This window comes from Urocampus carinirostris, chromosome 3 (genome assembly GCF_059441175.1).
Source record: "Urocampus carinirostris isolate Australia breed hairy pipefish chromosome 3, RoL_Ucar_1.0, whole genome shotgun sequence".
Classification (NCBI taxonomy): Eukaryota; Metazoa; Chordata; class Actinopteri; order Syngnathiformes; family Syngnathidae; genus Urocampus; species Urocampus carinirostris.
Genome location: NC_142351.1, coordinates 8,721,147 through 8,865,124, shown reverse-complemented (window position 1 = coordinate 8,865,124; position 143,978 = coordinate 8,721,147). Strand labels below are relative to the sequence as shown.

The 143,978-nt window shown below is 40.5% G+C and overlaps 4 protein-coding genes and 1 long non-coding RNA gene across 7 annotated transcripts in view; 2 read left to right on the top strand and 3 right to left on the bottom strand.

Moving 5' to 3' along the window:
- Positions 1-13,983, bottom strand: part of kynu (kynureninase) — a 45,985-nt gene extending 32,002 nt beyond the window's left edge. Inside the window, exons 1-2 of one of the 2 annotated variants that reach the window (XM_088330565.1) lie at positions 13,860-13,983; positions 4,465-4,666 (exon numbers count right to left, since the gene is read on the bottom strand). In XM_088330565.1, the coding sequence (XP_088186691.1) occupies positions 4,465-4,633 (169 nt within the window). In that variant the 5' untranslated portion in view covers positions 4,634-4,666; positions 13,860-13,983. The remainder of the gene's footprint in view (positions 1-4,464; positions 4,667-13,859) is intronic. The other variant, XM_088330566.1, reaches the window with a different exon arrangement.
- A 14,283-nt stretch (positions 13,984-28,266) lies between these two features.
- On the top strand, positions 28,267-112,277 carry LOC148368590 (von Willebrand factor D and EGF domain-containing protein). Its single transcript, XM_088329711.1, has 26 exons — positions 28,267-28,330; positions 29,604-29,788; positions 32,926-33,154; positions 37,521-37,583; positions 39,404-39,636; positions 46,755-46,844; positions 46,919-47,051; positions 51,933-52,144; positions 56,880-56,953; positions 62,824-63,100; positions 65,339-65,514; positions 68,577-69,334; positions 76,622-76,930; positions 76,991-77,128; positions 78,938-79,212; positions 84,079-84,439; positions 84,500-84,595; positions 88,973-89,068; positions 89,141-89,236; positions 92,724-92,783; positions 95,519-95,614; positions 95,685-95,780; positions 98,986-99,081; positions 106,511-106,606; positions 108,154-108,251; positions 112,162-112,277. Exons 1-26 carry the CDS (start codon positions 28,267-28,269, stop codon positions 112,171-112,173), a joined length of 4,419 nt encoding a protein of 1,472 aa, XP_088185837.1. The 3' UTR covers positions 112,174-112,277.
- Positions 112,278-118,545: 6,268 nt separating this feature from the next.
- On the top strand, positions 118,546-125,738 carry LOC148368589 (transcription factor 15-like). Its single transcript, XM_088329753.1, has 2 exons — positions 118,546-119,224; positions 125,598-125,738. Exons 1-2 carry the CDS (start codon positions 118,772-118,774, stop codon positions 125,631-125,633), a joined length of 489 nt encoding a protein of 162 aa, XP_088185879.1. The 5' UTR covers positions 118,546-118,771; the 3' UTR covers positions 125,634-125,738.
- Positions 125,739-130,070: 4,332 nt separating this feature from the next.
- On the bottom strand, positions 130,071-131,414 carry LOC148368588 (uncharacterized). The gene is made up of 2 exons (XR_015849865.1): positions 131,303-131,414; positions 130,071-130,537 (listed from the first exon to the last, which is right to left on the bottom strand). It is a non-coding gene; the product is annotated as an uncharacterized LOC148368588 (long non-coding RNA).
- Positions 131,415-133,481: 2,067 nt separating this feature from the next.
- Positions 133,482-143,978, bottom strand: part of LOC148368587 (eIF5-mimic protein 2-A) — a 22,526-nt gene continuing 12,029 nt past the window's right edge. For both annotated transcript variants that reach the window (XM_088330564.1, XM_088330563.1), the window contains exons 7-12: positions 142,336-142,445; positions 140,988-141,158; positions 140,777-140,923; positions 139,269-139,407; positions 137,185-137,307; positions 133,482-134,035 (exon numbers count right to left, since the gene is read on the bottom strand). In XM_088330564.1, coding sequence (XP_088186690.1) covers positions 134,004-134,035; positions 137,185-137,307; positions 139,269-139,407; positions 140,777-140,923; positions 140,988-141,158; positions 142,336-142,445 — 722 coding nt within the window. In that variant the 3' untranslated portion in view covers positions 133,482-134,003. The remainder of the gene's footprint in view (positions 134,036-137,184; positions 137,308-139,268; positions 139,408-140,776; positions 140,924-140,987; positions 141,159-142,335; positions 142,446-143,978) is intronic.

The following is a 143,978-nucleotide window of genomic DNA, read 5'->3' as shown; positions in this document are numbered from 1 at the left end:
GTTGGACAGTGGCCAGAAATGGAGAAGGAGATCTTGGAGCGGTTTGAAGCCAAAATGGATATGGAGTTTCTCAGTTAGGTGTTTTGGTACTCCAACAACTCCCCAAAGGATTATGGTTGAGTAACCAGGTGTCACTGTAAATCTATGTCATCATAGAAAGTAGAATAACAAATATATGAAATGGTTATATGCATTCAATGTTCCATTTATTTCTCCACCCGAAACAATACAATTAGCTATAGCATTAGCTAGCTAACAACAAGACGAGCCATCTAGTACTTTTTGCCTTTTTATAATGGTGGATTAACTCTATGGATAATTGTATTTCAAAATGAGCAGTATTTAATATAATACTGTGTTGGGTTATGCAAAGTGAGGCATGCAATTCTCTTGCCTCTTGGCAGAGGGCGATAATGCAACCGATTGGTGATAGCATTAGGCACCGGGTCAAACCATCAAGTCACTTTTTTTCCTGTTTCCTGGACTTTTTTCATATATATCGTCTCATCTCATCTCATTAGCTGCACTGCTTATCCTCAGTAGGGTTGTTGTGGAAAATAGACTTGCATTTGTAGAATAGAGTTGCATACATTTAGAAATGTAGAAAGACTTGCTTACATTGCTTACAGTAGTGAGGGAATGTTGACATCATTCGAGAAGATCCTTGGCAAGACAGTTGAATTTCCCTAAAAGGGCATGGGACCTGCAAGGTCCCGCTGTGCAAGGTCCCTCTGAGCAAACTGAGGCGAACAACATGTCCTAATAAGGGTACGACAGCATCTTCCTGTTTTTACTGAGGACTAGGGCCGCCTTTTGGGTTGTACTCAAACTGAAGCTATAAAAGAGTTGTTATGTCTAGAGTTCTCTGAGTATCTTTTGGATGACGAAATAAAAGGCTCCCCCTCATGGCAGGCTTCCGGTGTACTTAATTAAATCACGAAAGAAGACTTAAAAGATTATCGAACCTACATTTTCTCCTACAGGGTCGCGGGGACTTTTTTCATATATACAGTCAGCTAATTGCGCTAGTTCTCCAACTTGAAAATATTAGAGAGGCCTGTCATTGTCAACATGGGTAAACCACAACCAGGAGAGGCAGAATATGGAAAAAAACACAGAAAATGTCATGTAGTGTATTTAATGTTCATCTCAATACTTTGTTATGTACCTTTCGTCGGCAATAACAGAGGCAAAACGTCTTCGCAAGCTTTTCACACACTGTTCTGGTATTTTGGCCCATTCCCCCATGCAGATCTCCTCTTGAGCAGTGATGTTTTGGGGCTGTCATTGGGTAAAATGGACCTTCAACTTCCTCCACGGATGTCCTATGGGGTTGAGATCTGAAGACTAGCTTGGCCATTCTAGGACTTTGAAATGCTTCTTACAAAGCTACTCCTTTGTTGCAACGGCTGTGTGTTTGGGATCATTGTCATGCTGAAAGAGCCACATCTCATCTTCGATACCCATGCTGATGGAAAGATTTTCACTCAAAAATCTCTCGATGCATCGGCCCATTCATTCTTTCCTTTGCACAGAACAGTTGTCCTGGTTCTTTGCAGTAAAACATCCCCAGTGCATGATGCTTCCACCCCCATGCTTGACAGTGGGTATGGTGTCCTTCAGAAGAAATGTAGTATTATTTCTCCTCCAAAAACGTTTTGTTTCTATGAAAAGTATTTTAATTTCATCTGACCATAACACATTTTCCCAAATGCTCTCTAGCGAATCGCAGATGGGTAGTACTGACTTTAGCTGGGGGAAACGTCAGCAGTGCAGGATTTGAGTCTCTGGAGGCACACTGGTTACAGATGGTAGCCTTTGTTCCTTCAGTCCCAGCTCTCTGTAGGTTATTCACCCTGTGTGCTTCTGGGATTTTTGCTCACCATTCTCGTTATGATTTTGATACTGTCATGATTTGCCAATTGCTCTCATCTGCTTTCACTCGTTCAGCCCCAGCTGCCACTCGTTCCCTAATTATTCCTCCTCCTATTTAAGCAGGTCATTCTCGTTCACTCCAGGTCAGTCCGTCAGCGAACCTCCGCACATGCAAGGCAAGCATTTTTGACTCTGGCTCCCGTTCTCTTCCGGCCCTGTCCCTGTATCCTGCTCGACTTTGTCCCCGTTTCCTGTATCGATCCCCTGTCCGTGGCTTTCTGATCGTCTCCGGTTACCTGACTTGTTCCGAACTCTGATCCGTGCTCCGTCTCCCGTCCCGTCTGCCCGACTTGTTCAGATCTCCGACCATGCACAATACCATGCACCGTTTCCCGTCCCGGCTGATTTGTTTACACCAGGCATTTTACCTATTTGCAAATTAAGTTTTCCCAGCGTAGTGCAGGTCTACCATTTTGTCTCTGGTGTCCTTGGACATCTCGTTGGTCTTGGCCATAGTGGAGTTTGGAGTGTGACTGACTGGGGTTGTGGACAAGTGTCTTTTATACCGATAACGAGTAAAAAAAATATTACCATCAATACAGGTAGTGAGTGGAGCTTGGTTAGAAGAAGTTAGACCTATGTAATGGTTTCTGCCTTCTGCGTCTCTTGGTTGAGGTTTTACCCAAAATTTTTCTTATGTCTCGCGATGTCTCACATCCTATCTATCCTATTTTGAGCCCAGCCCAGATAAGAACTTCAGGCAGCGCCAACACCCAGCCCTACAGTGTTGGTAGCTTAGCAAAGAGAGACAAAATGGTGAGACAAGACGCGTGGCACAAGAGGCAGGAGTGGTAGTGACTTAGATTTGCGTATCATTTTGAAGTGTGGGTGGTTAACTATCGTAAATTCCGGACTATAAGCCGCTACTATTTTCCCTAACTTTCAACCCTGCGGCTTATTCAGTGATGCGAGTTTTGCTACCATTAACTGCCCTGTCGAAGCTATATTATTATTATTAAAGCTTTGAAAACTCTCTCGGTGTACCGTCTTTCTTTGTCAATATGTGTAACCCGTGTATAATATGTATTTGCAACTGTATATTTTTGTCATGTATTTATTTGTATTTATTTTAGACACTTATTCTGATATGTTTTTCACGGGTGAACGAAAAATGAGGGGCGGAACAAACGCGAGGTGCCGAGTTTAAGTGGGGACCACTAAAGGTGAGGGACAGAAAAAAAGAGGGGGTAAAAAGTTGGTTAAAGAAAAAGGAGTTGCGTGAGTAAATGTGTTCATCAGATATATTTTTCCCACCCTTACCTTTGGAAGTATACACTTTTTTCCTTGGATTACTTTCAACGGGACCCGGACTCTGCAGGTCTGCATCAAACCTTAAGTACCGGTATCATTTTCCGTTCATTTTGCCGGCTGCGATTTTTGGACTGTGGACTTTAATAAAGGACATTTAGTTTCAATCGCGGGACTTGAAGTCGGGTTTGGGTTGATTTTGTGTTTGTGTTACATGTTTAAATGTGGGGCGCATGCGGCTTGTATACAGGTGCGGCTTGTGTATGTACAAAATTGTTTTTCCTCTTAAAATGTGGTGGGTGCGGCTTATAATCAGGTGCGCTCTATAGTTCGGAATTTACGGTAATAAAGAATAAGACATAGCTTCCTTTATTTAGAAATCAGTCTGCCTCACCAGACACCAACCCCACCACACGTCCAGGGTTAGGTAGGGTTACTTTAACTGGATTACTTTCAATGACTTTTGGATTACTCCAATACCAAATATGCTAATAAAAGACATAAGAAAACTAAATATGAATCAAATGATGACTCACAACACGTGGTAAGCTTTCTCTCCTGGCCTTGATGTCTTTGATCTCTGGCAAAACGAACATAAAATGCAGGGTTGGGTAGGGTTACTTTAACTGGATTACTTTCAATGTCTTTTGGATTACTCCAATACCAAATATGCTAATAAAAGACAAAAGAAACTAAATATGTATAAAATGATGACTCACAACACATGGTAAGCTTTCTCTCCTGGCTTTGATGTCTTTGATCTCCGGCAAAACGAACATAAAATGCAGGGTTGGGTAGGGTTACTTTAACTGGATTACTTTCAATTACTTTTGGATTACGCCAATACCAAATATGCTAATAAAAGACAAAAGAAACTAAATATGAATCAAATTATGATTCACAACACATGGTAAGCTTTCTCTCCTGGCTTTGATCTCTTTGATCTCTGGCAAAACTAACATAAAATGCAGGGTTGGGTAGGGTTACTTTAACTGGATTACTTTCAATGACTTTTGGATTACTCCAATACCAAATATGCTAATAAAAGACAAAAGAAGCTAAATATGAATCAAATGATGACTCACAACACGTGGTAAGCTTTCTCTTCTGGCTTTGATCTCTTTGATCTCCGGCAAAACGAACATCAAATGCGACAGAAACAAAATGAAAATAAATCCAAGTAATTGAAAGTAATCCAGTTAAAGTAACCCTACCCAACCCTGCACCCGTCCGTGTTCTACGTAAAAATATATAAAACATAAAAGTAGATTGTAAACTCACAAGTGGGCAAATCAGCGATTTTGGGCATCAGAAAGTGTTCTCGAAGATGTCTCAAGTCATCGTGATCGTCCAGGTAGGTGGCCACCTGCTGCGAGGTGGTGGAACAACCCAATGAAGCGGCCACATTCTCCACAGTTTGGCTAGCCGTCGAGCCGATGAGATGATCCATTATCGCCTCGGCCTCAATCTGCACAATTTTTGACTTGACGTCAATAGGAATACGAGAGAATAATGGATCAAAGATGACATGATAGTTATTAACGTTCAATAACTCGTCACAAAAATGTTTGTGTTCCTCATTGGAATATATTTTGCTCTTAACGAAGACAAAGTTTAATCTCCTTACCCCGATTATGGCTGACCTGGATTGGCTCCTTGTCAGTTAAAGACACATGTGTCAAAGAGGCGGCACGCGGGCCAGATTAGGGCCACTGAGGGATCGAATCAGGCCCGCCAGACAACACTCAGAGAAGCGCAAGAGAAAAACAAGCTGCAGGTTGAAATATGTCAACTTGATGTTGCCAAAGCCAGGTGCCTCGAACAAAGACACTGTACTTGCATTTTTTTTTCTCTCTCTCTCTCTCTCTCTCTCTCTCTCTCTCTCTCTCTCTCTCTCTCTCTCTCTCTCTCTCTCTCTCTCTCTCTCTCTCTCTCTCTCTCTCTCTTTCTTTTCCACCCCTTTTCTCCCACTCTGTCCCTTTCACTCTCTGTGTCTCTTTTTCTTTTCCTTTGTTGCTCTTTGTCTCTTTCTCTCTCCGTTTCTCTTAACCTCTTTTGCTATAACTTCATTTTTCCCTTTTCTCTTTCTCTCTTCATACCCTTTATGCTTTCTTTTCTCTTTTCTCTCCTTCTGTCTTTCTATTTCTCTTTGGATTTCTTTCTTCCTCTCCCTTTCTTTTCCCCCCCTCTCACGACTTTTTATCTTTTGTTTCTCTCTCTCTCTCTCTCTCTCTCTCTCTCTCTCTCTCTCTCTCTCTCTCTCTCTCTCTCTCTCTCTCTCTCTCTCTCTTTCTTTTCCACCCCTTTTCTCCCACTTTGTCTCTTTATCTTTCACTCTCTGTGTCTCTCTTTTTCTATTCCTTTGTTGTTCTTTGTCTCTTTCTCTCTCCATATCTCTTAACCTCTTTTGCTCTAGCTTCCTTTTTCCCTTTTCTCTCTTTTCTCTTTCTCTTTTCATACCCTTTGTGCTTTCTTTTCTCTTTTCTCTCCTTCTGTCTTTCTATTTCTCTTTGGATTTCTTTCTTCCTCTCCCTTTCTTTTCCCCCCTCTCACGACTTTTTATCTTTTGTTTCTCTCTCTCTCTCTCTCTCTCTCTCTCTTTCTTTTCCACCCCTTTTCTCCCACTTTGTCTCTTTATCTTTCACTCTCTGTGTCTCTCTTTTTCTATTCCTTTGTTGTTCTTTGTCTCTTTCTCTCTCCATATCTCTTAACCTCTTTTGCTCTAGCTTCCTTTTTCCCTTTTCTCTCTTTTCTCTTTCTCTCTTCATACCCTTTGTGCTTTCTTTTCTCTTTTCTCTCCTTCTGTCTTTCTATTTCTCTTTGGATTTCTTTCTTCCTCTCCCTTTCTTTTCCCCCCTCTCACGACTTTTTATCTTTTGTTTGTCTCTCTCTCTCTCTCTCTCTCTCTCTCTCTCTCTCTTTCTTTTCCACCCCTTTTCTCCCACTTTGTCTCTTTATCTTTCACTCTCTGTGTCTCTCTTTTTCTATTCCTTTGTTGTTCTTTGTCTCTTTCTCTCTCCATATCTCTTAACCTCTTTTGCTCTAGCTTCCTTTTTCCCTTTTCTCTCTTTTCTCTTTCTCTCTTCATACCCTTTGTGCTTTCTTTTCTCTTTTCTCTCCTTCTGTCTTTCTATTTCTCTTTGGATTTCTTTCTTCCTCTCCCTTTCTTTTCCCCCCTCTCACGACTTTTTATCTTTTGTTTCTCTCTCTCTCTCTCTCTCTCTCTCTCTCTCTTTCTTTTCCACCCCTTTTCTCCCACTTTGTCTCTTTATCTTTCACTCTCTGTGTCTCTCTTTTTCTATTCCTTTGTTGTTCTTTGTCTCTTTCTCTCTCCATATCTCTTAACCTCTTTTGCTCTAACCTCCTTTTTCCCTTTTCTCTCTTTTCTCTTTCTCTCTTCCTACCCTTTGTGCTTTCTTTTCTCTTTTCTCTCCTTCTGTCTTTTTATTTCTCTATGGATTTCTTTCTTCCGCTCCCTTTCTTTTCCCCCTCTCTCACAACTTTTTATCTTTTGTTTCTCCCTCTCTCTCCCTCTCTCTCTTTTCCTTTCTTTGTCCCGCCCTCTCTCCTTTTCCCACCCTCTTTCCCTTATTTCTTTGTCTCTCTTTTTCTTTCTCTTTTATCTGAATGTTTATTCTATTGTGTGGCCCCCGAGTTAAAATGAGTTTGACACCCCTGGTTTGAGATGTGAAGGTTCTGTTGGTATTATACCAAATCATGCATGGACTTGCTCCCTCATATCTTTTAAAATCAATTTCCCCCTATGTTCCGGTTGTCAAAACTAGAAAAGGAGGAGGACCCAGATGCGTAACGTTTTCACACAAGCTTTATTTTACGGGAATGGGGCAGTCATGCGCATTAACAAACGCCAGTGATTCGGCGATCGCTGGATGGAAGAAGTGAGAGAGAAGTCCGGCGTGGAAAAACAGGAAGCTAGAGGCAGACGAGATCGATACCAGATACATGAGAAGATACCGGACAGAAGGGGTCAATACCGGACAGGACGGGACAGACAGGATCGATACCAGAAACTGGAGACTGGAGTCAGATATCAGACACGACGAGACAGACGGGATCGATACCGGATAGTGGAGTCAAATATCAGACTGGATGAGACAGGCGGAATCGATACCGAATACTGGAGACTGGAGTCAAATATCAGACAGGATGAGACAGGCGGGATTGATACCTGATACCGGAGACTGGAGTCCAATATCAAACAGGACGAGACAGACGGGATTGATACCAGATACTGGAGATTGTAGCAAGATATCAGAAGGGACGAGACAGACGGGATCAATACCAGACACTGGAGACTGGAGTCCAATATCAAACAGGACGAGAAGAGATAGACGGGATCGATACCCGATACTGGAGACTGGAGTCCAATATCAAACAGGACGAGACAGACGGGATCAATACCTGATACTGGAGTCTGGAGTCAAATATCAGACAGGACGAGATAGACGGGATCAACATCAGGAACTGAAGACTGGAGTCAGATATCAGACAGGACGAGACAGACAGGATCGATACCGGATACTGGAGATTGGAGTCAAATATCAGACAGGATGAGACAGGCGGGATCGATACCGGATAGTGGAGTCAAATATCAGACTGGATGAGACAGGCGGAATCGATACCGAATACTGGAGACTGGAGTCAAATATCAGACAGGATGAGACAGGCGGGATTGATACCTGATACCGGAGACTGGAGTCCAATATCAAACAGGACGAGACAGACGGGATTGATACCAGATACTGGAGATTGTAGCAAGATATCAGAAGGGACGAGACAGACGGGATCAATACCAGACACTGGAGACTGGAGTCCAATATCAAACAGGACGAGAAGAGATAGACGGGATCGATACCCGATACTGGAGACTGGAGTCCAATATCAAACAGGACGAGACAGACGGGATCAATACCTGATACTGGAGTCTGGAGTCAAATATCAGACAGGACGAGATAGACGGGATCGACATCAGAAACTGAAGACTGGAGTCAGATATCAGACAGGACGAGACAGACAGGATCGATACCGGATACTGGAGATTGGAGTCAAATATCAGACAGGATGAGACAGGCGGGATCGATACCGGATACTGGAGATTGGAGTCAAATATCAGACAGGATGAGACAGACGGGATCGATACCGGATACTGGAGACTGGAGTCTGATATCAAAAAGGACGAGATAGATGGTATCGATACCCGATACTGGAGACTGGAGTCAGATATCAGACATGACGAGACAGACGGGATTGATACCAGACACTGGAGACCGGGGTCAGATATCAAACAGGATGAGATAGACGGGATCGGTACCGGACAGGATACACAAGCAGGATACCGGACAGAGTCAAAACACACGTGTTGGGGGTGCAGAGGTTCAATGACGGACTGACAAGGGGTGAGTGAGAGCACTGAGCTTAAATCAGGCAGCCTTTTACATGACTTAATTAGTAGCACAACTTAGTCGTGTCCTCTCTCTACCTCTCCATAACATGTGTGAGGAACCGGAGACACGATATACAGTCAGTGCTACAGCTATGCTATAATATTCAAAGAGCTGACTCTACTTGTAAGAAAAGATTCCTTACCATTCATCTTCGTGATATTTTAAAATGATATTGAAGTATGGGCAAATTTTAGTCTCATCTCCTCACTACCTCGCTGAAATGTATACGAGGCACTGGAGACACAAGAATGAGTCAGTTTTAGCTCTGCTATAATATGCAATCAGCCGACTGTACTTGGGGGAAAGATTTATATCATTTATGTTCCCTGTTCGAGTTTTTTTTAATTCTATAGAATAGTAGCACAACTTGGTTGTGTCTCCTCCCTACCTCTTCATAACTTGACGTCACGCTAAAAGGATGAATCAACCAGTTCTTGATGCCTATATTTTCAGCATCTATGTTCCTCATTAGAATATGTTTTGATATTCTATAGAATAGTAGCAAAACTTGGTCGTGTCTCCTCTTTACCTCTTCTTAACTTGACGCCACGCTAAAATGATGAATCAACCTGCTTTTTGGGCCATATTTTCAGCATTTATGTTCCTCATTAGAATATATTTTGATTTTCTATAGACGTAGTAGCACAACTTGGTCGTGTCTCCTCTCTACCTCTTCATAACTTGACGTCACGCTAAAATGATGAATCAACCGGCTCTTGTGGGCTATATTTTAAGCATTTACGTTCCTCATTAGAATATGTTTTGATTTTCTATAGAAGTAGTCGCACAACTTGGTCGTGTCTCCTCTCTACCTCTTCATAACTTGACGCCACACTAAAATCATGAATCAACCATTTCTTGTGGACTATATTTTCAGCATTTACGTTCTTCATTAGAATATATTTTGATTTTCTATAGAAGTAGTCGCACATCTTGGTCGTGTCTCCTCTCTACCTCTTCATAACTTGACGCCCCGCTAAAATGATGAATCAACCAGCTCTTGTAGGATATATTTTAAGCATTTATGTTCCTCATTGAAATATGTTTTGATTTTCTATAGAAGTAGTCGCACATCTTGGTCGTGTCTCCTCTCTACCTCTTCATAACTTGACGCCACGCTAAAATGATGAATCAACCAGCTTTTTGGGCCATATTTTCAGCATTTATGTTCTTCATTAGAATATATTTAGATTTCTTATAGAAGTAGTGGCACAACTTGGTCGTGTATCCTCTTCATCTTTTCATAACTTGATGTCACGCTAAAATGATGAATCAACCAGCTCTTTTAGGATATAGTTCAAGCATTTATGTTCCTCATTAGAATATGTTTTGATTTTCTGTAGAATAGTAGCACAACTTGGTCGTGTCTCCTCTCTACCTCTTCATAACTTGACGCCACTCTAAAATGATGAATCAACCGGCTCTCGTGGGCTATATTTTAAGCATTTATATCAATTAGAATATGTTTTGATTTTCTATAGAATAATCGCACAACTTGGTCGTGTCTCCTCTCTACCTCTTCATAACTTGACGCCACACTAAAATCATGAATCAACCAGTTCTTGTGGACTATATTTTCAGCATTTACGTTCCTCATTAGAATATATTTTGATTTTCTATAGAAGTAGTCGCACATCTTGGTCGTGTCTCCTCTCTACCTCTTCATAACTTGACGCCCCGCTAAAATGATGAATCAACCAGCTCTTGTAGGATATATTTTAAGCATTTATGTTCCTCATTGAAATATGTTTTGATTTTCTATAGAAGTAGTCGCACATCTTGGTCGTGTCTCCTCTCTACCTCTTCATAACTTGACGCCACACTAAAATCATGAATCAACCAGTTCTTGTGGACTATATTTTCAGCATTTACGTTCCTCATTAGAATATATTTTGATTTTCTATAGAAGTAGTCGCACATCTTGGTCGTGTCTCCTCTCTACCTCTTCATAACTTGACGCCACGCTAAAATGATGAATCAACCAGCTTTTTGGGCCATATTTTCAGCATTTATGTTCTTCATTAGAATATATTTAGATTTCTTATAGAAGTAGTGGCACAACTTGGTCGTGTATCCTCTTCATCTTTTCATAACTTGATGTCACGCTAAAATGATGAATCAACCAGCTCTTTTAGGATATAGTTCAAGCATTTATGTTCCTCATTAGAATATGTTTTGATTTTCTGTAGAATAGTAGCACAACTTGGTCGTGTCTCCTCTCTACCTCTTCATAACTTGACGCCACTCTAAAATGATGAATCAACCGGCTCTCGTGGGCTATATTTTAAGCATTTATATCAATTAGAATATGTTTTGATTTTCTATAGAATAATCGCACAACTTGGTCGTGTCTCCTCTCTACCTCTTCATAACTTGACGCCACACTAAAATCATGAATCAACCAGTTCTTGTGGACTATATTTTCAGCATTTACGTTCCTCATTAGAATATATTTTGATTTTCTATAGAAGTAGTCGCACATCTTGGTCGTGTCTCCTCTCTACCTCTTCATAACTTGACGCCCCGCTAAAATGATGAATCAACCAGCTCTTGTAGGATATATTTTAAGCATTTATGTTCCTCATTGAAATATGTTTTGATTTTCTATAGAAGTAGTCGCACATCTTGGTCGTGTCTCCTCTCTACCTCTTCATAACTTGACGCCACGCTAAAATGATGAATCAACCAGCTTTTTGGGCCATATTTTCAGCATTTATGTTCTTCATTAGAATATATTTAGATTTCTTATAGAAGTAGTGGCACAACTTGGTCGTGTATCCTCTTCATCTTTTCATAACTTGATGTCACGCTAAAATGATGAATCAACCAGCTCTTTTAGGATATAGTTCAAGCATTTATGTTCCTCATTAGAATATGTTTTGATTTTCTGTAGAATAGTAGCACAACTTGGTCGTGTCTCCTCTCTACTTCTTCATAACTTGACGCCACGCTAAAATGATGAATCAACCAGTTCTTTTTGGCTATATTTTCAGCATTTATGTTCCTCATTAGGATATGTTTTGATTTTCTATAGAAGTAGTCGCACAACTTGGTCCTGTCTCCTCTCTACCTCTTCATAACTTGACGCCACTCTAAAATGATAAATCAACCGGCTCTCGTGGGCTATATTTTAAGCATTCATATCAATTAGAATATGTTTTGATTTTCTATAGAATAGTCGCACAACTTGGTCGTGTCTCCTCTCTACCTCTTAATAACTTGACGCCACGCTAAAATTATGAATAAATCAGTCCTTTTTGGCTATATTTTCAGCATTTATGTTCCTCATTGGAATATATTTTGATTTTCCATAGAAATAGTAGCACAACTTAGTCGTGTCTCCTCTTTACCTCTTTTTAACTTCACGCCATGTTAAAATGATGAATCAACCGGCTCTGGTAAGATATAGTTCAAGCAATTATGCTCCTCATTAGAATATGTTTTGATTTTCTATAGAAGTAGTAGCACATCTTGGTCGTGTCTCCTCTTTACCTCTTCAAAACTTGACGCCATGTTAATATGATGAATCAACCGGCTCTGGTAAGATATAGTTCAAGCAATTATGCTCCTCATTAGAATATGTTTTGATTTTCTATAAAATACCATCACAACTTGGTCTTGTCTCCTCTCTACCTCTTCATAACTTGACGCCACGCTAAAATGATCACCTGGCTCTTGTGGACTATATTTTCAGGATTTACGTTCCTCATTAGAATGTATTTTGATTTTCTATAGAAGTAGTAGCACAACTTGGTCGTGTCTCCTCTATATCTCTTCATTACTTGACGCCACGCTAAAATGATGAATCAACCAACTGTTGTGGGATATATTTTAAGCATTTATGTTCCTCAATTAGAATATGTTTTGATTTTCTATAGAAGTAGTCGCACATCTTGGTCGTGTCTCCTCTCTACCTCTTTATAACTTGACGTCACGCTAAAATGATGAATCAACCAGCTCTTGTAGGATATAGTTCAAGCATTTATGCTCCTCATTAGAATATGTTTTGATTTTTCTATAGAAGTAGTAGCACAACTTGGTCGTGTCTCCTCTCTACCTCTTCATAACTTGACGCCACGCTTAAAGGATGAATCAACCAGTTCTTGTGGGCTATATTTTCAGCATTTATGTTCCTTATTAGAATAAATTTTGATTTTCTATAGAAATAGTAGCACAACTTGGTCGTGTCTCCTCTCTACCTCTTCACAACTTGAAGCCACGCCAAAATCATGAATTAACCAGCTCTTGAGGGCTATATTTTAAGTATTTATGTTTATTAGAATATATCTTCTATAAAAGTAGTGGCACAACTTGGTCGTGTCTCCTCTCCATCTTTTCATAACTTGACGCCACGCTAAAATGATGAATCAACCAGCTTTTTTGGCCATATTTTCAGCATTTATGTTCCTCAAATAGAATATTTTTTGATTTTCTATAGAATAGTAGCACAACTTAGTCGTGTCTCCTCTTTACCTCTTCTTAACGTCACGCCATGTTAAAATGATGAATCAACCAGTTCTTGTGGGCTATATTTTCAGCATTTATGTTCCTCATTAGAATATATTTTCTATACAAGTAGTCGCACATCTTGGTCGTGTCTCCTCTCTACCTCTTCATAACTGGACGTTAGCTAAAATGATGAATCAACCGGCTCTTTCGGGCTATATTTTCAGCATTTATGTTCTTCATTAGAATATATTTTCAATACAAGTAGTCGCACAACTTGGTCGTGTCTCCTCTCTACCTCTTCATACCTTGACGCCACGCTAAATTCATGAATAATTCCATATTTTAAGCATTTATGTTCCTCAATTAGAATATATTATTATTTTGTATGAAGTTGTAGCACATTTTGGTCGTGTCTCCTCTCTACCTCTTCATAACGTGTGCGAGGCACCGGAGAGAACAAAATGTTAGAAATTTTTAAACCATTTATCTTCCTCTTTGGAATAAATTTGGGTTTTCTACCTCTTCCTAATCTGTGCCAGGCATGGGATAAATCAGTTAAGTATTTCTGTTCCTTTTGAAAACAGAATTTGTTTTTCCATACGAGTATTAGCACAATTTTCACGAAGAGTATTTTCCTTTTTACAAGACACTAAATGATAGAAACTGCGAGGTTACTCTATAAAGTAGTCTTATATACGAGTATACTTATGTACGATAAACAGGAGTAAAAGATAAAGTATATCGTCGCAAAAGGTTACTCACCAGTGAGTCGCAACTCGCAAATCTTTCCGCCGTCAGCCAATCAAATGCCTGGCAGGCGCTCTTTCACCTTTCAAGCCTTTTCTCTGGTTAATTATTATTTTGGGTCCGACAAAAATACGCTTCTGGATCGATAAGCCCGCCCGCCGTGCAGATTGCATATGTTATTACGCAATCCTTACACAATCTATTATTATTTACATGTTTTTTTTTAAATGACTTTACGTTATAATGTTTTTCCTTCATGTAAACAATAGAAATATAGAGTTTACGATCACGTGCCTGGCTTCTGATGTGAAAAGTCATGAAAAGAATCGAGTGTTAAAAAGAATGAAACGAAGATACGAAGCAGTGTTCCCTCTAAACGGCGCGCATGCGCAATCGCGCACTGCTCGCACATTCTCTGCGCACAAGAAAATCGAGCCGGCGCACAAAAATCAGGGCTCGAAATTACTAATTTAGAAGCGGCTTAAGTCAAAGTTACAGTGCATGAAGGTCAAAATACACGTTGTGTCCTAAATGCAGTATTTTGAAGTCGAGTCGAAGTCAAACGAAGTTGAGTAAAGTGAGTAGATTTTGTCGAGAGCCGGCTTCTTCGGCTCAACTCACTAAAAAGAACCGGCTCTTTCGGGTCCTAAACGGCTCTTCGGGTTGTTTTTCCTTCTTTGTGTCATGGCCAGCATGGTCGCCTTGGCAACCGGCTGGCCCCGCCCCCTGGGCACCAGCTGAAGCAGATCAGCTAATTGCGTGTGTGCTACTTAAGGCTGGGTTGTGGGTTTTGCAGGTGCTGGCTCATTACACATTTTCCATTTTGTGATGCCCTGTCCTGTTTAGTTTGAGTCAGAGGAAACCTGTACTTGCCCATTCTGAGTGTAAGAATGTTTTTGTTCTGTTTTGTCCCGGAGTTTTGGACGACTTTTACTTTGTTAAATAAAAGTTTTGATCGTCACCGCACTTTGTGTGAACGCTCAGACCCGTAAGGAAAATGACAGGGAACATTGGTACAAAGATATAGTGAAAATATGAAAAAGCATTCGAGAGTAGTATCAAATACTGAAAAGGAGGGGGAAATTACAGTAAAGTATCGGAAATCGAGTGAGAAGCGGTGAAAATTAGGTTTTTAAAAAACCTGAAGAATATTGAAAAGTACTGAAAAAGTGCGTAAAATAGTGGAAAATATGTAAAAAGTTGTGAAAAGAGTGTTAAATCTCTCTCTCTCACACGCACATTCTCTCTCTTTTTCTCTTTCTTTCTCTCCCTCTCTTTGCTCTCTCGCTCTCTCTCTCTCTCTCACATTCTCCTTTTCTCTTCCTTCCTCTTCTTTTCTTTTCTCTCTCGCTCTTTCCCCATCGCCCAATCTCTCTCTCTCTCTCTCAGTCTCTCTCACTCTCTCTCTATCTATCGTTTCTTTCTCTCTCTCCCTTCCCCCCGCTCCCCTTTCACTCCCTCTCGTTTTCTCTCACTTTCTCGGTCTTCTTAACGCTCTCTTTTCCCTCTCTCTCACTTGTTTCTCTCCCTCTCTCCCTCACTCTCTCTCTCTCTCTCTATCTCTCTCTCTCTTTCTCTCTCTCTCCCTTCCCCCCTCTCCCCTTTCTCTCTCTCTCGTTTTCTCTCACTTTCTCTGTCTCCTTCACGCTCTCTTTTCCCTCTCACTCATTTCTCTCCCTCTCTCCCTCTCTCTTACTCTCTCATTTCTTTTTGTCTCTCCCTTCCCCCCTCCCCCCTTTCACTCTCTCTCGTTTTCTCTCACTTTCTCTGTCTCCTTCACTCTCTCTTTTCCCTCTCTCTCTCTCTCTCGTTTCTCTCCCTCTCCCCCCCTCTCCTTCTCTCCCCCTCTCCCTCTCTCTCTGTCTCTCTCCCTCTATTTTTTCTGTTTCTCTCTCGTCCCTCCCCATTCTCTTTCTCCATTGTCTCTCTCTTTTTCATTCTCTTCTTAACTCTCTCTTTTCCCTCTCTCTCACTTGTTTCTCTCCCTCTCTCCCTCTCTCTCTCTCTCTCTCTCTTTCTATCTCTCTCTCTTTCTCTCTCTCTCCCTTCCCCCCTCTCCCCTTTCTCTCTCGTTTTCTCTCACTTTCTCTGTCTCCTTCACGCTTTCTTTTCCCTTTCACTCATTTCTCTCCCTCTCTCCCTCTCTCTTACTCTCTCATTTCTTTTTCTCTCTCCATTGACCCCCTCCCCTTTCACTCCCTCTCGTTTTCTCTCACTTTCTCTGTCTCCTTCACTCTCTCTTTTCCCTCTCTCTCACTCGTTTCTCTCCCTCTCTCCCTCTCTCTCTGTCTCTCACTCTCTCTCTCTTTTTCTCTCTCCCTCCCCCCTCTCCCCTTTCTCTCTCTCTCGTTTTATCTCACTTTCTCTGTCTCCTTCACGCTCTCTTTTCCCTCTCACTCATTTCTCTCCCTCTCTCCTTCTCTCTTACTCTCTCATTTCTTTTTCTCTCTCCCTTCCTCCCTCCCCCCTTTCACTCTCTCTCGTTTTCTCTCACTTTCTCTGTCTCCTTCACTCTCTCTTTTCCCTCTCTCTCTCTCTCTCGTTTCTCCCCCCCCCCCCCCCTCTCCTTCTCTCCCCCTCTCCCTCTCTCTCTGTCTCTCTCCCTCTATTTTTTCTGTTTCTCTCTCGTCCCTCCCCATTCTCTTTCTCCATTGTCTCTCTCTTTTTCATTCTCTTACTTTCTCTCTCTTCCCCCTTCTCTCTTTCCTCTCTCTCCCCGCTTCACCGTTCTCTCTGTATCTTTCTATTTATTTTCGAGCTCTCCCTCTCTCTCTATCTATTCCTCTCTCTCTTGCTCGTTTTTCCTCTCTCACTCTCTCTTCTCTCTCTATCTCCCTCCCTCCCTCCACTATTTTCTCTGTCTTTCTCTATTTTTTCTCTCTCCCACCTCTCTATCTCTATATATACATATATATCGCTCTCTCTCTCTCTCTCTCTCTCTCTCTCTCTCTCGCTCGATCGTTTTTTTTCCTCTCTCTCTCTTCTTTCTCTCCCTCCCGCCACCATTCTCTCTGTCTCCCTCTCTCCCTCTCTCTCAATCTCTTTCTCTTTCGCTCACTCTCTCTCTCCCTCCCTCCACTATTCTCTCTGTCTCTCTCTCTCTCTCTCTCTCTCTCTCTCTCTTCCAACCCCCCTTCCCCCCTTCTCTCCTTTCTTGTATATCCGTAAAATAATGATGGTGCTTCTTCTTCTTCTTCTTCTTTAATATACCGGGAAAATAACGGCGTTTTATTCGGTTTACCGTCAAAAATCTGTCGATTTTTTTTCTTTTATAGTTTCAATTAAAATGCATTCTTGATTCCAATTATTCTGTCCAGTAAAACCAAACATTAATCCTAAAACAAATGACCTGCTCTGGCGCCCATAGAAGCAATACCCCTGAACGTCCACACAGCGGCAGCAACGCGTCACTGTGAAGTCGAGTTTACATAGAAAATAATAATCTCATCTCATCTCATCCCATCAACTGCACCGCTTATCCTCAGTAGGGTCGCGGGGGTGCTGGAGCCCATCCCAGCAATCATCGGGCAGTGGGCAGGGGACACCCTGAACTGGTTGCCAGCCAATCGCAGGGCGAAAATAATAATAATAATGATTAATAATTTATCTCATCTCATCTCATTAGCCGTACCGCTTATCTTCAGTAGGGTCCCGGGGGGGCGGGGGGCATTGGAGCCCATCCCTGCCCACTGCCCGATGATTGCTGGGATGGGCTCCAGCACTCTCTCTCTCCGTCCCTCCACCATTCTCTCTGTCTCCCTCTATTTGCTTTCTCTCTCTCCCTCTCTCGCTCACTCTCTCTCTCTCTCTCCCTCCACTATTCTCTGTCTCCCTCTATTTCTTCTCTTTCTCTCTCTCTCTCTCTCTCCCTTTCACTCCCTCTCGTTTTCTCTCACTTTCTCTGTCTCCTTCACTTTCTCTTTTCCCTCTCTCTCACTCGTTTCTCTCCCTCTCTCCCTCTCTCCCTCTCTCCCTCTCTCCCTCTCTCCCTCTCTCCCTCTCTCCCTCTCTCTCTGTCTCTCTCTGTCTCTCTCTCTTTCTCTCTCTCTCTCTCTCTCATTTATTTTTCTCTCTCCCTTCCCCCCTTTCACTCTCTCTCGTTTTCTCTCACTTTCTCTGTCTCCTTCACTCTCTCTTTTCCCTCTCTCTCACTCGTTTCTCTCCCTCTCTCCCTCTCTCCCTCTCTCTCTGTCTCTCTCTGTGCCTCTCTCTTTCTCTCTCTCTCTCTCATTTATTTTTCTCTCTCCCTTCCCCCCTTTCACTCTCTATCGTTTTCTCTCACTTTCTCTGTCTCCTTCACTCTCTCTTTTCCCTCTCGCTCACTCGTTTCTCTCCCTCTCTCCCTCTCTCTCTGTCTCTCTCTGTCTCTCTCTCTTTCTCTCTCTCTCTCTCATTTATTTTTCTCTCTCCCTTCTCCCCTTTCACTCTCTCTCGTTTTCTCTCACTTTCTCTGTCTCCTTCACTCTCTCTTTTCCCTCTCTCTCACTCGTTTCTCTCCCTCTCTCCCTCTCTCTGTCTCTCTCTCTTTCTCTCTCTCTCTCTCTCTCTCTCCCTCTCATTTATTTTTCTCTCTCCCTTCCCCCCTTTCACTCTCTCTCGTTTTCTCTCACTTTCTCTGTCTCCTTCACTCTCGCTTTTCCCTCTCGCTCACTTGTTTCTCTCCCTCTCTCCCTCTCTCTGTCTCTCTGTCTCTCTCTCTTTCTCTCTCTCTCTCTCTCTCTCACTCTCTCTCTCATTTATTTTTCTCTCTCCCTTCCCCCCTTTCACTCTCTCGTTTTCTCTCAGAAAGGAAGAGGAAGGAAGAAAAAGAGAATGAGAGAGAGAGAGAGAGAGAGAGAGAGAAAACAGAGGGAGAGAAAGAGAAAAGGAGAGAGTATACACAAGAGTATAAATGTGGAAAAAAAAAAAAATGAATCCTTACCTAATACGTCTTCGCGTATTTCAGCCGGAAATTTTTTCTTTTTTGCAGAACCTTAGAGATTTTATAGAATAAAAGAATAGATAGGAAATATTTATAGCAATACTATGATAAGGTGAAAGTGACTCAAAAAATAATGCCATTGCCATGAAGAGGAATAGGATCAGGACCCAAACGCGTGACGTTTCTCACACAAGCCTTTTATTTTGCGGGAAATGGGGAAGTCATGCATGTTAGGCAGTAGTCTGGCTAGTTTGTCCTGTTTAGTTTCGATATCCTGTTTTGATATCAATCCTGTCCGTCCCGTTGTTTAATATCGGTTTCCAGTTTTATCCCCGTCTAGTTTGTCCTGTTTAATTTCGATATCCTGTTTTGATATCAGCCCTGTCCATCCCGTTGTTTAATATCGGTTTCCAGTTTCGTTCCCTTCTAGTTTGTCCTGTTTAGTTTCGATATCCTGTTTTGATATCAAACCTGTCTGTCCCGTTGTTTAATGTCGGTTTCCAGTTTCCTTCCCCTCTAGTTTGTCTGTTCAATTTCGATATCCTGTTTTGATCTCATTCCTGTCTGTCCTGTTGTTTAATATCGGTTTCCAGTTTCGTTCCCGTCTACTTTGTCCTGTTTAATTTCGATACCCTGTTTTGATATAAATCCCGTCTGTCCTGTTGTTTAGTATCGGTTTCCAGTTTCGTTCCCATCTAGTTTGTCCTGTTTAGTTTCGATATCCTGTTTTGATATCAAACCTGTCTGTCCCGTTGTTTAATGTCGGTTTCCAGTTTCCTTCCCCTCTAGTTTGTCTGTTCAATTTCGATATCCTGTTTTGATCTAATTCCTGTCTGTCCTGTTGTTTAATATCGGTTTCCAGTTTCGTTCCCGTCTACTTTGTCCTGTTTAATTTCGATACCCTGTTTTGATATAAATCCCGTCTGTCCTGTTGTTTAGTATCGGTTTCCAGTTTCGTTCCCATCTAGTTTGTCCTGTTTAGTTTCGATATCCTGTTTTGATATCAAACCTGTCTGTCCCGTTGTTTAATGTCGGTTTCCAGTTTCCTTCCCCTCTAGTTTGTCTGTTCAATTTCGATATCCTGTTTTGATCTCATTCCTGTCTGTCCTGTTGTTTAATATCGGTTTCCAGTTTCGTTCCCGTCTACTTTGTCCTGTTTAATTTCGATACCCTGTTTTGATATAAATCCCGTCTGTCCTGTTGTTTAGTATCGGTTTCCAGTTTCGTTCCCATCTAGTTTGTCCTGTTTAATTTCGATACCCTGTTTTGATCTCAATCCTGTCTGTCCCGTTGTTTAATATCGGTTTCCAGTTTCGTTCCCGTCTACTTTGTCCTGTTTAATTTTGATTAAAAAAAGAATCAGACACAGGCCTAAAACTTTAATTGATAGAAAAAAAAATCCAATTTTAATAATATCAAGTAAAAATTTTATCAACGCTAAAACATTTTTTTAAGTTGGCAAAAATAGTCGCTTGCATAAAAGATTTAAAATAAGACGAAAAGTGTTTTTCTCGAATAAGCCAATAAAAACTTCTTTTAGTCACGCCCCCAAACCCCCACTTGAACACCCCCCCTTAGATTCCTGCAGAAAGCATGACAGTCTGAAGGCTGATCCGCTCAAAGGTCAGACAGGATCCTCATCTGGGTTTTTGCAAAACCGGACCGGAGACCACGTTTTCGTCCCTTTTCTCACACGGACATGAAGAGTTCAGTTGACTTTTCCGGATTACAATTCCTGTTCCTCGTCTTTTGGGCTGTGCGGGCGCAACACGGTGAGTAGTGAGTTCTTATCTTCTCTCGGGATTTACTGTCAGTGACTTCGCGTTTCATTCGGCTCTTTAGAGAATTATTTATCTGCAGAAAATGAATGAGTTAGATTGTTGTACAGAAACAGAACATGTAAGTTTACTTCAATCCTCAGGGTCAAAACACAAAACATGAAAGGAAAGCAGCGCAGGATATGCTGAGATACTAAAGAAATTCCATGTGATTGCTCTGGAAAGTGTTACCCAGAGTAACAGTGGTTTTATCTACTCTAACTGAACAAAACATGAAAGTAGGAAAATGCAGGATAGGTTGAAACACTAAGTCTAACTGAAAAAGTCCATTTCTATTTCAGAATATCTCTTTTTCAATGGACTTTTCTTAAAAGAATTTTAACGAAATGCATTTTAAAAAGTGTTAGATTGTGTACAGAAACAGAACAAGTAAGTTTTCTTCAATCCTCAGGATCAAATGACAAAACATGAAAGAAAAGCAGCGCAGGATATGCCGAGATACTATAGAAATTCCATGTGATTGCTCTGGAAATTGTTAAATTTTTTGGTAACCAGTGTAACAGTGGTTTTATCTACTCTAACTGAACAAAACATGAAAGTAGGAAAATGCAGGATAGGTTGAAACACTAAGTCTAACTATAAAAGTCAATTTCTATTTCAGAATATCTCTTTTTCAAAGGACTTTTCTTAAAAGTATTTTAACGAAATGCATTTTAAAAAGTGTTAGATTGTGTACAGAAACAGAACAAGTAAGTTTACTTTAATCCTCAGGGTCAAATGACAAAACATGAAAGCAAAGCAGCGCAGGATATGCCGAGATACTAAAGAAATTCCATGTGATTGCTCTGGAAAGTGTTAAATTTTTCAGTAACCAGAGTAACAGTGGTTTTATCTAATCTAACTGAACAAAACATGAAAGTAGGAAAATGCAGGATAGGTTGGAACACTAACTCTTTCTGAAAAAGTCCATTTTTATTTCAGAATATTTCTTTTTCAATGGACTTTTCTTAAAAAATGATGAACAAAATGCATTTTAAAAAGTCAACTTTTCCTTAATGGCATTTTCTAGGAAAAAAGGAAGAGTCAAATAAAAGTAAAAAGAAAAGGAATCAGCATTAGATTGTGTACAGAAACAGAACAAGTAAGTTTTCTTCAATCCTCGGGGTCAAAACACAAAACATGAAAGTTAGGCAGCGCAGGATATGCTGAGATACTAAAGAAATTCCATGTGATTGCTCTGGAAAGTGTTACCCAGAGTAACAGTGGTTTTATCTACTCTAACTGAACAAAACATGAAAGTAGGAAAATGCAGGACAGGTTGAAACACTAAGTCTAACTAAAAAAGTCAATTTCTATTTCAGAATATCTCTTTTTCAATGGACTTTTCCTAAAAGAATTTTAACGAAATGCATTTTAAAAAGTGTTAGATTGTGTACAGAAACAGAACAAGTAAGTTTACTTTAATCCTCAGGGTCAAATGACAAAACATGAAAGCAAAGCAGCGCAGGATATGCTGAGATACTAAAAAAAATCCTTGTGATTGCTCTGGAAAGTGTTAAATTTTTCAGTAACCAGTGTAACAGTGGTTTTATCTACTCTAACTGAACAAAACATGAAAGTAGGAAAATGAAGGATAGGTTGGAACACTAACCTCTAACTAAAAAAGTCCAATTTTAATTCAGAATATCTCTTTTTTAAAGGACTTTTCTTTAAAAAAAAGAATTAACAAAATGCATTTTTAAAAGTCAACTTTTCCTTAATGGCATTTTCTAGGAAAAAAGGAAGAGTCAAATAAAAGTAAAAATAAAAGGAATCAGCATTAAATTGTGTACAGAAACAGAACAAGTAAGTTTAGTTCAATCCTAAGGATAAAATGACATCAAATCTGGGACAACTCAGGCTGGATGACACATCCACGTAAGAGCATGTGGAAACACTAACAATCGAACAAAACATGAAAGCGAACAAAATATGAAAGAAAGCAGATGCTGGAAACGTATCAACCCGAACGAGCTGGCACTGAACAAAACATGAAAGGAAACCAGCACGGTATGTGTTGTGATACCAAAGAAATTACATGTGATTGCTTTGGGGAGTGTCACATTTTTGGGGAACCAGGGTAACAATGGTTTTATTTACTCCAACTGAACAAAACATGAAAGTAGGAAACCTCAGGACAGGTTGGCGCACTAACCATCTCTAACTGAAAAAGTCAGAATTTCTCTTTTCCATTGGCCCTTTCTCAAAAAAATAAAATAATGAAATGGATTTTAAAAATTTAGCTTTTCTTCAATGGTATTTTCTAGGAAAAAAAGGAAGAATCAAATAGAGGTAAAAAAGAAAAAGAATCAGCGTGAGATAGTGTACAGAAACAGAACATGTAAGTTGACTTCAATCCTCAGAATCAAATGACAACAAATCTGGGACAACTCAGGCTAGATGACACATCCCTGTAAGAGCATGTGGAAACACTAACAATCGAACAAAATATGAAAGGAAGCAGATGCTGGAAATCTTGGAACCCGAACGAGCTCTTACCGAACAAAACATGAAAGGAAACCAGCACGGTATGTGTTGGGATACCAAAAAAAATCTGTGATTGCTTTGGAAGCTGTCACATTTTTTGTAACCAGTAAAATACTTCAGGTGAAATACTTGAGTGCGGATAGAACAACAACATGGTGTTCGAATGCAACACTCACCAGCTGTAACAGAACAAAATCTGGAAGGCAGGAAACACGGGCCCTTTGGAACAATAACTGAAGAAAAATGTAAAAGGAAGACAACACAGGATATGTTGTAACACTCAACAGCTCTAACAGAACTAAACCTGAAAGGCAGGAAACGCATGCACTTGGAACTCCAACAATAACTGAAGAAAACATAAAAGAAAGATCACACGGGATATGTTGAAACACAGACAAGCTCTAACTTAACAAAACATGAAACAAGAGAACACGCGATATGTTGGAAAACAATATGGCTCCTGCGACATGACATTCTAACACTAAACAGCTCTAACAGAACCAAACATGAAAGGTGAAAACACATGCTGATTTGGAAATCTAACAATAACTAAAAAAAAAACACAAAAGGAAGATCACATGGGATAGCTTGAAACACAATCTAGCTCTAACTAAACAAAACATGAAAGTAGACAACAGGGAACCTGTTTAGAAAGCAACTGGTTCTAACTGAACAAAAACAGAAGAGACAACACCTGGACCATATGGGTGGCTAGAACTATGACATGATATTCGAACACTAAACAGCTTTAACAGAACCAAACCTGAAAGTCAGGAAACACATGCTCTTTTGGAACTCTAACAATAATTGAAGGAAAACACAAAAGGAAGACAACACGGGATATGTTGGAACACAAACTAGCTCTAACTAAACAAAACATGAATCACGACATCACGGGATTTGTTGAAACACAGACTAGTTCTAACTAAATAAAACATGAATCACGACAACACAGGATTTGTTGAAACACAGACTAGTTCTAACTAAACAAAACATGAAAGAGGAATTAGGGAATGTGTTGAGATAGCAACTGGTTCTAACTAAACAAAAACAGTGAAGAAACTTCGGGACCATATGTGTGGCTAGAACAACGACACTAAACAGCTCTAACAGAACCAAACCTGAAAGTCAGGAAACACATGCTCTTTTGGAACTCTAACAATAACTGAAGAAAAACATGAAAGGAAGATCACAAAGAATGAGTTGAAACACAGACTAGCTCTAACTGAAAAAAACATGAATCACGACAACACGGACTTTGTTGAAACACAGACTAGTTCTAACTAAACAAAACATGAAAGAGGAATTAGGGAATGTGTTGAGATAGCAACTGGTTCTAACTAAACAAAAACAGATAGGAAACTCCGGGACCATATGTGTGGCTAGAACAACGACACTAAACAGCTCTAACTGAACAAAACATGAAACATCACAACACGGATATGTTGAAACATAGACTAGTTCTAACCTAACAAAACATGAAAGAAGACATCCGGGAACGTGTTGAGATAGCAACTGGTTCTAACTAAACAAAAACAGAGAAGAAACTCCGGGACCATATGTGTGGCTAGAACAACGACACTAAACAGCTCTAACAGAACAAAACATGAAAGAAAGACCACAAGAAAGATTCCCACATGTGGACAGAACAGTAACAAACCGTCAAATATAAACCAGCTCAATCTGAACAAATACAGGAAAGGAAGACCACCCATATTTTTTTTTTGACATGTTTTTTTCGAGTGCTACAACTCATTCCATTGTAAACAAGTGCTAGCAATAACAATAAAGACTATTCTATTTATTTTCTATTCCTGCATCGGCGGGACATCAAAATCTTCAAAGTTTGAGCTGAGGGACATTTGGAGGTCTTCTTCAAGCCTTTAAGTCTTCTGGGCCCGGGTCCAACAGTTGAGTGAGGGGTGGGCCCCATTTTTTATGGCCCTAAAAACCTCAGGGTCCCCACTAACCACCATCTTGTTTTCCAAGCAGCTGGAGGTCTACGATCACACCAACACCATGCACGACGCCCGATTTCCTCAGGCAAAGGTCGAATGTTTTACCTCACTTAAGGTTATCAACAACCAGTGTAGAAAAGGCAAGCGTGAAATAACATTTCATTAAAGATTAAATATGTCAGAACCAGAACAGATACAGGACGCAAACGCGTGACGTTCTCACACAAGCTTTTTCTTTTACGGGAAATGGGGACTCATGCACCGATTCCGATCGCCCGAGGTGATATCAGACAGATGGGGTCGATACTGGACAGGAAGTGACAGACAAGATAGATAACGGATCAGGAAATCGAAAATTAACAGGAGATACCAGACGGGAACGAAAACTGGAGTAAATAATAAACAGGAAAAAAACAGATGGAAACTAAACTTTAACCCGAAATTAAACAGGACAACAATAAACGGGAACAATACCGGACTGGGGAAATCACAGGAAAACAAGACCGAGTCAGAACCCACATCTTGTGGGGCAGAAGTTTGTTTGGGAAAGCAGGAACAGGTCAGAACCCACGTCTTGTGGCGCAGAGGGTCGTTTGGGAAAACAGGAGCAGGACAGAACCCACGTCTTGTGGGGCAGAAGTTTGCTTGGGAAAACAGGAACGGGTCAGAACCCACGTCTTGTGGAGCAGGAGTTTGTTTGGGAAAAGAGGAACTTGTCAGAACCCATGTCTTGTGGCGCAGAGGGTCGTTTGGGAAAACAGGAGCAGGACAGAACCCACGTCTTGTGGGGCAGAGGGTCGTTTGGGAAAACAGGAACGGGTCAGAACCCACGTCTTGTGGGGCAGGAGTTCTTTTGGGAAGATAGGAAGGGGTCAGAACCCACGTCTTGTGGGGCAGGAGTTCGTTTGGGAAACAGGAACGGGTCAGAACCCACGTCTTGTGGGGCAGAAGTTTGCTTGGGAAAACAGGAACGGGTCAGAACCCACGTCTTGTGGAGCAGGAGTTTGTTTGGGAAAAGAGGAACTTGTCAGAACCCACGTCTTGTGTAGCAGAGGGTCGTTTGGGAAAACAGGAACGGGTCAGAACCCGCGTCTTGTGGAGCAGGAGTTTGTTTGGGAAAAGAGGAACAAGTCAGAACCCGCGTCTTGTGGGGCACAAGTTCATTTGGGAAAACAGGAACTTGTCAGAACCCACGTCTTGTGGGGCAGGAGTTCGTTGGGAAAACAGGAACGAGTCAGAACCCACGTCTTGTGGGGCAGGAGTTCGTTTGGCAAAACAGGAACCGGTCAGAACCCACGTCTTGTGGGGCAGGAGTTCGTTGGGAAAACAGGAACGAGTCAGAACCCACGTCTTGTGGGGCAGGAATTTGTTTGGGAAACCAGGAACGGGTCAGAACCCACGTCTTGTGGGGCAGGAATTTGTTTGGGAAAACAGGAACGGGTCAGAGCCCACGTCTTGTGTGGCAGAAGTTTGTTTGGGAAAACAGGAACGGGTCAGAACCCACATGGAAGGTAAGAAACACTGGCAGTGTCAGAAGACCAACTAAAAAAAGAACAAAACGGGATATGATGGAATACCAACTGGATCCAACGGAACAAAACATAAAAGTAAGAGGATGTCGGGAGTATAGACGTGTGTTGCTTGAAAGACAGCATCATTTTTTTTAGAACAAGGGAAGACACCTAGTTCTCTTTTTCCAGATAACAATTCCCGCGCAGCCAAATTGTTGTCAGACAGGCACGAAGCAGCATGGGATTTTATGTTCTGTTTTCTTTTTTTGCGGTTAGCTCCAGAGTGTTCTGTCGCGGGCAATGTTCCCTCTAAGCTGTGCGCGTGCGCTGCACATTCTCAGCGCACAAGAAAATCTAGCCGGCGCACAAAAATCAGGGCTCAAAATTGCTAATTAAAAAGCGAATTAAGTCAAAGTTACAGTGCATGAAGGTCAAAATACACGGGTTCCCCTGACGCTGTGTTCTAAATGCGGTATTTTGAAGTCGAGTCAAAGTCGAACGAAGTTGAGTAAAGTTGGTAGAGTTTTTCGAGAACCGGCTTCTTCGGCTCGGCTCACTAAAAGGAACCGGCTCTTTCGGGTCCTAAACGGCTCTTCGGGTTGTTTTTGCTTCTTTCATCCCTACACGACCAAATATTATGTAAAATTGTGCACAAAATGACTAAAAGGAAGGGGGGAATAGGAAAAAAAAAGAAAAATGAAAAAGTAGTGAAAAGCTATTTCAACGATCAGGAGTTATTTCATAGCGTGTGTTGGAATTTCAATTTCAAAATGTAGCATTTACCAAATTGTTCGAATTACCGTTAATTTCGGACTATAGAGCGCACCTTATTATAAGCCGCACCCACCACATTTTAAAAGGATAACCGCTTTTGTACTTACACAAGCCGCACCTGTATATAAGCCGCATGCGCCCACGTTAAAATATGTAACACAATGACAAAATTAACCCAAACCCGACTTTGATTCCCGCGATTTTAACTGAATATAAAGTACAAGGTTCAAAACCCACAGCCGGCAAAATGAACGGAAAATGATACCGGTACTTAAGATTTGATACAGACCTGCAGAGTCCGGGTCCCGTTAAAAGTAATCCAAGGAAAAAAAGTGTATATTTCCAAAGGTAAGGGTGGGAAAAAAAAAAAATATCCACTATTGTCTGCCGTGTCCACAAACACTCATCTTTACCGGTCCCCACTTCCCGTCGTTCCCCGCGTCTGTTACGCCCCTTCTTTTTAATTGGTCAGTGCAAGACTTATCAGAATCAGTGTCCAAAATAAATACATTACAAAAATATACAGTTGCAAATACATATTACACCGAGAGAGTTTTCAAAGCTTTAATAATAATATTATAACTTTCATCCCAAACCGTGCCTGTGAAGGGTAGCAAAACGCTACTAACAACACACTCGCAATACAGTTAACAGGTCTGTTAAAAAAAACATACCGTACATGTAGAAATCACGGTAAACTGTTCTCATCTTCCTCCCTATAACCGACGTCATCAAAGTCGTCTTCCTTAAGTATGAGAAAGAGACTTTGTCATATAGACGTCGTCCCACGCTCCCTTGTTTAAAAACACGCAAGCAACACGCTCGCAAGGAAAAGTTTGTCTTGCGGGGCAGAGGTTCGTTGACGGGCTGACCAAGGGAGAGTGAGAGCCCTGATCTTAAATAGAAGGGAAGACAATCTGTCAACGAGCCGCAGGGCGGGGCCAATTGGCGGCCATGGCAACCATGACAGAACCCATGCAGGGGAGGCAGGAACTGCAGGCGGAGGCTGTAAAAAGGAGTATGGTATTTTTCTAGAAAAATTGGGACCAAAGTACGGAACAAAGAAGGCACAGAGCAACTACTAAAATGTCCAAACAAGAAAGAAACACCGGACTTAAAATTCAGACTACAAATGACAGAAACTGGAAATGGGAACGACCAGGAACAAAGTCACAAAGTAACAAACAAACCTGACTTTGAAGTGAATATCACACCGGGGATAACGGAAAAACTCTTGTTGGAGCCTCTGGGAAGCCTTTTTCTCAAGTCCTTTAGCTTTCTCCTACCGGCCATCTTCTCTCCGCATAATGGCGTGCCGACTCCTACCATGGACGCGCCAAGGAAGCCCCCTGGGCTTCACCATCTCGGAGAAGAGCGTCCCGATGTCCGTGATACTCAAAACAACGCCTGCCGTCCTCCGTCAGAGTCCTGTTATCAACAGAACTATACAAAATATTCTGCATTTGGAACAGCCTGACCTGTCATTGCACTAAAGCCCACTCGGTGAAAATCTTCATTGCATTATGAGTCAATCGTATAAAATCCTTTATAGTCAAATGTATAAAATCCTTTTTAGTCAAATGTATAAAATCCTTTTTAGTCAAATGTATAAAATCCTTCACGTGTCAGAATGAAATATTTGCCCAAAAACACCAACAACGTTTTGTTTTTTTAATCTTTTACTCCTGTTACATATGAAACAAAAGCCTCTCATGGGGGAGGGAAGGCCACATGGTCCATGAAGAAAGCTGGATCTTTCCTTTTTTAAGACTTATCTTTCGGATTTCATAGCCGATCAAACCGGAGAGAATAATCCGCGGACCATCCAGGCTTCATGGATCTTGTGGGCCAGGTTTCCTCGCCAAGGGGCCACGGCTTTCGGTTTCGGCCTTCTTTGTCTCCGGTGTCCTAGGGAGCAAAGACCAGCAAGGACTCCCTTCTGAAAGAGGGAGCAAGCAGGCGTTCCCACCTCTGCTTTTAAATGCTGATGAGGTCATTGGTCACCAGAGGCGTGTCCTGTGACCGGTCAAAGTTTCCTGTTCACGCTTTTCAAAATAAAAGTCTCCAAATGACTGATTAATGTGCAAAATTTTAGCATGAATCATAACATACATCGGCGGAAAATTAATCTTTTAATTACAAATGAACACTCTGGGGGTTCTTCCTTGTTTTTGCAGATGCTTCTAAATGAAATGTATTTGTGGCAGTATGATTAGCTACAGCGTTGACTTTGATTCCAAAGGAATCCACAACTCCAACTTTCATGTTTTGTTTCTTTTTTTTGCGGTTAGCTCCAGAATGTTCTGGGAGGGGCCACCGGATCTTGCGCAACCCTCGTCGGAGCGTGGACTTTGACTCCAGCGAAGTCCAGAGCTCCAACATCCAAGATCTGGTCTGTGACCACTCCCTGGAGGCGGGTTGGTACCGGTTCAAGATCGGAAACGAGCCGGCACAAATGCCCACCGAGTGTGTTGAGGCGAGTACAAAAAAAAAAATGTAGGACAGGATTTAGTAAACTGAAAATGTGTGAGGGCCTAGTATTCAGCCTGGGATTCTTTGAACAGTCTTTGATAAATTCACCCTCCGTCAAAGGTTCATAGTGCTTTTTGATCAGCGTCGTACGAGGTCGAGCAGACCTCGTAGCTCGCCTTTGTAGCATTTTCATTTGACTCGCAGGGTCTGGTGAAAAAGCGCTGCTGTGAGGTTAAAACAGCCTCCAGTCGCCTCCCCTTTTCACAGCGTTTGCTTCTATTTAGCGTTTAGTAGTCAGCATTTTTCGTGTAAGGATTTTTCCAGCTTTAATTTTGAAAATCGCTAGGATTGAAATGAATTATTCTTGACTGCAATCAGTAAACAAATTTGCCTCTAGGTGTTGCTGGTGCTCCACCATAAATCTTTTTATTCTCTAAAGGATTCTAGAATTTCCTACACTGATGAATGTTAAATTGTTGTTAATTGAGTTGTTTTGAGTTCTGATATGAATTGGTAATCCCAAGAAAATGGAATCAATGAATTATGCCGATGGAAATAACACACGCGATTTACTAACACAGAAAATTTGAAAAGAGACCGAACTATCGGTCAGTTCCTCTTTTTATGTGTTCCAGGGGCGCTTGACCAGATAATGCCTGTCTATGGGCGTGGTCTTAGATATCTGATTATGCCTCTATGGGTGTGGTCTTAGATATCTGATACTAGCAGTATCGGGTGACGGTGTTTGAAATTGTTAAACTTGCTAGAAAGCCAAAGAAGTGAGAAATTTGCGTAATGTTCTGTCCTCGAGAATGTCCCTCCAATCGACATAATTACATACGGTGAGAACATTATTTTATCAATACATTGCCTTGGACGATACCAACTGTATTACGATACCAAACTGTATGTAACATCCTACATGCCGACATTTCTTGTGTAAATATTGTGTAAATTATAACTATAACCTTATCCTCCTTGTTTTATAACCTTATCTTCTCTGTTCCTTTATCTTCTTGGCTTTTTTACCTCACTTTGAATGTGTGAAACTGGAGTGTCATGCCCAATTTCGTTGTCACAATATGTTAACCCATTTTGTAACGATGACAATAAAGGTATATTCTATTCTATTCTATTCTATTCTATTCTAATTACATTCAAAACTGTCACGAGGGGGACCGGACCAGAACGGAGGCAGGAGGCAGGAAGGGAGAACTCAATTGCGTTGACGATCAAAACTTTTATTTACCAAAATAAAAGTCGTCCAAAACTCAGGGACAAGACAGAACAAACAGGCTTTAAGAAAAACGTGCAAACACAGGTTTCTTCCGACTCAAACGAAACAGGACAGCGCAAAACAGAACGGGAAATGCAGACAGAAAATGCAAAACAGAAACTGCAAGCAGAAAATGCAATGAGCCAGCACCCGCAAAACCCACAACCCACCCTTAAGTAGCGCATACGCAAATTAGCTGATCTACTGCTGCCGTGCCCAGGGGGCAGGGCCAGCCGGTCGCCACGGCGACCATGCTGGACACGACAAAAACTTGTTATCCGATTTCATTATGGTACCTGTTAAAATGGTATGTTCCGGAACTGTCCATTGTTCCATCCATTCCAAAGTTCTGAGTTACTTGGAAATCAATTTTGTGCTGCGCTCATTTGCTCTACGGTCGTCTGGCAGTCTCTTGGTAGATAAGCTAAACACAGAAGTTTCGAATTTTGGTGAAATCATCCTCCAAATTTTTACTTGTCCTGGAAGAGGCGACCCTCACAGTCAACTTTCCTTTTTTATTTTATTTACAGTCGGCATTTCGGAAACGGGGTGGGCTAAAATTCTCACAGAAAGCCAAGGCAAGGTGGCAAATTGTTATGTATTTTTTCGCAAAATGTAGGACAAAATAAATGCTCAAATAAATGCCAAAATTTGTAAAGTAATAAATTGCAGATTTCTTTTTATTTTCTGATATATTTTGTCGCATAATATTAACATTTTTGGGGGCTTATTTAGTCGGTTGTAAGATACAGAACTGTACTTTTTGAGTGGAAGTACAATGTTGGCAACAAGATTCACTTGATAGAATTGAAAATTATTGGAATGCAACACAAACTTTTTCTTTTTTCCGTGTTTTTTTTCTACTTTATTTTTTAATTCCTTTCAAAAAATCTCATTGTGTTTATTTTTTCCAAGCTGTTACTTTTTTCTTTTTGTTCTCTATTTACTTTTTTCTTACATTTCTTTCTTTTCTTTTTTTCTATTTTTTTTCTAAATTTTTCCTTCTTTTTTTCTATTCCTTTTGTTTCTGTTTTTCTCAGTTTTTCACTAGTTTTTGATTTTGGTATTTTTTTCTTTTTTGTTCTATTCCCCCCTTCCTTTAAGTTATTTTGTGCATAAGTTTACATCATATTTGGTCATGTTGGGATGAAAGAAGCAGAACCAACCTGAAAAGCCGTTTAGGACCCGAAAGAGCCGGTTCCTTTTAGTGAGCCGAGCCGAAGAAGCCGGCTCCCCGACAAACTCTTTTTCTTCTTTTTTTCTGTGTTTTTTTTTCTACTTTTTTTTTAATTCCTTTCAGAAAATCTCATTGTGTTTATTTTTTCCAAGCTGTTACTTTTTTCTTTTGTTCTCTATTTCCTTTTTTTTTACTTTGTTTCTTTCTTTTCTTTTTTTCTGGCTTTTTTTCTGAATTTGTCCTTCTTTTTTTCCATTCCTTTTGTTTCCTTTTTTCTCAGTTTTTCACTACTTTTTTGATTTTGGTATTTTTTTTCTTTTTTGTTCTATGCCCACCTTAACAATTTTACATAATGTTTGGTCATGTTGGGATCAAAGAAGCAAAAACAACACGAAGAGCCGTTTAGGACCCGAAAGAGCCGGTTCCTTTTAGTGAGCCGAGCCGAAGAAGCCGGTTCTCGACAAACTCTACTAACTTTACTCAACTTCGTTCTACTCCGACTCGACTTCAAAATACCGTATTTAGGACACAACGTCAGGGGAACCCGTGTATTTTGACCTTCATGCACTGTAACTTTGACTTAAGTCGCTTCTTATTTAGTAATTTTGAGCCCTGATTTTTGTGCGCTGGCTAGATTTTAGTTTTCGGCCAAAAAAAGTGATAAAAGTCTTCTTGTCTCCTTTCCCAGATGAACCATTGCGGAACGCAAGCGCCAGTTTGGCTACGGCTGAACGGCAAATCGTTGCCGTCAGCGGGCGAAATTCTGCACGTGTCGGCTTGCGCCACCTGGAGGTTTTTCCGCGGAAGCGCAAAAGATTGTTGCCTCTTCCGGATTCCCGTCAGCATCCGAAACTGCGGGAATTTCTTCGTTTACTTCCTGCAGCCCACCCACGGATGCATGGGATACTGCGCACAAGGTTGGAGACCCCTGCGAAAAACAATCACCCCTATTTGTCCATCATTTTGAGTTTTTGTCCTCTTTTTCTCTCCTCTTCTAATTTTTTCTCCACCTATTTTGTCCACTTTTTCTTCTACGTCCTCCCTTACGTCTCCAATGTTACTCCATTTTTTGTCCATATTTTCTCCTTTTAATCCTCCACTCTTTCTTCCCCTTTACTTCTACGTTCTCCTCCTCGTCTTCCTCCACGTCTCCTATGTTTCTCCACTTTTTGTCCACTTTTTGTCCACTTTTTGTCCAGTTTTTCTTGCAGTTTTTCCCTTCATTTTTTTATCGACTTTATCTCCAATTTTTCTCTACTTTTCCTCCACTTTTACTTCCACGTCCTTCTCCACGCCTTTCTCTAAGTCTTCCTCCACGTCTCCAATGTTTCTCCACTTTTTGTCCACATTTTCTCCCTTTAATCCTCCACTCAGTCTTCCCCTTTACTTCTACGTTTTCCTACACGTCTTCCTCCACATCTCCTATGTTTCTCCACTTTGTGTCCACTTTTTGTCCAGTTGTTCTTCCAGTTTTTCCCTTCAGTTTTTTTATCGACTTTATCTCCAATTTTTCTCTACTTTTCCTCCACTCTTTCTTCCATGTCTTTCTCCACGCCTTTCTCTAAGTCTTCCTCAAGGTCTCTAACGTTTCTCCACTTTTTGTCCACATTTTCTCCTTTTAATCCTTCACTTTTTCTTCCCCTTTACTTCTACGTTTTCCTCCAGGTCTTCCTCCACGTCTCCTATGTTTCTCCACTTTGTGTCCACTTTTTTGTCCAGTTTTTCTTGCAGTTTTTCCCTTCATTTTTTTATCAACTTTATCTCCAATTTTTCTCTACTTTTCCTCCACCCTTTCTTCCATGTTTTTCTCCACGCCTTTCTCTAAGTCTTCCGCAAGGTCTCTAACGTTTCTCCACTTTTTGTCCACTTTTTCTTTTTTCCTTTCAGTTTTCATCCACTTTTCCTCCAATGTTTCTCCACTTTTCTCCACATTTTCTCCTTTCCCCGCCTACTTTTTCCTCCATTTTTCTTCCACGTCTCCTATGTCTCTCCACTTTTTGTCCAGTTTTTCTTGCAGTTTTACCCTTCAGTTTTTTGACGACATTATCTCCAATTTTTCTCTACTTTTCCTCCACTCTTACTTTCACCTTTCTCCACGCCTTTCTCTAAGTCTTCCTCAAGGTCTCTAACGTTTCTCCACTTTTTGTCCACATTTTCTCCTTTTAATCCTTCACTTTTTCTTCCCCTTTACTTCTACGTTTTCCTCCAGGTCTTCCTCCACGTCTCCTATGTTTCTCCACTTTTTGTCCACGTTTTGTCCAGTTATTCTTCCAGTTTTTCCCTTCAGTTTTTTATCGACTTTATCTCCAATTTTTCTCTACTTTTCCTCCACTCTTTCTTCCATGTCTTTCTCCACGCCTTTCTCTAAGTCTTCCTCAAGGTCTCTCACGTTTCTACACTTTTTTTCCACTTTTTCTTTTTTCCTTTCAGTTTTCATCCACTTTTCCTCCAATGTTCCTCCACTTTTTCTCCACATTTTCTCCTTTCCCCGCCTACTTTTTCCTCCACTTTTTCTTCCACGTCTCCTGTTTCTCCACTTTTTGTCCACTTTTTTGTCCAGTTTTTTTTACGGTTTTTCCCTTCAGTTTTTTAACGACATTATCTCCAATTTTTCTCTACTTTTCCTCCACTCTTACTTCCACGTCCTTCTCCACGCCTTTCTCTAAGTCTTCCTCCACGTCTCCAATGGTTCTCCACTTTTTGTCCACATTTTCTCCTTTTAATCCTTCACTTTTTCTTCCCCTTTACTTCTACGTTTTCCTCCAGGTCTTCCTCCACGTCTCCTATGTTTCTCCACTTTTTGTCCACGTTTTGTCCAGTTATTCTTCCAGTTTTTCCCTTCAGTTTTTTATCGACTTTATCTCCAATTTTTCTCTACTTTTCCTCCACTCTTTCTTCCATGTCTTTCTCCACGCCTTTCTCTAAGTCTTCCTCAAGGTCTCTCACGTTTCTACACTTTTTTTCCACTTTTTCTTTTTTCCTTTCAGTTTTCATCCACTTTTCCTCCAATGTTCCTCCACTTTTTCTCCACATTTTCTCCTTTCCCCGCCTACTTTTTCCTCCACTTTTTCTTCCACGTCTCCTGTTTCTCCACTTTTTGTCCACTTTTTTGTCCAGTTTTTTTTACGGTTTTTCCCTTCAGTTTTTTAACGACATTATCTCCAATTTTTCTCTACTTTTCCTCCACTCTTACTTCCACGTCCTTCTCCACGCCTTTCTCTAAGTCTTCCTCCACGTCTCCAATGGTTCTCCACTTTTTGTCCACATTTTCTCCTTTTAATCCTTCACTTTTTCTTCCCCTTTACTTCTACGTTTTCCTCCAGGTCTTCCTCCACGTCTCCTATGTTTCTCCACTTTTTGTCCACGTTTTGTCCAGTTATTCTTCCAGTTTTTCCCTTCAGTTTTTTATCGACTTTATCTCCAATTTTTCTCTACTTTTCCTCCACTCTTTCTTCCATGTCTTTCTCCACGCCTTTCTCTAAGTCTTCCTCAAGGTCTCTCACGTTTCTACACTTTTTTTCCACTTTTTCTTTTTTCCTTTCAGTTTTCATCCACTTTTCCTCCAATGTTCCTCCACTTTTTCTCCACATTTTCTCCTTTCCCCGCCTACTTTTTCCTCCACTTTTTCTTCCACGTCTCCTGTTTCTCCACTTTTTGTCCACTTTTTTGTCCAGTTTTTTTTACGGTTTTTCCCTTCAGTTTTTTAACGACATTATCTCCAATTTTTCTCTACTTTTCCTCCACTCTTACTTCCACGTCCTTCTCCACGCCTTTCTCTAAGTCTTCCTCCACGTCTCCAATGGTTCTCCACTTTTTGTCCACATTTTCTCCCTTTAATCCACTCATTCTTCCCCTTTACTTCTACGTTTTCCTCCTCGTCTTGCTCCACGTCTCCTATGTTTCTCCACTTTGTGTCCACTTTTTTGTCCAGTTTTTCTTGCAGTTTTTCCCTTCATTTTTTTATCAACTTTATCTCCAATTTTTCTCTACTTTTCCTCCACTCTTACTTCCACGTCCATCTCCACGCCTTTCTCTAAGTCTTCCTTCACGTCTCCAATGTTTCTCCATTTTTTGTCCACATTTTCTCCTTTTAATCCTCCACTCTTTCTTCCCCTTTACTTCTACGTTTTCCTCCACGTCTTCCTCCACGTCTCCTATGTTTCTCCACTTTTTGTCCACTTTTTGTCCAGTTTTTCTTCCAGTTTTTCCCTTCAGTTTTTTTATCGACTTTATCTACAATTTTTCTCTACTTTTCCTCCACTTTTACTTCCACATCCTTCTCCACGCCTCTCTCCAAGTCTTCCTTCACGTCTCCAATGTTTCTCCACTTTTTGTCCACATTTTCTCCCTTTGATCCTCCACTCTTTCTTCCCCTTTACTTCTACGTTTTCCTCCACGTCTTCCCCCACGTCTTCCTCCACGTCTTCCTCCACGTCTCCTTTGTTTCTCCACTTTTTGTCCACTTTTTTGTCCAGTTATTCTTCCAGTTTTTCCCTTCAGTTTTTTTATCGACTTTTTCTCCAATTTTTCTCTACTTTTCCTCCACTTTTACTTCCACATCCTTCTCCACGCCTCTCTCCAAGTCTTCCTTCACGTCTCCAATGTTTCTCCACTTTTTGTCCACATTTTCTCCCTTTGATCCTCCACTCTTTCTTCCCCTTTACTTCTACGTTTTCCTCCACGTCTTCCCCCACGTCTTCCTCCACGTCTTCCTCCACGTCTCCTTTGTTTCTCCACTTTTTGTCCACTTTTTTGTCCAGTTATTCTTCCAGTTTTTCCCTTCAGTTTTTTTATCGACTTTTTCTCCAATTTTTCTCTACTTTTCCTCCACTCTTACTTCCACGTCCTTCTCCACGCCTTTCTCTAAGTCTTCCTCCATGTCTCGAATGTTTCTCCACCTTTTGGCCACATTTTCTCCCTTTGATCCTCCACTCTTTCTTCCCCTTTACTTCTACGTTTTCCTCCACGTCTTCCTCCACGTCTCGAATGTTTCTCCACTTTTTGTCCACTTTTTGTCCAGTTTTTCTTGCAGTTTTTCCCTTCAGTTTTTTATCGACTATCTCCAATTTTTCTCTACTTTTCCTCCACTTTTACTTCCACGTCTTTCTCCACGCCTTTCTCTAAGTCTTCCTCCATGTCTCTAACGTTTCTCCACTTTTTGTCCACTTTTTCTTTTTTCCTTTCAGTTTTCCTCCTCTATTTCTTCCACTTTTTCATCCACGCTCTCCGCACATTTTGTCCAAATCCCCTTCACTAATTCTCCACTTTTTGTGTCTGTTGCAGTTCCCCTATCGACGCCCAGGTTGTGCCCACCGGGTGAGGTGGAGAGCAACGGTTGGTGCAGAGGTGAGCCCACTTGAGAACAGGGGAGAGAGGGACTGAGAGAGAGAGAGGGAAACTGAGAGAGAGAGGGAGAGAGAGGAAGAGAGAGAGACTGGGTGTGAGATATGTTTATCCTCCTACGGCACAGGTGTCAAACAGGCGGCCCGCGGGCCAAATCAGGCCCGCTAAGGGATTGAATCCGGCCCGCGAGACAACACTCAGAGAAGCGCAAGAGAAAAACGAGTCAAAGCCAGGTGCCTCTGACAAAGACACTGTACTTGTATTTCTCTCTCTCTCTCTCTCTCTCTCTCTGTCTCTCTCTCTCTCTCTCTCTCTCTCTCTCTCTTTCTTTCTTTCTTTCTTTTTTTCTTTCTTTCTTTCTTTCTTTTCCACCCGTTTTCTCCTACTCTGTCTCTGTCTCTTTCTTTCTTTCTTTCTTTGTTTCTCTCTTTCTTTTCCACCCGTTTTCTCCTACTCTGTCTCTGTCTCTTTCTTTCTTTCTTTCTTTTCCACCCGTTTTCTCCTACTCTGTCTCTTTCTCTCTCTCTCTCTTTCTTTCTTTCTTTTCCACCCGTTTTCTCCTACTCTGTCTCTTTCTCTCTCTCTCTCTTTCTTTCTTTCTTTTCCACCCGTTTTCTCCTACTCTGTCTCTGTCTCTTTCTCTCTTTCTTTCTTTCTTTTCCACCCGCTTTCTCCTACTCTGTCTCTGTCTCTTTTTCTCTCTCTCTTTCTCTCTTTCTTTCTTTCTTTTCCACCCGTTTTCTCCTACTCTGTCTCTGTCTCTTTTTCTCTCTCTCTTTCTCTCTTTCTTTCTTTCTTTTCCACCCGTTTTCTCCTACTCTTTCTCTGTCTCTTTCTTTCTTTCTTTCTTTCTTTTCCACCCGTTTTCTCCTACTCTGTCTCTTTCTCTCTCTCTTTCTTTCTTTCTTTTCCACCCGTTTTCTCCTACTCTGTCTCTTTCTCTCTCTCTCTCTTTCTTTCTTTCTTTTCCACTCATTTTCTCCTACTCAGTCTCTGTCTCTTTCTCTCTTTCTTTCTTTCTTTTCCACCCGTTTTCTCCTACTCTGTCTCTGTCTCTTTCTCTCTTTCTTTCTTTCTTTTCCACCCGTTTTCTCCTACTCTGTCTCTGTCTTTTTCCCTCTGTGTCTCTTTCTCTTCCTTTGTTTGCCTTGTCTCTTTCTCTTCCTTTGTTTGCCTTGTCTCTTTCTCTCTCTGTGTCTTTTAACCTCTTTTGCTCTAACTTCCTAGTTTCCTTTTCTCTCTTTTCTCTTTCTCTCTTCCTACCCTTTGCGCTTTCTTTTCTCTTTTCTCTCCTTCTGTCTTTCTATTTCTCTTTGGATTTCTTTCTTCCTCTTCCTTTCTTTTCCCCCTCTCTCACGGGTTTTCATCTTTTGTTTCTCACGCTCTCTCCCTTTCTCTCTTTTTCTTTTTTTATCCCGGCCTCTCTCCATTTCCCTCCCTCTTTCTCTTATTTCTTTATCTCTCTTTTTCTTTCTCTTGAATCTACTAGTCCGGCCCCCGACAGAATGTTTGTTCTATCGTGTGGCCCCCGAGTTCAAATGAGTTTGACACCCCTGTCCTACAGAAACCATTACATTTCCTCAAACTTTTTTGAAAAAAAAGCCACTAGGGGGTGCCAAAGAGCCGCATACCCCTCCAAAACTGCTTGTTCTGGAACACTAAAGTAAACAATAAAACCTTAAAAAGAGTCATTAACACATCCCAGAAAATCATGGGCTTTTAAAGTGCTTGATAAGTACTTGAATTTTGCCCATACAGAAGGTATACGAATCCTGTTTTGAGCAATAACCGCTCTCACTCTGAGACGTTCTCCTTGCGGACAGCCTCGACGCCGTCCTTGCCGTCTCGACCAATCGTCAGCCCGGAGATAATCGGCGACGGCGTCCGTTTGAGATGCTCCTTCGTGCCGCCGCCGTTCCATTCGGCGTTGGGTTTCCACGTGGTTTGGGCGAGACACGTCGGAAACAGCATGAAGGCCGAGATCCGCCGGGAGTCCACCCGGAAGGCCTTTTCATTGGTCGAAATGGACGGCGTCCACTTCAGACTGGGAGAGACGGTAACGCGAAACAGATTGTCACGTTTAAAACTTTCGTAGACGTTCAAAATAAGGAGAGAAGACATCAACGGATTTTGTACTTGCGAGGAGGACGGTGAGAGAAGCCTTTAGATAAGGACTATCTGTCCCTGTTCCTAAGCCATCTATTTTTCTTAAAACTTCAAGGTTAGAAAAAAACAGATGAGCCTTAAAGGGTGTGGATATCAAAGAACAGCAGTTATGTAAAGTCAAGTCATGTTTATTTATTTATCCCTGAATCACAGGAAGTCTCAAAGGGCTGTACAGACTACAGACTATTATTACGCCATCCCCTGATCTAAAACCTACATGAGGGCAAGGAAAACCTCAAAAACCTCAAGTCATGTTTACTTGTGACTCCCTTGATCACCAAGAGTCTCAAAGGGCTGCACAGACCACAGACTATTGCACACTACAGACTATTATGACACCATCCCCTGATCTAAAACCAACATGAGGGCAAGGAAAAACTCAAAACCTCAGTCAAGTCATGTTTATTTGTGACGCATTTAATCACAAAGAGTCTCAAAGGTCTGCACAGACCACATACTATTGCAAACTAAAGACTATTATGAAACCATCCCCTGATCTAAAACTGCATGAGGGCAAGGAAAAACTCAAAAACCTCAAGTCAAGTTATGTTTATTTGTGGCGCCCTTAATCACAAGGAGTCTCAAAGAGCTGCACAGACTATTATTACGCCATCCCCTGATCTAAAACCTACATGAGGGCAAGGAAAAACTTAAAAACCTAAAGTCAAGTCATGTTTATTTGTGACACCCTTAATCACAAGGAGTCTCAAAGAGCTGCACAGACTATTATGACGCCATCCCCTGATCTAAAACCTACATGAGGGCAAGGAAAACCTCAAAAACCTCAAGTCAAGTCCTGTTTACTTGTGACGCCCTTAATGACAAAGAGTCTCAAAGGGCTGCACAGACCACATACTATTGCAAACTAAAGACTATTATGAAACCATCCCCTGATCTAAAACCTTCATGAGGGCAAGGAAAAACTCAAAAAACTCGAGTCAAGTCATGTTTATTTGTGGCGCCCTTAATCACAAAGAGTCTCAAAGGTCTGCACAGACCACATACTTTTGCAAACTAAAGACTATTATGAAACCATCCCCTGATCTAAAACTGCATGAGGGCAAGGAAAAACTCAAAAACCTCAAGTCAAGTCATGTTTATTTGTGGCGCCCTTAATCACAAGGAGTCTCAAAGAGCTGCACAGACTATTATTACGCCATCCCCTGATCTAAAACCTACATGAGGGCAAGGAAAACCTCAAAAACCTCAAGTCATGTTTACTTGTGACGCCCTTAATGACAAAGAGTCTCAAAGGGCTGCACAGACCACATACTATTGCAAACTAAAGACTATTATGAAACCATCCCCTGATCTAAAACTGCATGAGGGCGAGGAAAAACTCAAAAACCTCAAGTCAAGTCATGTTTTTTTGTGGCGCCCTTAATCGCAAGGAGTCTCAAAGAGCTGCACAGACTATTATTACGCCATCCCCTGATCTAAAACCTACATGAGGGCAAGGAAAACCTCAAAAACCTCAACTCAAGTCCTGTTTACTTGTGACGCCCTTAATGACAAAGAGTCTCAAAGGGCTGCACAGACCACATACTATTGCAAACTAAAGACTATTATGAAACCATCCCCTGATCTAAAACTGCATGAGGGCAAGGGAAAACTCAAAAAACTCGAGTCAAGTTATGTTTATTTGTGGCGCCCTTAATCACAAGGAGTCTCAAAGAGCTGCACAGACTAGACTATTACGACACCATCCCCTGATCTAAAACCTACATTACTGTCTTTTGGCGATGTGTCATTCGCAAACGAAATGGCTCCAGGAGCTGGCTTCTCGAAGTGAACAAAAGGAGCTAGAACATATTATTAGGAATAGATCTCCTAGGTTACAAAAGCAGAATCACCCTAAAGGCTGTGGATATCAAGGAACAGCAACATGATTGGCTGATAGCAGTGTTCATTTGAGCTGTGAAAAGTGATCGGTTTTACTTGCTAGTATTCTTTTGTTTATTTTCTTTCGTCGAATCGTTCGCTTCAACACGTGTGTTTTCCTTGCCTTCGCGGTCTTCTGAAGAATTTCTCTGCCGTTTTTTCGTGCCGGAATTATTGTATAGTTTTCGAGAACAAATCACGGCATTGAGATGGACCAATAACTAGCATCTTTTCAGAGTAAAGGCGCAAAAAGATGAGTGACATCCATTCTTTGATCTCAGTGAGGCAGGCCTCCAAATTTCCACAGTGAGTGTCATCTGCGTAGCAATGAAAACAGATATGATACTAGCGAATAATATCACCTCATGGAAGCATGTCAATGCTGAAAAGAAGGGGGCCAAGTATTGAACCCTGCGGAACACCACAGGTAACACTAAAGGGCTCAGATGTCTTTTCACCATATTTAACACAGTCCGTCCTATCTGAGAGGTAGGATCTGAACCAAAAGAGGATGGTCTTCTTTGCTTTTGATAAAATGCATGTCTGCTATTAGTTTGGATAGACGTTGGACGTCGGAGATACAATACTGGGCCCCAAGGCTAGCCATGATGCTAAATTAAAACCCCAATAACATCATCCAGTGGACCGATAGTGGCCCCCGGGAGGATCGTTTAAGACACAGGTGTCAAACTGACGGCCCGTGGGCCAGATCAGGCCCGCTAAGGGATTGAATCCGGCCCGCGAGACAACACTCAGAGAAGCGCAAGAGAAAAACAAGCTGCAGGTTGAAATAGGTCAACTTGATGTTGCCAAAGCCAGGTGCCTCTCACAAAGACACTGTACTTTTATTTAACTCTCTCTCTCTCTCTCTCTGTCTCTCTCTGTCTCTATGTCTGTCTCTGTCTGTCTCTGTGTCTGTCTCTGTCTGTCTCTGACTGTCTGTCTCTCTGTCTGTCTCTGTCTGTCTTTCTGTCTGTCTCTCTCTCTCTCTCTGTCTGTCTGTCTCTTTCTCTCTGTCTGTCTGTCTCTCCCTGTCTGTCTCTCTCTCTCTGTCTGTCTGTCTCTCTCTCCCCTTTTTTCCCAGTCTGTCTCTTTCACTCTCCGTGTCTCTCTCTTTCTCTTCCATTGTTGCTCTTTGTCTCTTTCTCTCTCTGTGTCTTTTTAACTTCTTTTGCTCTAACTTCCTTTTTTCCTTTTCTCTCTTTTCTCTCTCTCTCTCTTCATACCCTTTGCGCTTTTTTTCTCTTTTCTCTCCTTCTGTCTTTCTATTTATCTTTGAATTTCTCTCTTCCTCCCCCTTTCTTTTCCCCCTCTCTCACGACTTTTTATCTTTTGTTTCTCACGCTCTCTCCCTCTCTCTCTTTTTCTTCCTTTGTCCCGCCTTCTCTCCTTTTCCCTCCCTCTTTCTCTTAGTACTTCATCTCTTTTTCTTTCTCTTAAATCTACTCGTCCGGACCCCGACAGAATGTTTGTTCTATCGTGTGGCCCCCGAGTTAAAATGAGTTTGACACCCCTGGTTTAAGACCACTGCGCTAAACATGCAACTATTCTGAGGCGGCCTGGTGCGAGCTTCTCATCTTCTGCTCTGAGTAACAAGCGCTGACAAGTTTTTTTTGCACGCGGCAGGAGGCCCCCCGAAAAAAAAAAGGAAAGCTTAGAGGATTACGCGGACTGTTGATAATAAGACGCTAATGTGTTTATGGCTTCATTTCCTGGAGCAATTACTGCTGGCGGGGAAATATGAAGAAGCCAGGCTAAAATGAGGTCATAAAACAGCTGCGGAGCGGCAACTCGCCATATTCCGACTTGGGATTAGACGCTAACATGCTCCGATGGGCCCCACGTAAATTGATTTTAGGGAACAGAACTGGGCCCAAGGTCAGTTTCAAGAACTGGTCCTGTTTTGATGGATCGCAAACATCTTGTCCGGTCCAAGAACATAAGAAAAACACGTGAGACATCTGTAAAAAGAATCCATTTCGAAATTATAGATCGATCTTACAGTCATCAACGCGGCCCAGAAAATCATGGGCGGCTCTCTGCGCCACAGCCGATTTAGAATGACACAAAAACGAAACGCAATTCCGAGATTATAGTTGAACCTAATGATAAATTTACCTGAAGAGCCATATTAAACCACCCCAAAACTTTGAAGATGCAGATAATTAAAAGCTTTATATAAGCCTTATAAGGAGGACAACACATATTGCGTGTGTGTATATCTGGGGCCCATTCCAGATATCTTCGGGCAGTGGGCAGGGGACACCCTGAACTGGTTGTCAGCCAATCGCAGGGCACACAGAGACAGACAACTCGCTCGCTCATTCACACCTAGGGACAATTTGGACCGGCCAAATCACCTGAAATGCATGTTTTTGGAATGTGGGAGGAAGTGCCCGGAGGAAACCCACGCAAGCACGGGGAGAACATGCAAACTCCACACAGGAGGTTCGATCTCAGACAACTCACTCGCTCATTGACACCTAGGGACAATTTGGACCGGCCAAATCACCTGAAATGCATGTCTTTGGAATGTGGGAGGAAACCGGAGTGCCCGGAGGAAACCCACGCAAGCACGGGGAGAACATGCAAACTCCACACAGGAGGTTCGATCTCAGACAACTCACTCGCTCATTGACACCTAGGGACAATTTGGACCGGCCAAATCACCTGAAATGCATGTTTTTGGAATGTGGGAGGAAACCGGAGTGCCCGGAGGAAACCCACGCAAGCACGGGGAGAACATACAAACTCCGCACAGGAAGTCTGTAGCTGGATTTGAACCCATGACCTCAGAACTGTGCCGCACACTCGCTAACCACAGCGCTGCCGTGCTCTGAGATGTAAACAATGTTCACTAAATTGTTAGCAGTGATAATAAGATCAACTAGACAATTCCCGCGGCAATTCTAAGAGTTGTGATTGATCTGGAAGATGATCCCGGTATGTATATATAGCCCCGGTTGTTAGCATTAGGAGTTAGCATATAGTTTTTAGCTCAGAGAGATGTTTCTGTCATTTTTTACTTGGTTCTGTGGGGGGACTCCGCCCCCCCCTCTCCCCCAACCCCGGTACTGGCAAGTTCATTTGAGATGGGCCCAGAACCGTTACCAACAATGCCTTGTGGAGGTCTAAAAAAACACATTCATGGTAAAACCATAGTAATAACACTGTTATTACACATTAAAAACTTTTAAAATATACATGTTTAAATAGAATGGGCCGTTCGATTTGAATTGGCCCATCCGGAATGCATTGAGCCCATTCAATTTGCTGAGTCGTTAGCATGTTAGCATTAGAATGATCTTTCAGCATGAAGAAGTTAGCATTTAGCCGTTAGCATCACTTTTTAGCATGTATCCGTTAGCATAACTCATTAACATGAGGCCATTAGCATAATTTATAAATATGAAGTCGTTAAAATATAGCCATTACCAAAACTTTTAAGCATGAAGAAGTTAGCATTAAGCCATTAGCTGTACTTTTTAGCATGTATCCATTAGCATAACTCATCAACATGAGGCCATTAGCATAAATTGTAAATATGAATTCGTCAAATTATAGCCATTACCAAAAATGTTTAGCATGAAAACGTTAGCATTTAGCCCTTAGCATCACTTTTTAGCATGCAACTGTTAGGGGCAGAGTCCCCCCACACAACCAAGTAAAAAAATGACAGAAACATCTCTCTGGGTTAAAAATTTTATGCTAACTCCTAATGCTAACAACCGGGGCTATATATACATACCGGGATCATCTCACAACTCTTAGAATTGCCGCGGGAATTGTCTAGTGTTTACTTAAAATCCCGCTGAATAAAACTTTAACTCGCTTCTCCTTCAAGGTTTTTTAGAGTACCATGACGAATTATACATCAAAAACTCCAGCTCGACCGGGAGTAACATTTTATTTTCTGGGTTACCCATATCCGTCACCACGACGACATAACTGGCGATTTAAAAACCCAGAATTTCCCATTTAATTTGAATGGGACCATCTCAAATCATCTTTCCAATACCAGGGGGATGTGGGGGGGAAGACCTAACTGTAGGCCTAATCCCATTACTTCCCCTTGATTTTGCTCCTTACTCCTGCAAATCTAGATCATGAGGAGACAGAGACTGTCCCATTCCTTTGTTAAGCGTAGGGGAAGGGGGAAGGGACATTGCACTCTTTTATGACACGTTTTTCCTCGAACGCCACGTCTGATCTCGTAAATCAGGGGAGTCAAAGTCATTTGAACTCGGGGGCCACACGATAAAACAAACAGTCTCTCGGGGGCCGGACTAGTAGATTCAAGAGAAAGAAAAAGAGAGATAAAGAAATAAGAGAAAGAGGGAGGAAAAAGAGAGAGGGCGGTACAAAGAAACAAAAAGAGAGAGAGGGAGAGAGCGTGAGAAACAGAAGATAAAAAGTCGTGAGAGAGGGGGAAAAGAAAGGGAGAGGAGTAAAGAAATCCAAAGAGAAATAGGAAGACAGAAGGAGAGAAAAGAGAAAGGAAAGCCCGAAGGGTGGGAAGAGAGAAAGAGAAAAGAGAGAAAAGGAAAAAAGGAAGTTAGAGGAAAAGAAGTTAAAGAGACAAAGAGCAACAAATGAAGAGAAAAAGAGAGACACGGAGAGTGAAAGAGACAGAGACAGAGTGGGAGAAAAGGGGTGGAAAAGAAAGAGAGAGAGGGAGAGAGAGAGAGAGAGAGAGAGAGTGACATAGAGAGTGAAAGAGACAGAGACAGAGAGTGGGAAAAAAAGGGGTGGAAAAGAAAGAGAGAGAGAGAGAGAGAGAGAGAGAGAATGACAAAGAGTGAAAGAGACAGAGAGTGGAATAAAAAGGGTGGAAAAGAGAGAGAGAGAGTGTGAGAGAGAGAAATAAATACAAGTACAGTGTCTTTGTTCGAGGCACCTGGCTTTGGCAACATCAAGTGGACATATTTCAACCTGTAGCTTGTTTTTCTCTTGCGCTTCTCTGAGTGTTGTCTGGCGGGCCGGATTCAATCCCTTAGCGGGCCTGATTTGGCCCGCGGGCCGCCTCTTTGACACCTGTGTCGTAAATGATATTCACTACGTTGTTATCAATAATAATAAAGACTCTATTCATTCTTAAATCAAAGATTGTTGATGTATGTCTTGCAGTACTTGTGCAGCGTGTCCACATTCTCACTCAACATCAGCAACAGTCGCTCGTCCCCCAGGGAGAGCGAAGCCTTTTTCGCCGGCTTGAAGGTGAACAGACCCTCTTGTTGGAAACTACGGCGAAAGAAAAAAAACATAAACCTGAGTCTGTTCCTTGTTTCTAGTTCTCTGTGGAGTCGTTAAAGCTAGCGGAGAATGGCGAGGAGCATGAGGTCACCCTCCACAGCACTGTTCCTCTCCCTTGCCATGACCTCAACCGGTGTGGGGTCCCTTTGGTGCTAGGGGTCCACGACCAAGGTCAGATTAACCTTCATCCACCGTGAAGAATTCTGGGAAATCCCTTCGTGAAACTTAAGCTCGTAGAACTTCTCATCTCATCTCATTAGCCATACCGCTTATCCTCATTAGGGTCGCGGGGGGGCTGGAGCCCATCCCAGCCATCTTCGGGCAGTGGGCAGGGGACACCCTGAACTGGTTGCCAGCCAATCGCAGGGCACACGGGGACAGACAACTCATTCGCTCATTCACACCCAGGGACAATTTAGACCGGCCAATTCACCTGAAATGCATGTTTTTGGAACGTGGGAGGAAACCGGAGTTCCCGGAGGAAACCCACGCAAGCACGGGGAGAACATGCAAACTCCACACAGGAGGTTCGATCTCAGACAACTCACTCGTTCATTGACACCTAGGGACAATTTGGACCGGCCAATTCACCTGAAATGCATGTTTTTGGAACGTGGGAGGAAACCGGAGTGCCCGGAGGAAACCCACGCAAGCACGGGGAGAACATACAAACTCCGCACAGGAAGTCTGGAGCTGGATTTGAACCCACGACAGGTTCCCATGACATGAACTGTGCCGCACAAGCGCTAACCACTGCGCCGCCGTGCTGCCGCTCGTAGAACTTATTGGATATTATTTTCCGAGAATGCTGGAAGAGATATAATCAATGTTGCCTGTAGTTTTCCTTAAGGATCTGAGCGTTCACACTAAGTCGGTGAGCAACGCTTGAAACGACGGTGAGCAACGGCAATCCCAAGTGTGGCAACTGAGTCAGTACTTAATCACATTTTTGAGTGGAAGTACAATGTTGGCAACAAGATTCACTTGATATCATTGGAAATGATTGGAATGCAACACAAACTTTTTCTTCTTTTTTCTGTGTTTTTTTTCTACTTTTTAAAAAAAATTCCTTTAAAAAAAGTCTCATTGTGTTTATTTTTTTCTGAGCTGTTACTTTTTTTCTTTTTGTTCTCCATTTACTTTTTTCCTACATTTCTTTTTCTTTTTTTCTGGCTTTTTTCTCAATTTTTCCTTCTTTTTTCTCTTCCTTTGGTTTTTTTTCTCAGATTTTCACTCCTTTTTCATTTTGGTATTTTTTTTCTTTTTTCTTTTATTCCCCCCTTCCTTTAAGTCATTTTGTGCATCGTTTTACATCATATTTGGTCATGTTGGGATGAAAGAAGCAAAAACAACCTGAAGAGCCGTTTAGGACCCAAAAGAGCCGGTTCCTTTTAGTGAGCCGAGCCGAAGAAGCCGGTTCTCTACTAACTTTACTCAACTTCGTTCTTCTTCGACTCGACTTCAAAATACGGCATTTAGGACACAGCGTCAGGGGAACCCGTGTATTTTTACCTTCATGCACTGTAACTTTGACTTGAGTCGCTTCTTAATTAGTAATTTTGATCCCTGGTTTTTGTGCGCTGGCTAGATTTTCTTTTGCGCTGAGAATGTGCGAGCAGCTTAGAGGGAACACTGGATATAATTAACCCATACTTTAGAGTGTAACTAGTTTTCACGTTAGTCTTCCATTTTAAATTGAAATTTTCTTTGGATGCAGTATGTTTTTGGTTTGGATCTCACACCGGACAATTGTTATTTTGGTTTGTTATTATTTTAGTTTTACCTCCACTTTTTGCCGTTTTTACATGATTTGATTTGTTTTATCATATTGTGTTCACTCCATTATCCCTCTGACATTACCACCCTCAAGTGCCGGATGCCAGACAGCCCTAGAAAAACCATCCCAATTATAAGCAGGGTTGGGTAGGGTTACTTTAACTGGATTACTTTCAATTACTTTTGGATTACTCCAATACCAAATATGCCAATAAAAGACAAAATAAACTAAATATAGGGTAAGGTAGGAAGGGGGAACAGAGACTGTGGCAGAAGACAGTCCTGCCGGAACTGGGAATGGGGGTGCTTGAGGGAATTTCACTGCCAAAACACGGAACTGAAACAGCCGATGGTTCATTGCTGTCAAATCAAAACCTAAAACGGAAGCGGCTGAGGGTCCACCGGTGCCAAAACAAAACCTGGGACAGAAGCAGCAGACGGTCCTTCAGTGCCAAAACTGGTGACAGAAGCGGCCCAGGGTCCTTCAATGCCAAAACCGGGGACAAAACTAGCTGAGGGTCCTTCAATGCCAAAACCGGGGACAGAAGTGGCAGACTGACTTTTCCCACTAAAAATCGGGGCGGGGGCAATCGATGGTCTTTTGTGCGGAGAGCTAGGACACAAGCGGCTGAGTTCCTTTGCTCCTGAAACCTGGGATCGAAGTGGCCGAGGATGCTTCGGTGCCAAAACCAGGGACAGAAGCGGCCAAGGGTTGAATGCCGCCTAAATTAAACCTTAGACAGAAGCGGCCCAGTGTCCTTTGTTGATTAAACCGGGTACAGAAGTGTCTGAGAGTCCTTTCCCCCAAACACTAGGTAAAGAAACAGCCGAGGTCGTTTACTACAAAAACCTAAGACAGATGCGGCCGAGGGTCTTTTGCCATTTAAAAAAAAAACAGAGACAGAAGCAGCAGAGGGTCCTTCAGTGCCAAAACTGGTGACAGAAGCGGCCCAGGGTCCTTCAATGCCAAAACCGGGGACAAAACTAGCTGAGGGTCCTTCAGTGCCAAAACCGGGGACAGAAGTAGCAGACGGTCTTTTGCCACTAAAAATCGGGGCGGGGCAATCGATGGTCTTTTGTGCGGAGAGCTGGGACACAAGCGGCTGAGTTCCTTTGCTCCTGAAACCTGGGATCGAAGTGGCCGAGGATGCTTCGGTGCCAAAACCAGGGACAGAAGCGGCCAAGGGTTGAATGCCGCCTAAATTAAACCTTAGACAGAAGCGGCCCAGTGTCCTTTGATGATTAAACCGGGGACAGAAGTGTCTGAGAGTCCTTTCCCCCAAACACTAGGTAAAGAAACAGCCGAGGTCGTTTACTACAAAAACCTAAGATAGATGCGGCCGAGGGTCTTTTGCCATTTAAAAAAAACTGAGACAGAAGCAGCAGAGGGTCCTTCAGTGCCAAAACTGGTGACAGAAGCGGCCCAGGGTCCTTCAATGCCAAAACCGGGGACAGAAGTGGCAGACGGTCTTTTGCCACTAAAAATCAGGGCGGGGCAATCGATGGTCTTTTGTGCGGAGAGCTGGGACACAAGCAGCTGAGTTCCTTTGCTCCTGAAACCTGGGATCGAAGTGGCCGAGGATACTTCGGTGCCAAAACCAGGGACAGAAGCGGCCAAGGGTTGAATGCCGCTTAAATTAAAACCTTAGACAGAAGCGGCCCAGAGTCCTTTGATGATTAAACCGGGGACAGACGTGTCCGAGAGTCCCCCAGACACTGGGTAAAGAAACAGCCGAGGTCGTTTACTACAAAAACCTAAGACAGATGCGGCCGAGGGTCTTTTGCCATTTAAAAAAAAAACAGAGACAGAAGCAGCAGAGGGTCCTTCAGTGCCAAAACTGGTGACAGAAGCGGCCCAGGGTCCTTCAATGCCAAAACCGGGGACAAAACTAGCTGAGGGTCCTTCAGTGCCAAAACCGGGGACAGAAGTAGCAGACGGTCTTTTGCCACTAAAAATCGGGGCGGGGCAATCGATGGTCTTTTGTGCGGAGAGCTGGGACACAAGCGGCTGAGTTCCTTTGCTCCTGAAACCTGGGATCGAAGTGGCCGAGGATGCTTCGGTGCCAAAACCAGGGACAGAAGCGGCCAAGGGTTGAATGCCGCCTAAATTAAACCTTAGACAGAAGCGGCCCAGTGTCCTTTGATGATTAAACCGGGGACAGAAGTGTCTGAGAGTCCTTTCCCCCAAACACTAGGTAAAGAAACAGCCGAGGTCGTTTACTACAAAAACCTAAGATAGATGCGGCCGAGGGTCTTTTGCCATTTAAAAAAAAACTGAGACAGAAGCAGCAGAGGGTCCTTCAGTGCCAAAACTGGTGACAGAAGCGGCCCAGGGTCCTTCAATGCCAAAACCGGGGACAGAAGTGGCAGACGGTCTTTTGCCACTAAAAATCAGGGCGGGGCAATCGATGGTCTTTTGTGCGGAGAGCTGGGACACAAGCAGCTGAGTTCCTTTGCTCCTGAAACCTGGGATCGAAGTGGCCGAGGATACTTCGGTGCCAAAACCAGGGACAGAAGCGGCCAAGGGTTGAATGCCGCTTAAATTAAAACCTTAGACAGAAGCGGCCCAGAGTCCTTTGATGATTAAACCGGGGACAGACGTGTCCGAGAGTCCCCCAGACACTGGGTAAAGAAACAGCCGAGCTCTTTTACTACAAAAACCTAAGACAGATGCAGCCGAGGGTCTTTTGCCATTTAAAAAAACAGAGACAGAAGCAGCAGAGGGTCCTTCAGTGCCAAAACTGGTGACAGTAATTGCTGAGGGTCCTTCACCACAGACACCAGGCACAAAAGCAGCCAAGGGTACTTTGCTGCTAAACCTGGGACAGAAGCGGCCCAGGGTCCTTCACTGCCAAAATTGGGGACAGAACTAGCTGAGGGTCCTTTAGTGCCAAAACCCAGGACAGAAGTGGCAGTGTCTTTCCCTGCCAATATTGGGGACAGAGGTGGCCCAGGGTCTGCATAAAACGCAAGTACAACATAACACACAAAAAAGTGGTCCCAAAACCATTTAAGGTTCTGAACCAGTAACAATTCTGATGTGAGAAAAGACCTAACAAGCTCTGCTGTTAGGTACAGTCATTATAAAGACCCGTAATAATAATTAAGTTCAGGTCAAGACACTATTTAGTCGCAGGTGGGTGCTCTCCAGCCACTCCCCCCCTCTTTATGAGGGAAATGGTGTACCAGATCTTAACAAGAAGAGTCACTTTCTCTCTGCATTCCTACAAAATGTCTCTGATGTAACAGGATTTATTATATCCCTGACCTTCACAGACGACCTTGAAGTCTCCAACGTGGCCCTGTCGGCCTGCCGGCTGCAGTTACGCCCGACGGCCTGCAGGGGGGGAAGTTGCAGCCAAGCGTCCTTCTTGGTCAGCGCCGTCACCGATTTCGCACGGGACGGAAACCGGACAAGTTTTATCGCCCCTCTCCCTGAAAACGCCGCGTCGCTACTCTGGAGGAGCTACGTTCCTGCGTCGCTCAAGGCCAGTTACATTTCGGTTCTTTCAGGAAATCCAAAAGTTCTCGAGAAGGTATTTTCCAGATAGATGTGGGGCTTCTTCTGGATTCAATGGATTTCAATGGTCCCCGGCCTTTTCCGAACTCCGGACCGGTTTAATATCTGACAATGTTCTCACTGCCCGACCCAGTGAAGGATTTTATACGATTGAATACAAGTTACATTTATTGAATGCAATGAAGATTTTCACCGAGTAGGCTTAAGTTCAGTGACCAGTGAAAGTTTAGGGCACTCTGGTCTGGTAGGAAATATTGTTTACAGGTATGGCGGGAACGGGACTTAAGACTGATAAGATAATCCGCGCATCCAGACGCAGAGAGGGGCCAGATGACGGAGGACGGCAGGCATTGTTTTGATAAAAGCTCTCCATTGTTTTGAGGAACCACAGACATCGGGACGCTCGTCTCTGAGGTGGTGGGGCCCACGTGGGGCTTCCTCGGCATGCCCATGGGAGGAGCCGGGACACCATCTTGCGGAAAGACGTTGGCTGAGAGAAGAAAGGCAGGAGGACTTCAGGGGAGGCTTGACAGACTCTAATTCGACTAATTCGGCCGTATTCGATGGAGTTCACTTAGTTAAATTCTTACAGAAATTAAATCTGGCCCCGTGTGAAAATGTCGGCTTTTCTTGTTCATCTTTTCCATCGAGAAAGGAGCGCGCATTGTTGGGTGACTGTAGGTTGTGTTTGGTTAATGGAGTCCGATAACTAATTCGAACAATTTGGTAAACGATACATTTTAATATTTAAATTCCCAACAGTAGTAATCATAATAACAATAATGGTAATAATAATCCTAAATCCACTGAGTAATCAATTACTCGACCACAAGGGATGTAGACGACATAGGAAGAGGTACAGTGGGACCTCGCTACTTCGCGCTTCGACGTCCGCGGGTTCAGAGCTTCGTGGGCCTAAAAAATAATAATAATAAAATAAAAAGTAGCTCAGGAGGTAGAGCGCTCGTCTAGGGATCAAGGGATCCCAGTTCGAATCCCGGCTCGTCCGTGTTACATGTCGAAGTGTCCTTGGGTAAGACACTGAACCCCTAATACCCCCAATATGCAGGTTAGCGCCTCACATGGCTGCACGGCCGCTATTGGGAAATGTGAAGCACATTGTAAAGCGCTTTGGGAAGTCATTGACTTGAAAAGCGCTATAGAAATGCAGATCATTTCATTTCATTTCAAAATTAAAAAAAAATAAAAAAAATTCAAGCATTTTTTGAAGGGACGTCGCTACTTCCTGGTTCCACGTTCACGGGTTCAGAGCTTCGCAGGTCTAAAAAAGAACAATAATAGAATAAAATAATCTCATTATCTCATCTCATTAGCTGCACCGCTTATCCTCAGTAGGGTCGCGGGGGTGCTGGAGCCCATCCCAGCAATCATCGGGCAGTGGGCAGGGGACACCCTGAACTGGTTGCCAGCCAATCGCAGGGCACACGGGGACAGACAACTCGCTCGCTCATTCACACCTAGGGACAATTCCATCTATCCGTCCATTATCTGCACCGCTTATCCTCAGTAGGGTCGCGGGGGTGCTGGAGCCCATCCCAGCAATCATCGGGCAGTGGGCAGGGGACACCCTGAACTGGTTGCCAGCCAATCGCAGGGCACACGGGGACAGACAACTCGCTCGCTCATTCACACCTAGGGACAATTTGGAGAATAAAATAATGAAAAATATCTATATATATATATATATATATATGTAGGCAGCACGGCGGCGCAGTGGTTAGCGCATGTGCGGCACAGTTCATGTCTTGGGAACCTGTCGTGGGTTCAAATCCAGCTCCAGAATTCCTGTGCGGAGTTTGTATGTTCTCCCCGTGCTTGCATGGGTTTCCTCCGGGCACTCCGGTTTCCTCCCACATTCCAAAAACATGCATATCAGGTGACTTGGCCGGTCCAAATTGTCCCTAGGTGCGAATGAGCGAGTGAGTTGTCTGTCCCCGTGTGCCCTGCGATTGGCTGGCAACCAGTTCAGGGTGTCCCCTGCCCACTGCCCGTTGATTGTTGGGATGGGCTCCAGCACCCCCGCGACCCTACTGAGGATAAGCGGTTGCAGCTAATGAGATGAGATATATATATGTATATTCTTTTTTTTGTAAGCATTTTTGAAGGGGCATCGCTACTTCGCAGATTTTCACTTTTCGCGGGTGGTTTTGGTCCCCATTAACCGTGATAACCGAGGTCTCACTGTCTTACATTTAAACTTAGTATCACACTGGTATCAAAGACAAATGTTAGAGAATGGAGAGAATACAGGAGGCGGTCCTGAAAGATATCAATAAATGCAAAAAAAGCACGACGAGGGAAACAACTTTTTGGTGTATCTGATGAGGAATCGAACTTTGAAAGACATTCAATCAATACATTGTAAATTTGACATCGTGTTCATAGTTGATCTCGTCGATCACGGTTCACTTTCTCAATAACGTGGTACTGTGAGTAAAAATAATGTGACAATGAGATCGAATTCAAAGCCTTTTCTTATCTTATTTTGTCAACCGATCAATCGTAGCTCAAAAAACTGTTATCCTACCGTAAAACCTCGTGTATAATGTGCATCCAAACTTTGAGGGGTTTTGGAGGATAAAAAAAAGCGTCTATAAATGAATAAATACTCTCACGACCAGAACGGAATCAGGACCCAAATGCGCCCACGATCCTGTGCTCGCTGGACGCGGGAAGCAAGTCGCTTTCGTATTCGGATTGTGGTCCGAATGTGAAAGTGGATCTTCCGTAGCGGGCGATGGGACAGAAAAACAGGTTGATAGCCAGGACGCGGGAGCAAAAATGTTTTCGGTGTCAGAAACGGGTCGTAAGCCGGGACGGGAGAGCAGACGTGGACGAGATCAAAAACAGGTCGTAGCCGGAGACAATAGGAGAGATCAGGAACGGGCAGGTGGAAAACGGGTACAAAAACGGGACAGGCGGGAGTCAGGGTCAAAAAGGCTTGCCTTGTAACAACAGAGGTTCGCAGACGGACTGACCAAAGGAGAGTGACAGGACCGGGCTTAAAAAGGGACAGGCAGCCAATCAGCAGCTGGCGCCAAATGAGCGCAGGTGATCCAAATTGGTAATTATGACAAAATATGGGGGCAGCACGGCGGCGCAGTGGTTAGCGCGTGTGCGGCACAGTTCCGAGGTCATGGGTTCGAATCCAGCTACCAGCCTTCCTGTGCGGAGTTTGCAGGTTCTCCTCGTGCTTGCACTCCAGTTTCCTCCCACATTCCAAAAGCATGCATGTCAGGTTAATTGGCCGGTCCAAATTGTCCCTAGGTATGAATGAGCGAGCGAATTGTCTGTCCCTGTGTGCCCTGCGACTGGCTGGCAACCAGTTCAGGGTGTCCCCTGCCCACTGCCCGGAGATGGCTGGGATGGGCTCCAGCACCCCCGCGACCCTACTGAGGATAAGCGGTACAGATAATGGATGGATGGATGACAAAATACCGTATAACACAATTCTTTCTGCCTCTGTACCAAACAAGTGTTTGCTGACCATTGTTGTATTGCACCCTTATGCAAAGTCCCTACGAAGCACGCAAGATTCTGATTGGAAGATTAGGGCATTGTGGAAGGGAGTACAGCCAATTGCAGGTACCGTATTTCCCGCACTATAAGGCGCACCGGGTTATAGGGCGCACCCCCCAAAAATGTTTTTTGGTCCTATATTTTCCATACATAAGGCGCACCGGATTATAAGGCGCTACAATGGGAACGTCGACAAAACAGTCAGATAGTTCAGTCAAACGTATTACTTATTGGGATTCAAGAAATGCCAAACATTTCTTAGTTTCCATTTTATGTTTTGCTGGCAACTGTGTGGACAGCAAAGTAAGAATTTTATTGTGCAGGGAAACTGAGTTCTTTTCTGTGCATATGACAATAAACACTTTGAATTGAATTTAGTTTAAAAATAGACTCATCACAGAAACATCAAGATCCTTCTAAAACAAGATACCGGGAAAATATAAAGCCGCATAGCTCACCTAAGTTCTCTTGCAGCCATCACATTCAATAATGATACGTAACCATGGTCTTCTTACAACCGTGAGTGGAGTCAATCCAGGAGAGTCAAATATTTACAAATACAGAATAGTAAAAAATGTTTTCTCTATGCCGTAGTGCAACCCAACGTGTGATTCACATTCATCTTTTTCGGCCAATTGCAGGCTTTGTTTTGCCGTTCAAGCCTATGCCAGCCTGTAATTGATAAAAAGGATCCGCCCCCTTTACCTCCAAATAACTTTAGCCAATAGTGACTGATTCAAATGATGATTGACACATTGGTTAGCCAATGAAACACCGGTATATAAATCCCAGCATACACCACGGACGACTTCGCGTTCGGGGAAAATCGAGTCGGCGGCTGCTTGCCTTAGTTGCAAGACTTTGCGACTTAATATTGATCCATATATAAGGTGCACTGTATTATAAGGCGCGTGGTCAGCTTTTGAAAAAAATAAAGGCTTTTAGGTGCGCCTTATAGTGCAGAAAATACGGTAATTAGAGAAAATGTCTTCCTGGTTTGCTCGCACAATTGCCTTGTACAGGTCGTGTTGCAGGATCATCTTTTGACATGATCATTAAGTCTGTTGTGGTCTCGTCATGGTCCTGAGACTTTTCCATCTGTTTACCATGAAAACATCAAAGCGGAGGGTGAAAATGGCCCCTCATTTTCTGCTTTCCTGCAGGTCACAGTTCGGGACGTTCCCACCTCCATCTGCCACTCGCTGACGGATCCTCATATTATCACGCTGGACGGCAGGTATTTTAACAGTGATGTTTGTGCCTGGTGAGGCGCAGTCAGATTTACGAACGTACAGCTTGTTCATCATTTGTTTGAAGAAGCAAGAAAGCAATATTTGTCTAAAGTGTAACATTATTGTCTTACCTTAACTTATGAATGAAGTCTATGCTGTGCTGCGTCTTTGAAATAAAAGCAAAGATAGATAGCTAATAGCATTATGAGGAAATTGTCGCGGGATGGGGTGGAAGGGGTGACCGGACCAGAACGGAGGCAGGAGGCAGGAAGGGAGAACTCAATTGCAGGACGATCCAAAACTTTTATTTACCAAAATAAAAGTTGTCCGAAACTCAGGGACAAGACAGAACAAACAGGTTTTAACAAAAACGTGCAAACACAGGTTTCTTCCAACTCAACTAAACAGGACCAGGCATGACAGAACAGAAAAGGTATATAATGAGCCAGCACCCGCAAAGCCCACAATCCAGCCTTAAATAGCAGACATGCGATTAGTTGAACTGCTTCAGCTGGTGCCCAGGCGACCATGACAGAAATAACTGACTGGATGGATTTACTTTGTATTAGCTTGCTAGTACTATCACTAATTCTATGGTTTGGGGCTGTAGTGTGTGCAAAATCAAAATCCTTAATGAGGCGGCCATGAGGCGAAATAACTGTGTGCAGTGTTCATTTGACCTGTGAAAAGTGCTGGGTCCCGGGGACTGGCATGTTCAAAAATCTATGGGTCCCAACAGAGATCTATGGCTCCCCAAAATTTAGTGTTATCGAGGTTGAAATCGTAAATCGGCGACAAATATATAATATAAATCTATATATTCATTCAGTTTTAATCATCAAATTATGAATTCATTTTCTGCATCAAATTATTGTTGGTAATATACCGAATAAAGGGATCACCACAAACCCTGTCTTTTTTTTTAATGTTCTCCTTTTATACTTCCTTTTTTTCTTAACTTCTTGATACAACATAATTCCTAATATCAATCATCAAAGCAAGTGAGCCGTTTGAGAGACGGACTTCCTTTCCCTACACAACTCGAACTCGTTTGACTTGATTGATTTGCCGTTTGGTGATAGTCGGTGTATACCTGATGGTACCCATCATTGACAAATTTGCGCTTTTCCGTACAGATTTTCTCGTACGTCGTAAACGTCTTAAAATGCATAATAAACGTACTTTGTACAGCAAAAACGTACAGGTTGACAGGTATGAATTTCTCCGCCGTTTTTTTGTGCTGGAATTATTGTCGTTGTTATCACTTTCTGCATTATGTTTCGACGTACAGTAAGACCTCGGTTATCGCGGTTAATGGGGACCAAAACCACCCGCGATAAGTGAAAATCCGCGAAGTAGCGGCGCACCCTCAAAAAAATTATAGCAGCACGGCGGCGCAGTGGTTAGCGCTTGTGCGGCACAGTTAAATGTCTCGGGAACCTGTCGTGGGTTCAAATCCAGCTCCAGACTTCCTGTGCGGAGTTTGTATGTTCTCCCCGTGCTTGCATGGGTTTCCTCCGGGCACTCCGGTTTCCTCCCACGTTCCAAAAACATGCATTTCAGGTGAATTGGCCGGTCCAAATTGTCCCTAGGTGTGAATGAGCGAATGAGCTGTCTGTCCCTGTGTGCCCTGCGACTGGCTGGCAACCAGTTCAGGGTGTCCCCTGCCCACTGCCCGATGATTGCTGGGATGGGCTCCAGCACCCCCGCGACCCTACTGAGGATAAGCGGTGCAGCTAATGAGATGAGAATGAGATGAGATATATATATATATATATATATATATATATATATATATATATTTTTTTTTTTTAATTATTTTTTAGACCCGGTTAATGGGGAGCAAAACCACCCGCAAAAAGTGAAAATCTGCGAAGTAGCGTCGCCCCTTCAAAAAAAAAAAAAAAAAAAAAAATCTCATCTCATTATCTGCACCGCTTATCCTTATTAGGGTCGCGGGGGGGCTGGAGCCCATCCCAGCTATCTCCGGGCAGTGGGCAGGGGACACCCTGAACTGCTTGCCAGCGAATCGCAACTGCAAATCAGTTCTCGCAGCTTGCTGCGTTCTTCATCGACGCACCAGCCGAGAGATCCACCGCTAAGAGTCTTACAGCTGGGCAATTTTACGTCTGCCCGGGACGATCGGAGACAAATTCACGACAGGGTTTATACTTGCGCTGCACCGTGGGTGCCGTTCGGTCGCTCCTGCGAGCGAGCCCCTAACCCGCGGCGAGGGTATTTTCGGGCGCGATACGCACGACACCGCGACAAGCCGAGCGGGTCGGGTGCTCGGCGCAGAGGCCGGCCTGTCAAAAGCGCAGCAGAATGCGCGTTCACGCGAGGAGGGGAGGATTTTGTACGGGAGTCGGATTCGGGCACAACACCGGCGCCCGGCGTCTCCTGCCCGGGCCGCGATGGCTCTACATGGCGCTACACGGCCCTCGGGGAAAGGGGTAGGGGGGACCTGTGGGGTTAAGGGGGCGGTGAAGCGGAAGCCACACCGAAACCGCGCGCCGGGAAACGAGAACGGCGCGCCGTGCTAGGGTTGTCGGCTGAGGCGGATTCCCGCAAAAAGTGAAAATCTGCAAAGTAGTGACGCCCCTTCAAAAAAAAACAAAAAAAATGTATATGTATATATATATATGGGCAGCACGGCGGCGCAGTGGTTAGCGCTTGTGCGGCACAGTTCATGTCATGGGAACCTGTCGTGGGTTCAAATTCAGCTCCAGACTTCCTGTGCGGAGTTTGTATGTTCTCCCTGTGCTTGCGTGGGTTTCCTCCGGGAACTCCGGTTTCCTCCCACATTCCAAAAACATGCATTTCAGGTGAATTGGCCGGTCCAAATTGTCCCTAGGTGTCAATGAGCGAGTGAGTTGTCTGAGATCGAACCTCCTGTGTGGAGTTTGCATGTTCTCCCTGTGCTTGCGTGGGTTTCCTCTAGGCACTCCGGTTTCCTCCCACGTTCCAAAAACATGCATTTCAGGTGAATTGGCCGGTCCAAATTGTCCCTAGGTGTGAATGAGCGAGTGAGTTGTCTGTCCCCGTGTGCCCTGCGATTGGCTGGCAACCAGTTCAGGGTGTCCCCTGCCCACTGCCCAGAGATGGCTGGGATGGGCTCCAGCCCCCCGCGACCCTAATGAGGATGAGCGGTACGGCTAATGAGATGAGATGAGACATATATATATTATATATTTTATTTTATTTTATTTTTTTATATATATAAAAAAGCTCTGAAGCCGCGAACGTCGAACCGCGAAGTAGCGAGGTCCCACTGTATTACTGACACTGAAGAAATTACCAATAATACAAACTTTTTTTTCGGAGGCATACTTAACCTTCGCTCGACGACGAGCACCACAACGACGACGTCATCTCGAAGCAAAGAGATCTCGTTGGCCGAGATCGGCGTGCGGACGAAAACTCAAACCGCGAGACCAAAACAACAATGGCGGATGTGCCTGACGAAAAGTTTGGAGTGCGGTAAATCTTTGTTGAAAAAAAGTAATCAGGTAATAATGACAATTTTGTGGCAAAAAGGTTGCGTCCCGGGGACGCACGTTGATTTGAGACGATGCGACCCCAGTAAAAATGATGCGTCTAGGACGCAGGGACGCGGGCAAACCAGAACACTGTGTGTGCCTCATTTTGCATCTGTATATGCTCAGCGCAGTTATATGTTACATACTGCTCCTTTCAAATAAAAGTATCAATAGAGAGTTAATCCTCAATTTGGAAAAACAGCCCATGAAATGACATAAAAAGTTACTGGATTGCTTGACTTACTGTTCGCCAGTTAATACTATAGCTAATTAATTTTTTGGGGCTATGTTGTGTGGCTAATCAGGCTCTTGTTCTCACTAACGCCCTCTGCCATGAGGCAAGAGAATTGCATGTCTCACACTGCACAGTACAGAAACACTGATTAGTGCAGAAAACTGTGGTCTTTTATTTGGGCAGGAATCCGTACACGGAAGGTCAGGTAGTGAGGAAAAAGTATCTGGAACACCAAAGAGAACAATCATGATCCAAGTGGCAGGCAAACGGTCGGTATTCCAGTAAGTTGAGCAGCAAAGATGAAAAAAATCCAAAAGTTCGTAGAATAGAATAGAATATACCTTTATTGTCATTGTTACAAAATGGGTTAACATATTGTGACAACGAAATTGGGCATGACACTCCAGTTTCACACATTCACAATGAGGTAAAGAAACCAAGAAAATAAGGAACAGAGAAGATTAAGGTTATAAAACAAGGAGGATAAGGTTATAGTTATAATTTACACAATATTTACACAAAGAAATGACGGCATGTACGATGTTACATACAGTTGGTATCAAGTTCATCAAGCGGTACTTGTGCTCATGAAGGGCAGGCAGGGATCTGGTACAATGGAAGAACAAGGAGCTGAGAAAAAGGTACTTGGGAAGTGGCAAGAAAAACAATGAACTAGCACGGAACTAGGGGTATTGAGTAGTAACAAAGGGAAGAAGAAGAGTTTTTATAAGAGGAAAACCATGAGAAATTCAAGACAAGTGACCTCAGCTGTAAGGATGAAAAATTGAACCTGAAGGTGAGTATCCAACTTAGGTAAGAATAGGATGTGATTAAGGGCTATACAAATAAACATGACTTGAAAGATGAGGAAGAGAGAAGGAGAGGGAAACCTACAGAGAAACCGACACCTGAGTGCTGGATCAAAAAATCCCAAAATACTGATGTTAGATGGGAAAGAACTTTGAAACAGAATACCGTATTTTCCGCACTATAGGGCGCACCGGGTTATAGGGCGCACCCCCAAAAAATAGTTTTTGGTCCTATATCTTCCATAGATAAGGCACACCGGATTATAAGGCGCTACAATGGGAACTTCGAGAAAACAGTCAGATGGTTCAGTCCAACTTATTACCCCCTTAACATTCCCAAAGCTTGCAAAGAAGCAAATACGTGTCGAGAACACGTGCGGATGCGGTGTCCGTACGATGTCACTCAAATGCATCGTTCCATCGTTCGGAAGGTTAAAGTCTTGGGATTCAAGAAATGCCAACCATTCCTTAGTATCTATTTTCTTTTTCGCTCGCAACTTTACTGTGCATATGACAATGAACACTTGGAATTGAGTTGAATTCACTCAACTCATCACAGCAACATCAAGATCGTTCTAAAACAAGATACCGGGAAAATATAAAGCCGCATAGCTCACCTAAGTTCTCACGTTCAATAATGATACGCAACCATGGTCTTCTTACAACCGTGAGTGAAGTCAATCCAGGGGAGTAAAATGTTTACAAATACAGACTAATGAAACATGTTTCTTTATAGCGTACTTTAGCAAGCTTGCTATTCAGTCATCTTTTTCGGCCAATTGCAGGGTTTGTTTCGGCCCTCTGGCCTCTCCGAGGCTCCGAATAACTTCAGCCAATAGCGATCGATTTAACAGATGATTGACACATCTTTTTCGGCCAATTACAGGGTTTGTTTCGGCCCTCTAGCCTATCTGCGGCTCCGAATAACTTTAGCCAATAGCGATCGATTCAAATGATGATTGACACATTGGTTAGCCAATGAAACGCCGGTATATAAATCCCAGCATACACTTCGCCTCGGGGGAAAATCTAGTCGGCGGCTGCTTGCCTTAGTTGCAAGACTTTGCGATTTAATATTGATCCATGTATAAAGCGCACTGTATTATAAGGCGCATGGTCAGCTTTTTAAAAAAATGAAGACTTTTAGGTGCGCCTTATAGTGCGGAAAATACGGTACGTATAACCATTTCAAATCTTTTTTATTTTGTATTCCTATGATGACAGGTGAGGCACAGGCTCATCCGCCTCCCCAGACTTGACATTGACCGTCTTTCTGTGTCACGTTTTTGCAGGCGCTACGACAACCACCAGCCAGGAACCTTCGTGCTATACCGAAGCCTGGCCCGGACCTTCCAGGTCCACGTCCGGCAGTGGGATTGCGGCAGTCGCCACAACGCCGTGGCCTGCAACTGCGGCGTGGCGGCACGAGAAGGAAACAACCTCGCCATTTTGGATATGTGCTACACCCGAGAGCGAAAGACCAGACCGAAGATCAGCGTGAAGATCCTGGACCCAGGAAATGGCCAACAGGTCCGAGTGTTGGAATCTCACCGGGGGAAAAAGATCACTGTGAGTATCTGGATAGAGAGACAACATTTCTTGGAGTGGCACAACTCTTAGTTTGGTCTGTAGTGGCCTTAGAATTCAATCCCACAAAAAAGGTTCAAGATATGGGGCGGCAGTGGCTCAGGAGGTAGAGCGCTCGTCTTGGGATCAAGAGATCGCAGTTCGAATCCCGGCTCCTCTGTGTTACATGTCCAAGTGTCCTTGGGTAAGACACTGAACCCCTAATACCCCCAATAAGCAGGTTAGCGCCTTACATGGCTGCACGGCCGCTATTGGGAAATGTGAAGCACATTGTAAAGCGCTTTGGGAAGTCTTGACTTGAAAAGCGCTGTATAAATGCAAATCATTTAATTTCATTTCATAAAGATGTACAGTGGAACCTCGGTTTTCGAACGCCTCTCAGTTCGAACGAATCGGAGTCCGACCCAAAATTTCGAGAAATTCTTGCTTCGCTGTTCGGTCAAAAAAATCGGAGTTCGAACGCCGGTAATGCGTGAGTGCGTACGCTAGGGTGCGATGCTGAGCGGCATACGGGTGTAGTTATCGCGTGCGGACGTGCTTCGTTTTGCTTTCGCTTTTAATATCGGTGAACGGAGTGTTTTAGCCCCTAATTATGCCTCCGAAGAAAGTCAGTGCAAGAAGCAAAGTTGCTACAGGTGAAAAAAGAAAAGTAGTGCGTACAACTATTTAAGAAATAAATAATAGCAAAATATGAAGGAGGTGTGCGAGCGCCTTCTTCTGACCACCACAAAGGTAAGAAATCCTATTCATAATTATTTTCTTTATCCTTTTTTTTTATTTTTACACGTTCATGTTAGCGTAATCTTTCGTACGGAAGATTACGATAACGCGACCGTACGATTAGCCTGGGTTAGCATTATGTTTACGTTGAACATTCAGGTAAACATTCAGGGTGTTGGAACGGATGAAAACGATTTACATTATTTTCAATGGGAAAAATTATTTCGGTGATCGAACAAATCGAACAGGGTTCTGGAACGGATTATGGTCGAGAACCGAGGTTCCACTGTATTCACAGGAAAAGAACAGGTATCGGATTGTAAACGAACAAAACAAGGAAGTTTACTAAGATCTTCAGACTTTACAAACATCCATGCTATGACAATATACGATCGACAAAACTCCCCTGCTACACAATTTCAAATAACTAATAAGATCTGAGAGAACAAAACACGGGCAGCACGGCGGCGCAGTGGTTAGCGCTTGTGCGGCACAGTTCATGTCATGGGAACCTGTCGTGGGTTCAAATCCAGCTCCAGACTTCCTGTGCGGAGTTTGTATGTTCTCCCTGTGCTTGCGTGGGTTTCCTCCGGGCACTCCGGTTTCCTCCCACATTCCAAAAACATGCATTTCAGGTGAATTGGCCGGTCCAAATTGTCCCTAGGTGTGAATGGGCGAATGAGTCGTCTGTCCCTGTGTGCCCTGTGATTGGCTGGCAACCAGTTCAGGGTGTCCCCTGCCCACTGCCCGGAGATGGCTGGGATGGGCTCCAGCCCCCCCGCGACCCTACTGAGGATAAGCGGTGTAGCTGATGAGATGAAATTGAATGCAGGCACTAACCTTTATTTTAACAAAACATGAAAGAAAAACGATGCAGGGTATGTTGGGACACTAAATGGCTCTAACTAAACTAAACAGAACATTATCAAATGTTGGTAGAACAAGTTAGGGAGTTCCATGATGGCAAGATCATAAAACGGCCAATTTAGCAGAGGACACAAGGTACAGAAAATGAAAGTGTCACGGGACCGGACCAGATCGGAGGCAGGAGGCAGGAAGGATGAACTCAATCGCATAACGACCAGGTACTTTTATTTAGCAAAATAAAAGTTGTCCAACACTCAGGGACAAAACAAAACAAAAACAGGCTTACAGGCAACCAGGAACTCAGACTAGGAAAACTCACAAAACAGGCTTTTACTCAGAACGGGCAGAAACAGGTTTCCTCAAGTCAAACAGAACAGATTAATGCAGAACAGAAAACGCAATGAACCAGCAACCGGCAATCCCCAAAACCCGCCTTTGAGAAGCACACACGCAAATTAGACGATCTGCTACAGCCGGTGCCCAGGGGGCGGGGCCATCCGGTCGCCACGGCGACCATGCTGGACATGACAGAAAGTAGACGAAAAACTTCCAGTCGTGCCACTCCGAAGAACTCCGATGACATTCCCTGTAAAAAAAAAAACTACAGTATGCGCTGCCCCGATTGTATCGTAGGTGTTATTTTCCTCTGGCGCTTTTGTCCGAGCCGACGTCGGCGTTTGGGGCATGAGTTTGTTGGTACGAGCGCCGAGCGTCGACTACGGCAACACGGAAGGACTTTGCGGCTCCTTCGATAACAATAGCCACAACGACGTTCACGATGACCTGCTGGCATTTATCGAGAAATGGAGGTGAGAATATACTCGATTGATTATTTACCATTTGATATTTAAGATTTGATCTTTGTCCAAATCGTTAAAGATAAACGATGGCACAGGGGGAGGAATAAGTAACTGTACGCTTTCTCATTTCCGAAATCAGATAGAATACAAAAATAGTATCTGCTTGAACTAAAAACACCCAAACATTTTAAAGTTTCCATATCATCAAAGAGCAGGGTTGGGTAGGGTTACTTTAACTAGATTACTTTCAATTACTTTGTGATTAATTGGAGTAATCAAATATGCTAATAAAAGACAAAAGAAACTAAATATGAATCAAATGATGACTCACAACACGTGGTAAGCTTTCTCTCCTGACTTTGATCTCTTTGAGCTCCGGCAAAACCAGGGTTGGGTAGGGTTACTTTAACTGGATTACTTTCAATTACGTTGTGATTACTCCAATGCCAAATATGCTAATAAAAGACAAAAGAAACTAAATATGAATCAAATGATGACTCACAACACGTGGTAAGCTTTCTCTCCTGACTTTGATCTCTTTGAGCTCCGGCAAAACCAGGGTTGGGTAGGGTTACTTTAACTGGATTACTTTCAATTACTTTGTGATTGCTCCAATGCCAAATATGCTAATAAAAGACAAAAGAAACTAAATATGAATCAAATGATGACTCACAACACGTGGTAAGCTTTCTCTCCTGGCTTTGATCTCTTTGTTGTCCGGCAAAACAAACATAAAATACAACAGAAACAAAATGAAAATAAATCCAAACAGCTTGCCAACATCATTTTTGCCGTTCCATGTATTCCGTTACTCCCCAAGCCTGCACAAAATTGAGTCATTTTATTTATATTTAGTTTATTTTGTCTTTTATTAGCATATTTGGTATTGGAGTAATCCAAAAGTAAATGAAAGTAATCAAGTTAAAGTAACCCTACACAACCCTGATCAAGAGTGACGACATGCAAACTAAAGACAAATAAGGAAAAGATAGGTAACTAAATGTGTTATCGTCTTTGTCAAAATCACACCGATAATTAAAACACAGTGTTTACTTTAACCTAAAGCACCTAAGTATCAAATTTTAATGAGGATATCATGCAAACATTGATGGAAGGGGAAGCAATAAGTAAATAAATGTGTTCTAAACCTTTTTAAAACTAACAAATGAAAAAACGGTATATGATTTAACTAAAAACACCCATTCATGAATGGCTTTCCATATTCGAACAAGGATAGCATGCAAACAATGACAGAAGGGGGAGGAATAAGTAAATAAATGTCATCTGATCTATGTTGAAATCATGCAGAAGAAAAAAAACGTCTGCTTGAACTCAAAGCACTAAAACATTTTTATAGGTTCCCATGTTTTAAATAGGATAGCATGTGAGCAATGACAGAAGGGGAGGAATAAGTAAGTGAAACACCTGCCTAGGGATACTAAATGAGCAATTAAAAGCAATTGACAGAGATGTTGTCAGCTACATATTCTTGCCTATTCCAACAAATTGTGGAAAGACAATTCAAATGCTTATTCTTCTCCTTTTTTTATTGTCTGCATGTTATCTTCATCAAAAAAATATTTTTTTTAAAAAGGGTGAGGGTTCTGTTACATACAATGACAGAAAGAGAGGAATAAGTAAGTGAAACATCTGCCTAAAGATACTAAATGAACAATTAAAAGCAATTGACAGAGATTTTGTCAGGTACATATTCTTGCCCATGCAATTGAATTGTGGAAAGACAATTCAGATACTTATTCCTCACCTTTTTTTATATTGTCTCTATGCTATCTTCATCAAAATGTTGTTGTTTTTTTCATTTGGGTCATTTGAAAAAGGGTTAGGGTTCAATTCCATACAATGACAGAAGGAGAGGAATGAATAAGTGAAACATCTGCCTAAGGATACGAAATGAGCAATAATAGCAATTGATAGACAGTTCTGTTACATATTCCCTCTTCTTCAGTTGTTTTTGAAAAGCGTTTAGCTACTTATTCCTCCCCCCCTCCTGTAATTGATTGCATGGCATTTTCATGAAAATATGGAAATATTGTAAAGTTTGGCTGCTCTCCATTCAAGCAGGCACTGTTTCTTTGTCTGATTTTGACAATGACAGAGGATTCCCTTACTTATTCCCCCCCTTCCATGATTGTTTAAGGGCGTCTCAGTTACTTACCTCTGCCTATGGACAATCAAAGAGCAATTGAAAGCAATTGACAAATATGTTGTTAGCTACGTATTCCTCCCCCTTCTGTCAAAATTGTGGAAAGACGGTTCCGTTACTTATTCCTCCCTCCTTTTTTTCATTATTTGCTTGCAGTCTTTATATGATATGGAAATGTTTGTGTGCTTCCAGTCCAAGCAGACAAAAAAACAGTGTCTGCTAAAAGAACTCAAACGTTTAGAACTTTCCACATTTGATGAAAATAGCATGCAGACAATAAAAAAAGGGGGAGGAATAAGTAACTGAACTGTCTTTCTACAATTTGATGGAAGGCGTAGTAGCAGGCATTGTTTCTTCAAATGATTTTGACAATGACAGAGGGTTCCCTTACTTATTCCCCCCCCTTCCATGATTGTTTAAGGGCGTCTCAGTTACTTACCTCTGCCTATGGACACTCAAAGAGCAATTGAAAGCGATCAACAAACATATTGTTAGCTACGTATTCCTCCCCCTCTGTCAAAATTGTGGAAAGACGGTTCCGTTACTTATTCCTCCCTCTTTTTTTTCATTATTTGCTTGCAGTCTTTATATGATATGGAAATGTTTGTGTGCTTCCAGTCCAAGCAGACAAACAAACAGTGTCTGCTAAAAGAACTCAAACATTTGGAAATTTGATGAGAATAGCATGCAGACAACAGCAAAAGGGGGAGGAATAAGTAACTGAATCGTCTTTCTACAATTTGATGGAAGGGGTAGTAATATGTAGCTGACTACATTTCTGTCATCTGCTTTTAATGTCTCATTGAGTATCCTGAGGCAGAGGTTTCTCTTACTTATTCCTCACCCTCTGTCATTGAAATATCAGAAAACCCCAAAGTTAATAGATTGTTTCTTATGTTTTGGTTAGGATAGCTCCCGGTGAGAGTTTTTTTGAGAAAATACCTTCACCTAGCAGACCAGATGAAAAAAAACCTTTTTGCCGCTGCCAGAAAGGAAACCGGTCCATTGCCCCAAATGACGAAGGAACTCGGCCGATACCCGGTCACTCGGAATGCTCGGCACAGGACAACGTGGATTATACATCGTTTTTTCCTTCAATAGACACCACGTCCCGATATCTCCAAAGTTTGGAATTCCTCGGAGACAATCATCACCCATCAGATGACGGACTCCCAGGACAAACGACCATCAAGTTCCAGTCAAGGTCAGCAAGTGTGAGTCAGGTTGACCGGGAGCATCTCTCCTACTCCATCCCAGGAGATCACTTTACCAAAGCACGACGAGAAATTCGAGCTGGTTGGCCCACCCCGAGCGGCCTCACCGCTAGCAAAGCTTTGGAGCTGTGCAAGCTAGCTTTGGCTAACTCCACAGTTAGCATCGCTTGCGGACAGTTTCTGGGACGTGGCCTGCAGGAGGCGCTCCATCTCTGCGTCCTGGACGTGCAATTAAAAGATGACACGAGCTGGGATGAGGCCATGCTAGGCTACCTGGCTAACGAGTGCGAGAAGACGCTACTGGAAAACCGGGGCGAGGGACGAGGCCACAGGGTGGAGGCGATAATGGCGCTGCGCTGTCCTAACCTCTGCAACGGAAATGGGGAGTGTACGCGATTCGGATGCCGGTGTCATCAAAACTTCAGTTCGTACGATTGCAGTCCAACTATCGGTGAGTTTCTTCTATTCCCTTACAGCACAGGTGTCAAACAGGTGGCCCGCGGGCCAGATCAGGCCCGCTAAGGGATTGAATCCGGCCCGCGAGACAACACTCAGAGAAGCGCAAGAGAAAAACCAGTCAAAGCCAGGTGCCTCTGACAAAGGCACTGTACTTGTATTTATTTATCTCTCTCTCTCTCTCACTCACTCTCAATTCTCTCTCTCTCTTTCTCTCTCTTTCTTTCTTTCTTTTTTCTTTCTTTCTTTTTTTCTTTCTTTCTTTCTTTTCCACCCGTTTTCTCCTACTTCGTCTCTTTCTTTCTTTCTTTCTTTCTTTCTTTTCCACCCGTTTTCTCCTACTCTGTCTCTTTCTCTCTCTCTCTTTCTTTCTTTCTTTTCCACCTGTTTTCTCCTACTCTGTCTCTTTCTCTCTCTCTCTTTCTTTCTTTCTTTTCCACCAGTTTTCTCCTACTCTGTCTCTGTCTTTTTCCCTCTGTGTCTCTTTCTCTTCCTTTGTTTGCCTTGTCTCTTTCTCTCTCTGTGTCTTTTAACCTCTTTTGCTCTAACTTCCTTTTCTCCCTTTTCTTTTTCTCTCTCCCTACCCTTCGCGCTTTCTTTTCTCTTTTCTCTCCTTCTGTCTTTCTATTTCTCTTTGGATTTCTTTCTTCCCCTTCCTTTCTTTTCACCCTCTCTCACGAGTTTTCATCTTTTGTTTCTCACGCTCTCTCCCTTTCTCTCTTTTTCTTTCTTTATCCCGCCCTCTCTCCACTTTTCTCCCTCTTTCTCTTATTTCTTTATCTCTCTTTTTCTTTCTCTTTAACCTACAAGTCCGGCCCCCGACAGAATGTTTGTTCTATCGTGTGGCCCCCGAGTTAAAATGAGTTTGACACCCCTGACTTACAGTAAATCCTCTGTGTCCAATTTGAATATGTTATCGACTAAATTAGTAGAGTAAAGGAAGAATGACATTTACCTTATTTTCCGCACTATAAGGCGCGCCTATAAGCCTTTATTTTTTTCAAAAGCTGACCATGCGCCTTATAATACAGTGCGCCTTATATATGGATCAATATTAAGTCACAAGGTCTCGCAACAAAGGCAAGCAGCCGCCGACTAGATTTTCCCCCGGCGTTTCATTTCCTAACCAATGTGTCAATCATCATTTGAATCAGTCACTATTGGCTAAAGTTATTCGAAGGTAAAGGGGGCGGATCCTTTTGATCACTTACAGGCTGGCATAGGCTAAAGGGGCGAAACAAAGCCTGCAATTGGCCGAAAAAGATGAATGTGAATCACACGTTGGGTTGCACTACGGCATAGAGAAAACATTTTTTACTATTCTGTATTTGTAAATATTTGACTCTCCTGGATTGACTACACTCACGGTTGTAAGAAGACCATGGTTACGTATCATTATTGAATGTGATGGCTGCAAGAGAACTTAGGTGAGCTATGCGGATTTATATTTTCCCGGTATCTTGTTTTAGAACGATCTTGATGTTTCTGTGATGAGTTGAGTGAATTCAACTCAATTCCAAGTGTTTATTGTCATATGCACAGTAAAGAACGCCATTTCCCTGCACAATAAAGTTCTTACTATCTGACTGTTTTGTCGACGTTCCCATTGTAGCGCCTTATAATCCGGTGTGCCTTATGTATGGAAAATATAGGACCAAAAACTATTTTTTGGGGGTGCGCCCTACAACCCGGTGCGCCCTATAGTGCGGAAAATACGGTAATTTACATTTGGTGTGACATGACTTGAGCTGGTCCAGTGGAGTAGCAGGTGGATGCAGAGCTGATTCAAGAAGTAATGTAGTCCGCCAGGGTACGACATGAATCAATTGTCAGGTTGGGATCATTGGGGGAATTTGCTGAAACCAGTACAATGCCTTCCGAACCCGCAGTACTTCAAACTCAAAATAACATAGTAGGATATATTAGGTACTACTTATGTGTAATATTTGTATATAGGATTAAATATTATAAATATATATGTATAAAGGAAAAATTGGAAAATAAGAAAATATTTTTCAGACTATATTATGACAAAAATAGACATAAGATATATAACAACATTTTTTTGTTTCTTTGAATATTCAGTTTTTAGTATATTTTACATTTTTTTTAAAAAGGAAATTCTGCTCTTTGAAATATTTGTGTTTGTCGGATTATTCTATTCTTACTTTTTGCACAGCATTTAGTAAAGAAATGAGGAAATAAGAGACCAAAAAAGAAAAAGAAAAGAAAAAAGACATAGCAAGAAATTGAATGAAAATAACAGAAAAGAAAGAGAGAGGAAAACAAAAGAAGAATGAAAAAAGAGAAGAAGAAGAAAAGAAGAGAAAAAGCTTGGATAAAAAGAAAAACAGAAAGGGAAAGAAAACATTTTTCCTCCAGCAATTTATTTTTTCAAATTGCACCTTATAGTTTCGTTTTTATTCAATGAATGAAAGTTTTTTTTTTACTACTAGAGGGCGCTGAATAATACAAAATGCTCTGTTTTTGTTCTTATTTTTATTTTTTTGATTCAAAACAATAGTTGATAAACACAAGATAGTAAATCTTTGTGAATGAAAAGAATCTCATCTCTCATCTCATTGGCTGTACCGCTTATCCTTATTAGGGTCGCGGGGGGGCTGGAGCCCATCCCAGCCATTTCCGGGCAGTGGGCAGGGGACACCCTGAACTGGTTGCCAGCCAATCGCAGGGCACACGGGGACAGACAACTCACTCGCTCATTCACACCTAGGGACAATTTGGACCGGCCAATTCACCAGAAATGCATGTTTTTGGAATGTGGGAGGAAACCGTGGTGCCCGGAGGAAAACCCACGCAAGCACGGGGAGAACATACAAACTCCGCACAGGAAGTCTAGAGCTGGACCACGCAGGAGGTTCCCTTAGAGTAAATCTTCTGTGTCCAAACTGAATATCATCATTAGCTAAACCGCTTATCCTCAGTAGGGTCGCGGGGGTGCTGGAGCTCATCCAAGCTATCTTTGGGCACTGGGCAGGGGACACCCTGAACTGGTTGCCAGCCAATCCCAGGGCAAACAGAGACAGACAACTCATTCGGTCATTCACACCTAGGGACAATTTAACCCGGCCGATAAACCTGAAATGCATGTTTTTTGGAATGTGGGAGGAAACCGGAGTGCCCGGAGGAAAACCCACGCAAGCACGGGGAGAACATACAAACTCCGCACAGGAAGTCTACAGCTGGACCACGCAGGAGGTTCCCTTAGAGTAAATCTTCTGTGTCCAAACTGAATATCATCATTAGCTAAACCGCTTATCCTCAGTAGGGTCGCGGGGGTGCTGGAGCCCATCCCAGCAATCATCGGGCAGTGGGCAGGGGACACCCTGAACTGGTTGCCAGCCAATCGCAGCAATCTGAATATGTTTTGACTAAATAAGGAGTAAGTAGAGTAAAAGAAAAATGACATTTGTTTGAACTTTGGTGTGACGTGACTTGAGCTGGTCCAGTGGAGTAGCAGGTGGATGCAGAGCTGATTCAAGAAGTAATGTAGTCCACCAGGGTACGACATGCTAACTATACAATGCCTTCCGAACCCGCGGTACTTCAGGTAAAAACTCAAAATAACATAGTAGCAGCGTTGGGTAGTTTTTGCCGTTCCATGTATTCGGTTACTCCCCAAGCCTGCACAAAATGTAGTCATTTTATTCATATTCAGTTTCTTAGCATATTTGGTATTGGAGTAATCCAAAAGTCATTGAAAGTAATCCAGTTAAAGTAACCCTACCCAACCCTGTTCCCAACTCTGCTTCTCAAAGTGTTTTCAGTCCCTGTCATTAGCCTGGAAATCGGTCGCTGAGTAAGTCCAGGAATGTGTAAAAACCCCACAAACAAACCTCAAAAGTCAGCACTGTCCATACTTGCCCTTCTTTTATGAGGTTCAGTTTGCGTTTTGGAGGGAGACGATGTCAACTTACCTCCCATTATTAGCAAATGACAGGGCCTGAGAGGGATGTTTTTTGCAGCGTGCACCTGTTTTGCTAACCTCCGCAGGAAGTCCATGACACGCTTCATCACGTTAGCGCTTAGCCAAAATGGCCGTCACAAAAAAACAGCAGGGGAACGTGTGCACTAGACCTGTGATTCACAACCACTTTCAGTAGGTCACAGACGCCGTTGGCAATGCAACCTTGTGAATACCTGCACCGCTTATCCACATTAGGGTCGCGGGGGGTGCTGGAGTCCATCTTAGCCGTCTTCGGGGAGTGGGCAGGGGACACCCTGAACCGGTTGCAGGACACACAGAGACAGACAACTCACCCACTCATTCCAACCCAGGGACATTTTGGAATGTGGGAGGGAACCCGTAGTGCCCGGGGAGAACATGCAAACTCTGCACAGGTCACAGACGCCGTTGGCAATACAACCTTGTGAATATCCATCCATTATCTGCACCGCTTATCCCCATTAGGGTCGCGGGGGGTGCTGGAGTCCATCTAAGCCGTCTTCGGGCGGCGGACAGGGGACACCCTGAACCGGTTGCAGGACACACAGAGACAGACAACTCACCCACTCATTCCAACCCAGGGACATTTTGGAATGTGGGAGGGAACTTGTAGTGCCCAGGGAGAACATGCAAACTCCGCACAGGTCACAGACGCCGTTGGCAATACAACCTTGTGAATATCCATCCATTATCTGCACCGCTTATCCCCATTAGGGTCGCGGGGGGTGCTGGTGTCCATCTTAGCCGTCTTTGGGCAGTGGGTAGGGGACACACTGAACCGGTTCAGGACACACAGAGACAGACAATTCACCCACTCATTCCAACCCAGGGACATTTTGGAATGTGGGAGGGAACCCGTAGTGCCCGGGGAGATCATGCAAACTCCGCACAGGTCACAGACGCCGTTGGCAATACAACTTTGTGAATACCTGCACCGCTTATCCGCATTAGGGTCGCGGGGGTGCTGGAGTCCATCTAAGCCGTCTTCGGGCGGCGGGCAGGGGACACCCTGAACCGGTTGCAGGACACACAGAGACAGACAACTCACCCACTCATTCCAACCCAGGGACATTTTGGAATGTGGGAGGGAACTTGTAGTGCCCGGGGAGAACGTGCAAACTCTGCACAGGTCACAGACGCCGTAGGCAATACAACCTTGTGAATACCTGCACCGCTTATCCACATTAGGGTCGCGGGGGGTGCTGGGGTCCATCTTAGCCGTCTTCGGGCAGTGGGCAGGGGACACACTGAACCGGTTTCAGGACACACAGAGACAGACAATTCACCCACTCATTCCAACCCAGGGACATTTTGGAATGCGGGAGGGAACCTGTAGTGCCCGGGGAGAACATGCAAACTCCGCACAGAAAGACTGGTAGCTGGCTTTGAACCGATGACCTCAGAACTGTGCTTCGGACGCGCAATCTTCTATTCGTCACTGTTGTTTGTTATTTTGAGTAAGACACACTGTTTACAATGCTAAAAAAGGACAAAAATACAACTAGTAAGTAAGTAATACTACAAAAAAATACTGCAGATATACTGAGGGTCAATGACTGCAACGATTAGTCGACGTTGTCGACAAAAATCAATAATAGAAATGGTCAACAATGAATTTCAATGTCGACTCTTATTGCCAGTGGAGGTTTACCGATTATGGGACGGGCCAATTATCGGCACCGATATTGGTATCGGTATTTTTATTCATTCGACGGACCGATTAAATAACTTTAAAACCTGGTTATTTGAGTTTTTTTATACTACAACTTTATGAATAAGTGAATTTTCATTTAACTTTAATAGAGAGATTGTCATGGTTGCCATGGTGCCCAATTGGTCCCGCCCATGTGGTGCCAGCTGCGGCTGGTTGAGAGATTGGCTTTCTTGTCAGCCCGTCAAACGAACTTCTTCCCCACAAGACGTGGGTTCTGACTCGGTCCTGTTTTCCTGTTGATATTTTCACTCCGGTATTGTTCCCGTTTATTTTTGTCCCGTTTAATTTCAGGTTCCAGTTTTGTTTCAGTCTATTCCGGTCCTTTTTTTTATTTTCTCCGGTTTTCGTTCCCGTCCAGTTTCTCCTGTTAATTATCGATATCCTGATTTGTTGTCAATCCTGTCTGTCCCTTCCTGTCCGGTATCGACCCCATCCGTCCGATATCAACTCGGGCAATTGTAATCGGTCCCTTCGGTCTCTGGCTTCCTGTCCTTCCACGCCAGACCGGCTTTCTAACCTGCACGACTCGGAAAATAAAAGGCTTGTGTGAGAACATCACCCGATTGGGTCCTGTTTCTGTTCTGGTTCGGACAGAGAAATTCCGTCTCTCTTGTTCATCTTTTCCATCAAGAAACGAGCGCGCATAAAATGTTGGGTGAACGTAGGTTGTGTTTGGTTAATGGAGTCATAACTAATTCAAACAATTTGGTACATTTTGATATTTAATTCCCAACACCATAATACCAAGACAAAATGTTAGATTAACCCCAACACTTATAATAAAACCTGCACACAACAAAGACACAGAGACGTGAGTATCACTTACTTGCAAGGAGAAATCACCATAGACTGCCTGTTACAGTCTACTAGACACTCTGAAAAAGTCTATTTCGTCCTTGCCTTTTTATTGTATTAGGAACGCCCTAGTTTACATAATGTTTCTTCTGCCAAAGGGAGTGACAAAAAACCAGTTTGAGATCTGTTTTCACAACAACATCTTATCGTATCAACACCTGTTTAAACTTACAACAACATGTTATGGTATCAACAATATTACTATTATTGAACTAGGCTAGAATGGCACACTAAGCAAGAATAGAACACAGTATGCAACAGTAGAATAACTTATTTACAGTTTAAATCCATCACAAAATGTCACGAGATGGGGTGGAAGGGGTGACCGGACCAGAACGGAGGCAGGAGGCAGGAAGGGAGAACTCAATTGCGTGACGATCCAAAACTTTTATTTACCAAAATAAAAGTTGTCCATAACTCAGGGACAAGACAGAACAAACAGGCTTTAACAAAAACGTGCAAACACAGGTTTCTTCCGACTCAACTAAACAGGACAATGTATAACCGAGCGGACAATGTGTATAATGAGCCCACACCCGCAATACCCAGAATCCAGCCTTAAATAGCAGACAAGCAATTAGCTGATCTGCTTCAGCTGGTGCCCAGGGGGCGGACCGGTCGCCAAGGCGACCATGACACAAAAACTATGTATCCCTGAGCAAAATCTGAGTTTGACACCTGTTCTAAACAATATTGACTATGTTGTTATCAATGACATTATTCACGATTCTATTCTATGTATAAAGCCTATCAGAACCCAGCGTCCATCACTCCTACATCAACTCCAAGAATCACAGTGAGCAAGGTACAAGAAGTTCTCATAGGATACTCCACTTCCCATCAACCAAGTCTCCATAATACCAAGACCCTGCAAAAAGCAGAACTCCACAGACCTCCTGTGAAAAACCACCTGAAATCGTCTTTGCGGTTTCCTACAACCAGTAAGACCAGTCTGGCACCGGACCCGGTCAGGGTTCCTCTTCCACCAATCAGCACCACAGCTGAGAAGCCAACCAATACCAAGAAGATGCTCAACTTGGGAAAACCGGCAGCAGGTGAGAAAGACCAGATTTTGGGGGGGATATTAATGCAAAAACTGAAATCTTGTGTCCCAGCAAACTGCAGCAGCAGGCCCTGCTTTCCCGGGGTCCAATGTATCAACCGAAGGCCACCACATGTGGGTTACGTTTGTGGTCGATGCCCGCCAGGCCTTCACGGCAACGGCAGAATCTGTATGAAGAGCGCCAAGGCCGGTAAGGAGGTACAGTCTTCCCTCGCCATATGGTGCTTTCCCCATTTTTTTTCTAAGAATTATTTTTCTGGATACCAGCTTGGTGGCCTTGGTGGTAGGACACCCTACCCGAGACTGGGAGGTCACTGGTTCAAGTCATACCCAAGTCAAGTCATTTTTATTTGTATAGCCCTTAATCACAAAGAGTCTCAATGGGCTGCACAGGTTATTGCACAGACTATTATTTCAGACTATTATGACACCATCCCCTGATCTGGAACCAACATGAGGGCAGGGAAAAACTGAAAAACCTCAACATGAGGAAAACGAAGAAACCTTGAGAAGGGACCGCACATGTGGTATCCCCTTTCAGGATGACCAGACAGCAAAGGATGTTGCAATTACAAATAATACAGAGATATTGTACACAAAAAGTATAGGTTATTCATATGCTATAGAGTAGAAGTGTGTTTTAAGCTTAGATTTAAACATTTCGACTAAGGTTGCAGATCGAATCTCAGGGGGCAACACCGGGGCCCCCAATGGAAAACACTGTCGGATTTCTTCTTGGCTCTTGGGATCACTAGTAGACCGGCGCTTTCAGAACGAAGGCCCCGGACCGGAACATAGGGGGAAATCAGATCTGAAAGATATGAGGGAGCAAGTCCATGTATGATTTTGTATACTACCAAAAGAACCTTGAAATCACATCTTAGGCTAACAGGGAGCCAATGCATGTTAGCCACAATCGGCGTGATGTGATCGGACTTTTTTGTCCTAGTTAACAGCCTGGCTGCAGCATTTTGTACCAGCTGAATACTCTTGATTCTGGACTTCGGGAGACCGGAGAGTAGTGCATTACAGTAGTCGAGACGGAAGGTAACAAACGTGTGAATTATAATCTCCGCATCCGACTGAGACAGCATAGGACGAATTTTAGCACTGTTGCGAAGATGGAAGAAAGCGGTTCTAGTAATTTTCTTTACGACTTACAGCCTTGGTACCCATACCTGTCAACCTGTACGTTTTTGTCGTACAAAGTACGTTTATTATGCATTTTAAGATGTGTACGACGTACAAGAAAATCTGTAAGGAATCCTAGGAAACAAAATACATATTTCCAAAGTTAAGGGTGGGAAAAATATATTTCCACAACAGACAGATCTACCGGTAACTCAGCTTTACCCCACTTCCCATCAGCCCGCGTTTGCTCCGCCCCTTCTTTTTGATTCGCCCGTAGAACACATGACAGAATAAATCTCAAAAATAAATACATGACAAAAATATACAGTTGCAAATACATATTATACATGGTTACACATATTTACGAAGAAAGACGGTACACCGGGAGAGTTTTCAAAGCTTTAATAATAATAATATAACTTTCATCCCAAACCGATCATTTGAAAGGTACCAAGAGGTTAGTAGGATCACGCTCGCAATGCATCAAACGTGCCTGTCAAAAAAAAAAGCATCCCGTAATTGTGAAATTCACGGTAGATCTTCCTCAACTTCCTCTTCATGACTATAGCCATCAAGGGCGCCTCATTATCGGAACGTACCTTTACGTAACAGACAATGATTGCATAAACTTAGAGGTTGCAGTCTTTCTTGGCGCACATATTCTACTGGTCTTAATCTTACCTTTTATATAAATTGGCCGCTTCACTGAATAAGCCGCAGGGCTGAACATTTGGGAAAAAAGTAGCGGCCTATAGTCCGGAATTTACGGTAGTCATAATGACGCAGATTAACGAATTCATCCTGAAAATCGAGTCACTCTGTATAACAAAAGTGTCGTCCCAGTTTGATGACATGTGTTCTTCCTCAGCCTCCAATCAACTTCTGCATCTGCAGTCAGCTGCCCAAAGGAGAAGATCCAATGGCAGCAAGTTCTCGGACCTCCAGGCTCCCGTTTTGGCTTTCAAAGACGGTGTCAAAAGCTTGTCCGCACCACGTCAGGTTTTGTCTTCAGGGAGGGAAGGTGGTACCGGAAGGAGAGAGGTGGACACTGTCCATGTGCTCAGATCCACTACGAGTTTTCCTTCGGTTTCTGCGCACCACAGAAACAAGGTCACCTCCTCCAGGGAGTTTTCCCTCTCAAAGGTGAGTCAGACTGATATAAAAAAAATTTGACGATTGAACACTTGCAAAAGAAAATGCCTATAATGCCAGGGTTGGTATATTTTGATTATTGATTGCTTGTGAAGAAGAAAGCTTGTAATGGAAAGGTAGTTCTATTTCTTTATTATTATGTCAGGGCTGGTATATTTTAACTAATTAACACTTGCGAAGAATGCTTTGTCACGGGGGACCGGACCAGAACGGAGGCAGGAGGCAGGAAGGGAGAACTCATGTGCGTTGACGATCTAAACTTTTATTTAGTAAAATAGAAGTCGTCCAAAACTCGGGGACAAAACAGAACAAAAACAGGCTTTTACTCAAAACGCGAAAACACAGGTTTCCTCCGAATCAAACGAAACAGGACAGAGCAAAACAGAACGGGAAATGCAGACAGAAAATGCAATGAGCCAGCATCCGCAAAACCCAAAACCCCCCTTAAGAAGCAAACGCGCAAATTAAGCGATCTGCTTCAGCTGTTGCCCAGGGGGCGGGGCCAGCCGGTTGCCACGGCGACCATGCTGGACACGACATTCTTATAATTCCAGGGTTGTTTAACTCTGTTTTTGATTATCAAACACTTGATGAGAAGGTTCATAAACACAGGGTTGGTTTATTTTGACTTTGATATGCTCATACTTGGGCAGCACGGCGGCGCAGTGGTTAGCGGATGTGCGGCACAGTTCATGTCTTGGGAACCTCCTGCGTGGGTTCAAATCCAGCTCCACACTTTCTGTGCGGAGTTTGTATGTTCTCCCCGTGCTTGCGTGGGTTTCCTCCGGGCACTCCGGTTTCCTCCCACATTCCAAAAAACATGCATTTCAGGTGAATTGGCCGGTCCAAATTGTCCCTGTGAGTGAGTTGTCTGTCCCCGTGTGCCCTGTGATTGGCTGGCAACCAGTTCAGGGTGTCCCCTGCCCACTGCCCCGCGACCCTACTGAGGATAAGCAGTGTAGCTGATGAGATGAGATGAGATGCTCATACTTCTTTTTTTTTACGTTCGAAGACTTGCAACAATTATTAAGTATCATTAAACATGTGCTGGGATAAAGTTGATAATGCCAGGGTTGTTTTATTTCATTTGTTAAATGCTTGCCGAAAAATGCAATGCCAGGGTTGTTGTGACTACTGAACACTTGCAACCAAGAATGCTTTTAACGTCAATATAGAAACAAGATTATAATGCCAGGGTTGGATTATTTTGGATTATCAACATTTTCTTAGAAGACTCATCATACTGCCACAGTTATTTTGATTATTGAACACTTGAAAAGATGAATGCTTATCATGCCAGGGTTGTTTTATTTTGACTCTTGAATACTTGCAAAGAAGAGTGCTTATGTTAAGAGGGTTGTTTTGACTATAGAATGCTGGCAAAGACTTGCCAGGGTTGATTTATTTTGATCATGATTGAGCCACTTGTGTTAAGAATGCTGGTGATGCCAGGGTTGTTTCATTATCATTGTAGTGGTCGCCTCCTATGATCGTGCAGGCTGTTCCTTGATGCCCACACCCTTTAGGGTTGGTCTCCTTTAAGACACCTAGGTTCTTAATGAAAGAGAAGAGGCTGAAGGTTGCCTTTAGAACCAGTTTGATGGTGTACATCTCAGTTGGGCATTGTTAAAACATAAATTTTAATCAGGTGGGATTGTAGTCCAGAATCATACCGTTGAGAATAGTGCCAGATTGCAATACAGACGGGTTTTTGTGTGATGTTTTCATTGGTAGTTGCCGCAGTGATGGACCAAATTGTATTCACTTGTCATCGTTCCTCTAACATCAAAGGAAACTGACAATGTTGTACAAAATCTTGAGTCCTCTCGTGTTCGAACTTCATTGGTGTCTATGCTGCCCTCGCTCCCATGTTTCACTGATTTGGCCAAACTAGACAGCTAGTGGACGGCATCCTGAAAAACCAGACTGCTGTTTTTTCAGGCCTTATAAGGTCATCGTAAAACTGAAACAAAAGCACACCCAAAAAAAGCCGTCAGCTTGCTAATTATACAGAAACATTTCGTGCTAAGCTAACACGGGCTAATACCGTGTCACGCAAAAGTACGTAAATGTGTAACCAAAAACAGTATATCCAGAAAGTCATCACAATCTGTTTCATACTTAGACTATTATTGCCCAACGCAACAACAGATTGAGGAATTTTCACAGAGCGTAACACGGTGTTTCTTCTTCTTTCACTTTCTCTTCCGAAACAGTTTACGTGTTGAACTGTAGAGGGCGCTCAATACATTACAATTCAATTCATGACATCCACTACACAGCATCATCTCCAAACAGATGAGCAGCTTCAGCGACAAACTGCTGTCACAGTCTTGTTCCGTGGACAGACTGAGGAGATCATTTCTTCCTCATGCCGTGAGGCTCTTTAACTCCACCCGGGGGAGTAAAAGCCCACATTAAACCCCACCCCCACATTTGCATATTACCCTATTCTTATTACAGTGTGTATTTTCCCTAGCACTATTTTAATACTCTAGATCAACACGTTTTATTGGGTATTTTTGTATTCTATATCTTTTATTTTATTATTTTATTTTTCAACATAAGGATACTGCTGGAAGTGTGAATTTCCCTTCAGGGATGAATAAAGTATCTATCCATCTATCTATCCATTTATCTAGACATCTATCTAGACATCCAGCTATACATCTATCTAGACATCCATCTAGACATCTATCTATCTAGACATCCATCTAGACATCTATTTAGACATCTATCTATCTAGACATCTATATAGCTAGACATCCATCTATCTAGTCATCTATCTATCGAGTCATCTATCTATCTATCTATCTATCTATCTATCTATCTATCTATCTATCTATCTATCTATCTATCTATCTATCCATCTATCCATCTATCTAGACATCTATCTAGACATCTATCCATCTAGACATCTATCCCTCTAGACATCTATCTATCTAGACATCTATCTATCTATCTATCTATCTAGATGTCTATCTATCTAGACATCTATATATCTATCTAGACATCTATCTATCTAGACATCTATCTAGACATCTATCTATCTAGACATCTATCTAGACATCTATCTATCTAGACATCTATCTATCTAGACATCTATCCATCTATCTAGACATCTATCTATCTAGACATCTATCTATCTATCTATCTATCTATCTATCTATCTATCTATCTATCTATCTATCTATCTATCTATCTATCTATCTATCTATCTATCTATCTATCTATCTATCTATCTATCTATACATCTAGACATCTATCTATCTATCTAGACATCTATCTAGACATCTATGTATCTGTCTAACTATCTAGACATCTATCCCTCTAGACATCTATCTATCTAGACATCTATCTATCTAGAAATCTATATATCTATCTAGATGTCTATCTATCTAGACATCTATCTAGACATCTATCTATCTAGACATCTATCTATCTATCTATCTATCTATCTATCTATCTATCTATCTATCTATCTATCTATCTATCTATCTATCTATCTATCTAGACATCTATCTAGACATCTATGTGTCTATCTATCTATCTATCTATCTATCTAGACATCTATGTATCTTTCTATCTATCTAGACATCTATCTATCCAACTAGACATCTATCTATCTAACTAGACATCTATCTATATATCTATCTAGACATCTAGACATCTATGTATCTATCTATCTATCTATCTATCTCTCTATCTAGACACCTATGTATCTATCTACCTATCTAGACATCTATCTAGACATCTATGTATCTATCTATCTATCTATCTAGACATCTATGTATCTTTCTATCTATCTAGACATCTATCTATCCAACTAGACATTTATCTATCTAACTAGACATCTATCTATATATCTATCTAGACATCTATCTATCTATCTATCTCTCTATCTAGACACCTATGTATCTATCTACCTATCTAGACATCTATCTATGTAGGCATCTAGACATCTATCTAGACATCTATTTAGACATCTATCTAGACATCTATCTAGACATCTATCTAGACATCTATGTATCTATCTATCTATCTATCTATCTATCTATCTATCTATCTATCTATCTATCTATCTATCTATCTATCTAGACATCTATGTATCTCTCTATCTATCTAGACATCTATCTATCTATCTAGACATCTAGACATCTATGTATCTATCTATATATCTATCTAGACATCTAGACATCTATGTATCTATCTATCTATCTATCTATCTATCTATCTATCTATCTATCTATCTATCTATCTATCTATCTATCTATCTATCTATCTATCTAGACATCTATGTATCTCTCTATCTATCTAGACATCTATCTATCTATCTAGACATCTAGACATCTATGTATCTATCTATATATCTATCTAGACATCTAGACATCTATGTATCTATCTATCTATCTATCTATCTATCTATCTATCTATCTATCTATCTATCTATCTATCTATCTATCTATCTATCTATCTATCTATCTATCTATCTATCTATCTATCTAGACACCTATCTATCTAGACACCTATGTATCTATCTACCTATCTAGACATCTATCTATGTAGGCATCTAGACATCTATCTAGACATCTATCTAGACATCTATCTATCCATCTATCTATCTATCTCCTAATCTAATCTATCCATCTATCTATCTCCTAATCTAATCTATCGATCTCCTGATCTAATCTATGTATCTCCTAATGTAATCTAATCTAATCTAATTTAATACCACTCCATAGTTTTTACCACAAGGCAGAACGCTGTCTTCTCTCTTTATTTGGAGTGTCACTGACTGATAAACCCTTTACGATTGATGAAATCCTCAACCGAACACTCTTTTTGTTGTCGTTGAAGCTTCCGGAACAAGCCTTCTCCGAAAAAGTAACGCCCCCATCTCATCAACCAACCGTTCGTTCCCGTCTTGCAACAAAACGGAGAGTGACCACACCAGGTCCCAACCACGTCCCAGCAACCAGGACCAAACCCTGGATGAGAACTCCACGTCCTCTCATCAGAACTTACGGTTTTCGGTCTTTTTCCATTCCTGAGTCGTCCCCGGGGGCGGTATCCGCTTTGACAACTTCTCAAGAGTCCTCAACTATAACGAAGGCTCCTTCCGAGAAGGACCACGAGGACCCCTGCTGGGCAACGGACGGCGGTGCCCGATGCGGTCGATGCCCTGCCGGTTTCACAGGAAATGGAAAGGCGTGCCGAGGTTGGTTTATGACCTCGACGTGATCCGGTTGCTTAACCATTTCCTGTGTCTTCTTCTAAGCGGTTTGCAGGCGGGCATGCGGACGAAACATGGAATGTGCAGCTCCCGACACCTGCCTCTGTAAGGCGGGGTTCACCGGCGCTCACTGTCAAATCGGTACGTTTATTTTTCCATTTCTACACTGGGAATTCAACTTCTGCCACTAAAAGAGCAATTGAAAACCATTTACACCAAACCATTCAAGTCAGGTTTTTATGTTTCAGAGCAGACCTTATTGGTCTGCTCCAAAAGGGTATAAGAAAGCTGATTGTCTCTTAGACGACAACTTTGTCACTGATGAACGAAATAAACAGCTTCTCCCTCTCCTGCCAAGTCCAATTACGATGACCTTATAAGGCCTGAATAAACAGCAGTCTGGTTAATCAGGACGCCCGTCTGTGTTGCAATCTGGCACTATTCTCAACGGTATGATTTTGGACTACAAAATATATGTTACTTGTTACTGGTACTCCCCAGAAATGTTAAAACGAAATGCAGAGAAATCTTGGCAGGAGAGGTAGAAGCCGTTTATTTCGTTCATCAGTGACAAAGTTGTCGTCTAAGAGACAATCAGCTTTCTTATACCCTTTTGGAGCGGACACATTCTTAGTGCGGGGGCAGCACAGTGACGCAGTGGTTAGCGCGTGTGCGGCACAGTTCTAAGGTCTCGGGAACCTCCAAATCCAGCTACCGGCCTTCCTGTGCGGAGTTTGTATATTCTCCCCGTGCTTGCGTGGGTTTCCTCCGGGCACTCCGGTTTCCTCCCACATTCCAAAGACATGCATTTCAGGTGGATTGGCCGGTCCAAATTGTCCCTAGGTGTGAATGAGCGAGCGAGTTGTCTGTCCCTTTGTGCCCTGCGATCGGCTGGCAACCAGTTCAGGGTGTCCCCTGCCCACTGCCCGATGATTGCTGGGATGGGCTCCAGCACCCCCGCGACCCTACTGAGGATAAGCGGTGCAGCTAATGAGATGAGATGAGACATTCTTAGTGCGTCCTTTCGCGATGACGCACTTGTTTTTCTCAAATCGCATGCTACCAGGAACTGACTATGTTTTTTTTCTCGGAATGTTTTCATCTTCTTTCGATTCTCCAAAATTACACAATTTCCAAGAAAATCAGCCTGACTTGACCGCTTTTTCCAAGCCAAGCAGAATGTTATTACTTGGCAAGCCCAAGGCGAGTGTTATTAATAATAACACTCGGGAGAAACAAGCCTGGAATTTTCTGTTTTAAACAAATGTGTCCTCATTATGTCAAGCTCCGACTCCACAACATATGTTTTAATATTTTAATGAGGAGAGCACGCAAACAATGACACAAGGGGAGGAATAAGTAACTGAACACTCGGTCATTGATCTAATTCAGGCATGTTCAGAGTCCCGCCCGCGTCCTCTCTCATAAAATTAATCATATGTTTCCTGCAGTATAAAATAAATTCCTATCATCAAAAAGAAATTCACCATGTTGGGAATACCTATCAAAATGTTTACCAAATTGTTTGAATTAGTTATCTGACTCCATTAACCAAACACGACCCACATTCATCCAACAATTATGCGCACTCGTTTTTTTGAGAGAGAAATGACCAAAAGGATCACGCGGGGGCGGATGTTTATTGTTCCTAACAGAAGACCTAAGTGTATCTAAAGGAGACCGCGTCCTCTTCCTAGTTGCCCCGGATGATTTATACATTTCACAAACAAAGAAAAGACATCCCATTGGCTATGTGCTATGTGTCATCTGAAGTTAACGTTAGCTTTCTCTTATTGGTCTTCGCATACCAGCGGCGCCCGACGTCTGGCCTTCTACGTCTGGCCTTCTACGTCTGGCCTTCTCTGTCAGCACTCACAGGAATTCTGTTATCAGAAATACGTCTGATGCATTCCACACAGCCTAACCTTCTAATGTATCTTGAATAAAAACACAGTCATTGAATATCTCTACTGCATCAAACTGAATACATGTACTTTGTAGTCAACCGTATAAAATCTTTTATAGTCAAATGTATAGAATCCTTTAACCGTTTCACCAGATGATGGCAGTAGCCCTTTGGCCACCTTGCCCTTGGCTTTCTGGTAGATTTTAAACCCAACCCATTTCCAACATGGCGACTGTAAATAAAAATGAATAAGTAGATTGTGGAGGTAGCCGCATCCAGGACGGTTGTAAATTTTTTCACCGAAATCCGAAATAACTGCATTTGCCTAATTTTCCAAGAAACTGTTTTCAAAGAATATAATTTCAAGTGTCACAGTCAGAGAAAGAAAGCTATCTACAAAATGCGAACTGGAAAGAAATTCTGTGAAAAGGTGAAGCAACTGGAAGCTGTTTTATAGGCACAATAGCGCTTTTTAACGACACTCTGCAAATTAAATGAAAATGCTACAAAGGCGAGCAAGTTATTTAAGACTGGTCAAAGAATACCAGGCTGAATTTTCAACGCACTGCAAAATAAAACTGAAAATACAACTTAATGATTTTAGGAATTGCTCCTTCAAAATAATATTGAAATAAATGAGACTATTTTTTTATTAATTCTGGTGGTACATCTCTGTCACCACCTGCTGGTCCTCACACATTTTGAGCTTACCGAATCTGGCCCGCATTTTTTTGTCAAAATCACACAAAAGAAAAACAGTATCTGCTCCATTTAAAGGCACAACCACATTTACGACTCTACTTATGGTATATTGATAAGGATAGCATGCAAACAATGACACAAAGGAGAGGAACAAGTAACAGATCACTTATTTATCTCGTCTTTGTTAAAATTACACAGATGTCTACTTGAATTAAAATCAACTAAACATTTTTATCTTTCCATATTTTAATTATGCTAGCAAACAATGACGAAAGGGGGAGGAATAAGTAACGGAACATTCTGCCTTCTTCAAATCACACCGATGAAAAAACTGTGTCTGGTTGAACTTAAAGCAGTTTCCGTTTTTAATGAGCATAGCATGCATAATAATGACAAGAGGGAGAAATTGTTTTTACATCGGTGTGATTTTCACAATGATAGGGGTTTTAGTTACTTATTCCTCCCCCTTCTGTCAGTGTTTGCATGCTATCCTCGTGAAAATATGGAGAGCTATCAATATTTTTTTGCTTTTAGTTAAAGCAGATGCTATTTTTTCAACTGTGTGATCTTAAAAAAGGCAGACAGTTTAGTTACTTTTTCCTCTCCCTTTCGACACTATTTACAGAAAGTTCTCTTATTTATTCCTCTCCTTTGTGTCATTTTTCATGATATCATCGTTAAAATAAGGAAAGCTGACAATGTTTGGGTGCTTTGGTCCAAGCAGAAAGTTGTTAGATTTTTGTGATTTTGCTAATGACAAGGGTTCAGTTACTTATTCTTCCCCCTCCTGTCATTGTTTGGATCTTCATTAACATATGTAAATATTTTATTGTTTGGATGCATTTAGTTCAAGCAAACTGTGTTATTTTCACAATGATTGGGCTTTCATTTACTTATTTCATCCCCTTTCTGACATTTTTTGCAGAAGGGTCTGTTACTTATTCCTTGCCCTTCTGAAAATATAGAAACCTATAAATGTTTCGGTGCTTTTAGTCCAATCAGACACTTGTTACATTTCTGTAATTTTGCCCAAGCAGACACTATTTTGACATTTATGTGACTTTCTATAAGGCAAAGGGTTCAGTTATTCATTCCTCCTCCTTCTGACATTATTTGCAGAGGGGTCTGTTACTTATTCCTCGCCCTTATGATAATATGGAAACCTATAAATGTTTTGGTACTCTTAGTCCAAGCAGACACTTGTTACATTTCTGTAATTTTGCTCTTGACAATGGTTCTGTTACTTATTCCTCCCTCTTCTGTCATTATTTGCATGCTATCTTCATTAACCTATGGAAATATATTATGGTTTTGGTACATTTAGTTCAAGCAGACACTATTTTGACATTTATGTGACTTTCTATAAGGCAAAGGGTTCAGTTATTCATTACTCCTCCTTCTGACATTATTTGCAGAGGGGTCTGTTACTTATTCCTCGGCCTTATGATAATATGGAAACCTATAAATGTTTTGGTACTCTTAGTCCAAGCAGACACTTGTTACATTTTTGTAATTTTGCTCTTGACAATGGTTCTGTTACTTATTCCTCCCTCTTCTGTCATTGTTTGCATGCTATCTTCATTAACATATGGAAATATATTATGGTTTGGGTACATGGTTGAAGCAGACACTATGTTGACATTTATGTGACTTTCTATAAGGCAAAGGGTTCAGTTATTCATTCCTCCTCCTTCTGACATTATTTGCAGAGGGGTCTGTTACTTATTCCTCGCCCTTATGAAATATGGAAACCTATACATGTTTGGCTGCTTTTGGTTCAAGTAGATGCTTCATCTGTGTGATTTTGGCAAAAATCAGATTACAGTTGACATTAAATTGATGCAAAAATGTGAAAAAATCCAAAACATACTTTTTTATACCTCTGATCTGAAATTATTTTCTTATTTTAGCAAATTGTGAACCAAAATGCGAGAACGGAGGCACATGTTTGGCTCCGGGAGTTTGTCAATGTCCCATCGGCTTCCATGGAGAGACATGTGAAGAAGGTGAACTTCAATTTCAGCAGCAACAGAACCCCGGTGAACGATTTTGTCAGTAATGGGCATCAATGGCTGCAGCTGTGTGCAGGGAGGTGTGCCAAAATGGCGGCACGTGCACGGGGCTGCACACGTGCACGTGCCCAAGCGGTTTTGGAGGACCCCGATGCCAGACCGGTGAGTTCACATGACCGATACCTAAGAATTGAGTAAAAGAAGCTGCAAAAAACGGTTAAAAAGACGAAGTTAAGTCCAAAAGAAGTTTTTATATGGTTGAAAACTGAAATTCGAAAAAAGACATTGAAAAAGATGCTAAATTCCGTCCAGAAAATGCGAATGTTATGTCCTAAAGACGTCTTCTTTTGGGTTATAGTTGAAATTTGAAAATAGACATTGAAAAACATGCTACCTTTCTGTGCAAAAGACGTTTTTATTAGCTGAAAAATTGAAAATTGACTTTGAAAAGACGCCAAGATTCCATCCATTCGACATCTTTTGTCACGAAGCGGGACAGGAAGCAGGAAGTCGGAACTCATTTGCGTAGACGATCTGTCACTTTAATTGAGAAAGAAAAGTTGTCCAACACACAAACGGACCAAAAAAAAAAAAAACAAAGCGGGCTCAAATGCAGGCAAAACTACAAATTAGGAATTTAACGGGATTAAGCAGAACTTGCAGGAATCTCTCAGAATGTTACATCGAAGTTCAACAAAATCCAGCAAGCACAACAAGAATAAACAGGTATCGAACAGGCATGAACAGGTTTTCAACAAGGGTAAACAACGATCTGGCAAAGGGCAGTTCTGGTGTCAAGGGGCGGGGCCAGCTGGGCGCCATGACAACCGTGCAGGACATGACATCTTTATTTGGTTGAAAACTGAAAGTGGAAAAAAAAGACGTTGAAAAGACGCCAGGGTTTCGTCCAAAAGACGTCTTTATCAATAGGAAATTGAAAAAATGTTGTTGAAAAGAAGCCAGGGTTCTATTGAAAAGACGTCTTATTTCGTTAAGAATTGAAAATTGAGGGAAAAAAATTGAAAATTTTCTGTCCAGAAGACGTCTTTATAAACTGAAAGTTTTTAAAAAAAAAGATGTTGAAAAGACACCAACGTTCTGTCCACTAAAAAAAAAACTTTTAAAAGACGGCAGCACGGCGGCGCAGTGGTTAGCGCGGGTGCGGCACAGTTCTAAGGTCTCGGGAACCTCCTGTCTGGGTTCAAATCCAGCTACTGGACTTCCTGTGTGGAGTTTGTATGTTCTCCCTGTGCTTGCGTGGGTTTCCTCCGGGCACTCCGGTTTCCTCCCACATTCCAAAGACATGCATTTCAGGTGGATTGGCCGGTCCAAATTGTCCCTAGGTGTGAATGAGCGAGCGAGTTGTCTGTCCCTTTGTGCCCTGTGATTGGCTGGCAACCAGTTCAGGGTGTCCCCTGCCCACTGCCTGATGATTGCTGGGATGGGCTCCAGCACCCCGCCACCCTACTGAGGATAAGCGGTGCAGCTAATGAGATGAGATGAGAACTTTGAAAAGATGCCAAGATTCTGTCCCAAAGATGAATGTATTTTGTTGAAAATTAAAAACAGACATTGAAAACTAATAAGGTTCTGTTTTTTTGGGGAAATTGAAAAAAACGTAGAAGAGACACCTGAGTTCCATCCAGAAAACGTGAATGTTATGTCCAAAAGAACGTCTTTATTTGGTTGAAAATTGAAAAATAACATCGAAAAAGACATCTAGGTTGCATCTAAGACATCTTGATTTGTTTTAAATCTGAAATGGGGTTTTGAAGAAATGACATGTTGTGTTTCAAAGACGTCTTCAAAAAAAAAAAGTTGTTGAAAAGAAGCCAGGGTTTATTTGGTTGAGAATTAAAAAAAAGAAAGAAAACTCATTGAAAAGACACCAAGATTCTGCCCAAAAGACATCTTAATAAATTGAAAGTTGATAAAAAAAAGACGTTGAAAAGACACAAACGTTTTGTCGAAAAGACATATTTTTTCAATTTGAAAACAAAAAAAAACATTGAAAAAATGCCGAGAGTCTGTCCAAAAAAAGTCTTTATGAATTGAAAGTTTAAAACCAGATGTTGAAAAGACACTAACGTTCCGTCCCAAAGGCGTTTCTTTAATTGAAAATGTTTAAAAAAAACTTGAAAAGATGCCAAAATGAATGTATTTTGTTAAAAAGTGAAAATTGAAAAAGGACATTGAAAAGCAATAAGATTCTGTCCATAAGACATCGTTTTTGGGGTTGGAAATTGAAAAAAAATGCAACGTTGAAGTGACCCCTAAGTTCCATCCAGAAAACGTAAATGTTATGTCCAAAAGAACGTTTTTATTTGGTTGAAAATTGAAAAGTACCATTGAAAAGAAATCTAAGACATTTTGATTTGCTTTAAATCTGAAAAAGGGTTTTGAAGAGATGACACGTTGTGCTTCAAAGACGTCTTTAAAAAAATATTTTAGTTTTTTTTAAAGTCGTCGAAAAGAAGCCAGGGTTTATTCGGTTGAGGATTGAAAAAAGAAAAAAAAACTCATCGAAAAGACACCAAGATTCTGTCCAAAAGACGTCTTTATAACTTATTCCTAAGACTTAAAAAGTGGTCGGCGGCGCCCTCTGTTGGCTGCGGCTGCATCGGCTCGCTACAACGGGTCAGGTGCAATCGACATTTCGTTCTGTGTACATTGTTACACGGAATGACAATACAAGGAAATTATTATTATTATTATTATTAAGAGTTGAAAAAAAGACGTTAAAAGGCCCTAAAGTTTTGTCCAAAAGACATATTTTTTCGGCTTGAAAAGTAAAAGAAAAGCATTGAAAAAATGCCAAGATTCCGTCCCAAAGACATATGTCTTTTGTTGAAAATTGAAAGTAAAAAAAAAAAGACATTGAAAAGCAACAAGGTCCATAAGACATCTTTTTCGGTTGGAAATTGAAGAAAAAAAACGTAGAAGTGACACCTGAGTTCCATCCAGAAAAACGTGAATGTAATGTCCAAAAGACGTCTTTATTTGGTTGAAAATTGAACAATAACATCGAAAAGACATCTCGGTTGCATCTAAGACATCTTGATTTGCTTTAATTCTTTTGAAAAGATGACACGTTGTGTTTCAAAGACGTCTTTAAAAAAATGTTGAGAATTGAAAAAAAGAAAAAAAAACTTCTTGAAAAGACAAGATTCTGTCCAAAAGACATCTTAAAAGACTAGGGTTTTTTTCTTTTAGTTTTCAACCCGAAAAAAATATGTCTTTTGGCCTAAAAACTGACATCCCGCTTTATCTCCAAAAAACTTAAGCCAATAGTGACCGATTCAAATGTTGATTGACACACTGGTTAGCCAATGAAATTCCCAACATAATCATGTGTTTTTAAATCAGAGTCGAAAATAAACGTGCTTAAATCCGACCTGGGATCCATTTTGATGCGTGACTATCGCGTGTGGACAATCAGTGATTGACTTCTGGAAAGAGAAGTCAAACATCTACAACTCTTTCACAATGTCTAAATATAGTAAAATACCGTTTTAAAGCTGTGGACCCTTTTGGAAACGTCTTGGATCGGGATTTTAGGTGAAAATTTCAGCATCAGCTAGGGCAATTTTCCTCTTTTTATTTCTAGCTAAGCTAAGCTAACAATTCTATGCTAACATTTGCGTTGCAGCGATCCCGCCAGACCAGAACGACTGTCAAGCTGGTTGGACTGGTCCTTCCTGTCAAACTGGTGAGTCTGGAACTGCATGTGTACCAGGACTATGAGTCTGTTAGCATCCCAAAAATACTACAAAATATGACAGAAAGAGTGCCAAAAGGCATATACTGGAGGATACAAACCCATGCTAATTAGCTATATAAACCCGCTGTAACCCAGGTAGTAACATACAAATATCAAACTACTACGTAGGAAGTACTACATTTGTGTAGTATACGATCAAATAACACACGTAAATGTACTTGTACAAAAATCACATTTGATTAACCTTTGATATAACTTGAGCTGGTAGAGTGGAGTAGCAGGTGGATGCAGAGGAGAGTAGAAGACAACAGACTGAAAATGAAGTCGATTTAAAAACGTCCAACTGCCAAGATTTTCATCCCCTTAAAAAAATTGAAATTTGATTCACCTTTGTAGGATGAAACTTGAGCTGGTAGAGTAGAGTAGCAGGTGGATGCAGAGGAGAGTAGAAGACAGCAGACTGAAAAATAAGTTGATTTCAAAACGTCCAACTGCCAAGATTTTCATCCCCTTAACAAAATTAAAATTTGATTAACCTTTGTATGATGTAACTTGAGCTGGTAGAGTAGAGTAGCAGGTGGATGCAAAGGAGAGTAGAAGACAGCAGACTGAAAGTGAAGTTGATTCCAAAACATCCAACTGCTAAGATTTTCATCCCCTTAACAAAATTAAAATTTGACTGACCTTTGTATGATGTAACTTGAGCTGGTAGAGTGGAGTAGCAGGTGGATGCAGAGGAGAGTAGAAGACAGCAGACTGAAAATGAAGTTGATTTCAAAACGTCCAACTGCCAAGATTTTCATCCCCTTAAAAAAATTGAAATTTGATTCACCTTTGTAGGATGAAACTTGAGCTGGTAGAGTAGAGTAGCAGGTGGATGCAGAGGAGAGTAGAAGACAGCAGACTGAAAAATAAGTTGATTTAAAAACGTCCAACTGCCAAGATTTTCATCCCCTTAACAAAATTAAAATTTGATGAACCTTTGAATGATGTAACTTGAGCTGGTAGAGTGGAGTAGCAGGTGGATGCAGAGGAGAGTAAAATAAAGCAGACTAAAAATGAAGTTGATTTCAAAACGTCCAACTGCCAAGATTTTCATCCCCTTAACAAAATTAAAATTTGATTAACCTTTGTAGGATGTAACTTGAGCTGGTAGAGTGGAGTAGCAGGTGGATGCAGAGGAGAATAGAAGACAGCAGACTAAAAATGAAGTTGATTTCTCTATCTCACTCTCTCTCTCTCTCTCTCTCTCTCTCTTCCTCGCTTTTTCTCTCACTCTCCATCTCTCTCACTTTCACAGTCTTTCTTTCTTTGTGTCTTTTTACTTTGCTCTCTCTTCCTCTTTTTCCTTTTCTTTCTTTTCTCTCTCTCTTGCTTTGCCCTTCTCTCTTTCTCCCCTTGTCTATGTATCTCCTTCTCTTTTCTCTCCCTCTTTCTATTTCTCTTTGGATTTCTTTAATTCTCTCTCTTTTTTTCCACCTCTCTCACTATTTCTCCTGTGATCTTTTTTGTTTCTTATGTTTTTTCTCTCCATCTCTCTTTCTCTTCCTCTTTTTCTCTCTCTTTCTCTTTTTTCCTCTCTCTTACTCTTTCTTTCTCTCTCTCTCTCTCTCTTCCTCGCTTTTTCTCTCACTCTCCATCTCTCTCTGTTTCACAGTCTTTCTCTCTTTGTGTCTTTTTACCTTCCTTTGCTCTCTCTTCCTTTTTTCCTTTTCTTTATTTTCTTTCTCTCTTGCTTTGCCCTTCTCTCTTTCTCCCCTTGTCTATGTATCTCCTTCTCTTTTCTCTCCCTCTTTCTATTTCTCTTTGGATTTCTTTAATTCTCTCTCTTCCTTTCCACCTCTCTCACTATTTCTCCTTTCATCTATTTTGTTTCTTATGTTTTTTCTCTCCATCTCTCTTTCTCTTCCTCTTTTTCTCTCTCTTTCTCTTTTTTCCTCTATCTTACTCTCTATTTCTCTCTCACACTTTTACTCTTTCTCTCTCTCTTTCTCATTCTCTTTTTCTCTCTCTTTCTCTTTTTTTCCTCTCTCTCTTTCTCTCTATTTTCTGTCTCTTTTTTACTCTTTTTCCTCTCTCTAACTCTCTCTCTCTCTCTCTCACTTCTACTCTTTCTCTCTCTCTTTCTCATTCTCTTTTTCTCTCTCTTTCTCTTTTTTCCTCTCCCTCTCTCTCTCTATTTTTCTCTCTCTTTCTCTTTCTCTCTCTCATTTTTTCTCTGTCTCTCTTTTTTTCTATGTCTCTCTTTTTTTTCTCTCTCTCTTTTTCTTTTTCTCTTTCTCTATATATCTTTTCTCTCTTGCTTTTTCCCACCCTCTCTACTTTTATCTCCCCCCCTTTTCTCTTTTTCTTTCTCTTTTTCTCTGTCTCTCTTTTCTCTCTGTCTCTCTCTCTTCTTTTGCTCTCTCTCTCTTTTTTTCTCTATCTCTTTTCTTTCTTTCTTTGTCCCACCATCTCTACTTTTATCTCCCTCTCTTTCTCTTTTTTCTTTCTCTTTTTTCTTTCTAATCTACTAGATTCCCCGAAAGAATGTTTGTTCTATCATTTGACCCCCTGAGTTAAAATGAGTTTGACACCCCTGGTCTAGGGGAACAGCGGTGACATCATCAAGTTGTCTCTTAAAGGCACAGGATGTTTAAGAGCAAGGAAAAAAATCATTTATGTATTGGAATTTTCCAGCAAAAAAATGTATAAAATTCTTCATATTTTCTTTTATTTTGTAGGAGTTTGCGCCCCCGAGTGCCTGAACGGCGGTTCCTGTATCGGTCCCGATACTTGCCGCTGTCCTTCCGGTTTCTACGGCGACCGCTGTCAAAACGGTACCGTGCTTCTGCGCAGGATTTTCAAAATAAAAGCATGAAACGCTGACGCGGCCTTTTACTTCGGCAGCTATTTGCACGCCGCCCTGCAAGAACGGCGGCCGATGCGTCAGGAACAACTTGTGCAGGTGCATGCTGGGATACGTCGGACGGCGATGCCAGCAAAGTGGGTGACAAGGGATGAGAAGGAAAATAGATGAGTCTTTAAAGGGACAGTGTGCAATATTTAACCACTAGAGGTCCTTGCATTGATAGGAAGAGAACTAAAAGACAAAGATCATCGTTTTTCCTTAAAGAGACAGTGTGTTATACTTCTCCACTCTGTTGCAACAAAAAGGAGTGCTACAAAGCTAAACTAACAACAAAGACTTAGTGACCGAAAAGCAATAGTTTTACCTCATTTTTGCCCAACTTTTGTGAATTAAAAAAAAAAAGAAAAACTAAAAATATGAAATATGGAAAGAAAGAAAAAAATGGGAGGAAAGGCAGAAAAAAATAGAAAACTAAAAAAGGGAAAAGGTAAAAAAGAAAGAGGAAACATAGAAATACAAAAGGAAGAATTGGGGGAAAGGAGAAAGGAAAAAAGATGAAATAGGGAAGAAAACTGAAAAAACATTTTTGTATTCTCTTTTTTGCCCAGGCTGTGGCAAAGAAAGAAAAAAGAAAAAAAGGGAAAGGAAAAAAGACAGAAAGGGGAGATAAAAAGGGGAAAAGGAAAGGGAAAAGGGGAAGAAAAAAGAAGAAAAAGGGAATAAAATACAAAGGAAAAAAAGAAGAGGTAAAAAGAAAGAACATTTGAAGACAAAAAAGGGGGAAAGAGAAAAAGATGGAGTAGAGAAAAAAACAAGAAAAATTGTTCTCGTTCTTTCACCCAGTCTTTCGTGAAGTAGACAAATGAAAAGGAAATAAGGCAAAAACGGTAAAAGGAAAAAAAGGGAAGAATGAGAAGAAATTAAGGAAAAAAAAAGAAAAACGGAAGAAAAAGAAAACAAGACGACAAAAAAGAAAAAGAAAAAAAGGAAATACGTTCAAAGAAAAAGAGGAAACGGTAAGAATGAAAAGAAATAAAGAAATAAAAGAAAAACTGAAGAAAAAGAAAACAAGACGATAAAAAATGAAAAGGAAAAAATGGAAAAACGGTCAGACAAAAAGAAAAACAGGGACGAATGAAAAGAAATAAAGAAATAAAAGAAAAACGGAAGAAAAAGAAAACAAGACGATAAAAAATGAAAAGGAAAAAAAGGAAAAACGGTCAAAGAAAAGAGCAAAAGGGAAGAATGAAAAGAAATAAAGAAAAAAAAGAAAAACTGAAGAAAAAGAATGCAAGACGATAAAAAAGAAGAAGGGAAAAGGGTGAGAAAGGAAAAATCAACAAAAAAAGGAGAAGAAACCAAAAAAAAGGAGAAAAAAAAGACTGAAATTAAAAAGAAAAAAGAAAAGAGGAAAAGGGAAGAATGAAAAGAAATAAAAGAAAAAAAAGAAAAACGGTCAAACAAAAAGAAAAACAGAGACGAATGAAAAGAAAAACTGAAAAAAAGAAAACAAGACCACAAAAAAGAAAAAGGGAAAAAGGGTGAAAAAGGAAAAATAAACAAAAAAAAGGAGAAGAAACCCAAAAATCAAAGGAGGAAAAAAAATAGACTAAAAGAAAAAAGAAAAAAGAATAGAGGAAAAGGGAAGAATGAAAAGAAATAAAGGAAAAAAAGAAAAACTGAAGAAAAAGAACAAGACGATAAAAAAGGAAAGAGAAAAAAAGGAAAAACGGTCAAACAAAAAGAAAAACTGAAGAAAAAGAAAACAAGACGATAAAAAAGAAAAAGGGAAAAGGGTGAGAAAGGAAAAATAAACAAAAAAAGGAGAAGAAACCAAAAAATCAAAGGAGAAAAAAATAGACTGAAATAAAAAAGAAAAAGAAAAACTGAAGAAAAAGAAAACAAGACGATAAAAAAGAAAAAGGGAAAAGGGTGAGAAAGGAAAAATAAACAAAAAAAGGAGAAGAAACCAAAAAATAAAAAGAGAAAAAATAGACTGAAATAAAAAAGAAAAAGAAAAACTGAAGAAAAAGAAAACAGGACGATAAAAAAGAAAAAGGGAAAAGGGTGAGAAAGGAAAAATAAACAAAAAAAGGAGAAGAAACCAAAAAATAAAAAGAGAAAAAATAGACTGAAATAAAAAAGAAAAAGAAAAACTGAAGAAAAAGAAAACAGGACGATAAAAAAGAAAAAGGGAAAAGGGTGAGAAAGGAAAAATAAACAAAAAAAGGAGAAGAAACCAAAAAATAAAAAGAGAAAAAATAGACTGAAATAAAAAAGAAAAAGAAAAACTGAAGAAAAAGAAAACAGGACGATAAAAAAGAAAAAGGGAAAAGGGTGAGAAAGGAAAAATAAACAAAAAAAGGAGAAGAAACCAAAAAAAGGAGGAAAAAAATAGACTGAAATTAAAAAGAAAAAAGAAAAGAGGAAAAGGGAAGAATGAAAAGAAATAAATGAAAAAAAAGAAAAACTGAAGTAAAAGAAAACAAGACGATAAAAAAAGAAAAAGGGAAAAGGGTGAGAAAGGAAAAATAAACCAAAAAAAGGAGAAGAAACCAAAAAATCAAAGGAGAAAAAAATAGACTGAAATTAAAAAGAAAAAAAAAACTGAAGAAAAAGAAAACAGGACGATAAAAAAAGAAAAAGGGAAAAGGGTGAGAAAGGAAAAATAAACAAAAAAAGGAGAAGAAACCAAAAAATCAAAGGAGAAAAAAAAATAGACTGAAATTAAAAGAAAAAGAAAAACTGAAGAAAAAGAAAACAGGACCATAAAAAAGAAAAAGGCAAAAGGGTGAGAAAGGAAAAATAAACAAAAAAAAGGAGAAGAAACCAAAAAATCAAAGGAGAAAAAAAATAGACTGAAATTAAAAAGAAAAAAGAAAAGAGGAAAAGGGAAGAATGAAAAGAAATAAAGGAAAAAAAAGAAAAACTGAAGTAAAAGAAAACAAGACGATTAAAAAAGAAAAAGGGAAAAGGGTGAGAAAGGAAAAATAAACAAAAAAGGAGAAGAAACCAAAAAAAAGGAGAAAAAAAATAGACTAAAATAAAAAAATAAAAAAGAAAAGAGGGAAAAAAAAGAGCTAATCTAGCATGTTTTAATATTTCAATTAATAACATCATTCTCCTGCGATTGGCTGGCAACCAGTTCAGGGTGTCCCCTGCCCACTGCCCGAATATGGCTGGGATAGGCTCCAGCCCCCCCGCGACCCTAATGAGGATAAGCGGTACGGCTAATGAGATGAGATGAGATGAACATCATTCTCTTTCACGTCACATTAAAAACAAGCTAGCTTAGCATTGCTAACAAACCATTTTTTTCCCCTTTTTTTTTGTCTGCAGGCGTTTGCAAGGACGGGTGCGCTAATGGCGGCCGTTGCGTGGCCCCCGACGTTTGCGACTGTCCGTCGCCATGGCGAGGAAAAATTTGCCAAAAACGTAAACATTTTCTTCTTCATCAAACATTTAAGCTAGCAAAAATCTTATCCTTTTTTAAATATGGTCATATCTGAAAATTTTAGCAATATATTACATAAAATATGACATCATCAAGTTGTCTCTTAAAGGCACAGCATGTTTAAGAGCAAGGAAATCTAAACGGGCAAAAAAAAAAATCGGGTCATTTTCTAGAGACTTTTGTTTTGAAATATTTTGGCAAACTATTTGACATAAAACATGACCAAATTATCTCAGTGGGTATGTCAAAGGAACATCAAGTTGTCTCTTAAAGGCACAGCATGTTTAAGAGCAGGGAAATCTAAACAGGCAAAAAAAAATCGGGTCATTTTCTAGAGACTTTTGTTTTGAAATATTTTGGCAAACTAGATGACATAAAACATAACCAAATTATGTCAGTTGGTATGTCCAAAGGAACATCAAGTTGTCTCTTAAAGGCACAGCATGTTTAAGAGCAAGGAAATCTAAACAGGCAAAAAAAAAATCGGGTCATTTTCTAGAGACTTTTGTTTTGAAATATTTTGGTAAACTATATGACATAAAACATGACCAAATTATGTCAGTTGGTATGTCCAAAGAACATCAAGTTGTCTCTTAAAGGCACAGCATGTTTAAGAGCAGGGAAATCTAAACAGGCAAAAAAAAATTGGGTCATTTTCTAGAGACTTTTGTTTTGAAATATTTTGGCAAACTAGATGACATAAAACATGACCAAATTATGTCAGTGGGTATGTCCAAAGGAACATCAAGTTGTCTCTTAAAGGCACAGCATGTTTAAGAGCGGGGAAATCTAAACAGGCAAAAAAAAAAATTGGGTCATTTTCTAGAGACTTTTGTTTTGAAATATTTTGGCAAACTATATGACATAAAACATGACCAAATTATGTCAGTTGGTATGTCCAATGAACATCAAGTTGTCTCTTAAAGGCACAGCATGTTTAAGAGCGGGGAAATTTAAACGGGCAAAAAAAATTGGGGTCATTTTCTAGAGACTTTTGTTTTGAAATATTTTGGCAAACTATATGACATAAAACATGACCAAATTATGTCAGTGGGTATGTCCAAAGGAACATCAAGTTGTCTCTTAAAGGCACAGCATGTTTAAGAGCAAGGAAATCTAAACAGGCAAAAAAAAAATCGGGTCATTTTCTAGAGACTTTTGTTTTGAAATATTTTGGCAAAATATATGACATAAAACATGACCAAATTATGTCAGTGGGTATGTCCAAAGAACATCAAGTTGTCTCCTAAAGGCACAGCATGTTTAAGAGCAAGGAAATCTAAACGGGCAAAAAAAAATTGGGTTATTTTATAGAGACTTTTGTTTTGAAATATTTTGGCAAACTATATGACATAAAACATGACCAAATTATGTCAGTGTGTATGTCCAAAGGAACATCAAGTTGTCTCTTAAAGGCACAGCATGTTTAAGAGCGGGGAAATCTAAACAGGCAAAAAAAAAATTGGGTTATTTTCTAGAGACTTTTGTTTTGAAATATTTTGGCAAACTATATGACATAAAACATGACCAAATTATGTCAGTGGGTATGTCCAAAGGAACATCAAGTTGTCTCTTAAAGGCACAGCATGTTTAAGAGCAAGGAAATCTAAACGGGCAAAAAAAAAATCGGGTCATTTTCTAGAGACTTTTGTTTTGAAATATTTTGGCAAACTATATGACATAAAACATGACCAAATTATGTCAGTGGGTATTTCAAAGGAACATCAAGTTGTCTCTTAAAGGCACAGCATGTTTAAGAGCAGGGAAATCTAAACAGGCAAAAAAAAATCGGGTCATTTTATAGAGACTTTTGTTTTGAAATATTTTGGTAAACTATATGACATAAAACATGACCAAATTATGTCAGTTGGTATGTCCAAAGAACATCAAGTTGTCTCTTAAAGGCACAGCATGTTTAAGAGCAGGGAAATCTAAACAGGCAAAAAAAAATTGGGTCATTTTCTAGAGACTTTTGTTTTGAAATATTTTGGCAAACTAGATGACATAAAACATGACCAAATTATGTCAGTGGGTATGTCCAAAGGAACATCAAGTTGTCTCTTAAAGGCACAGCATGTTTAAGAGCGGGGAAATCTAAACAGGCAAAAAAAAAAATTGGGTCATTTTCTAGAGACTTTTGTTTTGAAATATTTTGGCAAACTATATGACATAAAACATGACCAAATTATGTCAGTTGGTATGTCCAATGAACATCAAGTTGTCTCTTAAAGGCACAGCATGTTTAAGAGCGGGGAAATTTAAACGGGCAAAAAAAATTGGGGTCATTTTCTAGAGACTTTTGTTTTGAAATATTTTGGCAAACTATATGACATAAAACATGACCAAATTATGTCAGTGGGTATGTCCAAAGGAACATCAAGTTGTCTCTTAAAGGCACAGCATGTTTAAGAGCAAGGAAATCTAAACAGGCAAAAAAAAAATCGGGTCATTTTCTAGAGACTTTTGTTTTGAAATATTTTGGCAAAATATATGACATAAAACATGACCAAATTATGTCAGTGGGTATGTCCAAAGAACATCAAGTTGTCTCCTAAAGGCACAGCATGTTTAAGAGCAAGGAAATCTAAACGGGCAAAAAAAAATTGGGTTATTTTATAGAGACTTTTGTTTTGAAATATTTTGGCAAACTATATGACATAAAACATGACCAAATTATGTCAGTGTGTATGTCCAAAGGAACATCAAGTTGTCTCTTAAAGGCACAGCATGTTTAAGAGCGGGGAAATCTAAACAGGCAAAAAAAAAATTGGGTTATTTTCTAGAGACTTTTGTTTTGAAATATTTTGGCAAACTATATGACATAAAACATGACCAAATTATGTCAGTGGGTATTTCAAAGGAACATCAAGTTGTCTCTTAAAGGCACAGCATGTTTAAGAGCAGGGAAATCTAAACAGGCAAAAAAAAATCGGGTCATTTTATAGAGACTTTTGTTTTGAAATATTTTGGCAAACTAGATGACATAAAACATAACCAAATTATGTCAGTTGGTATGTCCAAAGGAACATCAAGTTGTCTCTTAAAGGCACAGCATGTTTAAGAGCAAGGAAATCTAAACAGGCAAAAAAAAATTGGGTCATTTTCTAGAGACTTTTGTTTGGAAATATTTTGGCAAACTATATGACATAAAACATGACCAAATTATGTCAGTGGGTATGTCCAAAGGAACATCAAGTTGTCTCTTAAAGGCACAGCATGTTTAAGAGCAAGGAAATCTAAACGGGCAAAAAAAAAAATCGGGTCATTTTCTAGAGACTTTTGTTTTGAAATATTTTGGCAAACTATATGACATAAAACATGACCAAATTATGTCAGTGGGTATGTCCAAAGAACATCAAGTTGTCTCCTAAAGGCACAGCATGTTTAAGAGCAAGGAAATCTAAACGGGCAAAAAAAAATTGGGTTATTTTATAGAGACTTTTGTTTTGAAATATTTTGGCAAACTATATGACATAAAACATGACCAAATTATGTCAGTGTGTATGTCCAAAGGAACATCAAGTTGTCTCTTAAAGGCACAGCATGTTTAAGAGCGGGGAAATCTAAACAGGCAAAAAAAAAATTGGGTTATTTTCTAGAGACTTTTGTTTTGAAATATTTTGGCAAACTATATGACATAAAACATGACCAAATTATGTCAGTGGGTATGTCCAAAGGAACATCAAGTTGTCTCTTAAAGGCACAGCATGTTTAAGAGCGGGGAAATCTAAACAGGCAAAAAAAAAAATTGGGTCATTTTCTAGAGACTTTTGTTTTGAAATATTTTGGCAAACTATATGACATAAAACATGACCAAATTATCTCAGTGGGTATGTCAAAGGAACATCAAGTTGTCTCTTAAAGGCACAGCATGTTTAAGAGCAGGGAAATCTAAACAGGCAAAAAAAAATCGGGTCATTTTATAGAGACTTTTGTTTTGAAATATTTTGGCAAACTAGATGACATAAAACATAACCAAATTATGTCAGTTGGTATGTCCAAAGGAACATCAAGTTGTCTCTTAAAGGCACAGCATGTTTAAGAGCAAGGAAATCTAAACAGGCAAAAAAAAATTGGGTCATTTTCTAGAGACTTTTGTTTGGAAATATTTTGGCAAACTATATGACATAAAACATGACCAAATTATGTCAGTGGGTATGTCCAAAGGAACATCAAGTTGTCTCTTAAAGGCACAGCATGTTTAAGAGCAAGGAAATCTAAACGGGCAAAAAAAAAAATCGGGTCATTTTCTAGAGACTTTTGTTTTGAAATATTTTGGCAAACTATATGACATAAAACATGACCAAATTATGTCAGTGGGTATGTCCAAAGGAACATCAAGTTGTCTCTTAAAGGCACAGCATGTTTAAGAGCGGGGAAATCTAAACGGGCAAAAAAAAAAATCGGGTCATTTTCTAGAGACTTTTGTTTTGAAATATTTTGGCAAACTATTTGACATAAAACATGACCAAATTATGTCAGTTGGTATGTCCAAAGGAACATCAAGTTGTCTCTTAAAGGCACAGCATGTTTAAGAGCAAGGAAATCTAAACGGGCAAAAAAAAAAATCGGGTCATTTTCTAGAGACTTTTGTTTTGAAATATTTTGGCAAACTATATGACATAAAACATGACCAAATTATGTCAGTGGGTATGTCCAAAGGAACATCAAGTTGTCTCTTAAAGGCACAGCATGTTTAAGAGCGGGGAAATCTAAACGGGCAAAAAAAAAAATCGGGTCATTTTCTAGAGACTTTTGTTTTGAAATATTTTGGCAAACTATTTGACATAAAACATGACCAAATTATCTCAGTGGGTATGTCAAAGGAACATCAAGTTGTCTCTTAAAGGCACAGCATGTTTAAGAGCAGGGAAATCTAAACAGGCAAAAAAAAATCGGGTCATTTTCTAGAGACTTTTGTTTTGAAATATTTTGGCAAACTATTTGACATAAAACATGACCAAATTATCTCAGTGGGTATGTCAAAGGAACATCAAGTTGTCTCTTAAAGGCACAGCATGTTTAAGAGCAGGGAAATCTAAACAGGCAAAAAAAAATCGGGTCATTTTATAGAGACTTTTGTTTTGAAATATTTTGGCAAACTAGATGACATAAAACATAACCAAATTATGTCAGTTGGTATGTCCAAAGGAACATCAAGTTGTCTCTTAAAGGCACAGCATGTTTAAGAGCAAGGAAATCTAAACAGGCAAAAAAAAATCGGGTCATTTTATAGAGACTTTTGTTTTGAAATATTTTGGCAAACTAGATGACATAAAACATAACCAAATTATGTCAGTTGGTATGTCCAAAGGAACATCAAGTTGTCTCTTAAAGGCACAGCATGTTTAAGAGCAAGGAAATCTAAACAGGCAAAAAAAAATTGGGTCATTTTCTAGAGACTTTTGTTTGGAAATATTTTGGCAAACTATATGACATAAAACATGACCAAATTATGTCAGTGGGTATGTCCAAAGGAACATCAAGTTGTCTCTTAAAGGCACAGCATGTTTAAGAGCAAGGAAATCTAAACGGGCAAAAAAAAAAATCGGGTCATTTTCTAGAGACTTTTGTTTTGAAATATTTTGGCAAACTATATGACATAAAACATGACCAAATTATGTCAGTGGGTATGTCCAAAGGAACATCAAGTTGTCTCTTAAAGGCACAGCATGTTTAAGAGCAAGGAAATCTAAACGGGCAAAAAAAAAAATCGGGTCATTTTCTAGAGACTTTTGTTTTGAAATATTTTGGCAAACTATTTGACATAAAACATGACCAAATTATCTCAGTGGGTATGTCAAAGGAACATCAAGTTGTCTCTTAAAGGCACAGCATGTTTAAGAGCAAGGAAATCTAAACAGGCAAAAAAAAATCGGGTCATTTTATAGAGACTTTTGTTTTGAAATATTTTGGCAAACTAGATGACATAAAACATAACCAAATTATGTCAGTTGGTATGTCCAAAGGAACATCAAGTTGTCTCTTAAAGGCACAGCATGTTTAAGAGCAAGGAAATCTAAACAGGCAAAAAAAAATTGGGTCATTTTCTAGAGACTTTTGTTTGGAAATATTTTGGCAAACTATATGACATAAAACATGACCAAATTATGTCAGTGGGTATGTCCAAAGGAACATCAAGTTGTCTCTTAAAGGCACAGCATGTTTAAGAGCAAGGAAATCTAAACGGGCAAAAAAAAAAATCGGGTCATTTTCTAGAGACTTTTGTTTTGAAATATTTTGGCAAACTATATGACATAAAACATGACCAAATTATGTCAGTGGGTATGTCCAAAGGAACATCAAGTTGTCTCTTAAAGGCACAGCATGTTTAAGAGCAAGGAAATCTAAACGGGCAAAAAAAAAAATCGGGTCATTTTCTAGAGACTTTTGTTTTGAAATATTTTGGCAAACTATTTGACATAAAACATGACCAAATTATCTCAGTGGGTATGTCAAAGGAACATCAAGTTGTCTCTTAAAGGCACAGCATGTTTAAGAGCAGGGAAATCTAAACAGGCAAAAAAAAATCGGGTCATTTTCTAGAGACTTTTGTTTTGAAATATTTTGGCAAACTATTTGACATAAAACATGACCAAATTATCTCAGTGGGTATGTCAAAGGAACATCAAGTTGTCTCTTAAAGGCACAGCATGTTTAAGAGCAGGGAAATCTAAACAGGCAAAAAAAAATCGGGTCATTTTATAGAGACTTTTGTTTTGAAATATTTTGGCAAACTAGATGACATAAAACATAACCAAATTATGTCAGTTGGTATGTCCAAAGGAACATCAAGTTGTCTCTTAAAGGCACAGCATGTTTAAGAGCAAGGAAATCTAAACAGGCAAAAAAAAATCGGGTCATTTTCTAGAGACTTTTGTTTTGAAATATTTTGGCAAACTATATGACATAAAACATGACCAAATTATGTCAGTGGGTATGTCCAAAGGAACATCAAGTTGTCTCTTAAAGGCACAGCATGTTTAAGAGCAAGGAAATTTAAACAGGCAAAAAAAAATTGGGTCATTTTCTAGAGACTTTTGTTTTGAAATATTTTGGCAAAATAGATGACATAAAACATGACCAAATTAAGACAGTTGGTATGTCCAAAGGAACATCAAGTTGTCTCTTAAAGGCACAGCATGTTTAAGAGCGGGGAAATCTAAACGGGCAAAAAAAAAATCGGGTTATTTTCTAGAGACTTTTGTTTTGAAATATTTTGGCAAACTATATGACATAAAACATGACAAAATTATGTCAGTTGGTATGTCCAAAGAACATCAAGTTGTCTCTTAAAGGCACAGCATGTTTAAGAGCAAGGAAATCGTATCCTTTTCTGGATATGCTCACATTCTATATAACTATTTCTTTATGCTAGCTAGCCAAATCTCATTTTTTGTTTTGTTTTAGCTAGCTGTGAGCAACGCTGCCTGAACGGGGCCGAGTGCACGGGGCCCAACACTTGCCGATGCGCGCCCGGCTGGCACGGAATCTCTTGCCAAATACGTGAGTAGCTCACCAAAATAAAACGACGTATATCTCTCATGAAATGGAGTATATGCTCATTTTGGGGATCAATACGCCTGGCAGTCTATGCTGTTTCAGGATGCGAGTTATTTACAAAATGATCTCGCTTGTAAAATATGCAAATCAACTCAATTTTTTTTTGAAAACCTATCGAGGTTTGTTTACTTTTTTTATGAGTCGTATTTAGAGAAATTTGGGTTTTTAATCAATCGTTTCAGGAAGTAAATTGAAGAGTTTAATCTATTAGTCTGGCCTTTTTAGCACCACATATGTTTTGGATCATTATATCGATTAAATGAGTTATCTGACTCCATTAACCAAACACGACCCGCATTCATCCAACAATGCGCGCTCATTTGACGGAAAAGATGAAGAGGAAAGCCGATATTTCCACACGGGAGCGGATTTTTATTTTTCACTTTTTTATTTATCACTTTTTTTGCTTTCTTTTATTGGCTCACGTCTGAAAATGATCTGGCAACCTCAAAAATATAAAATCATCGAATTAATTTTCAACATATTTGGGGTTCCTTGTAGATTTTTTAATTCAGCGGTGGTCTCATTTTTTCTGCAATTTTAAGATTGTATTTCTCTTCATACTACTTTATCATTTTGGCTTCCTGAACCAAAGAATTGAAGGATTTCAGATATTTGACTATAAAGGATTTTATACGATTGACTCATAATTCAATGAAGATTTTCACTGAGTGGGCTTAAGTTCAATGACAGGTCAGGCTGTTCCAAATGCAAAATGTTTTGTCTAGTTCTGTTGATAACAGGACTCTGACGGAGGACGGCAGGCGTTGTTTTGAGAAACGCTCGGCGTTGTTTTGAGAAGCCCCACGTTGGGCTTCCTGGGAGGAGCCGGCACACCATTGTGCGGGGAGAAGATGGTCAATAGGAGAGAGCTAAAGGACTCAAACGACACTAATTCGGCCGTTAAATTGTTAGTGATAATGAATCTGCCCCCGTGTGGAAATGTCGGCTTTCCTCTTCATCTTTTCCATCAAATGAGCGCACATTGTTGGGTGAGTGTAGGTTGTGTTTCGTTAATGGAGTCAGATAACTAATCCGAAAAATTTGGTAAACGCTACATTTTGATATTTAAATTCCAACAGTATGTACAAGGAAGCCTAAATACATCTAAAAATACTTGAAAATTTTTACTTTTCCTATGCTACTTGATTATTTTGGCTAGCTCGTTATGGAAGTTATCCCTGCTTAACAGAATGTTCTGAGAATTTTTGATACAAACGGAAATAATTTCATCTTTCGCGTTTTTGAATATTTAGTCTCATCTCATTAGCTGCACCGCTTATCCCCAGTAGGGCCGCGGGGGTGCCGGAGCCCATCCCAGCAATCATCGGGCAGTGGGCAGGGGACACCCTGAACTGGTTGCCATATTCAACAAAAATGTGCTTGAAACAACCGATGAACTATTCCTTACATTTTGGTCTTGTTTTCAATGTACGTAACGACGTGTCATATCTTTAAAAAACGAGTTGAATGTTTTTGTTTTTCTTTAGCTCATTGTCAAGAAAAATGCTGGCACGGCAGCCGTTGCGTCAGGCCCGACGTTTGCCAATGCCGGAACGGATTTTCTGGCGCTCGTTGCTCCAGAAAGGTGAGAAAAATCGACATTGATTTGTCTAAGTTAGCTTGAAAAATGCTAGCGTCAAATACTTTTAGCTAGCCACGACGACTACCATCAAAACGTAGTATGTACGGCTAGCATAAAAAGCTAGCATAGATGTATGTCACCTATTTTTAGCACAACAGAAATCGCTACTTTCCTATTATTTGTATTTCGAAAGGATATTTTATAGCTAGCATAAATATGTAGCATAAACACCTAGCATAGATGTATATCACCTATTTTTGGCACAAATGGAGCTCCGTACTTAAGCATTTTTTGTATTTCGAAAGGATATTTAGTTTCTACATCTAAAGCTAGCATAAACACCTAGCATAAACGTATGTCACCAATTTTTAGCACAAAAGGACCCCTACTTTGGCATTATTTTATTTTGAAAGGGTATTAAACATCTACATCTAAAGTTAGCATAAACAAGTAGCATAAACACCTCGCATAAATGTTTGGCACAATGGAACCCCTTACTTAGGCATTGTTTTATTTTGAAAGGATATTAAACATCTACATCTAAAGCTAGCATAAACAAGTAGCATAAACACCTAGCATAAACGTATGTCACCAATTTTTAGCACAAAGGGACCCCCTACTTTGGCATTATTTTATTTTGAAAAGGTATTAAACATCTACATCTAAAGTTAGCATAAATGAGTAGCATAAACACCTCGCATAAATGTTTGGCACAATGGAACCCCTTACTTAGGCATTGTTTTATTTTGAAAGGATATTAAACATCTACATCTAAAGCTAGCATAAACAAGTAGCATAAACACCTAGCATAAACGTATGTCACCAATTTTTAGCACAAAGGGACCCCCTACTTTGGCATTATTTTATTTTGAAAAGGTATTAAACATCTACATCTAAAGTTAGCATAAATGAGTAGCATAAACACCTCGCATAAATGTTTGGCACAATGGAACCCCTTACTTAGGCATTGTTTTATTTTGAAAGGATATTAAACATCTACATCTAAAGCTAGCATAAACAAGTAGCATAAACACCTAGCATAAACGTATGTCACCATTTTTTACCACAAAGGGACCCCCTACTTTGGCATTATTTTATTTTGAAAAGGTATTAAACATCTACATCCAAAGCTAGCATAAACGAGTAGCATAAACACCTAGCATAAACACCTAGCATAAACGTATGTCACCTATTTTTTAGCACAAAAAGACCCCTACTTTGGCATTGTTTTATTTTGAAAGGATATTTAGTTTCTACATCTAAAGGTAGCATAAACAAGTAGCATAAACACCGAGCATAAACACCTAGCATAAACACCTAGCATAAACGTATGTCACCTATTTTTTAAGCACAAAAGGACATTGGCATTGTTTTATTTTGAAAGGATATTAAATATTTATACCTGGAAGAAAAAAGTAGCATAAACACCTAGCATAAATGCACATTGGCACAGTGGAACCCCCTACTTAGGCATTGTTTTATTTTGAAAGGATATTAAACGTCTACATCTATACCTAGCATTAACAAGTAGCATAAACACCTCGCATAAATGTTTGGCACAATGGAGCCCCCTACTTAAGCATTATTTTATTTTGAAAGGATATTAAACATCTACATTTTTACCTAACATAAACAGGTAGCATAAACACTTAGCATAAACATATGCCACATATTTTTAGCACAAATGGAGCTCCGTACTTTAGCATTTTTCGTACTTTGAAAGCATATTTAACATCTACATTTACAGCTAGCATAAATAAGTAGCATAAACACCTAGCATAAATGTTTGGCACAATGGGACCCTTTCTTAGACATTATTTTATTTTGAAACGATATGAAACGTCTACATCTATAGCTAGCATGAACAAGTAGCATAAACACCTAGCATAAACACCTAGGAAAAACGTATGTCACTTATTTTTAGCACAAAAGAACGCCTACTTTGGCATTGTTTTATTTTGAAAGGATATTAAAAATCTATACCTAGCATAAAAAAGTAGCATAAACACCTAGCATAAATGTTTAGCACAATGGAACCCCCTACTTAGGCCTTATTTTATTTTGAAAGTATATTAAACATCTACAACCATAACTAGCATAAACAAGTAGCATAAACACCTAGCATAAATGTTTGGCACAATGGAACCCCCTACTTAAACATCACTTTATTTTGAAAGGATATTCAACATCTACATCTATAGCTAATATAAACAGGTAGCTTAAACACCTAGCATAAACATATGTCACATATTTTTAGCACAAAGGAACCCCTACTTAGGCATTATTTTATTTTGAAAGGGTATTAAACATCTACATCTATAACTAGCATAAACAAGTAGCATAAACACCTAGCATAAATGTTTGGCACAATGGAACCCCCTACTTAGGCATTGTTTTATTATGAAAGGATATTAAACGTCTATATCCATAGCTAGCATAAATACGTAGCATAAACACCTAGCATAAATGTTTGGCACAATGGAACCCCCTACTTAAACGTTACTTTATTTTGAAAGGATATTAACTATCTACATCTAAAGCTAGCATAAACAAGTAGCATAAACACTTAGCATGAACATATGTCACCTATTTTTAGCACATTGGGACCCCCCCTACTTTGATATTATTTTATTTTGAAAGGATATTAAACGTATACATCTAAAGCTAGCATAAATATGTAGCATAAACACCTAGCATAAATGTATGTCACCTATTTTTGGCACAAATGGAGCTCCGTACTTTGGCATTTTTCGTACTTTGAAAGGATATTTAATATCTACATTTATAGCTAGCATAAATAAGTAGCATAAACACCTAGCATAAACGTATGTCACCATTCTTAGCACAATGGGACCCCCTACTTTGGTAATATTTTATTTTGAAAGGATATTAAACATCTAAATCTAAATCTAGCATAAACGTATGTCACATATTTTTAGCACAAAGGGACCCCTTACTTTGGCATTATTTTATTTTGAAAGGATATTACACATCTACATATAAAGCTAGCATAAATGAGTAGCATAAACACCTAGCATAAACACCTAGCATAAACGTACGTCACCTATTCTTAGCACAATGGGACCCCCTACTTTGGTAATATTTTATTTTGAAAGGATATTAAACATCTAAATCTAAATCTAGCATAAACGTATGTCACATATTTTTAGCACAAAGGGACCCCCTACTTTGGCATTATTTTATTTTGAAAGGATATTACACATCTACATATAAAGCTAGCATTAATGAGTAGCATAAACACCTAGCATAAACACCTAGCATAAACGTACGTCACCTATATTTAGCACAAAAGGACCCCTACTTTGGCATTATTTTATTTTGAAAGGATATTACACATCTACATATAAAGCTAGCATAAACAAGTAGCATAAACACCTAGCATAAACATATGTCACCTATTTTTAGCACAAAGGGACCCCCTACTTTGACATAATTTTATTGTGAAAGGATATTAAACATCTACATTTAAAGCTAGCATAAACGAGTAGCATAAACACCTAGCATAAATGTATGTCACCTATTTTTAGCACAATGGGACCCCTTACTTGGCATTATTTTATTTTGAAAATGTATTAAACATCTACATCCAAAGCTAGCATAAACGAGTAGCATAAACACCTAGCATAAACACCTAGCATAAACACCTAGCAAAAACACCTAGCATAAACGTATGTCACCTATTTTTAGCACAATGGGACCCCCTACTTTGGCATTATTTTATTTTGAAAGGATATCAAAGATGTACATCCAAAGCTAGCATAAACAACTAGCATAAACACCTAGCATCGATGTTTGGCACAAACTTTGACCTACTTTTGATTTGAGGGGACTTTAATCTAGCTAGCATACGTATGTAGCATAGATAGCACCTTTGCTAACTTTGTTTTTGTAGCTTTCCTCTTAGATATCCAGACAAGATGGCCTTCATCCAGTTCCATCTCCGAGACCATCTCCGAAGAAACGAGTTAAGAGTTAATCCACAATTAATTCATCGTTCCTCAAGCTAGCTTAGCATCCCGACGAGGCAGCTAACATTATATTCCTTGGCTAGCTAACGGGATGTTTTGTTTTTTTTAACCCCGAATCTTTTATTTGTACACGTATTTATTTATGTGTTTTTTTGTCATTCTTTGTTTTGTAAATACAAATATTTTTTAAAACGCTCGTTTGTTTTTTCATGCCAAAAGAAGAAAAAGATATTTTATGTTGATACTGAAAAGGTTTGAGTTGATAAAACAAGCGCTCCTTTTACTCGAATGTTATAAATAGCGCGATAGGAAAAACACATTTTAATAGAGTTGCTGTTTGTTTTGTTTTTATCAATGAACGTGGTCACACGTTAGATCAATGGTGGGCAAGCTACGGTTCGCGGGCCAGATCAGGCCCGCTAATGGATTGAATCCGGCCTGCGAGACAAGACTCAGAGAAGCGCAAGAGAAAAACGAGCTGCAGGTTGAAATAGGGCAACTTGATGTTGCCAAAGCCAGGTGCCTCGAACAAAGACACTGTACTTGTTCTCTCTCTCTCTCTCTCTGTCTCTCTCTCTCTCTCTCTGTCTCTCTTTTTCTCTTCCTTTGTTGCTCTTTGTCTCTTTCTCTCTCTTTCTCTCTCTCTTTCTTTTGCTCTAACTTCCTTTTTTCCTTTTCTCTCTTTTCTTTCTCTCTTCCTACCCTTCACGCTTTCTTTTCTCTCCTTCTGTCTTTCTATTTCTCTTTGGATTTCTTTCTTCCTCTCCCTTTCTTTTCCCCCTCTCTCACAACTTTTATCTTTTTTTTTCTCTCTCTCTCTCTCTTTCTCTCTCTCTCTCTTTTTCTTTTCCACCCCTTTTCTCCCACTCTGTCTCTGTCTCTTTCTGTCTCTCTTTTTCTCTTCCTTTGTTGCTCTTTGTTTCTTTCTCTCTCTGTGTCTTTTCTTTTGCTCTAACTTCCTTTTTCCTTTTCTCTTTCTCTCTTCATACCCTTTGCGCTTTCTTTTCTCTTTTCTCTCCTTCTGTCTTTCTATTTCTCTTTGGATTTCTTTCTTCCTCTCCCTTTCTTTTCCCCCTCTCTCACGACTTTTTCTCTTTTGTTTCTCACGCTCTCTCCCTCTCTCTCTTTCTTTGTCCCACCCTTTCTCCTTTTCTCACCCTCTTTCTCTTTTTTATCTCTCTTTTTCTTTCCCTTTAATCTACTAGTCTGGCCCCCGACAGAATGTTTGTTCTATCGTGTGGCCCCCGAGTTCAAATGAGTCTGACACCCCTGCTTTAGATCAATGGTGGGCAATCTACGGTTTGTGGGCCACTTAATACAACTTAAATATATGACATAAATGAAATGTATCCAGATATTCATTTATTTTGCCATTTAACTATTGAATGATTTCAATCTTCATTTGTCCTGGATTTTGTTGTGTATTCGAAAGCAACACGTACTTTTATAGCTAGCATAAATATCTAGCATATACACTGTAGGAATTTTTCTAGCTTTAATTTTGAAAATCTTTATTATTGAAACAGATTAATCCGTTAACAAATGCTAGAATTACGGTATTCCTTTTGAGTTCTTTGAGTTCTGATATGAATTACTAATCCCAGGAAAAGGGAATCAATGAACCAGGCCAATTGAAATAGACACACAATTTATTAACACAGAGAATCAATGATAGGGGGGGGGACCAGAAAACATGGTGTTAACCGTTCTCTCTCTTGTTGTTGCGGAAATATTTGGTCAAGCTATTGATCAGCTACTTGTTTTGTATGGAGCAGGGAAGCTTGACCAGAACATTCCTCTTTGGGCGTGGTCTCGGATACTCTCAGTATCGGGTGACGGTGTTTGAAATTGTTAAACTTGTTAGAAAGCCAAAGAAGTGAGAAATTTGCGTGATGTTCTGTACTTGAGAACGTCTCTCCAATCGACATTATTATGTCTTTCTCTCTCTCTCTCTCTCTCTCCCTCTTTTCCATCCCTTTTCTCCCACTTTGTTTCTGCCTCTTTCACTCTGTGTCTCTCTTTTTCTCTTCCTTTGTTGCTCTTTGTCTCTTTCTCTCTCTGTGTCTTTTAACCTTTTTTGCTCTAACTTCCCTTTTTCCTTTTCTCTCTTTTCTCTTTCTCTCTTCCTACCCTTCGCGCTTACTTTTCTCTTTTCTCTCCTTCTGTCTTTCTATTTCTCTTTGGATTTCTTTCTTCCTCTCTCTTTCTTTTTCCCCTCTCTCAAGCGTTTTTATCTCTTTTGTTTCTCACACTCTCTCCCTCTCTCTTTTTTTTCTTTGTCTCGCCCTTTCTCCTTTTCCCTCCCTCTTTCTCTTATTTCTTTCTCTCTCTTTTTCTTTCTCTTGAATCTACTTGTCCGGCCCCCGACAGAATGTTTGTTCTATCGTGTGACCCCCCCCGAGTTAAAATGAGTTTGACACCCCTGCTCTACACCTAGCATAGATGCAAGCTACATATTTTTGGCACTAAATGAACCCGTACTTACCACCATTATTCTTATTCTAAAAGGACTTTAAACGTGCCTAGCTAGTAAACATAAGTAGCGCTTAGCATATATTTATCGCACGTATTTTTTGGGCAGAAATTGTCGGGTCTAAAGCGACTATTTACATGTGGGAGAGCTAACAAAATATTGACCAATCATAGGAGGAAATTCAGGCAAAGCCTTTTTGAATTTTCAGCTGCAGCTGGAGGAAGGTTGCTTTGGTCTCTAGAACCCTTCCCCCCTGCTCTGTACTTTATTGAAGTCACAACGGGGTGGACAAAGACACAGGAAAAAGAAACTCCCTCTGTCCCTCCCCCCTGGGACGGTACCAACATTTTTTAACCAAGAAACAGGATACAATATGTCTCAGAAATGCACACTTTTGAGCAAAAACGTTTAGGCCTACTTTTCAGAAATAAACATGTACATTTCTAGCTAGCATCAATATGAAGCATCTATATAATAAACCTGGTATATATCAAAAATGTTTGACGTCACATATTTTTGGCACAATTGGAACACTATACTTTGCCATTTTTCTTTTATTTTGAAAGGCTTGAAAATCTTCTGCTTGGGCCTATTTTTTGTATTGAAAAGATGACTGAGTTCAAATAGCTTGTTTTCATTATTTGTTTGTCTTATTTTTGGGCTGAGACCAAAATGTAAACAAACTTCGAAAGTCACACAAACTTTAAAGCCCCAGTGTGTAGTATTTGACCACTAGATGTCTCTGTATTGTCTAATGCAAACAAAAAACAGTGTAGCAGCAGGATGCCGGACGAACTTGGAGGCAACCTACGGTAGGGATTCAAAAAAATGTGTCTTTTTTTACTGTACCACCTGGAGGCGCTAAATATTACACACTGCCCCTTTAAGGCCCAAAGGTTTCTCTGTATATGTGATATATTAAGCTTAAAGTTGAGCTTAATTGCAGTGTTTGATGCTCATTTCCGGTTTTCCTCGCCAAGGTCATCCCAAGGGCGTTCCTTGCACACCTTTAAGGAGGAAAAAAAACGGGGGAAAAAATGTTGTGGCGCCCTCTTTACTTCCTGTGGGAATAGCAATTGAAAATAAAAGCCCCATTGAGAAACTCGCCGCTGTTTTGCTGCACTCTTGTGGCCAAAACATGTACTACGACCACTGCAAACCACACAATCTCCAGTCAGGTAAGGAAATAAGAAAAATATTTCAAAATAAAATATTTTTGTATCCTTCCTTTTAGTAGCTTTGGCCTAAGGTCTATATTTTAAAGAGTCCAGAAATAAAATATATAAAAATGACGTATAATGAATTAATTTCATAAAAATAGTAGTAGTAATAATAATAACATAAAACATCAACTCATTTGCACAGCTATACTGGGTCATAAATCATTTACAATTTATAAAGGGATTTCAGGAATGCCAATAATGCATATCATTGAAGTCATAAATCACATTTTCACAACTCATTTCTGTAAATATGATTGGTTTATGACAATTCACAAAAAGCATTTCATGAATGCATATAATCAGTCATAAATCACATTTTCACAACACATTTCTGTAAATATGATTGGTTTATGACAGGTAACCATTCACAATTCTTAAAAAGCATTTCAGGAATAAATACAATCAGTCAAAAATCACATTTTCACAACTCATTTCTGTAAATATGATTGGTTTATGACAGGTAACCATTCACAATCCATAAAAAGCGTTTCAGGAATGCATATAATTGAAGTCATAAATCACATTTTCACAACTCATTTCTGTAAGTATAAGTTTATGGCCGTAACCGTTCACAATTTATAAAAAGCATTTCAAGAATGCATATAATCAGTCATAAATCACTTCTTTTACAACTCATTTGAATTAATATGGCAGATCATAAATCATTCATGATAAATAAGGCATTTCAAGAATCCGTATAAATGCAGTCATAAATCTTGATTCCTAAACTCATTGGACAATTCTGTCAGGTCATAAATCACAATTCTTGAAAACATTTTAGGAATACACAGAATAACAGTCGTAAATCACATTTTCACAACACATGTCTGTGAACATGATTGGTTTATGACAGGTAGCCATTCACAATTCATAAAAAGCATTTCAGCAATACATATAATCAGTCATAAATCACATTTTCACAATTCATTTTAATAAATATGACAGATCATTCATGATAAATAAGGCATTCCAAGAATCCGTACAAATGCAGTCATAAATCCTAATTTCTAAACTCATAGGAAAATTCTGTCAGGTCATAAATCACAATTCCTAAAAATGATTTAGGAATGCACAGCATTGCAGTCATAAATCACATTTTAACAACTCCTTTGCGGCAATAAAACGGGTCATTAATAGCCATCATTAAAGACTCCACATAGATAAAGTCACAATTCAAAATCTCATTTGCGTGTATATGGTGGGTCATAAATCATTCACAAAGGCATTTCAGAAACCCATATAAATGCAGTCCTAAATCCCAATTTTCCATATTATTTGAGCAATTATGGCAGGTCATTTATCATTCACAATTCCTAAAAATATTTTAGGAATGCATGAATTTACAGTCATAAATCACGTTTTAACAACTCATTTGCAGCAATATAACAAGTCATAAATAGTCATCATTCAAGACTCCATATAGATAAAGTCACAATTCAAAATCTCATTTGCGTGGATATGGTGGGTCATAAATCATTCATAAATGCATTTCAAAAACCCATATAAATGCAGTCCTAAATCCCAATTTTCCATATTATTTGAGCAATTATGGCAGGTCATATATCATTCACAATTCCTAAAAATATTTTAAGAATGCATGGATTTACAGTCATAAATCACGTTTTAACAACTCATTTGCAGCAATATAACAAGTCATAAATAGTCATCGTTCAAGACTCCATATAGATGCAGTCACAATTCAAAATCTCATTTGCATAGATATGGTGGGTCATAAATCATTCATGAAGGCATTTTAAAAACCCATGTAGATGCAGTCGTAAATCCTAATTTTAGAAATTGTTTGAGCAATTATGGCAGGTCATATACCATTCACAATTCCTAAAAACATTTTAGGAATCCACACAGTTGCAGTCATAAATCACATTTTAACAACTCTTCTGCAGCAATATAGCAAGTCATAAATAGTCATCATTCAAGACTCCATATAGATGCAGTCACAATTCAAAATCTCATTTGCGTAGATAGGGTGGGTCATAAATCATTCATAAAGGCATTTCAAAAACCTGTCTAAATGCAGTCATAAATCCTAATTTCACAAATGATTTAAGCAATTTTAGCAGGTCATATAGCATTCACAATTCCTAAAAACATTTTAGGAATACATAGATTTACAGTCATAAATCACATTTTAACCATTCAGCAATATAACAGGTCATAAATAGCCATCATTCACGACTCCATATGGATAAAGTCACAATTCAAAATCTCATTTGTGTAGATATGGTGGGTCATAAACCATTCATAAAGGCATTTCAAAAATCCATATAAATGTAGTCAATCCTAATTTTACTAATGGTTTGAGCAATTTTGGCAGCTCATATATCATTCACAATTCCTAAAAATATTTTAGGAATGCAGATTTACAGTCATAAATCACATTTTAACAACTCCTTTGCTGCAATAAAACGGCTCATAATTAGTCGTTATTCAAGATCAATTCAAAATCTCATTTGCGTAGATAGGGTGGGTCATAAATCAGTCACATAGTTGGAAATGGTAAGGACGTCAATCTTCGTTTTCTTGTTTTTTTTGACAATTCCGTGTCAGGTGGAGGGTCATAAAACTAGACTGCTTAATGACCCTTCGACAAAAAACGTAACGGCAGTCTTCCCCGTGCGCCATTGGCTCCACCTGTTCCCGGGCCACCGACCCAGAAAGTAAGCCGTCATTGAGCAGAAATGCTGATCCGGAGCCGGACCCCCTCGGTCACCGGATCGGTTAGGCAGCAGCTGCGAGGCCCTCTCGCGGCTATTTTCATTCCCTCCCTCCGAGCATAAAGCCCCCCTGCGCCCGCTCCGCCCTCCGCAAGCCGCCGCCATGAAGGACGCGGAGCCGTCCCACAGCGACCCGGGCGCCGCCTCGGGCACCGAGTCCGCCGGTAAGGAGTCGGACTCCGAAGCGGGCAGACGGAAGAGGAGGAGGCGGAGGAGGAGACGCGGAGCTGACGGGGAAGCGCGGCCGAGCAAGCGGCGTCGGCAGGCGGCCAACGCGCGGGAGCGCGACCGCACGCACAGCGTCAACGCCGCCTTCGGCGCCCTCCGCGCGCTCATCCCCACCCGGCCCGCCGAGCGCAAGTTGTCCAAGGTGGAGACTTTGCGTCTGGCCTGCGGATACATCGCGCACCTGGCCAACGTCCTGGGGGACCAGGAGCGGGACGGGGGCCGGGATAGGGAGGCGGGCGGCCCCAAGGGCGGCCCCCAAGGCGCCCCCTGCCTCCGCCGCCAGCCCGGCGCCATCTGCACCTTTTGTCTCGGCGAGCAGAGGAAGCAGGTCGGTGACGTCGCGGGGGACCCCCGCGCAGTTAACCGGGGGGTGGTCATAAACTTAATGGCACTATTTGGAGTCAAGAGCCGCGTTGGGTTCCAAAATGTGGTCGAAGGGCCCATTCCGGGACCATGCCAATATTTCATTTATTTCTTTTTAAATAGAAAAAGTCACAAAATAATATTTTAGGACCCTGTTTTAAGCACTTCATTCGTTTTTTAGTTCTTTAATGTTACTGTCGTCGTATTTTTCTTAGATTTTTTGAAGTCAGATTTTTGTAGTATTTCTGTAGTAAATTCTGTAATATTTCCAAAGTAGTATTTTTGTGTTATAGTATTACTTTAGTAGTTTTTTCTTAGTATTTCTGCAGGCATATTTCCATGGTTATAGTTTGCAAATATTTCTACAGTATTTTTGTATTATTTGTCTAGTATTTCCATTGTGGAATTTCAGTAGTATTTCTTTTGTATTTTTGTAATATTACTGCAGTTTTTTTGGGTAGTATTTTTGCCGTCAGATTTTTGTAGTATTTCTGTAGTAAATTCTGTAATATTTCCAAAGTAGTATTTTTGTGTTATAATATTACTTTAGTAGTTTTTTCTTAGTATTTCTGTAGATAAATTTCCATGGTTATAGTTTGCAAATATTTCTACAGTATTTTTGTATTATTTTCTAGTATTTCCATTGTGGAATTTCAGTACTATTCTTTTGTTTTTTTGTAATATTACTGCAGTTTTTTGGGGTAGTATTTTTGCCGTCAGATTTTTGTAGTATTTCTGTAGTAAATTCTGAATTATTTCCAAAGTAGTATTTTTGTGTTATAGTATTACTTTAGTAGTTTTTCTTAGTATTTCTGTAGATAAATTTCCATGGTTATAGTTTGCAAATATTTCTACAGTATTTTTGTATTATTTTCTAGTATTTCCATTGTGGAATTTCAGTACTATTCTTTTGTTTTTTTGTAATATTACTGCAGTTTTTTGGGGTAGTATTTTTGCCGTCAGATTTTTGTAGTATTTCTGTAGTAAATTCTGTAATATTTCCAAAGTAGTATTTTTGTGTTATAGTATTACTTTAGTAGTTTTTCTTAGTATTTCTGTAGATATATTTCCATGGTTATAGTTTGCAAATATTTCTACAGTATTTATGTATTATTTTCTAGTATTTCCATTGTGGAATTTCAGTACTATTCTTTTGTTTTTTTGTAATATTACTGCAGTTTTTTGGGGTAGTATTTTTGCCGTCAGATTTTTGTAGTATTTCTGTTGAGTTGAGCATTTGTATCTGAGTGGTATTTTCAAAGTAGTATTTTTGTCTTATAGTATTAGTACCTTCTTAGTATTGACATTTTTGTATTTTTTTTCTAGTATTTCTTTTGTATTTTTGTAATATTACTGTAGTTTTTTGGTAGTATTTTAGCTGTCAGATTTTGGTAGTATTTCTGTAGAATTTTTGTGGTATTACTGTAGGTTTATTTTTGTAGAATTTCTGCATTTGTATTTATATAATATTTTTAAAGTAGTATTTTTGTCTTATAGTATTAGTATTTTCTTAGTATTTCTGTAGATATATTTTTGAAGTTTTTCCATAGTTATAGTTTGCGAATATTTCTACGACATTTTTGTATTATTTTTCTAGTATTTCTTTTGTATTTTTGTAATATAACTGCGTTTTTTTTGGGTAGTATTTTAGCTGTCAGATTCTGGTAGTATTTCTGTAGAATTTTTGTGGTATTACTCTAGGTTTTTTGTAGAATTTCTGCATTTGTATTTATGTGATATTTCTAAAGTAGTATTTTTGTCCTATGGTATTAGTATTTTCTTAGTATTTCTGTAGATATACTTTTGAAGTTTTTCCATAGTTATAGTTTGCCAATACTTCTATGACATTTTTGTATTATTTTTCTAGTATTTCTTTTGTATTTTTGTAATATTACTGCAATTTTTTGGTAGTATTTTAGCTGTCAGATTTTGGTAGTATTTCTGTAGAATTTTTGTGGTATTACTGTAGGTTTATTTTTGTAGAATTTCTGCATTTGTATTTATGTAATATTTTTAAAGTAAAATTTTTGTCTTATACTATTAGTATTTTTTTAGTATGTTTGTAGATATATTTTTGAAGTTTTTCCATAGTTATAGTTTGCCAACACCTCTATGACATTTTTGTATTATTTTTCTAGTATTTTTGTAATATTACTGTAGTTTTTTGGTAGTATTTTTGCTGTTAGGTATTACTTTAGTAGTATTTTCTTAGTATTTCTGTGGTATTTTTGTATTATTTTTCTAGTATTTCCGTTGTGGAATGTCAGTACTATTTCTTTTGTATTTTTGTAATATTACTGCAGTTTTTTGGTAGTATTTCTGTAGAATTTTTGTGGTATTACTAGTAATATTTATTACTATTTATTTTTTTATTTAATATTTATGTTTTTTTGGTAGTATATGGGTTTATTTTTATAGAATTTCTGCATTTATATTTATGTAATATTTTTAAAGTAGTATTTTTGTCTTATAGTATTAGTATTTTCTTTGTATTTCTGTAGATATGTTTTTCCATATTTATAGTTTGCCAATATTTCTATGACATTTTTGTATTACTTTTCTAGTATTTCTTTTGTATTTTTGTAATATACTGTAGGTTTTTTTCGTAGTATTTTTGCTGTCAGGCATTACTTTAGTAGTATTTTCTTAGTATTTCTGTGTTATCTTTGTATCATTTTTCTAGTATTTCCATTATGGAATTTCAGTAATATTTCTTTTGTATTTTTGTAATATTACTTTAGTTTTCTTGGTAGAATTTTTGCTGTCAGATTTTTGTAGTATTTCTGTAGTTTTTGTGGTATTACTTTAGGTTTATTTTTGTAGAATTTCTGCCTTGCTATTCCTCTAATGTTTCCAAAGTAGTATTTTTGGTAGTATTTCCGTCGTAAAACTGTATATATATTAATAATAATTTTGTAGTATGACTGTAGTTTTATTTTTGTAGTCGTTTTTGTAGTATGTCTGTCATAATAATGATGTGGTAGTATTTTTGTATTATAGTACTACTTTAGTAGTATTTTCTTAGTATTTCTGTAAAATGTATTATAGAAGTTTTTCAATAGTTATATTTCTACGGTATTTTTGTAGTATTTCCATTGTGATATTTCACTAGTATTTTTATTTAAATATATTTTTGAAGATTACTGTAGTTTTATTAATTGCATTTATGTTGTAATATTTTTGTAGTAGTATTTATTTGGTTTAGTATGATTATAATAGTATTTTATAGCAAAATAATCTATTAGGTCCCTGTTTTTAAAGCACTAAATTTGAAGTTCTGCAGTACAGTGGTACCTTTACTCAAGATGTGATTTTTTTTCTGGGAGTAGCTTTGTAACCTGAAACATTTGTAAGTAGAGACGCATTTTGAATGTGAAGGCGCTAATCCGTTCCAAGCCCGGCTAAAGTATGATATTCTTTAAATAAGTCATAAAAGAGCATCAGAACATGACACGAATCCATGTTAGAATTAGATGAGCGCACAAAAAACATAAAATGAGAAGCACATACTGTAAAAAACAAACAATACAGGAAATAGTCTTATTCATTTACTGGTCCTCAGCAGTGTTTTCCGCCTGGCGTTTCTTGAAAAACTGATCCAACGACGTCTGCTTTTGCCGGGTTTTGACAATCTGTGGGAAATGCGTGGGCAGACGTAGCAATAGCCCGACTTGTAAACACCTTTCCTGGTGATTCCTTTAAACAAATTCCGAGACTTCATGGAATTTTTCCAAAATGTCTTTCATTTGGAACGATGGCTGCGTCCCCCTCCTTGTCGGCTCTGAACTCCTCCTGCACGGCTGTGTGTGTTTTCATACCTCTCTATTATCTCTTCCTTTGTTTCGGTGGACAGAAAAAGTCTCTTCCTCTTCTTTTCTCCTTGTTCACTTTTCTGCATATCTTTCGTGGGGTCCATTTTGAATGATAGTTCTTTGTAGTGGTACCATACGGTTACAGAGTGGGAAGGGGACACGAAGAGCATGCCGGGATTCATGCATACGCACAGGGTTGTCAGGTAGAACCATGGCAGCTGTATTTTGACTTTGTATCCTGAAACGCATTTGTAACTTGAGGTAATATTTTCCCGTTCAGGTACTTTGTAACCTGAAACTTTTGTATGTAGAGACATTCAGAAGAAGAAGTACCACTGTGATTTTTTTTCTAGTATTTTGGTAGTATTTCTGGATTTGTATTTTTGTTCTGCACACACAAACGGACACAGGGGACGAAATGGGCACCCAAAAACTTTTTTTTAACGAGTAGTGCTTTACCTACTAATATACTTTTCAATTAGTTTCACTTATTTTCTTTTATTATTTTTATCCTTTTTCTTTTTTTATTTTCTTTTTTTCTTTTTTCCTTTTTCTTTTTTTATTATTTTCTTTTTTAATTTTTAATTCCAAAAATATTTTTATTTTTCTATTTTCTTTATTTTGTATGCGTTGTCTTCTGCTATCGGTCACCCCATTATTATTGTCAGAAAAGGGAAATAAAACCAACAAAATCACAACAAAAAAAGGTGTGGTCCCTCTCAAATGCACCGATTGACTAAACAGAGATCAAGTTTGGCAATTATCGCCATCTTCTGTTAAGGAGTGTAAGGGACCTTCTGTTGTTTTTTTTTTTTGTCTTAGCATAATTTTGCTAAGGCAAAGGCAGGTAGCCCACTGAAAACGAGTCCGCGACCCACTTTTGGGTCCCGGCCCACCAGTTGAGAAACACTGGTGTAGAAGTAAGATGGGGCCTGAAAGATCCAGCCCAACCTGCCCCAGGCCTGCGGGTATTAAAGCCCGACCCCGACCAATTCGCTTGATTTGCAGGACCGAGCCCAAAGCTAATCCGAAATGTCTTATTATATATGGGAGGACTCGGGAGGAGGAGAGCTGATTTATGAAAACAAATTAAAGCCTGTTTTTGGTAACACAATTTAAATTACACAAGACTGTATAAATATGGACATATTTTATATTTCTGTGTCTACAGAAGTTACATATATTGACGCATTTTTTTTCCAAGAGTCGACAGGAAATTTTCAAGGCTTTCCGTCATTTTGATTGGTCGAAAATTGGGCCACAAACCACAGCGGCAGTACTTCCTTAAAAATATAGCACGGGGGAGTGGGAAAGAAAGAAAAAAAAGTGAAAAAAAGAAAGAAAAAAAATAGAAAAAGAAAATAGAAAAAGAAAAAAAGGAAGGAAAAGAAAGAAAAAGAGAAAAAGAAAGAAAAAGGAGAAAAAAAGAGAGAGATAGAGAGAGAGAGAGTTTTTTTTAGTTAGTGAGAAACTCAGCTCGACCCAAACGTAGTGATGGACATTTTAGGCCCAATCCTCGCCAAATTTTGGGTCAGGCTTGGGTTTACGTTTAAAGGTAGGGTACAGAAGTTGAAAATTTAAGCCTGAAGATGGCAGCAGAGTAACACATATTTGGTATGCATTTCTTTGATGGGCACGGATAAACCATTTTTTCATCTTTTTGGAGTGTTTGTTCCGCCCCGAACCGTCCTAAAAAAAAGGGAGCTAAAAGCAGAAAATAAAGCATAGGGGCTCTTTCTTTAACACATACTTAAAAATATTTAATCTTCGACTCATTAAAGGACACCTCTAACTACGCACCACACCTTTAAGATCTTACCTGTGGAATAAATAAAATCTCCTTCCAACCCAATTGAGCTGAGTCAACAAAGTCTTCTTTCATCTCCAGCCTATGAGTCCGATTTCCTTTCAGAAGGCATTGCATAAAATTTTTCCATCTATCACTTTATATCTGCCAGAAATGCTTGCATGATTTTTTTTTGTCCTAAATTTTTGATGACTAATATGATGCACCTCTATGTGTGCACAATACGTGTAGGTCATTTTACTATTGCAGTGTTTCCCATACCCTATAAAAACCCTCTCACTGTTATCATAAATCAACTCTCTTCCTCCCGAGTCCTCCCAAATCTAATAAAACATTTCGGGTTAGCTTTGGGCTTGGTCCTGGAAATCAAGTGAATTATTCGTGCTCGGGTTATAATACCCACAGGTCAGGTTGGGCTGGGGTTTTCATGCCCCATCCTACCTGTACACCAGTGTTTGTCAACTGGTGGTCCGGGACCCAAAAGTGGGCCGCGGACCCGTTTTATTTAACTATTTATATTCTATATATGTTTTTATTGACTTGTGTGGTTATTTTTTCAGGAATTCTGTGTTTCTGGACTTTAAAGTTGATTATAAAAACGTTTAAATTGAGGCTTCTCACAAAATTCTATGAGAACCACTGTACTGAATATCAATTTTTAACACGTGACTTCAATTCTTTTGGCGGATCAATAATTGTGTTTTATTTTTTGCCTGCAGTTGAGAGACTACGGGAAGAGTTCAAGTAAAGCGTAGCGCCCCCTGGACTCCCGAGAGAGCATTACACCCAAGTTTACATTTGTATATATTGGAATATTTTCAAAAGAAATCGTGGAAAGCACGTTTTATGTCGAGCTGCAACCGGAGCCCATATTTAAGCTTGCACTATTTTGGTCCTGCAAGCAGGGTTGGGTAGGGTTACTTTAACTGGATTACTTTCGGTTACTTTTGGATTACTCGCACCCAAAAAAGCCCCCCCCCCCGAATTTTTGTTTTTTTTTGCACAATAACGCAAAGTGCACGGAAATTGTTGAAGAATGTTGCACTATCCAGGGTTGGGTAGGGTTACTTTAACTGGATTACTTTCAGTTACTTTTGGATTACTCCATTACCAAACATGCTCATAAAAGACAAAAGATACTAAATATGGATCAAATGACTACATTTTGTGCAGGCTTGGGGAGCAGTGTTCCCTCTAAGCTGCGGGCGTGCGCAATTGCGCAACGAAGTTGAGTAAAGTTAGTAGAGTTTGGCGAGAACCGGCTTCTTCGGCTCGGCTCACTCAAAGGAACCGGCTCTTTCGGGTCCTAAACGGCTCTTCAGTTTGTTTTTGCTTCTTTCGTCCCAACATGACCAAATATTAAGTAAAATGATGCACAAAATGACTTCAAGGAAGGGGGGAATAGAACAAAAAACAAAAAAATACCAAAATGAAAAAGTAGTGAAAAGCTGAGAAAAAAAAGGAACAAAAGGAAGAGAAAAAAAGAAGGAAACATTTTGAAAAAAGCCAGAAAAAAAAGAAGAGAAAGTAAATAGAGACGGAAAAGAAAAAAGTAACAGCTCGGAAAAAATAAACACAATGAGATTTTTTTTAAAGGAATGATCAAAGAGATCAAAGCCAGGAGAGAAAGCTTACCACGTGTTGTGAGTCATCATTTGATTCATATTGAGTTTCTTTTGTCTTTTATGAGCATATTCGCTATTGGAGTAATCCAAAAGTAACTGAAAGTAATCCAGTTAAAGTAACCCTACCCAACCCTGGCACTACCTCCAACGTGTTTACCTCCGCATCAAACGTGTGACATTATTGTATACATTTGCACATTTTTCTGTCGAATAAATATTTTTCTATCATTAAGAAGAGTCATTTAAGGTTTTTTAATCAAGAACACAAATCTTTAAAAAAAAAAAAATTTGTAAAAATATTTCGATGATTCCAAAATGTATGATGCAATTGCTACCAAGTTTAACCATTTAAGGGGCTGTGTACGTTATTTAGCACCACCTGGTGGTAAAACGTTTTAAATACGCAGAAATCGATGATAAAAAAATGTGTTGAATACTGATAGGTCATAAAACTTGTATTCACTTAGATCACAGGTGTCAATCAGGCGGCCTGCGGGCCAGATCAGGCCCACTAAGGGATTGAATCTGGCCTGCCAGACAACAGTCAGAGAAGCGCAAGAGAAAAACAAGCTGCAAGTTGAAATATGTCAGCTTGATGTGTCATGCCAAAGAAAGGTGCATCGAACAAAGACACTGTACTTGTCTTTTTATCTGTATTTGTATTTTTTTGCGCTCTTCCTTTTTCTCTTGCTATCTCTCTCTCTCTGTTCATCTCTCTTTGTCCTTCCCTTTCTTACTATTTATATTTACCTTTTACTCTTTTTTTTCTTTTTCTTTGTCTCTTTGTCTCTCTCTTTCTTTCTCTTTTTTGTCTCTCTCTGACTTTTCTCTTCCTCTCCTTCTCTGTCTTGCTCTATTTCTTTATACTCTATCTCTTTCTTTCTCCCTTTTCTTTCTCATTTCTCTCCCTTTCCTTGCCTCTATCTTTCTCTTTCGTTGTCTCTTTTTTTGTCTCTCACTTTTTAACATTTACTCTCTCTCTCTCTCTCTCTCTCTCTTTCTCTCTGTGTGTCTTTTAACCTCTTTTGGTCTAACTTCCTTTTTCCCTTTTCTATCTTTTCTCTTTCTCTCCCTTTCTTTGCCTCTATCTTTCTCTTTCGTTGTCTCTTTTTTTTGTCTCTCACTTTTTAACATTTACTCTCTCTCTCTCTCTTTTCTCTCTCTCTCTCTCTTTTCTGTGTGTCTTTTAACTTCTTTTGATCTAACTTCCTTTTTCCCTTTTCTCTTTCTCTCCCTTTCTTTGCCTCTATCTTTCTCTTTCGTTGTCTCTCTTTTTTTGTCTCTCACTTTTTAACATTTACTCTCTCTCTCTCTTGTCTCTCTCTCTCTCTCTTTTCTCTCTGTGTGTCTTTTAACTTCTTTTGGTCTAACTTCCCTTTTCCCTTTTCTCTTTCTCTCCCTTTCTTTGCCTCTATCTTTCTCTTCCGTTGTCTCTTTTTTTGTCTCTCACTTTTCAACATTTACTCTCTCTCTCTCTCTCTCTCTCTGTATATTTTCTCTCTGTGTGTCTTTTAACCTCTTTTAGTCTAACTTCCTTTTTCCCTTTTCTCTCTTTTCTCTTTCTCTCTTCATACCCTTTGCACTTTCTTTTCTCTTTGGATTTCTTTCCCCCCTCTCTCAAAACTTTTTATCTTTTGTTTCTCACACTCTCTCCCTCTCTCTTTTTCTTTCTTAGGCCCGCCCTCTCTCCTTTTTCCTCCCTCTTTCTCTTATTTCTTTATTTCCCTTTTTCTTTCTCTTTAATCTACTAGTCCGGCCCCCGACAGAATGTTTGTTCTATCGTGTGGCCCCCGACTTAAAATGAGTTTTTTTGTTTGGCCCTGAATCACAAGGAGTCTCAAAGGGCTGCACAGTCCATTGACTAATGAAAACTATTAAGACACCGTCCCCTGATCTAAAACCTACAAGAGGGCAGGGAAAAACTCAAAAACTCTCAAGTCCTTTTTATTTTTGACATCCTTAATCACAAGGAGTCTCAAAGGGCTGCACAGACCACAAACTATTGCAAACTACCGACTATAATGACACCATCCCCTGATCTAAAACCTACATGAGGGCAAGGGAAAACTCAAAAACCTCGGAATGAAGAAATCTGGATAAGAGGGCACGCATAATTCCCCTTGCAGGATGACCAGGCTGCACGAGATCGGGTAAGTTCATCACCAGACAGGTAATAGGTGTCTGGTTGAAAGCTAAGAGTTTTAAGCTTAAGTTTCAATTTCTCACTGAGGTTTCAGATCCAAATACGGGGCAGACCATACCACAGCACCAGGGCCTAATTGCAGAATACTCCTCAACATGCAGATTTCGGCCCAATCCCATTTCTCTCACTCGGCCCTGAGAACCCTCCAGTGAGGTCCCTCGAAGAGGAGTGCCCTCCGCGAGAGAAGTGCAAAGCGGAGATGGTTTGGTCAAGACTTGCAAGGTTCCACCCCTGTCCAGGAGATGGCGGTAATATTAATTGGCTGTAGACCTCAGTGACGTATTGTCTACGTCACATGTAAACAACTCGAGTCTCAACCTGTAGTGTGTCAGTTGGAGAGTTCGTGCAATGTTAAAAATGCCCGCTTCTGCTGTGTTATTACCAATTGCCTGAAAGCTCATCATCTTTTCCGTGTCTCCAATCAACGGAGGAGAAATGTGCTATACTGAAGACAGCTTCGGCGCTATGTAGTGCTGATTCATCTTTACAAGGTACGTACACTCATTAAAAAAATGACCCGTTCGGTCAAATACAGTAAGAGTTAACATACAATGCACGTTCACATAATACCCTATGTTTGTGTAGACATAAATGGCAATCTACTTATTAGTATTTTAATGCCATTTTATGACATATAGTAGGGGTCTTGAATCTGACATGACGAAACGTAAACAAACACAAGAACAGTCCACCTGACCCTTTAGCTGACATAATATCGTCACCAAACTTCCCTGTACGACCCAAAAACCTTAGTTCATAAGGAATTTAATTCAAAAGAGTTGTCATTGGATATAAAAAGGTCATTTCAACATTTTTTCATGATGCTTACATCACAGTTAAAGCGGTCTTTTTCTTTTCTATGCCCACATTTATGTCTAAATTGTTTGTTATCTATTGTGTTCCAGAGTGGCCGTCCCATAAGCGTGGACAGGTTGGACAGGAATGTTCCCATCCTGTGTTTATGGTTGGATGTGGAGTCAGAACTCATTCAGGACTTAAGGTTGAGCAAGAAGGTTATGTGGGCCCTGCAGGAGCTGCTAAAGAGTGAACAGGGCCATGGCTGGAGGTCCTGATCTACGTGTACTGGCTGGTCCACGCTCTGTCCTACCGTGTGGTGTCACGGGTCTTCAGGGTTCCCAGGTCCACCGTACAAAGAATTGTCCACAGTTAATATGGAATAAATTGCCCAAAAGCCATATTTTAGGCTCTGGAAGTCAGACCCACATTTGCATTATGTGCTTTTCTGCATTACTATTCAATAAACATCTTCATTTTGAGTAACACCTTGGTGGTTTATTTCATAATGATGTGAGATACTGTGTGTGAACTATGTGACTGTTGGACAGAAAACAACTAGAAATCACTCCAGCTTAAATAATAGTTTACTTTCAGAAAAACAAACTCACATTGGGCCAAAATACATAATAGTAAATAAATAATGTGTCACAAATTTTAACAAAAATATACCAATACTTCCATAAAGCTGGAAACACAAACTGGAACTTCATTGAGTTCTTAGTAAAAATAAAAAAAAATCCTTTTATAAAACAAAGGGAAACATTGCAGAGATGTCACTGTTCTGGAAATTTGTCCACGAGCTTCCCAAAAAGGACAGGAACCGCTCAGTTTTGGCCACAGTTTCTTCGAGCCTTTTCCTCACTCCGGCAGACTCCGCTTTCAAAAAGTCAAGGAGTGTATCGTGCTTCCTTTTTTTTCTGGGTGATTTGGGGTTTGGCGCCGGATTAGAAGGTGCCAACGACGTGCCCGGTGGTGTGGATGGCGTGGTAGCTGTGATGGTGACCAGCTCTTCCACGGGACGTTCTACAGTGGCCTTTAGGTTGGGTGGAAAAAACAAGAATTACTTAATGCTGATGTATTGTACAAAACAACTGTGTATAGGATGCTCAACAAGTTGATATGAGACAGGAAATTATAGGATGTGTTCTGGATAATTATTTGATAGTGAATAGATACAAAAAAATGACATGTTATTCTTATGGCTGTAAGAGCCTTCTATTGGCCAGCATCACATATGCTTTAGAATTGTCTCCACATTTGGACAACATTTTGAGATGGTAATTAGTTTACTTAATATGTGTTTACAGAGAAGGCAGTGGACTGTGTGATAGTAATTTGTTTCAACTGTATTTCCACGTGAAATTCGGAGACATTACTCATAATGCATGATGAAAACTAATGCATTCTGATCTCACATGAAAGAATCATATTGTAAATAAAACACGACACCCGAAATTGTGTGCAGTAAACAAGGGCTTATGTCCAGAACGGTATTCTGACTATGCTCCTTTAGCGACTGGCCATGTACAGTAGATGTAAAAGGACGACTCGTTTAAGATAAAAACAGGGATGGGCTGAACCGTGATTTTCTGCCCAGTTATCCTACTTTAAAGTTTGTAGCGTGAAGATTTTTTTTTTTGCCAGCTCCCTTGGTAGATTAGTGCACTTCGTAAAGTAGCGATTTTGCAATGTTCGTGTTTTAACGCGAAAATACGATTTTCTATTGCATTTACGTCTAACTAAGATATCTCAATACATTTTGTTGCAAATACATGCGTGGTTGTGGAAAACTACTTACATTTGTGCGGTTCCTTTTCGGGCATGTTTGTTGATATTGAGAATTCGTAAAGCCTTCTGGGTAGTCACTTCGCTGCCAAGTGAGGTCGAGAGCCCCCTCGGTCTTGAAGTGGCTACGACATGGTTCGAGGGCACTTCTGCCTCGGTCTTGAGAGTATCGGGACACACCCCATTTTCACGTGAACGCGCAAACCGAGTGACTAGGGCACATAGCGAGTGAAAGTGCGAAGAATGGGACTCAGCCTTCTTCTTGGCTCTTGGGATCACTGGTAGATCAATTGTCACGGTTCAGAGCACTGTCTGAGAACAAGTCACGGCATTGAGATGGACCAATAATTAACATTTCAGTTTCTTTAAGGGTAGAGGCGCAAGAAGTTATTATCCATCTTTTGATCTCAGTGAGGCAGGCTTCCAAATTTCCACAACTTAATGAAGCAGATTCCTTCATTGGAAGATAGAAGGGGGACCAAGTACTGAGCCCTGCGGAACACCACAGGTAACAATAAAAGGCTCAGATGTCATTTCACCATATTTAACACAGTGCTTCCTATCTGAGAGGTAGGATCCTGGGAGACCAATCCATTTTCCCAACCGTTCTAGTACCGTATTTTCCGCACTATAAGGCGCACCGGGTTATAGGGCGCACCCCCAAAAAAATAGTTTTTGGTCCTATACTTTCCATACATAAGGCGCACCGGATTATAAGGCGCTACAATGGGAACGTCAGATAGTTCAGTCAAACTTATTACTTATTGGGATTCAAGAAATGCCAAACATTTCTTAGTTTCCATTTTATTTTTTGCTGGCAGCTGTGTGGACAGCAAAGTAAGAATTTTATTGTGCAGGGAAACGGGGTTCTTTACTGTGTATATGACAATAAACACTTTGAATTGAATTGAGTTTAAAAATAGACTCATCACAGAAACATCAAGATCGTTCTAAAACAAGATACCGGGAAAATATAAAGCCGCATAGCTCACCTAAGTTCTCTTGCAGCCATCACCTTCAATAGTGATACGTAACCATGGTCTTCTTACAACCGTGAGTGTAGTAAATCCAGGAGGGTAAAATATTTACAAATACAGAATAGTAAAAAATGTTTTCTCTATGCCGTAGTGCAACCCAACGTGTGATACACATTCATCTTTTTTGGCCAATTGCAGGCTTTGTTTCGCCCCTTTAGCCTATGCGAGCCTGTAAATGATAAAAAGGATCCGCCCCCTTTACCTCCGAATAACTTTAACCAATAGTGACTGATTCAAATGATGATTGACACATTGGTTAGGAAATGAAACGCCGGTATATAAATCCCAGCATACACCGTGGACGACTTCGCCTTCGGGGAAAAATCGAGTCGGCGGCTGCTTGCCTTAGTTGCGAGACTTTGCGACTTAATATTGATCCATATATAAGGTGCACTTCATTATAAGGCGCATGGTCAGCTTTTGAAAAAAATTAAGACTTTTAGGTGCGCCTTATGGTGCGGAAAATACGGTATTTATTTGTATTTATTTTAGACACTTATTCTGATATGTTTTGCACGTGGGAACGAAAAATGAGGGGCAGAACAACCGCGGGGTGCCGAGTTTAACTGGGGACCGCTAAAGGTGAGGGACGGACAAGGAAAGAAGAGGGGGTAAAAAGTTGGTTAAAGAAAAAGGAGTTGCGTGAGTAAATGTGTTCATCTGATATATTTTTCCCACCCTTACCTTTGGAAGTATACACTTTTTTCCTTGGATTACTTTCAACGGGCACCCAGACTCAGCAGGTCTGCATCAAACCTTAAGTACCGGTATCATTTTCCCTTCATTTTGCCGGCTGTGATTATTGGACCGTGTCGAGTATGGGTTAATTTTGTGTTTGTGCTGCATTTTCTCAATGTGGGCGCATGCGGCTAATATACAGGTGCGGCTTGTGTATGTACAAAACCAGTTTTTCCTCCCGAAATGTGGTGGGTGCGGCTTATAATCAGGTGCGCTCTATAGTCCAGAATTTACGGTATATCATTGGTGTATTTGGTGGGGATGATGAAGAGGTAGGGAATATAAGCATTTGCTTCTTACTACCCCTTTCGAACATATTATGTAACGTTATTTTGTTGTCGAGTTATAGTTTTTGTTCTGTTTTTTATTTATTCTTATGTTCGAATAAAGTTTTCATTCATTAAGTGACAGACCTGACGCTTTCTCGGCCAACCAACACCAGAAGCGACCGTTTCTTAAGCTTTATTTCATTAAAAAAAGTCAATTGGTTTACATCAGATTAAACAAAGTAGAAAGAAATAATCTGATTGCTGGCGAGGCAATGGATGGGGGGGGGGGGGGGGGGGGGCGTCTCTCCATGGACTAAGCTAGAAAAAGGCCCACCTTCGATGAAAACAACCAACGTAATCTGGGTGGAGTTTAAAGAGTGGGCGGGGAGAGAAAAGATTTGGCAAAAATTTGTTGGTTGGCTTCAGTCTTCTTATCGGAGGCCAGAAAATTCTTTGCTGTCCAAATTAGAGGGCACCACGATTGAAAAGGACAACACGGACACTTAGCCGAGAGGACGAGAGCCCTTTCAAAGAAACAGAATATGTGCGGGTGGGGCAGGGTAGAAAAGTAGACCATTTTTACTCGTCTGTTTTCTACTCATTAAAAAAAAAAAGTCAGAGTGGGGTGCTTGGGGGGGTAGGGGGCGTTGTCATCCGGTTTCCGAGGTTCTTAGTCGGCTTCCTCTTCGTCGGATTCGGATTCTGCGAAGTGGAAATGAAGATTAAAATTGACATTACAACAAAAGCTTTCTTGAGAATAATGCACAGTACCGGTGTCACTGGGAATTTTTAGCAGTTTTTTTTTCATCTTTTGAATTTGCTTGAACTGAGCACTGGCTCCCCCAAGGGTGTGTACCGAGCCCCCTGCTTTTCACCCTCTACACCTCCGACTGCTCACTGACCCACCTCACGAACACAATTGTTAAATACGCCGACGATACCCACTTGATCGGCCTCATCTCTGAAGGGGACGAGGCGGCGTACAGGGATGAGGTGGAGTCACTGACAACGTGGTGTTTGAAAAACCAAATCATACTGAACACCACAAAAACAAAAGAACTCATACTGGACTTCAGGAGGAAAGGCATTTTAAGAGGAGACTGTGTAGAGAGAATCCACTCTTTCAAATTCCTGGGTGTGCACATCTCCGACGACTTCTCCTGGTCTGCAAACACCAGGGCGGTGGTAGGGAAGGCCCAGCAGCGACTCCATTTCCTGAGAGTGCTCAGGAAAAATCATCTAAAACAGCAGCTGCAGGTGTCCTTTTACAAAGCCACAGTGGAGAGCATTCTGACGTACTGCATTACGGTGTGGCATGCCGGGTGCACGGCAGCAGACAGGAAAACGCTTCAGAGGGTCATCAACACAGCCCAGAGAATCGTGGGTTGCCCTCTACCCAGTCTGGAGGACATTGCCTGCTCTCGCTACCTCAGCAGAGTAGAAAACATCATCAAGGACTTCTCACCCCGGCCACGCCCTTTGACCTACTGCCTTCCGGCAAAGGCTACAGGTCACACAAAACGGACTCAGACTGTTTTTTCCCCAGAGCCATTACCACCCTTAACACACACCGCACAACAAACTGAAACTCTTGCAAACACACTACCTCATACAGATGTAAAATTGTATTCATGCCTATGAACACTTTGCACAATGTTGACTATTTTTTGCACAATGTTGACTATTTTAGCACTTAAACGCATATTGCACTAATACGATCCAAAAACTGTAACATCCTACATGCCCACATTTCTTGTGTAAATATTGTGCAAATTATAACCTTATCTTCTTTGTTCTTTTATATTGTGTAAATCATAACCTTATCTTCTTTGTTTTCTTTTATCCTCACTGTTAAATGCGAACCTGGAGTGCCACGCCCAATTTCGTTGTCACAATATGTTCAACCCATTTTGTAACAAGGACAATAAAGGTATATTCTATAATGACAATGAAGCCCCTTCCATTCAATTTGATTCATTAACCAAGTCGGGGATACTTAACATTCCTGTAAAATTCGCCTGAAATCCCAATCCAAGACGATCCTGGATGCTAACGTGAGCATAGCGCTAAATCTCCTGCTCGCCGCTATCAATAAACAGCAGCTTGCGCACCCCGACAGAGCTTTTATCGTCGGCGACTTTAATCAGGCATGCTTAAGGACTGTACTTCCCAAATTCATTCAATACGTGGACTGTGCAACCAGGGGGGAAAAACACTGGACCGTGTGTACAGTAAGATCAAACATCTAGTTGGATCCGGCCAGCTCTGTCTGTCCCTCACCCCCTCTCCGGAGAAAAACAAAGCCTGCAACAAGGACAATACAAACTTCTTCGTTCTCTTCTATCCCCACTGTAAAATGTGAACCTGGAGTGCCACGTCCAATTTCATTGTCACCATATGTTCAACCCATTTTGTAACAATGACAATAAATATTCCATTCTAAAATTTGGTCCCAAACTAAAATAATCACTAAGTGCTACCAACAGAGTAATCAGGGTTAGAATACACAGACAAAAGGTTTTTCTTTTTGTCTGAATGACTTTTTGCAATTAAATGCCTTCAGATGACTGTAGCAGGGGCATCATAGCTGGAAAACCAGTGAGACATGACCGTGAAGCCTTAACTGATATCAAATTTGATCGCAAATTCAAAAAATTAACATCGTATTCCACACAAGTTTAGGCAACCAGTTTACATCACTAAAACCTTTTTTAGACAGTGCGAAAGAGTTGTAAATGATTGACTTCTACCACTATTGTGCACACTTGCGCATAATAACGCTGTATAAAACTAAATGTGTTGCGCACGTTGAATAAACCTTTACCGGCTCACTAATCATCTTTTTCATTCAGTTACTATTCCATATTAAAAGCTAAACAAGACAATCTTGTTTTTACGAACACAGGGCCCTTCTAGGCTAATTCGAACTGTGAACTGTAAAACAAAGCCCGCTATTGGTCGAGAGTGGTGTCAATCAAAAGGTCAGAGACTAACGACCATATTGGTAATAATGGTACGAGTATTTATTTTTAAAGGGGCGTTTTGCAGTGAAACAAATGGATCCTGGAAAGGGGGATTACCACTTGTGAGGCCCCTTCGAGGTTTCTTTCCTCCTCACGCTGAGGTTTTGAGTTTTTCCTTGCCCGCATGTTGGTTCAAGATCAGGCGATGGTGCCATTGTAATCCTGTGCAGTCCTTTGTGATTAAGGGCTATACAAATAAAAACGACTTGACTTGATTACTGCAAGGAACTTCCAATGCAGCAGGAATGCTTTTAGGCGAATTTTTTTTTAATCTGCGGGCATTATCCAGTGTTTTGGAGTCAAATGTTTACACTGTTCTTTGGATTGTCCTCGATGTAACATTTTGTGGACATTCAATGAATTTGATGACTGTCAGGGAATGCAATTGGCGAGTTATGGTTATATATTTTTAGTTTTCGGGTATATTGTTTCACGGATGAGTATATATCTTGAATCCCGAAAGTTAAAGATGTCCAATGATATGTGACATGAGGGATTTCAGTGACTGGTCACATGGTGCAAATATGCATGTGTCTAAGCATAATTTTTCTTTGTGGGCATCACGCCGGAGACCCCTGCTTTACATCCTTGTCAATTTTGGCCAATCATGTTGCCGTTCTTAGACTCCCACACCCTTTAAAGCGGACCTGTTTTTTGTAACTTAGGATATGTAAAGGGTTCAGGTGGGCTTTGGGACCAGGTTGGACTTTCTAATCACATGCCCTTTCCTTGACTTGCAAGTTCAAATCCCATTGATGTCTTCTCTCCTCATTTAGAGTGTCTATTTAACTATAAATGTCTCTCCGCGGAAAAAATTGCTTCCCCCACCTTCTTCTGCGTTCTTCAACCACTCCACAAACTTTTTCATCTGCTCCAGGAAGACGCTCTTCCCCTTGGTGAGGTGGGCTTCCGAGTACCACTTCAAGATGGCTTCTTCGCTCAATACGTCCGCTGAGGGAAAAGGGGAAAATTCGCGATTGAAATTGATATGGGCAGCAACCCCTCGCCCCCATTTTTTGGGAACAATAAATGACGAGAAAACACAACGGCGTGACCATAAATGTTGCTTAACTGACATAAAAGCGCCGTGTCCTTTCAGTGCAACTAACGAAACATCAAAAAACAAGGACTGAAAATTCCGGATTATAAGCCGCTACTTTTTTCCCAAATGTTCAACCCTGCGGCTTATTCAGAGATGCGGCCAATCATTTTTCTAACGGCCGCCAGCGGCGCTCGAGTACAAAAGGTAAGATTTAGACCAATGGAATATATGCGCCGAGGAAGACTGCAACTTCTTGGCTTGTGCATACAGTAAATTAAATTAGCGTAGACATACCCTCATCATGCAAAATGCAAAAAAGAAAGGCACATGACGCAGCTTTCAAGCTAAAAGCAATCGAACAGTCCGATAAAGAAGGCTGAGGGAGCGTGGGACAACGTCTATACGACAAAGTTTCTTTCCGACACTGAGGAAGACGACTTTAATGGCTTCAGTTCTAAGTAGGAAGATGAGGACGGTTTACCGTGATTTTTACAAGCACGGTATGTTTTTTTACCAGACCCGTTTATTGTGTTGCGAGCGTGTTTTGGAATAACGGAGCGTGGGACGACGTCGATATGACAAAGTTGCTTTACGATGGCTTCAGTTCTAAGGAGGAAGATGAGGACGGTGTACCGTGATTTTTACAAGTACGGTATGTTTTTTTAACAGACCCGTTTACTGTGTTGCGAGCGTATTGAGAGCGTGGTGTTACCTGTCACAGGCACCGTTTGGGATGAAAGTTATTATTATTAAAGCTTTGAAAACTCTCTGTGTACCGTCTTTCTTTGTAGATATGTGTAACCATGTATAATATGTATTTCCAACTGTATATTTTTGTAATGTCACTTATTCTGAAATGTTTTGCACGGGCGAATAAAAAAGAAGGGGCGAATAAAACGCGGGCTGACGGGAAGTGGGGACCGGTAAAGGAGAGTTTGTGGACGTGGCAGACAATAGTGGATATATATTCTTCCCACCCTTACCTTTGGAAATATACACTTTTTTTCCTTGGATTACTTTTAACGGGACCCGGACTCCCCCAAAGTACCGGTATAATTTTCAGTTAATTCAGTGGTTTTTGAACGGTGTGCTTAATGTTCGGTTAATATTGCGGGACTCACAGTAGGGTTTGAAATGAAATGAATTGAGTTAATTTTGTGATTGTGTTACACATTTTAATGTGGGCGCATGCGGCTTATATACAGGTGCGGCTTGTGTAGGTACCAAAGCCGTTATCCTCTTAAAATGTGGTGGGTGCGGCTTATAATCAGGTGCGCTCTATAGTCCGGAATTTACGGTAATACTAACTTTTTTCGGAGGCATACTTAGCCTTCACCTTCCCTCGACGACAACCACCACAACAATAACGTCATCTCGAAAAAAAAAAAAAAAAAAAAAAGAGATCTCTTTTTGCAGAGATCGGCGTGCAGACGAAAACTCGAACCGCGAGACCAAAACAACAATGGCGGATCTGCCTGACGAAAAGTTTGGACTGCGGTAAATCTTTGTTTAAAAAAAAAAAAAAAAAATGTAATTGGGTAAAAATGACAATTTTGTGTCCAAAAAGTTGCGTCCCGGGGACGCACGTTGATTTGAGACGATGCGTCCCCAGCAAAAATGATGCGTCTAGGACGCGGGCAAACGAGAACACTGTCCTTCGATTAATTTGAGCAAAAGACAGCAGTAAATCAACCTCAACGAATGAAAAAAGGTGATATAATAATGGAAAAAACTTTATTAAATGAGGAAAATCTGTCCCCGTCAATTGATTGTTTATTTTCCCATTGTCATGCATTTGAAAACTGCTATGGCAGCAAAACTGTATAGAAAATGTTTGAGAAGCAGGCAACTCGGAGCGAGTGTGGCAAACCTTTATAGAGGAGCACCACGATCTTCTGAAAAGCTTTCATGAAGTGGATGTTATCGTAGCAATACTCCTGGATCTTCAGCAGCAGGCTGAGCTCGGAAAAACCCTGGGAGGTGAAGGACTTCAGCAGAGGGCTGTATTGCTGTCGGGAGACAAAACCTTCACGTCACACTCCTTTTATATGACAGGGGTGTCATGCTCGTTTATCTCAGGGGGGCACACGGTAAAACAAATACCCTAAAGGGGCCAGACGGGAACAAAAACTGGAGAGAATAATGAACAGGACAAAAATAGACGGGAACAAAACTGTAAATTGATATTAAACAGGACGACAATAAACGGGAACACTACCGGACTGGAAATACCAACAGGAAAACGGGACAGAGTCAGAACCAGGGTTGGGTAGGGTTACTTTAACTGGATTACTTTCAATGACTTTTGGATTACTCCAATATCAAATATGCTAATAAAAGAAAAGAAACTAAATATGAATAAAATGACTCAATTTTGTGCAGGCTTGGGGAGTAACGGCAAAAATGATGTTGGCAAGTTGTTTGGATTGATTTTCATTTTGTTTCTGTCGCATTTGATGTTCGTTTTGCCGGAGATCAAAGCCAGGAGAGAAAGCTTACCAGTAGCTCAGGAGGTAGAGCGATCGTTTTAGGATTAAGGGATCCCAGTTCGAATCCCGGCTTGTCCGTGTTACATGCCGAAGTGTCCTTGGGTAAGACACTGAACCCCCAATACCCCCAATTAGCAGGTTAGCGCCTTACATGGCTGCACAGATCACAGCTGCTATTGGGAAATGTGATGCACAATGTAAAGCGCTTTGGGAAGTCATTGACTTGAAAAGCGCTATATAAATGCAGATCATTTCATTTCATTTCATTTCATTTCATCACCACGTGTTGCGAGTCATCATTTTATTCATATTTTAAAAATTCCTTTAAAAAAAATCTTTTTGTTGCTTTTTTCTTTTTGTTCTCTATTTACTTTTTTCCTACATTTCTTTTTCTTTTTTCTGGTTTTTCTTCTAAATTTTTCCTTCTTTTTTCTCTTCCTTATGTTTTTTTTGCTCAGCTTTTCACTACTTTTTCAATTTGGTATTTTTTTCTTTTTTGTTCTATTCCCCCCTTCCTTTAAGTCATTTTGTGCATAATTTTACATAATATTTGGTCATGTTGGGATCCAAGAAGCAAAAACAACCCGAAGAGCCGTTTAGGACCCGAAAGAGCCGGTTCCTTTTAGTGAGCCGAGCTGAAGGAGCCGGTTCTCGACTATCTCTACTAACTTTACTCAACTTCGTTCCACTTCGACTCGACTTCAAAATACCGCATTTAGGACACAACGCCAGGGGAACCCGTGTATTTTTGCCTTCATGCACTGTAACTTTGACTTAAGTCGCTTCTTAATTAGTAATTTTGAGCCCTCATTTTTGCGCGCTGGCTAGATTTTCTAGAGGGAACACTGTTTGACACCCCCCGCGATAAACCCCCTCCGAAGAGACCAACCTTCAAGTGTTTGATGGCTTGTTCGGTCACCAGCTCTTCTTTTTTATTCCACTCCACGGAGCTCATCACGCAGGTCCAGATGATGCCGATCATGGCCTGCTCCGAGAGGTTGGCCTTTTTCATCTCCTCCCTGGTGAAGGCGATGATCTGCGGAGACGCAGGGGGGGACGTTAAAACCCGGAAACGGCCTCTCCCGGGCGGTCGATCTCACCTCTTTGAGGGGGTCCCCGCGAGACATCTGCTCCTGGAGCTCCTTCTGCAGCTCCTTACGGGCACCGATGGATTGCTGGTTGCGGGCAAAGTCCGACAGCTCCTTCAGCCCGGCGTCCGTGAAGTATTTAGAAAAATGCTCGCAGCTCCGCTTGTTGGCAGGGAAAAGCTCCTTTGAGGGGGGGGAAGAAGAAGCCACGGTAGAAAAAAACAAAGAAACCTTGACCTGACTCAGGGATTGGCAACCCAAAACGTTGAAGAAGCCATATTGGACAAAATAAACAAACAATAGTCAGGAGCCTCAAAAAAAATGATTGTCGCTGTACAAGCCTTATTATGAAGGCAACCCATGCTGCCCGTACCTATATTAGCCAACTAATGACTTAAGTTGATTACAATTTAGGAGGTAGACCAATTATTGGTCCAATTAAATATGTTTGAAACTTTTTTTAGGTTCAGATGCAGCAGAGCCTCTCTTCCTCCTTCATACCACGCCTTCTGATAGGATTAACAAAGGGGGGAGGCCACCGAAAAGAATCAAATTAGGGTGGAGTCAACAGCGGCAGCCCTGCTAACTCCTCAGTACCGACATGCCTGAAAATCAAGACCGCTGATATTGAGAGTTCCAAAAAAAGTGGTAAAAAAAAAAGCACAAGTATAATTAAGAGATAGCGTAATAAGTGTAGTTTACTTTTTTTAGGGATCACGTGAATGAGTGGAGAGGTGTTGTAAAAGGATACTGGGATGTTTGGATGCGTTCTAAGGGATGGGCAGGGCACCTGTATGATGCGGCAGGGGTAAACCAGCTAAATCTGTCGGACCATACTGTTGAACAAAAGAGTGTGTTGTGTCACCCGAGTAACATGGCTGCTTTCTTGTGTCCCGTTTCATCTGGAAAGACGAAAGCATGACCAACTTAGGTGCCCGGGTGCCTAACTTGTTTGGGTGTTTGGGCATTTGGGTTGGCCATGGTCCAAAAATCTCGTGTGTTTTTTTTGCTATTTTTTTCCCTTTTTACTCTCTTTGTTATTGTACGCGTTTGTCTTGCTGTCGGTCACCCCTCTTGAGGGATATGACCAAGGTAGATAGATAGGGAAGCACGTTCACGTGGAGACTGATATATTAGCTATTATCATAACACGAGTTTGTTAATCAGGCGTGCATGTTTGTGATTAGCCATTACCATAACATTAGATCGTCATTCTGGCTGGTCAACAGGGCTGCCCACACTTTTCAATTTGCTAGCTCTGCTGAAATTTCGATCAACATTTACAAATATCTTTCTGAATGGATTAAAATGGGCCCCAGAGCCGATGATCGCAGACCCCGAGCCTAGATAGACGGCTCACCATGAGTCTGTTGTCCATTCCCACTTTGCGGAGACTGCCGGCGACAGAGTTGATGTCTTTTTCGTTGATCCAAGACTTGAACAACTTGACGGCAAAGGCTGCAGACACTCCTGAGCAGAAATTGCAATAATTGCAGGGTTTTGTATGCATGCCAATTTTGACACAACAAATTGAAATCCATTCATAAAAAGGTTCACATTCCCACGATTCGAAGACAGTAATCGCACGCTGTGGCACGCTTTACTTTTGGCGGATTTCCCTCTTGCGTTCGATTAGCAACACAGCCACCCCGCCCCCTTTCTGCATGCGCCTGCTTGTGCGTCAATGGCGTTGTGGTCAAAGATGTACACACACAGCTTGACGAACCTATATGACATACCCACAATTTTGTCCGTCTCTAAAAGCAATCATATCAAAAAAACACAAGGCACAAAAAGGCAGAGGAGGACGCTTTCTATTGCCAACGAACATGGGCCGCTCCACAAGGAAAGTAAAAGCATGTTTTCGTTTTCATTTCATCCAATTTATGCCACAGACATCTGAAGTGGATAGTTTGGTAATGTTTCGAATTTATCTTTAACCCTCTAATGTCCCTGATGACGCATCTTCCGATGTCACCGGTCACTGAAATAAGTCATGTCACATATCATTGGAAAGCTTCTATTCTTAGGATTTCAAAATGTACCAATCACAGAAACACTACAATCAGTCTGAAACAAGATACCCGGGACCTATAAAGCAGGCATACCTAACCAATAGCGTACTCTGATAATTCACTCATGAAAAGATTATACCGTATTTTCTGCACTATAGGGCGCACCGGGTTATAGGGCGTCGCACCCCCAAAAAATAGTTTTTTGTCCTACATCTTCCATAGATAAGGCGCTACAATGGGAACGTCGACAAAACAGTCAGATAAGTAGGTCAATCTTATTACACCCTTAACATTCCCAAAGCTTGCAAAGAAGCAAATACGTGTCAAGAACACGTGCGGATGCGGTGTCCGTACGATGTCACTCAAATGCATCGTTCCATCATTCGGAAGGTTAAAGTCTTGGGATTCAAGAAATGCCAACCATTCCTTAGTTTCTATTTTCTTTTTCGCTCGCAACTTTACTGTGCATATGACAATAAACACTTGGAATTGAGTTTAATTCACTCAACTCATCACAGCAACATCAAGATCGTCCTAAAACAAGATACCGGGGAAAATATAAAGCCGCATAGCTCACCTAAGTCCTCAAGTAACCATGGTCTTCTTACAACCGTGAGTGAAGTAAATCCAGGATAGTAAAATATTTACAAATACAGACTAATGAAACAGGTTTCTTTATGGCGTAGTTTAGCAAGCTTGCTATTCACAGTCATCTTTTTCGGCCAATTGCAGGGTTTGTTTTGGCCCTCTAGCCTATCCGAGCCTCCGAATAACTTTAGCCAATAGCAATCGATTTAACTGATGATTGACACATCTTTTTCGGCCAATTGCAGGGTTTGTTTTGGCCCTCTAGCCTATCCGAGCCTCCGAATAACTTTGGCCAATAGCGATCGATTCAAATGATGATTGACACATTGGTTAGCCAATGAAACGCCGGTATATAAATCCCAGCATACACCGCGGACTACTCAACGTTCGGGGGAAAATC

Excerpts from the sequence above, each read along its gene's own strand:
- LOC148368590 (XM_088329711.1), top strand. The coding sequence starts at position 28,267 with ATGGCAACCATGACAGAACCCATGCAGGGGAGGCAGGAACTGCAGGCG. Across the intron at positions 52,145-56,879 it reads ACGTTCCTGCGTCGCTCAAG|GTCACAGTTCGGGACGTTCC; the intron begins GCCAGTTACATT and ends GCTTTCCTGCAG. Across the intron at positions 79,213-84,078 it reads GGGAGTTTTCCCTCTCAAAG|CTTCCGGAACAAGCCTTCTC; the intron begins GTGAGTCAGACT and ends TTGTCGTTGAAG.
- LOC148368589 (XM_088329753.1), top strand. The coding sequence starts at position 118,772 with ATGAAGGACGCGGAGCCGTCCCACAGCGACCCGGGCGCCGCCTCGGGC. Across the intron at positions 119,225-125,597 it reads TCGGCGAGCAGAGGAAGCAG|TTGAGAGACTACGGGAAGAG; the intron begins GTCGGTGACGTC and ends TTTTGCCTGCAG.